Source organism: Papilio polytes, unplaced genomic scaffold, assembly GCF_000836215.1.
Source record: "Papilio polytes unplaced genomic scaffold, Ppol_1.0 DF824270.1, whole genome shotgun sequence".
Taxonomy (NCBI): domain Eukaryota; kingdom Metazoa; phylum Arthropoda; class Insecta; order Lepidoptera; family Papilionidae; genus Papilio; species Papilio polytes.
Window position 1 is genome coordinate 1444739 of NW_013524934.1, and position 125630 is coordinate 1570368.

At 33.8% G+C, this 125630-nt stretch overlaps 16 protein-coding genes across 26 annotated transcripts in view; 8 read left to right on the forward strand and 8 right to left on the reverse strand.

The window, feature by feature from the left end:
- Nucleotides 1-1523: 1523 nt before the first annotated feature.
- LOC106103921 (COP9 signalosome complex subunit 5) lies at nucleotides 1524-3745 on the reverse strand. The gene is made up of 6 exons (XM_013283838.1): nucleotides 3492-3745; nucleotides 3300-3403; nucleotides 3092-3222; nucleotides 2694-2888; nucleotides 2091-2358; nucleotides 1524-1826 (listed from the first exon to the last, which is right to left on the reverse strand). Exons 1-6 carry the CDS (start codon nucleotides 3644-3646, stop codon nucleotides 1636-1638), a joined length of 1044 nt encoding a protein of 347 aa, XP_013139292.1. The 5' UTR covers nucleotides 3647-3745; the 3' UTR covers nucleotides 1524-1635.
- Nucleotides 3746-4076: 331 nt separating this feature from the next.
- Nucleotides 4077-6810, forward strand: LOC106103822 (X-box-binding protein 1). Its single transcript, XM_013283716.1, has 4 exons — nucleotides 4077-4469; nucleotides 4867-4999; nucleotides 5126-5400; nucleotides 6020-6810. The coding sequence occupies exons 1-4, from the start codon at nucleotides 4315-4317 to the stop codon at nucleotides 6111-6113; spliced, it is 657 nt and encodes a 218-aa protein (XP_013139170.1). The 5' UTR covers nucleotides 4077-4314; the 3' UTR covers nucleotides 6114-6810.
- A 926-nt stretch (nucleotides 6811-7736) lies between these two features.
- On the reverse strand, nucleotides 7737-9846 carry LOC106104036. Its single transcript, XM_013283977.1, has 2 exons — nucleotides 9681-9846; nucleotides 7737-9357 (listed from the first exon to the last, which is right to left on the reverse strand). The coding sequence occupies exon 2, from the start codon at nucleotides 9280-9282 to the stop codon at nucleotides 8101-8103; it is 1182 nt and encodes a 393-aa protein (XP_013139431.1). The 5' UTR covers nucleotides 9283-9357; nucleotides 9681-9846; the 3' UTR covers nucleotides 7737-8100.
- Nucleotides 9847-11887: 2041 nt separating this feature from the next.
- Nucleotides 11888-50602, reverse strand: LOC106104568 (paxillin). 8 transcript variants are annotated; one of them, XM_013284653.1, is made up of 10 exons: nucleotides 35324-35347; nucleotides 32112-32277; nucleotides 27510-27787; nucleotides 23235-23448; nucleotides 19968-20061; nucleotides 16617-16842; nucleotides 15405-15611; nucleotides 15152-15325; nucleotides 14845-15075; nucleotides 11888-12871 (listed from the first exon to the last, which is right to left on the reverse strand). In XM_013284653.1, the coding sequence occupies exons 1-10, from the start codon at nucleotides 35330-35332 to the stop codon at nucleotides 12605-12607; spliced, it is 1866 nt and encodes a 621-aa protein (XP_013140107.1). In that variant the 5' UTR covers nucleotides 35333-35347; the 3' UTR covers nucleotides 11888-12604. The 8 variants fall into 8 exon arrangements, with proteins under 8 accessions (XP_013140107.1, XP_013140113.1, XP_013140101.1 ...); XM_013284659.1 differs by lacking the exon at nucleotides 35324-35347 and adding an exon at nucleotides 35405-35502 and having other exon boundaries at nucleotides 11889-12871; nucleotides 19968-20064; XM_013284647.1 differs by having other exon boundaries at nucleotides 11889-12871; nucleotides 19968-20064.
- Nucleotides 50603-50859: 257 nt separating this feature from the next.
- On the forward strand, nucleotides 50860-51815 carry LOC106104615 (protein lin-7 homolog C). Its single transcript, XM_013284713.1, has one exon. The coding sequence runs from the start codon at nucleotides 50967-50969 to the stop codon at nucleotides 51561-51563; it is 597 nt and encodes a 198-aa protein (XP_013140167.1). The 5' UTR covers nucleotides 50860-50966; the 3' UTR covers nucleotides 51564-51815.
- A 456-nt stretch (nucleotides 51816-52271) lies between these two features.
- Nucleotides 52272-55745, reverse strand: LOC106103860 (peptidyl-prolyl cis-trans isomerase-like 2). The gene is made up of 9 exons (XM_013283775.1): nucleotides 55547-55745; nucleotides 55261-55480; nucleotides 54796-55105; nucleotides 54577-54701; nucleotides 54228-54372; nucleotides 53567-53715; nucleotides 53337-53488; nucleotides 52937-53126; nucleotides 52272-52533 (listed from the first exon to the last, which is right to left on the reverse strand). The coding sequence occupies exons 1-9, from the start codon at nucleotides 55576-55578 to the stop codon at nucleotides 52306-52308; spliced, it is 1551 nt and encodes a 516-aa protein (XP_013139229.1). The 5' UTR covers nucleotides 55579-55745; the 3' UTR covers nucleotides 52272-52305.
- A 432-nt stretch (nucleotides 55746-56177) lies between these two features.
- LOC106105036 (ubiquitin-conjugating enzyme E2-24 kDa) lies at nucleotides 56178-60958 on the forward strand. Of its 4 annotated transcripts, none has more exons than XM_013285258.1 (6): nucleotides 56178-56295; nucleotides 56366-56461; nucleotides 56677-56747; nucleotides 57215-57547; nucleotides 58207-58354; nucleotides 59311-60958. In XM_013285258.1, the coding sequence occupies exons 4-6, from the start codon at nucleotides 57218-57220 to the stop codon at nucleotides 59406-59408; spliced, it is 576 nt and encodes a 191-aa protein (XP_013140712.1). In that variant the 5' UTR covers nucleotides 56178-56295; nucleotides 56366-56461; nucleotides 56677-56747; nucleotides 57215-57217; the 3' UTR covers nucleotides 59409-60958. The 4 variants fall into 4 exon arrangements, with proteins under 4 accessions (XP_013140712.1, XP_013140727.1, XP_013140720.1 ...); XM_013285273.1 differs by having other exon boundaries at nucleotides 57243-57547; XM_013285266.1 differs by lacking the exon at nucleotides 56366-56461.
- Nucleotides 60959-62149: 1191 nt separating this feature from the next.
- LOC106105238 (CD63 antigen-like) lies at nucleotides 62150-73289 on the reverse strand. The gene is made up of 6 exons (XM_013285521.1): nucleotides 73179-73289; nucleotides 72862-72966; nucleotides 72096-72287; nucleotides 65876-66046; nucleotides 64654-64878; nucleotides 62150-62897 (listed from the first exon to the last, which is right to left on the reverse strand). Exons 2-6 carry the CDS (start codon nucleotides 72925-72927, stop codon nucleotides 62832-62834), a joined length of 720 nt encoding a protein of 239 aa, XP_013140975.1. The 5' UTR covers nucleotides 72928-72966; nucleotides 73179-73289; the 3' UTR covers nucleotides 62150-62831.
- Nucleotides 73290-73668: 379 nt separating this feature from the next.
- LOC106104246 (leukocyte surface antigen CD53-like) lies at nucleotides 73669-75933 on the forward strand. The gene is made up of 5 exons (XM_013284231.1): nucleotides 73669-73806; nucleotides 74011-74199; nucleotides 74421-74591; nucleotides 74873-75082; nucleotides 75635-75933. Exons 1-5 carry the CDS (start codon nucleotides 73741-73743, stop codon nucleotides 75704-75706), a joined length of 708 nt encoding a protein of 235 aa, XP_013139685.1. The 5' UTR covers nucleotides 73669-73740; the 3' UTR covers nucleotides 75707-75933.
- Nucleotides 75934-76238: 305 nt separating this feature from the next.
- Nucleotides 76239-81442, forward strand: LOC106105283 (tetraspanin-4-like). Its single transcript, XM_013285580.1, has 6 exons — nucleotides 76239-76345; nucleotides 76792-77090; nucleotides 77172-77360; nucleotides 79095-79271; nucleotides 79703-79933; nucleotides 80478-81442. Exons 2-6 carry the CDS (start codon nucleotides 77028-77030, stop codon nucleotides 80541-80543), a joined length of 726 nt encoding a protein of 241 aa, XP_013141034.1. The 5' UTR covers nucleotides 76239-76345; nucleotides 76792-77027; the 3' UTR covers nucleotides 80544-81442.
- Nucleotides 81443-82493: 1051 nt separating this feature from the next.
- On the forward strand, nucleotides 82494-87992 carry LOC106105272 (CD63 antigen-like). The gene is made up of 5 exons (XM_013285571.1): nucleotides 82494-82678; nucleotides 85802-85990; nucleotides 86428-86598; nucleotides 87292-87549; nucleotides 87793-87992. Exons 1-5 carry the CDS (start codon nucleotides 82607-82609, stop codon nucleotides 87973-87975), a joined length of 873 nt encoding a protein of 290 aa, XP_013141025.1. The 5' UTR covers nucleotides 82494-82606; the 3' UTR covers nucleotides 87976-87992.
- Nucleotides 87993-90638: 2646 nt separating this feature from the next.
- LOC106105408 (tetraspanin-15-like) lies at nucleotides 90639-95241 on the forward strand. The gene is made up of 5 exons (XM_013285706.1): nucleotides 90639-90934; nucleotides 92771-92971; nucleotides 93706-93867; nucleotides 94370-94627; nucleotides 94876-95241. The coding sequence occupies exons 1-5, from the start codon at nucleotides 90815-90817 to the stop codon at nucleotides 95044-95046; spliced, it is 912 nt and encodes a 303-aa protein (XP_013141160.1). The 5' UTR covers nucleotides 90639-90814; the 3' UTR covers nucleotides 95047-95241.
- A 152-nt stretch (nucleotides 95242-95393) lies between these two features.
- Nucleotides 95394-97333, reverse strand: LOC106105398 (alpha-ketoglutarate-dependent dioxygenase alkB homolog 4). Its single transcript, XM_013285696.1, has 2 exons — nucleotides 96438-97333; nucleotides 95394-95701 (listed from the first exon to the last, which is right to left on the reverse strand). Exons 1-2 carry the CDS (start codon nucleotides 97187-97189, stop codon nucleotides 95473-95475), a joined length of 981 nt encoding a protein of 326 aa, XP_013141150.1. The 5' UTR covers nucleotides 97190-97333; the 3' UTR covers nucleotides 95394-95472.
- A 613-nt stretch (nucleotides 97334-97946) lies between these two features.
- Nucleotides 97947-110066, reverse strand: LOC106104123 (echinoderm microtubule-associated protein-like CG42247). The gene is made up of 20 exons (XM_013284078.1): nucleotides 109996-110066; nucleotides 107568-107799; nucleotides 104604-104789; nucleotides 103957-104073; nucleotides 103750-103886; nucleotides 103312-103436; nucleotides 103013-103151; nucleotides 102704-102853; nucleotides 102124-102295; nucleotides 101894-101989; nucleotides 101538-101675; nucleotides 101338-101469; nucleotides 101082-101210; nucleotides 100854-100982; nucleotides 100654-100782; nucleotides 100265-100427; nucleotides 99844-100026; nucleotides 99560-99655; nucleotides 99357-99471; nucleotides 97947-99192 (listed from the first exon to the last, which is right to left on the reverse strand). Exons 2-20 carry the CDS (start codon nucleotides 107631-107633, stop codon nucleotides 99039-99041), a joined length of 2556 nt encoding a protein of 851 aa, XP_013139532.1. The 5' UTR covers nucleotides 107634-107799; nucleotides 109996-110066; the 3' UTR covers nucleotides 97947-99038.
- Nucleotides 110067-120601: 10535 nt separating this feature from the next.
- On the reverse strand, nucleotides 120602-124288 carry LOC106104495 (probable 28S rRNA (cytosine-C(5))-methyltransferase). Its single transcript, XM_013284569.1, has 6 exons — nucleotides 123764-124288; nucleotides 123431-123686; nucleotides 122246-122508; nucleotides 122063-122176; nucleotides 121739-121913; nucleotides 120602-121662 (listed from the first exon to the last, which is right to left on the reverse strand). Exons 1-6 carry the CDS (start codon nucleotides 123884-123886, stop codon nucleotides 120653-120655), a joined length of 1941 nt encoding a protein of 646 aa, XP_013140023.1. The 5' UTR covers nucleotides 123887-124288; the 3' UTR covers nucleotides 120602-120652.
- A 176-nt stretch (nucleotides 124289-124464) lies between these two features.
- Nucleotides 124465-125630, forward strand: part of LOC106104487 (phosphatidylinositol 4,5-bisphosphate 3-kinase catalytic subunit delta isoform) — a 15800-nt gene continuing 14634 nt past the window's right edge. Inside the window, exons 1-2 of the mRNA XM_013284556.1 lie at nucleotides 124465-124597; nucleotides 124769-125017. Of these exons, the coding sequence (XP_013140010.1) occupies nucleotides 124871-125017 (147 nt within the window). The 5' untranslated portion in view covers nucleotides 124465-124597; nucleotides 124769-124870. The remainder of the gene's footprint in view (nucleotides 124598-124768; nucleotides 125018-125630) is intronic.

The window sequence follows — 125630 nt, forward strand, 5'->3', positions numbered from 1 at the left end:
ATATTATATAGCGTATATTGTATATGAATATATAAAAATAACAAAATTCACCAATAAATTGCAATTGGGATTATTTTTATATTGTCCTTGTTTATTTCGCTGTACATAACGGATGTGAACATGTAATATATGTAAGTTTTACTTGCGGGGAGCGACTTATGTACTTAAATATATCCACTGATTTGTACGTGTGATACACCTAGGTTATATTTCGAAAATTTGAGGTTAAATTAGTTATTTGTCTAACATTTCTTTACATTTTATTTATTCATCTATTATGGGCTCCCACTGTACTTTGAAATCGGACTTTTTATTCCAACATTGTGGATTAAAATACAGTTATAATCAATTATTATTTAGTACCTACTTATCGTTTGCATAATTTGACAGAAATAATCATGTGAAAATCTATTTTCTTTAGAAAATTTATTCTTTTAAGAAACCCACATTCCCACAGTCCCAGTGTGGAGTCCTATTCTCTTTAAGTTAATTTAATAAGCTTTTAATATGAAATTATGCTTCAAATGCTAGGTTATGTAATTAGTGCCGTTCCTTTTAGTTAGTCATTGAATATTCAATGAGGGATGTAAATATATAAAACATAACAATAAACAATAGAAATACAATGTTATGTTTTCCCGCTTTTTATGTTTTGGGATAATTAAAATTTTCAATGTTAGTTATTTTCCTGTTTGAGCACTTCAAAGCGATGCATTATTTTCGCTAAGTTTTAACAAGGATTGATTCTTTTACATTTGTAGCTATCAGTTTGTACATTCGCCGACCTATAGTTCACTGTAAAGAGAGCTTCGCAAGATATATCGTATTTTGGTGCTTGTTTTTTAATATATAATAGTATCTGATTGACTAGAAGGCCCTCCACGACGTGAGATGTTATGTATAACTAAAGCTATGTGAGATGTACATAATGATAATGATTTTATGTAAATTGGTTAATAAATATTTGAGAATGTTTATATAATCAATGCCCGTGTTTTATTTCGTTATTTTGTATGAACCCTTTTAACACTTTATTCTACATGACTGAAATTGAAAATCCTTTAAAAATACCAAATTTCACACAGGTTGGTCGAAAATATGACGATTTGTCCTAACTTCTCTATCCAAAGTTGATTCGTTTGGACACTAGAGGGCGGTAAGGTGTGCTAATTTTACTTTCAATATCTCTAAAACTCTAGACAAGTTTTATTCATGTACTGTAATTTAAAGGATTGTTAGTCAGTTTAAATTTTAATTTGGTGAAACGCACATTATTTTCTCTGATTTACCTCAAGTTTTACTGCGGGACAACCACTTAACAATGCAATTTATTTTCAAGATTTTATTGTGATTTATGAAAATTAAGGTAACATGTTACACAACACCAAGGCAAGTATCGAGATGAAAAAAACCCGCATTGCCCGGCTGTATTTATTTTTACACTTTGTCTAATAAAATGGCTATATTCTGGGTTCAAATGCAATTAAAATAAGTGTAGTAAAAGATAAATAAAACCAAATATAATTCAATTAACTTAATTTATTATAGGATTACAAGTGGGAATTTCAAAATGAGAGGATAATTATAAGTGTTCACAATTTCTACGTTCAAATTCTGAATAAATTTTGATATAAATTATTCAATCATGGGTGTAGACGTAGGTCTGCCGCTGATTCCGTTAAACAGTCGGTCCTTGATCATCTGTGCCATCAGACCATGGATGACTTCTATAGTTGTCTTGCAGGCATCTTTGGTCGCTTTACTCAGTTTGTCCTCGGAACGCTTCTCATGAGGATCAGCGCCCGCGACTAGGAAAACACCACGACCTATACACAATACATTTAATTTTAAAATCATTTTAAAAGTGAGGTTGGAAAAACCTAACTTTCTCATCATTGTCTTATAAGATTAGAACAGAATGGGGAAGTGAATTTACAGAGAAAAGTAAAGGATATCATTTTTCCATCCTTATCTCCAATAATTAAGTTATATATGTTATAAATAACAATAGTAATTTCTCTATTTCAGACAACAATTATCTTTAGAGCTCCAAAATCACATATATGTATAAAGTCAAAGTAATAACTCACTCAAACAAACTTCACTCTGTTCCAGTTTGTCGGACAAATCAAATATCTGTCCAGTTGTATAATCCGCATTTGTGATGAGACTGGAACTACTGAGTGTGTTCACCCAGTACTTGTTCCACAGCGAGTCCAGCAGCCTTCGGTCCAGAGACGATTTGAAGTATGATACTTCCAACGAATAGTACTGCTTGCAATGCACACCAAAATCTTCTATCTTATTCAGAGGTATGGTTTGGTACTCTGATGGCTCTTCATTAGCTGGTTTATAACCCTACAAGAAAAAAAAATGTTTAACAAAAAACAAAACCGTTGGGTTTTCAAAACACACTTCCGATGTTTGATAGACTTTTTAAGAACTCAAAAACTACGGGATAGTCTTTTATTTTGAAAAATGTGGGATTAAACAGAAGCTATTCCAAATAAAGAAAAAACAAAAATTAAGTAAATCAGAACAGATTAAAACAGTACTGGTCCAATTGAGAACCACCAAATGTGTGGAGGTACACTAATAACATGATAGAATCTCAAAGTCGATCTTCCATTACAAAGAACATATACAATCACTATCAAAACACATCACAAGAACCTATATAAAGAATATCCAACCTTAGGGTATGTTCTGAAAGCACCGAGGCACACTTTTCCAGCCGAGATAGTTCTCACTGGGTCAATAACGATCGCCACAAATGGCTCCTGGAAGTTTTGGTTGAGCATCTGAGTGGAGACATCAATACCAGACAACCAGCAACCGTAACCAGGGTGGCTATGGTACCAGCCAATGGCATTCTCATGACGACCAACCTGCAAAACATTGACTAGGATTAGGAGTTTTAGGAGTAAAATAGAGAGCTGATAAAGGTATAGAAACTGCTAGCTAGTGACTAAATTACAAGCAATATAATCTTACTATATCAATACTTAATATTATAAAGAAGAAAGATCCGTTTTTTTAATTTTGTATGTAATCTAATTCAGTGACATTAATGTTTGGCCTTTCCTCTCACCTGTTTTGCCGCCTCTATGTAAGCAGTCATGTATTCGTAGGCTTGTGCTTGGGCATTAACCCTGGTCTCTGTTCCCTCTACAGGCAATGCAAATGAGTCCATCACTAACATTGTGTTGGCATCAACTTTACCTGTAACATCAAATATTTTGTATAAGTACATTAATTTACCAAATAAATCGTACCATACAATATAAGATAAATCATACCAAGTAATAGACCCATCACTTCCAAAGTACCTCCCGAACGAGCATGCATAACCATTTTCAGTAGAGCTAGTGCCGATATTTTGATGTCTTTGAAGAAATGAGGGCTGAAACATTTATTTTGGAATTTAGTATTGAACACCGTTAAGATAGACCAAAATACCAAAATGTTGTGCTCAAAAATGTGAACCTTACTCTTTCTCCCATGGTTTTGCTGCAAGAATATCTTGCTGTTGTTTTTTATCATACCGATAGATTTCATCGACGCTAGATACTGTTTCTATGTTGTTTGCCATGATCCACGTTTTTTGCGCTGTAGTGCTTTGAGAATCGGCACTAGTTGAAGCCATCGTTTTAGTTAAATTATATTTCAGACAATATCTTCGTTAATTATTTAAATTCAAATTTTTTACAAAAAGCTGTATGAAGATTTCAGGATGTTATTTTATTTTATGTGACAGTCGCTGACAAAGAAGACAAACTGACATTGACAATTGACAATGCATATTTTTTTAAGGTCGAAAATGAACATTCTGCCAAACATTAAGTCTTTGGTCAATGTTTTGAAATAAAACTACAATAATTTCTCTAACAACTAATCGCTTTTGTTGTTCTTTACATGTTTTACTTACTTATTAGAATAAGATAATAATTATTCTTGTAATATCTAGAAAAATCTTATTTTTTATTGATAATGATCATCCTATCCCGCTTGTGCATTTATGTCTGTCTTTCTCTGAAATACGATAATGGTTACGCCTACTTGATATCGGTCTGCCAATGGCAAAACAACACATCGCAGTTTTCGAGAACAGTAAAAAGTCACAATTTTGTTTGCGGTCGAGTATGTATGACGAACAGTTTTGTTGGTGTGAAACAACTTATCAGAGAAAAGTGTTTTAGCAAATGCTTTGTACAGCAACAAAATAAACATTAGTATGCAATTTACAAGATAATAAATAAGTCATAGAGGCGTGAGTCTAAGGTGTTTGTGTAATTTGTAATTGAACAAAACAAGATGAGCGCCCCAATTATCATCACCGTTCCCAACAACTACCTAGCGATGGAGGACATGGATTCCCAGGTGATGGTGGACGTTGCTTCACCATCACCTTCACCATCGCGAAAGAGAAGACTGGACCATCTCACGTGGGAGGAGAAAATGCAGCGGAAGTAAGTGATCATTGATTGCCTGCGTGTCCTATTTTATTAACCCAAAAAAGCGATTATTTTACACTAATTGTATGCTATCTCAACTTTATAACAGTATTTCTATCTTTATGAATAAACAGAGTATAGTTATTTTTATTTTTAGAAACGAAGGAAAATGTTTTATCTCATATTCTAGAACAATTAAGTTTTCCGTAGATGACGCAGGCAGCCGGTCAGGCACTGTTTATCGTGACGTAATTTGGGTCGACGAAATTTCCGGAATATGTTACAATTATTTAAATAAAGTAATAGAACATTGTTAAAAGTAGAACCGGCAATTTTTTTTTAATACTGATGCAATAGCCGATGCAAACAATGGTAGCGATCGACAATAATTGTTTATATCGAATTTTTGTAGGAAACTAAAGAATCGCGTCGCAGCGCAGACTTCACGCGACAGGAAAAAAGCTAAAATGGATGAAATGGAAAGTCGTATTAAACATTTTATGGATGTAAATGAAAAACTTATTAGTGAAGTGGAGAGTTTGAAGGTAATTTTATATGTAATTTGTACATAAGACATTATACTCCTCCGATTTCAGAACATTTATAACTAATTTCAGTGATTTTATGATGAATTAAGTGTTTATCATTAAACAATAGAATATTTCTATCAGGCACTGAACGAGCGTCTGTTAAGTGAGAACACGAAGCTACGCAGTGAGGCGGCGGCTCGCACCGTCGCGGGAGCCCCGGGACCAGCAGCGTCTCAGCCTCAGCAGAAGGTGGGGCTCCCGTCGGCGGTGCGGGTGGCGCGCCTGCTGCTGGCGATGTGCCTCTTGCAGACATCCTCGCACAGTTCGAGTCCGAAGAGTACCTCGATACCCTTCAGCAGCTTGCAAACTCCCTCCTCCAAGAAATTGGTACAAACTCTGCAGGAGCGACTCAAGATGTAAGTGTTCATATAGTCTTTTAGCACTTTTACTAGAAACATGGAGTTTTAGGACTAAAAAATGTGATTTTTTAACATATATGGTGGTAAACTGACACAAGGTGTTATTTATATTTTTTAAATAAATGATAGTTCTATCATACATATGTAGAAACATCATTTTTGAGATGATCATTAAACCATTTTTTACAACTTTTAGTTTACTATTACACAATTAACTAAAAATAAGTCATGTGAAAATACATTATTCCTACAGCTGATGCAATCTTGTAGTATTTTGCATGTCTTGTTGCAAAATTATTGCATCATCAATTGATCTCTAGCATTTATACATTAAAATTAACTTCAAGACTATTAATAAATATTATTGTTATTTGATACTGGCTTTCGCCCGCGACTCCGCTCACGTAGAATTATAAGAAAAAAATATATAGTCTATGTGTCCAGACTATCCTCAACATTTATGTAAAATTTTAATGAGCTTTATTCAGCAGTTTAGGCTTCAAACTCTAACAAAAATCCATTTATCCATCTAAACTTTTGCATTTACAATATCAGTTAGATTAATAAGATTTTGAGGATTGATAAAAATTTTGAGCAACATTTTATTCTTCCATAGGTACCAATCGGGGAATCTGGAGAATGCATTACAGGACCTCAAGTGGTGGGGACCTCAGCAAAGCAATTGGAATCCAGTGAAGGTGGAAGCGTGAAAACGAGCTCGGAGTACAAGAGTCCTGTTGACAAACATGATATTGACAGGATAATGTCGCAACACTCATATGCACATCCCCATCCGGACATTATAGTCACCAGGCCCCAAGAAACAGTACAAATTAAAGAAGAAGACTGGGATAAGGGAGATATTTTCTACACAACTGTCGATGAAGCGAATGATTGCATCACTGTAGAAGTTCCCTGTGATGATACAATCAAAGATGAAATACCAATCAGCACAGATCTAGATTTATTGACACTAACCGATAATAGTTCAGATTTAACATTAGAATGTGACTTGAAGTTACTTTCCCCGATGACATTGTCACCTAATGCTGAAGAGAATTTGCTCGGAGTGTCTCCCTCGCACACCAGCCTTAGTTCTGATTTAGGTTATGAATCTTTAGCGTCTCCTCTCAGTGATCCCGGGTCGATGGACCTATCAGATTTCTGGTGTGAATCATTCTCAGAATTGTTTCCGGATTTAACATAAAATTGGTTTAATTCTGAGTTTAATTCTCACTTGAAGACTGATTAGTTGTTAAGTAAATGTTATTAAAATCAAATGAAATCTAATTGATGTAAGTTTATTATTGCTTAGCATTATTAAGTTTTAAGTTATTTTATATGAACTAGATGTTTTGTAGGGATGTACATTGAGTGTTGTAAATAAAGTTTTTTTTTCCGGCTCAATTATTTTTATTAAATTATTTCAATAAAAAAACATAATAGAGGTTTCTATAATAAATTAAGTAGTTTATCTGATATATGTCAAGAGCGAAATTAAAATGCATACTATCAGAAAAATCGGAGCATGACTATCTAAAGTATTCATAATTGATTGATTGATTCGTTGATCGTTTTATTTTTCTAATCCTAAAACCTACCAGAAATTTTTTCAATATAAAAAAAATCAATAGGAACTTTTTGAGGTTTAACAAGGTCAATCACCTCAGCTACAATATCTTTAAACCACGTTATCGTATGTGTAAATTTTGTTGCCTATACGCTAAATGTTACCGTTACGTTCTATGAACGATAATAGTCACGTAATGTGTCTTTGAACCTGTTAGTATATTGTTAATTACGTATTCACTACAGTACCAAAACATTCTTATCTCAGATGACAATAGACTGCAAAAGATGACTATTGTACAAATATATTTACAGTGGAAGCACACCGTAAATAACCTCTTGTTACGGAAATGATGCAGTACAATTTTATTCAGTATCAAAATTGATAAGAAACAGGAAACAAAATTTCATGACTTAATTATTCGCAGTAAATATAACGCTCGTACACAAAGATAACATGTAATAATTTAATTCGTATTTTATCATTATCAACATAATTACAAAGTGGTAGACAGCGATTACTGATTTCTAAACTCCTATCCTCGAAGTCCACAGATCCACGTATACACGAGAATTTGTATGCAACCATAAAACTCTATAAATAACTGAAATAAATTGGCCAAATTATCAAAAAATCCATGCCAATTATTTGTCTGCTTATGACTATATGGATTTATCTTATCGAATTTACTTTAGTAACCTAGAAATGGCTATCGTTCTCTTTTATTCAACACGAATCTTAACTATCTTAACTAATCATGTTGAGGTTTTAATTATTTTTTTTATCACAATAACAACTGTGTATATTCATTTTCATTTTGAATTCCATTGAATTAGTTATAATTTTACTCAATTATCAAAAGGCGAGGCTAAAGTCCGATTACTTAGATGGTTTCTAAGACTAATAAATAATTTTGATTGCCAGAATTTACAAATGTGTTGTATAATTATACATATATGGTAGGACTAGAAAAACTATTAAAAAACAATAGAATATAGAAGAACCGGTCTATTTAATTATTGTATCAGTCTTTAAAATGAGTAGGTGTCCTGGTGGAGAAATATAAAATCTGAATTTTATTCAGAACAATATAACAATACGTCCTCGTGTTGTGATTAAATTCAAATTTAATCAGGCCAAAATGAACATCCAGGTCTTGGATTGTAGTATAAATCGTAATATCTATTTGAACTAAATGTTTTGTAATTTTTCTTCATTGGCGGTGGTGTTTTTTCTTTAATAATCTCGACTTTTGTAACTACAGGTATAAAGTCACTTTCTGTGAACAAATCTGTTTTTAGAGGATAGATTCCACATCTTTTAAATGCTTCAATGGCGGCGACTGCAGCGGCTTCCTCCGATAGTGTTTTGTCAAACAAATCCGCTCCTTGTTTCGCCGTTAACTTACTCTTTGGGTTTAATTCCAACCAAGTTTCTACAACTTTTTCATACGCTTTTGATAAATCATTTATAAATATCTCATCTATTGGTTGTACTTTGTTTTCCGTACATGGTGGGAAAGAAACAATGTTAACTCCATTATCTCTGGTTATTTTTACTATTTCAATACTCTTGGTATACGAAGGTTTGCCGTCGAATAGCAGTAATACTTGCTGTTCTTTCTTTGCCCCGCTGAAGAATATAAATCTTCGAAACCATTGTGAGAATAATTCATTTGTTGGAGTCATATTGGGTGTGATGATTCTCGAAGCATCTCTAATTTTCGTTAAATCAGGACTATTCTTTTGGGGAGATATAATTGATGGCATATAATTACCTTCAGCGTTAAAACATACTTTTACTGTTATTATATTAGAAAGGAATACCGAATGTTCTTTATTTCTTGTTCTATTAATGATATAGGTATTATTTTCTCCGATACATATTTTAATGAAATCGGTATTGTAAATTCGGTTTGGAGTTATTTTTTTCACATCATAAGCTTCGCTAAGTGTTTTATAGAAATAATCTAATTCCGCCATATTAAAACAACCACATTTTGAATTTATGTCCGGTATTTGTAGATTGATTTTTGGATATCGTTTCATAAGATCTAAAACCCAGAGACGTTCAGCCATAATAGCATTAGTTCTAATTGGAAGTTTTTTATTGTATTTTTCTGCTAATTGTTTTGCTATAACTATAACATCGTTTATAGTTAACCTAAATACAATTTTTTGTAATTCTATAATGTAGTCTGTCAGTTCATTTTCCTCTTCTGGTGTAAATAAGATATTCTTCGGACGTAGAGGGGTCACTTGTACGGTGGGTTTTGGTCTAGAAGGACGTATTTTCATTTTTGATTCCATTTTACAGAATCGTGAGATTTTTTTTATGGTACTGGCTAGCAATGTTCAATTTTATGTTTTGAAATGTTTAACATTCTGAAAAATAATAGCAAGAAGTTGTTTAAAAGTATTATTCCAGTTAATGTTTGTAAGAACTTTGATAAATATTTTTTCGAAAGAAAAGTTTCCCCAGAACTGACTTGATTATTTTATAAATAAAAATATTTACTTCGAGCGTAGTTGTTAATATGCTGGGCGGTGCTGTATTTACGAAAAGGAAAATAGATTTGTGACTTGACTACGATTTTTATACCAATAATAGACCATCAAACTAGCTCATGCAATATAAATAGAGATCATCACGTTAGGTTAAATTATATTGTGTAATTCAAAATTATAAATTCGTTAACATCAATCACCTGATTATTTTTCCAACGGACTTGGTTGTATTTTCATTAGGACTTGATTCCCTTGTCACGTTTTCCATGAAGTTAATATTATTCACTACTTATTTAACAATAATTTTGCGTAGTAAATACCGAATACGGTCTCACTATACGATAACACTGACTCAACTGACTAAACCCCGATGGGATGACGTCATTCCCGATTTTTATGTTAACCTAAATTTTTCACACGTACCAATACAGTTTTAATTCCTGTTGGACCATACGTGAAACAATCCTAATAATTAAACGTTTGCGCTTTAAACAACTTCATTAACGTCAGATTCTATATAAATAAATATATAACTCAAATCTGTAAGACCCAATAATACAAGGTTACTTTTGGTACGAAAAACTTTGATTTCCTTTAATTTTGAGTTCTGATTTATAAGAAAATTGCGTGCCAGAGGCCTTCCAGAGTACTTACCCAGACTTCTCTTACTCTTACAAGGGTAGGATGGGAAGGGAAATTGAGTTTTGACGGTGGCTAGGCATAGGAAGAGAAAATATCCCCTTTATGTGCGTTTCCTCCGTGGATTTAAGATGGGCAACGCATCTATGAGAAACAGTTCCTTTGTTTTATTTTTTCGGAGCATAGGTGGCTGTTCGCTTGCAGCCGGCCGTTTGCGACTCATTTATGGTAATGAAAAAGTCGACTACTGTTTTAACCGGGGTTTTACCTTATCCATAGGTAAATACAATGATTAACTTTTAAGTATCGCCCTAACGTTGTCACACACTTGTAAACATAGATAATATGAAAATATGCCTCTTGGTAATTCCATTCAAACATAAAATTGGTTTTAACCAACACAATCAAAAGAACGTATATCCATCTCTTTCTTTCTCACTGGTAGGAAATGAAACAAAACATGTGTTTTGTATTATTACGTAGATGGAACCATACTAACAGTACACACAAGAAAAATATAAATTTCAATGCTAAATTGTTAGTTTAATCTTTCGTCTTGAAGGTTATAATACTAAATGACCAGGCGACGCATTTTGTTTAAGATTTATGAATGAAGATTTATTTGAAAATCTCTTCGACATATTTAATTTGACATCGGAATGTCAATAGTTTAGGGGTTGCAAAATTAGATAATCCTACCATAGACTAAGAGTTCATTTTTGTTCATTTAAATTTAAGCATTGATTAATGGATTATAGTCGAGATTAATAAATCAAAACACGTTTAAAAAAACATTAAATATATTTGTTAAAATATTACAGATTCAATAAAATCAATATATCTTAAATTACGATTGACGTCATTTAAAACCGCACTCGCGCGTATGGAGGCAAACATAAAAAACGTTTATGCACCATTTTGCAATTAAAAGCTGTTTAGTAATTTTACGGACACAGTAATAATAAGGGAATATGAGTTTAAATTATATTTCTTCAACGCTTTGTTTTGTATTTAAACCTAATCATTTTATTCAGTATACATTTTTGAACAATATTCAAACAAATGTTGAACTTGACTTCTTGTATCTTTTCGGTTCGTAATTACCGCTTTCAATATGCCTTATTTTTAAAGACGATTTTTCAAATTTCGAATATCATAATTTTTGGCTGTTGGTGTTGCAATGATTAATAAAAGAAAATCTTTAATAAAACCAACTAAGTTTAAAACATATCGGTTTTACAAGATTTTAATATTAAAATTTTTCATTTATAAGATAATACGAGATAAAAGAGAACTTTCCAGTATTCGTAATATATAAATTTTTAACGAGATTGAATGAGTTTTTGCCATGTTAATATTTTTGCTTTTTATCGCAAACGGTGCATTAACAAAGCGTTACAAAGCGGTTTGGCACTCGCACTAACGAACTAAAGCGATAACGATAATTGCTGTAAATACAACTCGCAAATAGAACCTGCAGCACAATTACACTAATGGAAGATATATAACTTATAATACGTTGAATAAAGCATACGTCAATTCACTTTAATCTTATATTTAATAATTATCGACACAACATATATTTTGTTAAACAATTAAACAGTACTACCACAAAAATAACAATTAAAAAATGCAATATCAAAATTCCATAAAAAAATATTGTCTATGTCTCATATCTATAAAATAAAAGAAAAAATAACAAACACGCGAAGGAGATACATATTTATGGGTAATTCAAATTTGGAATTGTCATTTTTTTTAAATAAAAGAAATGTGTGCTGAGTGTTCAAGGTTTAAATAACTCAAAGATAATAAAAAATGTGTACTGAGTTGTCAAGTTTAAAATTATTTAAAGATAATTTAGCATGTATGGTAATTTTTCTGTATTGGTATATTTGTGGCAGTACTGAGTCAACAATCTCATAGAGTTATTTATAATCTATATCAAATAAATGTCTGTGACATTTTCGTTCGTGTAGCACAACTTTTTTTTCGAAAATTTGTAGAAGAATTTTACTACAAAACACTTTTTTTTTCATCACATGCACCTTTTAGTCACCGTTCACTAGAATAAGTATTGTAAATGTTTTTTTACAAATCTATGAAGTATTAGATTTTATTATATTATAATAAATACGTGATATAATATTTTCTAAAAGGGGCTGAAAAACTTTGAGCGGCTGTTTTGTGTAAACTTTTTAAAAATTATTTTTTTTTTTAATTTAGACGTAGGTAATGAAATCAGTTCGTACGGATTTTTTAACGTTTCAAAGAAGTTAATTTTATATGAAATTGAATTTTATACAAATATACATTAAAGTCAGAGCCAATTACAATATTTCAAAATTACAACAAATTACAATTTTTAATAATAATTACAATAATTTCCATAATCTGTTTTATATTCACATACACAATCGGTGTATAATCTGTGATTCATTTAATGTCAATTTGACATTGACAGCGTCCATAGACATCTAAAATCTTAACCAAAGAGCTTGTCGAAGCAAGCATGGCAGTATGGCTTATCATTCTGTTCTTTGAAGGTGCCTTTATTTAACTGTCGTAGACAGAAAGCGCACACAAAGTGTTCGGGGTGGAACTTCCTGAACATGGCGGTGATGCAGCGGCCCGCGATGGGCTTGTGGCAGCCGGCGCACAGCGAGCCGCGCTTCCCGTGGTAATGCGTCTCGCAGTACGGCTGCCCTTCGTGCTCGAAGAACGAACCTCCGTGGAATGGTTCGCGGCATTCCTGGAAATTATATAAATGTCATTACATAATCATGACCATATCTAGTCTTTGGTAAACATAGAGTTGAAGTCGGCTTCTTTAATAAATCGAATACTGGAACGAATTTTAAAAACTTCGAAAGCCTCGCTTACAAGCAGCATAGAGATGTCGACATTTTAATTCGATTTGGAGTTTAATCGTGGCCTTATAATATAGGACGCTTATTATATGTTTAAGTGTCGTCACAGCATACCGTATATAGCAGAAAAAGCAGAAACCTTGACAGAAAGTAATATCTTTCCTTTAACGTTTAATTCAACAGTCTTTTGAAGCAAGAATATATTGTTACCAACACACTTAAATCAAAATCTCACGTATATTCTGTAAACTAGTTGAGTTTTATTTTAATTATTTGTTTATCACACTGGACACTATCGAATTAAGGGATAATAATTATGTAAAAATCGTAACAGATTGATAAAAAAAACGTACAGACGAATTGAGTACCTCCTTCTTTTGGGAAGTCGGTCAAAAATAAACTTGGCTATATAACTAAAACATTATAAGCAAAACGGTTAAGTATTCATACCATTTATAAACGTTATTTATGCATATAACATATATAACGTCTGTAAGTATAAAATTGATAAAATTTGATTAATTTCTTGGATGTGTGTACTCTACTTTTGGCATTGGTCCATTTTTATCGTATTGTTTATTTAAACTTTCAGTCAAATGGATTTCTTAATTTAATAAGCAAAACGGTTTTGCTTTATTTAAAGGAAAGTAACCGGTAAGTGGCATGGTGGTTATAAAATCTAAAATTTGTTTTATTTCTTTTTTTGGATAAGTCTAACCTAACCTTTCACTAAATTATAAATATGTTGCTTTTTAAATCTACACAATATTACAATGTGGAATTAAAATAGGCAATGAATGTAATTTTACAGGTAATTAGATTTTGTGGCCAAATACATTTTTTGTAATGAGCTTTCGAGTTCCGTTTATTGTTTATGGCCATTTTAAACTAAAATGAAAAAAAAAAAAACGGGAATTGATAGTAGGTATCCTAACTATCAAAACGTATAATGTTATTGTTGAAATACATTTTTCACTCAAACTTGAGTTTTGTTCTGTTTTTGCTATTCTTGGCCTAGCAACTCATTATTAGAGTGCAATGCGATAAAAATACCGTTTGATCCGATGGCCCATAAACATGGCGGCCTGATTCAAGTCGTCAGCGCGGCTGCGGACATCGCCGCGTCACTAGCGACGCCTTTAAATAGAACTATTGAAACTCTACACGACACTTGACCCTATTTGCGTTTTTTTTTTAATTTTCCGCCATCTTAGACATTACACAAGGTCAATGCCACGGACGGCCGCGGCCTTCACGTCACGAACGGTCACCATTGCGGTCAACACGTCGCGCGCGTAATTTCCCGCGCTTTAAATGTCATCTGTCATTTTCAATTATATTTTTTTATTTTATTGTTTTTTTTTATTTTTTTTCATCTTTATTATAAATCTTAACATTACAAATAAGTTAATAAAATATATTACATAATTTATTATTCCCTATTAAGTACACTAGACTAGATTTATGTTACTTTTTGTAATTGAATTATTTCTGTGTTTGTGTGAGTATCATACGTCGTTGCGCCGATACGGCGAGCATAGCTGAAAGAGAAATTGGGGAGGGCATTCATTTTAGGGGGTTTTCTAGCATTCTTTACTCTTCCTCGTCGACTCCAACACATTTTGGGCATACCGGCTTCCCTTCCATTGCGTAAAATGATTTCCCTTTGACTGCATTTTGACATTCCTGTGAGACGGAAACCTTATTTTACATCGGATTTACATTCAGATTGTTGTTATAAAAGGTTGACACCGTATACTTGACCTGGCGTAGCGCTGCTGAAAATTTTAATACTACACCTGTCATAAAAGTTGCTGCTGCGACCATTGTGATGGTAATAAAGACTGATACTGACCTTGCAGACGAAGCAATCCGGGTGCCATTGTGTGTTCAGCGCGGAGATGTAATTCTCCATAATGGGCTTGCTGCAGCCGCCGCATTTGGGTGCAAACATATCGAAATAATCGGCGCGGCAGTATGGCTTGCCATCGCGCTCATGGAACCCTTCTTCTCCGAACTGCTGGCCGCACTGCGCGCAGAAGAAGTGCTCAGTGTGCCACGTCTTCTCCAGAGCGGTCACGCATTTCTGTGAACATAAGAAAAAAAATTTGCATCGAAAAATTTGAAAATAGAACTTGATTTCTTTTGCGAATGCAACTAACATCGAGAATGGGGCCGTTGCAATAGGCACATCTCGGCGAGAAGAGGTTATGATAGTCAGGTTCGCAGTACGGCCTGCCGTCGCGCTCGAAGAAGTTCCTGGTGCCGAGCTCCTGGTTGCAGTGAGCGCAGGTGAAGTGCTCAGGGTGCCAGGTGCGGCCCAGCGCGGTGATCACCTGCATACAAATAACGATTATAATCACTGTAGACCGCACTTATTATGTCCAGTTTCACTGTTCACGTAATTATGTGGACCTGTCCGACGATGGGCTTCTCGCAGGCGTTGCAGCATCCCTTCTGGGGGGTTTGTACTCCTTGGCGGCTCATGTCTGCTCGAAGAGAGCCGAGCATGTGCTCCAGTGAGGCGGACTCCGGCTGGCGCGGGTTGGTGCGGTACTGCTCCTGCCACGCGCGCTTCTCCCGGTATACGTGTGCGCCGCTTTCTGTCGGTGAACCGCTAACCTACAGGAACGGTACGATTTATTTACTTCTACTTTTTTTCGCAGTTCAATGTTATCAATGTAATTGCTGCAGGGGACGTACAAGACACCGGCCTGTGGAAGCGGAGTGAAGCGAATGCGGTCCGAGTGAAATGTTTGCCTATGTACTCTAATATTATATGCTGGCGGCCCCACTACGCCTGTGATGTAACCGTGCGTCCTATCTTTAGCCGCGAGCGCGGGCGCGAGGGAGACGGCGGCGCTGGAGTAACCGTTCCCGCGGCTGGAAATAGCGATCGACCAAGAAAGGCGACTTGTAAATATTATAATAAACGGAAAATCGGATGTTCGATGGTGCAGTGTGCCGAGCCCGCTTCGAAGGATGGCGAACGATTTTAAACTTTAAAACTAGGGAAGTAGTATGAGGTTTCTTTCCAAGGGCGTGTTCGTGACCTTGTCCATTGTCCTAATTAGAAATCGAGCCCTTCACGCTTAATTAAGAATGGCTGGGAGTGTCGAGGTTTGTAAGGGGAGTCGAGTTTATCGTTATTTCTGCACCGCGATCGTATCGCTCGCTGCGTTGATGACTCACTTGAATGTTTACACTGGAGTCGGTTTATTTAAATGAAAATAGAGAACCGCGGAGTAAATACAAATGTGATTTATGAATGCAATTTGGGTTAAGAAACGTCGGGCGTACATAACTGCCGCATAAAATAGATAAAGTCCTGTCTATCAGGTCGGGTGTCATCTTGGCAGCCAGCTGCGGCCTTGGATATTGAAATCTGTCGTCTTGTTACAAAATGTTTTATATAAATCAATTCGAATTTTACTGTATAAACAGTGGAAATATAATCAGAATCGCGAGTCGTGATCACCTTTAGATATTTTATGATAAAAATCAGTTCCGTCATCACGTGAATATATAACAAAGTTAACATTTATGTGCATTTTCCACATATAAATACTTCTTTGTATCTGTCAAAGATAGCATAAGACGAGTCAAACCTTTAAATACAACACTTACTTTAAAATCGGACAGCGATGCCATCAGATCGTCTAGCTCCTTAGTGGCACTGGATGCGTGGTGATGGTGGCGCGGCGCGAGCGTAGTCGGAGGCTGGTGTTGAGCTTGCGCGGGCTCCACCACCGTCTCCTGCACGGTCACCGTCACCTGCTTGGTGCCCGGCCGCGGCAGCGTGCCTGCGGCTGACCCTACTGGCGACGGCGGGACTGGTGATACTGATGCACGGCTGTAAGACGTTGAACAATTAACTCACATACTCAGTTACAAGAACAGCCGTTTAGCGTAAAAACATACATTAATCTCAAGACTAATTTTGTAGCAAATTTTATGGAGAAAGTAGTAGTAATCAATTATGCACTGAAACAAGCTAATCCTATGCTAAAATAAACAATTGTTAGAGCTCATTAGACTAGATAAGATTTGCTTTATTTCAAACAGGTGCATGTTATGACGCTGATTGTTTGTGACAATATTATACAAATATTGTAGGAGAGGAAATCCAGGAATGGACATTTAAGCCACAAAGCAGACGTCTGAAGACATCATACAAAGGAAGGTATTGATGTGAGCGAATGTCAAGTAGTGGACTGACAGGGTTGATGATATATGATGAGGCTGGTGGTAATGTTTCAGTAATCTTCTTAAAAATACTTTGATGTAATCCATCTACAAGTTTTAAGAAACATTTAATTTGAAACGTGTAATAACATAACGATGGATTCCATACATTAAAACTTCAATAGAATCCTCCTCATTATTTTTAACAGTTACGTCGATATTTTTAGACACTTATGTAATAACTCTACCGATATGTGTAAAAACTGGCTGAGGAACTTGTTAATACGAAAAGAGACAGAGAAAGAAAAAACATTGGAAGTACATAAATAACATTTTTCTGTTTCGTTTCTTTGAGAGTTCATTTTTCATTAGTGGGATGCGGAAGAATTTAAGGGCCTACGCCAAGGTTTCCTGGTCATTACCCGACGAATGACACGGAACCGAAGCCCGCGAAAACGAACGCGACACGTCAAATCGCTAGCTGTCAAACAATAAAAATTGGCGCCAAGACAAACAATGCGTCCGCGTCTGCCGCGCGACAAGCCATCCAAAACAAAAGGCATACGTCACAAGTGTAGTGATGTGTGCAAAATATTTATATCACTCACTCACAAGCTTTGACAGATTTTTATTTACAAAGACTATTATAATTTATTAATATTCAATTGCTTTATTTATTTATGCGCGCAGGAGTATTAAAAAAATTAAGATCTAAACTGCTTATGATTAAAAAATAACACCTACATTGTACAATATGAAAGAACAAGTTACCACTTGTAGACAATATTTACACTGTCTACTTATTTGAACCAACTTGTTTTGTTATACAAAAAATCACAAATGGCGGCTCTAATGAGAATACACTAGTCGTTGTCGCCTTACCATATTTTGTTATTACAAAATAAATCTCAATGTATCATTAAAATAATAACTAGCACGGATATAAATGTGTTAACAGGTGCCATCAGAATAAATGCCAATTACGACGCGGAAGTGCGGCCGCCAACTGCGATCGATGCATCGAGTACCTAACATAGATGTTTATTTTTTATTTAAGATGATTATAAAGAACACATGGCCTCTATAGATAAAGTAGTCATGGGTTTCCACAACAGAACCGCATACACAGAATATTCGTTATCTCTATGGTCAATGAAACCCAAGGGATATTCGTCAGTTCATATTTATGTCCTCACTAACAGACTCGCACACTATCGTAAGTAAGGTGATTAGGTCATTTCCTTATAGGGGATTATGTGCAGTTTGTTTTGAAGAACCAAGTAACAATCTAATTTCATACAATTTTATAGCCTTGGTTTTAATAAAAACAACCATAGTCGTAATAATTTAACAACGTACACGTACGCCTCCAAGGAAATCATAAATCAATATATTTTAATGTAGGCAGTAAACCGAGCCCTTGAAATTATTAAATAAAATATTCTTTTTATTCCTAATCTTACTAATATTACGAATATAAAATGGAGTTTAGATGGATGGATGGATGTTTGTTAGAGAGAGAAATCGATGAAATTTGGTATAGATGTAGTGGACAGTCTGGAAGAACACATAGGCTTACTTGTTTTAATTCCACGCAAACAGAGTCGCGGGCGGAAGCTAGTAAAAGATAAAATTCTATATTTTTGTCCTAATTCGTTCTAAGATGTAGATTTTAACTGGCATATAATATTAATAAAATCATAATTACAAACTGCGTTACAAGCCGCTGTTAATCTTAATAAAGCTTTTTGTAAACTCGATGAATAAAATTTATCGATCAGTGTATACTATAAATAATATAGGCAACACGATCATTAACAGAGGCGGGTAGGCCGTGACGTATCACCGATCTATTTTCTACCCACAGATATATCCGTCGATTTTCACACGGCACGTCGACGACGCGGGTGCTAACGCTCCTGTACATGTTTATGCCACAAAATGTCTGATTGAATTTAATATTTTTTTATCTATGCAAAGTTTTAACTGAACACTCGAATTGTTCAGTTTGTGCTCTAAATTGTACACCTTGTTGCATGTTATATTATCTTGAACTAGCTGTTCCAGTGCGACTTCATCCGTATAAAACGATGAAAATTTTATTTATTGTTTACATGTGACAAACCATGGCAACCTTGCTTCCTTAATGAAGACGGCTTGTAGTTTCTGGTCCCTTTCCCACATGAAGATTTTTTCCAATTTATTTATCCCCCAAGTTCAAAAGCGTAAAAATATATAAATCCAAAATTTGTCGTAAGTGTAGAGCTTTTTTATTGAAGGAAGAATTATTCAAAAAATCGGTCCACTAGCGGCGGAGTTATACCGTAACACACATAAAAAAAACATATCGACGAATTGAGTACCTCCTTCTTTTAGGAAGTCGGTCAAAATATGCTGTGATTGTAGACATCCTGCGCCACGGAGTACTGTGTGTTTACGCTTCATTATATTAGTATAGATACCCTAGTTACCTACCTTGAAACCTTATTTAGGTTACGCATACATTTTAGGTGAATTACCGATTAAGGGTTTTGTAATCAACATTTTCGTCATAGAAGTGAACTTGTTTTAATTCTGTTTCAAAGGACTTATTAACTTAAGATAACGTAAAGATATGAAAATGAGAATGTATGAGGTAGACATAGAAAGAGATCAAGAAGGTAGTGATGACTGAGATGACAGTTATGTGGTGGACATAATCTTGTAGCGTCGACCCTATAAGAGTAAGATAAGGAGGAAGTTATTGATGCGACTTTACAAGTATCACAAAATGAAGTTAATAGTAATACATACCCATTAGGTACGTCTGTGCTGAGCTGATCCAGGAGGGAGTCGACCGTGGGCCGGGATGACGCCGGGCTGGTCGCGCCATTTGCTCTTGAATATCCTTCTGCAGCAAAATATTATGGTAAAATTAATAAAATCAAACATTACATTAGCTGTGTCTAGATAAAATTATATAATTACGTAAGAATATTCTAATATCAGTGACAAATGCTGTATTTTGACTTTACCAGCTATAATTTATAACAAAACTAGCTTTCGCCCGCGACTCAGTACGGGTGAAATTTAAAAAAAACTAGTGTAAGTATCCCGTGTTCTTCTAAATCATGTTTTACATTTATGTCAAACTAGCTTTCGGCCGCGACTCCGTCCGCGGAATTTAAAAAAAAAAAACAAAACTAAGTAGCCCATATGTTCTTCTAGACTATCCTCTACATCCATGCAAAATTTCATCGAAATCTGTTCAGCCGTTTAGGCTACAAACTAACAAACGTCCATCCATCCATCCATCTATCTAAACTTTCGCATTTTTAATATTAGTAAGATTTCATCGAGATCCGTTCAACTTTTAGCCTACAAACTCTAACAAACATCCTTCTAAACTTTCACATTTATAATATTAGTGAGATAGTAAGATTATTTCGTATTGAAGTTGAAAACATTTGCTCCAACGTTCAACGTTTACAAAGATGTATAGAAACTTTAGTTGTTATAACTCGTTGTATATTTTGGCAATGAACACAGAATGTCCGGCACCACCTGTCTCCGTTCTTCCTCACGAAAACTAACGATTTGTATTGTCTTGACACAATAATTAATGTGTAAACATGAACGTTTTAAGAGTTGACGCCATTCTCTTTAATATCTATTAATTGAATCTTGACAAAATCATGCATACTACAAGTTTGAAGGACGAAATGGAATTAATATTTACTGATTAAATAAAATTTATTTATTGTTTTTAGACAGATAAAGTGTTCAAGGTTAGATGTTATTTATCTTACTAATATTATGAACATGAAAGTTCGGACAGGAAGATATTTGTCAGAGTTTGTAGCCTAAATTGTTGAACAGATCGCCATGAAATTCCGAGGAAAGCATAAGCTACTTACAAAGTTTTTTATTTTAATTGCGCGCGGAGAGAATCGCGGGCGAAAGCTTGTTTAAACATAATAGTATATATCAGTCTATCCTATGTTTATCAGAGACTATCTTTCGCCCGCGACTCCGTTCGCGAGGAATTAATAAAAACCAAATGAAAGTAGCCTATGCGTTCTTCCAGACTATCCTCTACATCTTTGCCAAATTTCACCAAAATCCATTCAGCCGTTTAGGCTACAAACTCTAAGAAACATCCATCCATCCATCCATCCATCTAAACTTTCGCATTTACAATATTAGTATGAAGTATGATGGAGAGGGACAGCGAGACAGTGACAAGATTTTTATGTTCCTGTGGTTTCATGTTTTGAAATAAACCGCAGTATCGTTTGAAGTACAAAATAAAGTAGACCATATTGTTTATGATTATTGTGTCTGCAATACAATATAACAAGTGTTGGCTTCAGATGTTGGCCGACGCGATCGATCATCGCTGGAAATGATTGTGCCTTGTGCAACATGTCTCGTACATCATCCACGCTTTATTTAGACGGCAAATGTTGCCAAGTTTACAATAAACAAACGACAGTCGTTACGGGTTACCCTTCATTCAAATCATTGCCACAATACGTTTAATTAGGACTAAACATGAAGCAAACAACTAAAATGAAATCTAATAATAATTTCCAGTCTATATCTATACTAACATTTTACAGAGGAAAGATTTGTATTTTTGTATTTTCGTATGTATTGAAATAACTCAAAAACTACTGGGAGTTAAAAAACTCTTTCACCGTTAGAAAGGTAATTAATCTGTGAGGTAACATAGGCTATATTTTTTAATTTCCCGCGTGCGAATTATAAATAAAAAATAAACAATTGTAACCAGGATCAAAAAATAGTCGCAACTATTGACGTAGGCAACATGGACGAAGCGAAAATATATTTTAACTACAAACATTTCAATGCCAGAAAGTCGTTAAGAAATTTAAATGTGGTAGATGTTGCCAATTAAAATAAATCAAATTATTACATTAGTTACGCCAACAATTTTTCCAAACAATAATTCAAAAGATGAATTTATAAGCTATACGATCTACGCATACTATTGAACAAGACATTGATGTTTTCATATGGAATATAACTCGAGACGGAACTTATTCAGAAGAAAAATCCTAAAACTGAGTATGATTGAATAATAGTGGAATTAAATCTACATATTGTAACAAATATCTTTTATACGTCTCAATTTCATTGCCGTAGCAAAAAACTTTACGATAATAGTACATTTCAAGTGGCACATAAAAATTTTCTTCAAAGTGGACGCAAGGATGGGTACAGCATTAAATCGGAAGCTAAACAATTCGTACTGACTGAAATCCGGCGTAGATCTATTTCTGTTGGAAGGGAAATATACTGTGCCAAAGTCAACATTTCGCAATTGCTCTCGTCTTTATTAAATCTTTGTTGTAAATAGACTATAGTACGGCCTGTACTATACTTTAGAAATCGTACTATAATAGTTAAAAGTCATTGGCCGATATTGCATTTGTTTTGACTATTTTGGCAGAATTACCGCCGTCTGATTGGCTGAAGTTCACACGCTAATTGAAATTAGACGTCATTTGTTATACATTATTCTAGCGAATGTTACAGTAGGTCTACACTGAAGTAACACCCGTATATACTTATACTGTCTAGTCTAGCCAGACGGATTGATCATCGGTTGAATTACACTTAATCGCATTCGATACGATATCTAACATTATTAGATAGATTGTTGAAATAAAACAGATCCAGTTACGGGTCCATTGACCTTTAGTTAATTCATTCAAAGTTTTCCGTTAAAATTATCGATATTCTTTTAAAGAATCTTTTGACATTTTACATACAGGGTTGGCTTTGGCTATTTTTGACTTCTCGCTGGACACTATATACTATTTATAATATAAAATATTGTAAATTTATAATAATCTTACTAATATTGTAAATTTGCATAGATAAATGGATATCTGTTAGAGTTTGTAGCTAAAACTGCTGAACTGATCTCGATATTTGGCATAGACCTAGAAGGTAGTCTGGAAGAACACATAGGCTACTTGCTTTTGGTATTTTTTATTCCACGCGCATAGAATCGAGCGCAAAACCTACAAAGTAAATAAATAAATCACTCACCATTTCTCTCATTATAAGTGGTCTTCTCTACATAATTTCCGTAACGCGCATTACTCAGATCATCCAGCAAGGTGTCCAGTTCGGAGAGATTTCCCCTGGCATTAGTCCTACCGTAACCTGCCGTATACCCTGGCGAGTGGCCGCCATAGCTCTGATTTGTACTGTACTTTGGCAATGACTTCTCGTGGATAGTCGACGTGTTCTGGTATGTGGGCTGTAACAAAGGTATAGATTTTTAGTATAGAGTTGGTCGATTTTAGCTTTGATTGAAATCTTTGATTTCGATATAGTTTTATATAAATCGGAAAAGGTGTGTAATGATAATTTCCTTCAAATTTGTAAACATGATTATGAGTACAATCTATAGTTATGTTATAAAGAGGAATAATTTGTTTTGGATTTTTGTATACATTGAAATAACTTAAAAACTATTGGTCCGATTTTATAAATTTTTATACATTAGAGCTTCGATAAGTTAAAGTCCAAGGGAAACACAAAATATATTAAGTTATAGAGGTCTTAAGTTATCAAAGGTCTATGTCATAGAGGTGTTGGGCTCTGATGGGAAGGGAACATCATTATTTTTTGTAGTTATAGAGGGTTTTATGTTACCGAGGTTAACTATATTATCACTGAATAACATAGGCTACACATTTTTTTAACTTCACGCGGTCGAATTCGTAAACAACTAGTAATCAATAAAACTTATAATAGTGAAAAATGAAATTTCATATGAATTCTTTAATATTACTCACAACAAAACACTAGCATAGTCAAGAGGCCGTGGGAAAAGCTGCAGTTGCAGGTTTCACAGGTGACATAATTCTCACGTTAATCGATACAAACGACCTTATAAACAAATGTGTATATTTGTATACGAGTTTTTTTTACTAGACATACAAAATCTCTATTTGAAGTTCTGAATATAGTATTTTTACTTAAGTCGTTGGGAGCAATTCAGATCCTGAACAGATACTAAAATACTGGTACTAAGTTCTCTGAAATTTGGGACAAGTAATAATATTGCAAGCCATCTGGGTTTTTATTTGGAGAGTTTAAACTAAACATATGGTTTATGCGTTGACGTTGATAGTGTAAAATAACAATATATCGAAATGATTGATGGATTTTAATTTGTGTGAAAGCAATAATTAAACAAGGAAAACGTTGTTAAAAGTCTAAAGTAAGTCATATAAACTTTGTTAATAGTCTAAAGTAAGTCATATAAACTAAGTTAAAAGTATGACCTAAGTATCTCATTTTCATAGCAAAGAGAATCATTAATACATTAAAATAATATTTCTGATAATTTAAAAAAATAAATTATTATCTTTCTCTTTTTCACAAAAGATAAAGATTTGTGAATAGCGACATCTATTGCGTAATGGATGAAGTAATAAAAGTTGGATGTTGTCCAATTCGTAATATATGTGGCCGTAGGATTGAGTAATACCGCATAACACTAGATGGCGTGGGTTTCAAAAAAACACAATATTATTCTGATATGTGGCTACACTCTTGTTCAACCTAAGGAACCATAACAAACCTGATTTTAATCCTTATTGGCAATTACAAAAACTCCATACATGTTTACGACTGCTATCAATTTCTTAGTAATAATGTTCCCGTAAGAAGGTTATCATCGGTTACAATTTAAGCATTAAGACACGATTCTTAGAATTGAAAACAAAGTTTAAATTCATCTCGTCATCGACGCATTACTTTGGAGATGAGATCATACTATGCCGATATTTGAATCTACTGGCCAATTTACGAGAAACGCGAAAATATAAAACAATTTTTTTCTATATAAAAATTTTAACTACTTATTAATTATATGCCTATGCTTTATAAAGTATGACGTTTAATATGTGAGTTATATTCTTTTAGGATTAAGTTTAAATATTACTTATCTAATTTCTTACTAATCTTACTAATATTATAAAGATGGATGGATGGATGGATGTTGGTTAGAGTTTGTTGCCTAGACGTGGATAGATGTGGAGGATTGTCTGGAAGAACACAGGCTACTTATTTCGTTTTTTTATTTAATTTTTCTATTCCTCGAGGACGGATTCGCGGGCGAAAACTATTTATAAATAAACATAACAGTACTATAACAATATATTTTAGCTAATAATCAATACAGATTTAAAACACGTAAAATATTTACGCTTTCAAATAACATCTGTTTTCCTTGAATTTATTTCCATTCCAAGGCGATCTATTGAGAAGGAAAGTTTATGCTCCAAGCATACCAGGTCCATCGGTGGTTTTCTGACTTACATATGGTAAAAGTGAGTCATTATTCACTGATTCATAAAAAGGAAAAGATAGTAACAGTTGGTATCTTACTTCGCGACTTTGTCAGTGTTAAATAAAAAAAATGAAAAATATTAAAAGCCTATGTTACTCATAGATAAATTACCTTTCTAATGGTGAAATAATTTTTAAAATCGGCCCGGTAGTTTCTGAGTTATTTCAATACATACAAAAATATTTTTTTTTCTCTTTATATCACTACTAGTTTTCGCCCGTGACTCCGTCCGCGTGGAATTAAAAAAAAAACAAAAGTGAGTAGCCTATGTGTTCTTCTTCTTGTATAAAATAGAGAAGAAACTAAAAAAGTCTCTTGTTGTTGTTAAAAGAGAATAAAATAGATGAGTCTGTGTACTTATAAGTATTTCGACAATGAAAACGCATATATTATACACACATTCTTATTAGGATTCAACGCAAGAAAATGTGGATCCAGTCGCCACTAAATCACGTGTCAAAGACAAAAGGACCATCGACAATGACCGGCATGCGCGTGCGCAGCTGATGACGTAACGTTTATTGGTAGAGCTTTCAAAGCACTTTAAATAAATCGTTCACACTTTTATATCTAACACTGTAGTAAGAAAGAGATAGCTATTACATTATGGAACATAGTCATCAGGCAATAAATTATCGTAAGAATGTGACCACTGTAGCAGCATTTTCAATAAACACGAGGCAATTGTACACAAGCTAGGTATCGAAAAAATAATCTTAACCATTGTAAGTACATTTGTACTGTACACCTAATGTAATTGTATTAAAATAAATAGAAGTTTCTAGAATCGTATCTAAATCTAAAATCTCATTCGCCTGGTTTTGGGAATAACTATTTTTGCTGTTTACTTGATTTTTCTTTTAAGATTGTGTTATAATTTTCTCGCAATTTGTTTAAATTAGTGTTAAAAAAAGTTTTGTTTTTAATTTCAAACTAAAATGGAATTTAAAACTACATATTTTTAATAATTAAACTTGTCTACATGTAATTTACATGTCAACAAAGCCGACAGGTCGGTTAGTAATCAATCAATAAGGTCTTTACTATCTTATCGTATTGGAACTCAGATATTTAACATTGGAAATATAGTTTACAGCCACTGAAGCCACATGTCACATTGTAAGTAGGAAAACCACAATTTTATAAATACCACTACGTATTAATAATCATTATAAAACTGTGTATGTCCTGAATATAAAATGTCAAACATATGCAACTGTAAATTTTACGGAATGTAATCAATAAAAGTTTTTATAATATCATATTGATAAAACAATACGGTAACGCCTAGTCTCTAAAAATATAAATTATAACAGCAAATTATCTCTACATCTTTCTTCACAGACAAAACGCGAGAACCCAAAGTAATGGCTAAATAGAAAGATCATCGTCAACTTGCCCTGTCACTACAGAGGGTCAGCTCAGTATATACTTCTTTACCATACATCTCTATCAACTATCATATCTGAATCCCCTCCCATCTTAACCATATCCTCTTTCACACAATCCATCCATACTTTCTTCGGCCTTCCTCTTGGTTTGTAGCCAACCACATTCAATCTTTACATTTTCTGCTTTATATCTCCATCCTCTCGTCGCATATCCATACCACAATATACCAAGAAAGGATAATATCGTTGAAATGCCTTGACAGAGTATTCGGTTTCAAAGCTATGAATCTTAGGTCCGATTCTCCGTAGAGATAAATGTTACTGTAGAAATTTTAACACGCTTTTATTAGCTTTGCTTGTGTGCAAAGGAAATAGTCAAGTTATCATTAATTTATAGACAAACGATACTATGAACAGTGTAACTGACTTTTAATTTAGTATTATTTATCCTGGACGTTACACTTTACGTGAAAAGTACGGTAAATACGACAACAGAGTATTTTATGTTTTTTTAACTATTTGATAATTCGATTACTATGTAATTATTGAAAAGGATTAAATACTTACAGAGCTAGGTTTATTATATTCCGTCGTGATATTCCTGGAGCCATTTATAGACCCGTATCCGGTCGATGTGGGAGAACTTAAACTTCCACCGGGAGAACTGAGACGTCCTGGCGAACCTCTGCCGATGGGTGATGCGGTCCTGCCGGGGGAGGTGGTCCTGCCGGGAGATGTGGTCCTGCCTGGTGACGTGGTCCTCGCTCCCGGTGATCCTGTCCTAGCGCTGGGACTCGATACTCGACCCGGGTTTATCGAGTTTTGTAGATCGGCAAGCAAGGCATCTGGAAATAAAGAAATTTCAATGTTAAATTGCGTTCTCTCCAGAATAAATATCTGTCACCGTAAATTGAAAAAACATCGCTTATTTACTTATATCATTATCATCTTCCTCCTTATTATAATCCATTAGGGTCGACACAACGGGTTTTTGCTTTCCAAATAACTCTATCATACGTCATCACAGTCATCACTCCCTTCTTGATCATGTCACCTTTTACGTAGTCCATCTATCTCTTTCTAGGTCTACCCCTACCGGTGCAGGGTACACTCATGACTAACCTTATCCTTTTTACTAGCGATTCATCGCTCCTTATTTACTTACATAAAACTCAATACATAGAGAGACACTAGCATATTTAATGTCCCATTTGTAATAAATATGAAATTGTAAAACATACCAAAGAAAAATAAATTGTTATTTATATTTCACAGCAAGATTTATCATCTGAGACGGTATCTGTTATTTCATAAATCTTACATTTCCTAACAGATATGTTATCTTTATCTCCTTATTTATATCCAAGACAAAAAACAACTAACACTCCTCATGATACATCTTGTTTACAATAAATCTTTTTAATATGTTAACTTTATATCTAAAAACAAACGTATCTGTTTAAAAAACATTTTCTTCAAAAATAACCTAACAAACCACTTTAAAATGCTAACAATTTGAAAGGAATCTAAACAGAATTAAAAGATATACGTGCATTAAGACTGGCTGGAATGTTTCTATTGCCTAAATGCCTTAAAACAAATAAAAAGCACATTTATAGCCAAGTTTTATATAATCGGAGTTCAGGTTAGAAGATGTTGCAATGAAACAATTTGTAGTCCTCCTAATAAAAATACTAATTTTCGCCTTTGTTTCTGGCCGCGTGAATTTAAAAAAAAACCAAGAGTAAGTAACCTCTGTGTTCTTCCAGAGTATCCTCTACATGTATGCCAAATTAAATCGAGATGCGTTGAATCGTTTAGGCTACAAACATCCCTCCATCCATCTAAACTTTTGCATTTATAATATTAGTAAGATTAGCTTGCGCCCACGATTTCATTCGCGCGGAATTAAAAATAAAGTTAGTAAATAGTATGCGTTCTTTCAAAGTACGTTCTTTGCCGTCTGTGCTGAATCAAGATCTGTTCAGCTATTTTGGAGATACTTAAAAAAAAACATCCATCCATCCATTTTTCAAGTGAGAAGTAACATTGATGAATTGACAAATAATATGAATGATTAAAATTTACGTCTATTTGAAACACCATTCATAGATAAAATTTAACCTTTGTAATGTATATTAGAAAGTAACACTTGTAAACGGATGATACTATTTTTAGGACGCATTTGACCAATAAACAGATAAATGAGTAAACTTGACCAATGATGTCATGGCGTTGCATTCAATCTACTCTTAATTGGCGCCAATCGTCATCCTACATTCTATAACATGTTTTTTAACAATTTCAAATTTAGAACGTAAAAAATAGATGCATTATTTATTCGTTATTTTCGGTTATACAGATAAAAAAGAAAGTGCAATCGACAATCATGTCTTTTAATGGCGACTGTTTTAACTTTCAGATTTTTTTTTCCTTTTAATTAGCAATACCGAGTTTATGTCGAAATAATTTATATCTTATTCGGTTTTATGTCCATGCAATACAAGTTTGTCTTGTTTACATTGCCAAAGTTTCCGCGGTGTTTCGAGTACGGTTCGGAAACTAGTTTTCATTTGGACGAGTTCATTGGTCTTCTGACGCCTTCAGGACCAGGTATCGGCCAATTTCTATACAACATAACGTCCCACGACTGGCTAATTTACTAAGAAGGTTGTATAACAAATTATCAGGATATACCTGAGAATGTACGAAGGGACTTGAGGTTAGTTAAAGTAAACAATTGAATAACGGATGTTTGTTTTTATACCAGTCAGGTATGAACACAAACTTTAAAAAAATATACTGATGTTTGTTTAAACTACCTGTTAAAAGTCTTTAATACTTGACAAGTTTAGTTTTTAAAGGAGTTTTACATCCAACTCGACGACTGGTGAAAAAAGTCACACAGAAGAAAACAGTAAAACTCATACGTTGGGCATTTTAAATATTTGGAGGATAAATGAGATGAATTATTTTTGGCAATGCGTTTCCGTTTAACACATTAGGAAAACATAATTTAGGTTTTTACAAATATTTTTACGATCATACAAAATGGGTAAATTTTAGGTTTAAATTCATTACATAACGCGGTGAACGTCATTTAAGAGATTTTCATATAAAAAAAAATGTTATCGGTCACTTGATGAGGGCACGAATCAAAATCTTTAACACGTCTTGGAAATAACTTTAAAACAACAATTATAGCAGTGAAACTAAATCATAAACAAAAATAACCTTTAACAATGACAATAACAAAGAATCTTCAAGGGCAATAATTCATTCGCCAATAAAACAGACAACAATGGTAATTGAGATTCATGAATGAATATATAAATACCTAATCCTTCGACAGCTTCAAACACTTCTGCATAATCCGCTTCAGTTTTAGATTCCTTTTTGGTTTTTAAAATCTTCCCGTAAACATCATCATTCACTGTATAATATGCTCTTGACATGATTTTAAAAGAACGCACCCATACACAATATGAACCCGACACGCACTGGCCGAAACAGATTCGCGCGAAAGCACTTCTTTTTTCAAAAAAAAAAGAAAGGGCGAAGGATTCTAAATTTAAATATCTCTGCCCTTAGTCGGCAAGGAGGCGCGGGCGGCTCAGTTATGGACTAATGTTATACTGATTCACCTCATCGGAGCGAGCGCCGGCCGCAAAAATCGCCCGCTCTAACTCGACTCATTGTTCACGTAAATATTTATTAATTCATTTGAAAATATCGACGCTCATTTATCCTGATGATGTCCAATTTTTACTTATACAAATAATGAAATAGATATTTAAAAGTGATTTTTTTTGTAAATACTTCACGAGACGAACTGCGGTTGGTTGCCAATAACATGAAGTTTTTCAACAAAAATGCATAAAATATTATAATACTGATCAATTAATTTTTAAGGTCTTATATACAGAACATAAAAAGGTATAAAAGCATATTCTGATTTGACAATAAAGCGCTATGCTAAGCTTGCAGCGCTTAATAGACATACCGATGGTACTTATACAGTGTCATTCAAACTTTATGGAAGCTCGCAATTTCACACGAGACTAATAAAACGCATTTTTAGGAGTGAGATGTAACATGCGGGTGCAAGATACAATATAATTTCTTGCCGACAAATGTAGTGGGCCCAGCTGGGAAGCACCTGTAGGGATTCGCTTATCTTGAGCCGGCATAAAGTTTGAATGTTATTATACTTGCATACTCTACGATCTGCGATAATGAGGACGGTGCGAGATGACTAGTATGCCGTGGAATCCGATTTGCTAGCTCTTTCACGTCTATCTTCACTAATATGCACTATGTTTTGGTTATGAAATATTGCAGGAAATTTACTTTCTTTTTAATAAGATGTTGCTTTAATGTTGTTGATTTAATATAAAAATCTTTTATCGTCAGATATAAAAAAATCAATTTCAATTTCTATTATCTGTGTAAACCTGGACGACAGTTATGTTTAAATCTAATGACTACTAAAATAAATAAAAAAACGGAAAAAGAGCGCCTGGTATTATTAATACGGCAAATAGTTCGCCGTAGTACTCCGTGAGATAAAACGCCTGTTGCTTTTAATGCAGCAATGTAATGAAAATACGGCACATTACGTTTACTATTAAAAAAATAACCGTTGATTTTTTATCTTCGTCATTCTATCGTTTTAGATGAAGAATAAATAGCAGTGTACTAGTAATAATGGCACTTTCCATGTTGTTATTTTGCCGATGATCCTTGACAAAAACATAAATCTCTAACCTTGTACAATATAATAAGCGACATAAACATAACATTTATAAATAAAGTATCCACTTAGGCTTCAGAATTAACGTCAGATAGCGCATTTTCATAAAAAAACCAGACACAATAAAGTATTTCTACGTATGTTAGTAGTTAAGAGGTCAGTTAAAACTCTATATTAACATTTACCTTTTTTATACTTTGGTATTTTCAAGGATGTATTTAGGGGAATGAACACAGAAAACCGGCTGGTAATACGTCAGAAATACAAAACAGCACGACTATTTGTTACGATTACGTTAAGTTTATACACGCGGCCGACTCCCGATCACGCCACTGACACCAAATCAAAATAGCACAAGGTCAAACTATAAACCGCGACCTGAATCATACGCAAATCACACCATTCACTATACTCACCTAAATACGAACTGAAATCACTGAAGTACCGCCTCCAATCCGAGCAGCTCAGCTCCGGTGGGCTCGAAGGACCACAATCCACGGTATACTTTCTCTCTAACACCGGGGAGAAAGAGACAGATTTGGGGGATGCAGAGCGCGTGCGCACAGACGCCATACCTGATGCCTAGTATAAAAGGGAGCAACCGGTCAAAATCGTGGACAGTCGTGGTCGGACTGCGGCTGGGAGTAGACTGATTATTTTGGGTAAAGGCGGCCGTTGTTAGCTGATATCGCGATCGCACTACTGAACTGGCTAGAGCTACGGGCTATTCCCGTCAGGTGGTCATTTCCGCCGATATTTCATAACACGTCAACTGATCCCTGTTGACTATTTCATGGTGTCGAAAACAAACTTTTAACAAATCTTTCAGATAACTAGAATCAATTGAATGTAAGGGTCTTAATAGAGAAGGCTTTTAAATTAGTTATTATAAGACAAACTGATACATACTCTTTGCTATTGGTTACACCAGCTAAAAATCTATTTGTCTGTGTGGGCGACAACACACTCTACAAAACGAACCCATGTGTTTGTTGGCAAACACCATTAACCTAAATCTTCTTAAAATAAAGAATCAAAGGCAAGAACGATTACTACACTTCAGAATTATTAATAGTGTTTGAAATTTATAGATTTTAAGTAGAGTCCTTTGAACATGCGACATACGAAAGAAAAACTAAAGACGCAATGTTTTTAAATAAGTAGGAAGTGAACGTTACCACGTTCAAATAATGGATCTATAATTATCACCATGTCGCTAACAACAAACCTGCCAAGAGACGAATCATCATACTATTTTAGCCTTTGTTTTTGCTAATTTATCTGAGACAAGGAAACTAATTTTTCGTTTCAATCATTTAAAATCTATACAAGAGAATCTATAGATTGGAAGAGATTGTTACCTCTATTTTTTGAGAGGGACTGAAAGAGATCAATCGATATTTTTGTTGAGGTATTTCGATACAGAAACAGAGATTCCCGACATACAACAATGCCACTGACAGTGCTCCAAACGTCTGCATTAGCCTCGTCTCTACTGTGAACTTACAGGCCATTTAAGTCGTCCACTACTGGACATAGATTGATCATAAATTCCTAATATAGTTTCAACACTATACAACAAATTAAAAGGTGTTTAACATTAATTACTAATTATTTAAAACTCGGCGCCGCTTAGTCAAGGTCTATACTAATTCATTGCTAAATCCGTAGGCGGCGCCCATGCGGGTGGGCGGATGTCTATCAAAGGTCGCAGTCTTAATTAAATATGGATATTCCGCCAATATACGAGTCAAAGATATTGTGATAATGTGAAATACTTAATTTGGTTATTCTGATGATGACTCAGTCATATCAGTCAGTCACGGTAAAGTCTCGTCCAAATTGGTCTACCCGTTCCAGTGGTAGCGGTCCGGTCGCTATTTTGACAGCGCGGAATTAAAAAAAATGTAGCCTATAATATGCCCGTCCATATCAGCTACCCTCCAGTAAAAATCAATTTTTTTTAATGCGCAAATACATCATCTTCCCGAAATCTAGTAATTTTCTTTTGATATTACAGACACTCCAATTTTATTATATGTATAGACGAACACTGTTACACCATTATTTGTACCATTAGAGCGGGCACACCTTTGACTAGACTATGGCAAAACTGTTGTGCGATTGTCGATTGTTTCGTAGCCAATTTAACTGTTTAGTGGCACAACTAAAACTCTGAGTAGTGCACCTTAAATAAGCTCATAGTAATCTAAGCAAGACTAAACAATTGTGCGATAGTTTTGTATACGCTCTTAATGTCCAAAGGCTTCTGTCTTACTATATAATGTGGACTGTTCGAGTGTTCATTTGTTTTTGTGAACAAAGTAAATTGTAATATAATTTTAATATATTAAGATTAGATCATGTCTCTACAGAGTGCGTGTGATTGATTGTGGACGCAGTTTTTTGTACCGGAGGCGCATTGGACCGCAGCAACTAATGACAATATGATGTTAAATTATGTTCCGAGTCGGCCTTGATTCTTCCTATTGTTTTGTTATTAAGTCCTTAGAGATAAGAAGATTACTGATCTATATCTATACTGTGCTTATTCGAAGATAATTAACTATGAAAATTTCAAAGTTTATTACTGACTTTAAAAAACGAATTAAGGACAATCGTAGTCACAATCTTATTTAGTAGAGTGCCCCATATAAGTGATTTTTTTGTGTTTTCAAGTCACACAATATAAATATACTTATGATATGAGAGAGCCATGTGTCAGTAAGTTTGAGACAAACGTACAGACAAGCAGTACAAGTTGCATATAAATAATGTATGCGGTATCAAACTATCCGACATGCAAGTGAAATTTCACACCATAACTAGAGAGTTAGTTTCTGTAAAAGGTACGAAATCAGATATAATGGTAATATTTCTAGTTTTAGCTGCTGAATCATTATTTTCCAATTCATGTTATAAAAATTACCGTACTTCGAATTCCAAAAACACTGGTAAAATAAATATACCACTTTTAGTGGTAGAGACCATTTACTAAGAATACTACATGTACACGTAATTTACAAAATATTTAAAAGTAAACCAAAATACCACTAACAGCAACTGTCATCTTATATTTTAAACTTAAATTGCGTTCCTTAAAAATGTACTCTAACTGCAGAAGATAGAAAACAAATTTAATCCAAAAGCTTCTACCCAAAGTTCTAAAAGGACCCTTTCAATAAAGACATTAACACTATTAAGGCCAACTTATATTGCTCTTGATGTTACGACCCAAAACACACACGATTTCCCAACACGCTTATTGACAATAAAACTGCTCTGTCAAGAGAACTTGTAACATAAGGGGCCTGCATATAGGTGCTCCTTGTAAAAAATATTAGCAATTTAATTGGGTAAATGCCAGTCTCCCAGTAAACTACTAAGCTGCCAGTATGTTTACTAACTACAAACTATCAGGAGAAGAAACTCATCTCTCCCCACGACAACGATAATAAATACTACACTAATATTTATTTTTGAGTTCCTTTTACAGACCCGACGACATACAAGAATTATATTTACGTACACGCCCTCTAATTAGTTCTACGAAAATCTCGTTTAGTTTGCCAACAGCCGCCAATCCGCAGTTCGACCACAACAAAGAACACTAATCACATTCTCACACCTGCGTCATACGGCGGATCTAATCGATTCACACTTACAGAAACGAATAATCGCGAGTTACAAAATCGATATAAACACTGACCAAAAATTGTTAAAGCGTACGCTAGCGACAGCGTTGTCGAATGGATGTCGCCGCGGCAACTGACGGCTGGAGCCATTCAATGGGACGACTTCTAATGATCTTTAGTTCATTGTGGCGTCGTAATGGGGGCGTGTAGGCGATCAAAGTACGCAGTAACGAGTGACCAGGGAAGGTCGCAGGCTGGTGTTGCGGATCTCGATACGACTCCGTTCTCGGAAGCCCGCCGCGAATGGGAAACCGGGACACGGCCGCCGAGCACACCGGGAATGTTACCATTTGAGCCCGTTCGTTTCCTAGGTATGGTGGCAAAAAGCGACGCATAGTAATGCTACATTTGAGAAACACAGGCAGTTAATAGTATGGATGTGCCTACAAAAAAAAACTAACGCGAAACAAAAAAGAGTTGAACGCAACACACCTTTGAGCTAAATTCCGCATTCGCTACATCCACTTGAGACGGACTTGAAGGTTTCATAATTTGTAAACAAGGCAAAGTAATCGTGCGTTTTCACTGCTGAAACACCTTTACAAAAGAATAATGTTATTTCGTTTTCCGCAAGGGACGTTTTTTAAGTATTTACGCCGTGGAAACGTATTGTAACAAAGAATATTACCGAGTGGGAAGAACAAAGCGTGGCGAACGTCTGGCCGGCTGCGCTCTCATGCTCAACAAACCGTGGCGAAGAAATGTTAACGATATCTTTGAGACACAAACTGTGGGATTTACTATTAGACCGTGAAAAACCCAATCAATTCTTATAATACGAAGAATAAATTAATAATAGTTTCTTTAATTTAATATCTCTTTCATGTTTTTCAATCATCGCATAATATACGTATCTATTGACTTGGGTCAGAGAGCGCATTCCAACTTGTCATTTAATAATTGATTCATAACTTCTGAGATTGACCTGATGGTCAATCAAATCATTGATCGTGTCATTTGTTTCCATTTTTAAGACCTGCTTCTTAAATGAAAAAAAGTATAAGTATAATTGTTGATACTTTTTAAACAATTAATGTAACTGGCCATTAATAATTTAGAGTACTGGCTGAATCTGCATAGGGCATGTTAGATGTCAAGGCGACGATCGAATGACGTATGACAGTTGTCATTGAATGGTGCAATGATGCGCTTTTTTATTATAAAATCAATTGGTTAATATCTGTAAATGTTCGCGATCCCATTAGAGTGTGTTGTGCAGTTTTCATTCAAGATGGTGGTAAACTAAGAATGGTTTTTCTAATGTTACGCGATTGTTATTTTATTATCTCGTGCAATGGAAGATCATTACCGTGTATATGATCATTCGGAATTGAATTCTACAAACCGCTCTTCACTCCGATAGGTATTTAAAAAAGCTGATGTTTTAGCAATTTAATTTTTTTTTTTTCAGTATTATACAGCATATGTCTGTCGGATTGTATTTTTAATAAGATAATTAAAAATATGTAGATGTGATAGCGTGGAATGCCACAAATGGGGCCCAGCAAAGATTTCCCGTATACCTTACTGCCCACTAACAGCCGTAATTGGAGAGACAGTGGGCTACGCAGCATAGGTTTCCATCTAAAACAAGTAGCTACTAGATGTCAAAGTAAATATTTACGATTTCCACGCTATAATTGTTGTACAAATTATTTTTTCTCCAAGATGTAATTTTATTTATTTTATTCTCTACATTATCAGTAGCGGTTCCTCCTTATAAGCATTTTAATTAAGTTTTTCAGACCTTTTATGTTTTTTATTATATCATAGTTAGACAACATACCTGTCATTATGTAGACGCAGAAATTAGCACAGTTTTCAATCACAATTGCAATTCAAAGCACACAACCAACTATTCCAGCGAACGTATCGTATTTGAGTGTCTAATACTAAACCAGGCGAATAAAATCACTCCACAAGTTCTCAGTAATCCAGAGAATTCGACATATTAACCTCTACGCTGCATTGAAGCAACAATTATTTATAGAATTTAATAAACAAACCCACAATCACTCACTGTTTGTAAGTATTTAATTTATTTTAATTCCACATTTTTAGCACTTTACTGTGATATTTTCTACGAGAACTGTAATGGCGGGGTATTCTAACGCCTAAATAATTCGCATTGCCAAGGGTTCAAGGAACAAGGTGCGCATGGCGCGTTGCACTTTTTAAAACGCACCGAGACGCGGTTAATGCACTCGTGACGTCACGGGATCAATATGTTACAATATAAAACTCTATCAATCTCTACAACTAGGAAACCATGTTTCTCTTTTAATGCTAATTATAGTTATCTTTTAGTATTTTAACAATGCGCATAAAATGCAAGCAGAAAAAAAACACGTCAATAATATTAAATAGCGCCATCTAGTGTTTCATTACTTAAATTATTTACATAGCTTGTGTGAGCGAGCTGTCAAGTATAGATGGCGTTAAATACAGTACGGTGACAAAGATTGTAAGTCAATTATTAGATTTTCTATCAATATATTAACTGAAATTAAAATAAGTACACCTGAAAATAAATAGCCAAAATCAATATTAGAATCCTTGTTATCGTGGTACACTTTATAGCCCACCTGTTTCCTTACTGTATTTCAAAGAAGCATATCGATGTACGCACATCATCCGGGATTATTATCAAATTTCGGAAGCCTATGAACATCAGATGTACAGAAGCCGTATGGATTTCATTGTTCTATACGCATACACAATTTTTCTTTACTGTTAAAAATATTACCAGACATAACACGAGTAACGATTTCGCAATAAACTTTTATCAGATATTTTAAACCGAGCATATGTTGAAAGTGATGATTAAGTGTTACTCTTTGAAAACATATTTAAATAGATAGAGACAGAAATAAAAGCGACATAAAATTTGGCAAGGGAAAGCAAGTTAATGAGGACATTCACCGGGATTTCTTATTGAGACGAATTTGTGTTTTTATGTACTTACTAGCTGTTCCCGTGCGGCTTCATCCGCATGAAATTATGAAAATTTTATTTTACTGTTTACATCTGTCAAATGACCAATTACAAATGTCAAAATGGTATGACATGATGACAACCTTGCTTCCTTGATGTTGGCAGCAACTTATGATCTCTTTTCCACATTAGGGTTTTTGTCCAAAATATTTACCACCTAAGTTTAATATCGTTAAAATAAGCTTAGATTGATTAAAAAAAGAATTATTCAAAAATATGCTATAATTGCTGACATCTTAGGCAACAAAGAAGTGTGTGTTTACGCTTTATTATAATAGTTTAGATATAGATTTATATTGCAAACCAGCTTCCTGTATTTTCAGGCAAATCAAACGTTTTAATTAATGTAGGTTACAACGTTTTAAGTATTTAATTAATAATTTAATTGGCTTTAATTCATATCAATTTGACCTCGAATATGTAAATAAGCCCTTGTTGAATACATACTTTTAAATAATGACATCACCTTCATAATTGTCACTGGGAAGGTAGAGGTTGCCAGTTTTAATGCAAAATATTACATAACGAATCTCTTTTGTTAATGATAGTCAGGTTTTTAATATCCAATTTAACGTATGTAATTATTTTTACCTTGTTAATTATTATTAAAATTGAATGCCTATCTATTTTTTAAAAAATAATCAGGTGATTTTTGTCAATAGCTAAGTGTAAGTTTATAAAATACATATTTTTATTGTTTTTTGGTATATGTTTAAATAACATTATTTAAAGTTTGCTTTAGACATACATTTCACAATGTGATTACATAGTAATAAACGAGGTAATGCGCTAAACACATCAGACTAGACTTTCAAATAACACTAACGAGCTTCTAATTGGCCAGTTTCCAATAGTGGATAACACACCACGTGTATAGATGTCAGTGACCTAATGATTGCTGAGTCAGCTAAAGTTATGATATCCAAGTATACAAGCGAGAAAGATTTAATTTACAACGGTGCAGGTACTATGCATAACGCCATCCACACCACGAAGAATCACTCAGCGTGGAGAAGCAAACTTCAAAAATTCGCGACCGTTAGGAATGAGGAAACGATGCAGAGAGAGCGAGAAAGAGACAAAAATTATGTTTGTAAACCATACGACGCGCTGTGGGTGCTATAGAACATAGGGGCTCTGTTAAACTAATATTATAAATTTGTATTGAAATAACTCAAGAATTACTGGGCCGATTAAAAAAAAAACACTATTAAAATAAATTAAAAAGTCAACAGTGAGTAACATAGGCCATGCCTTTTTATTATTTTTTAATTTTACATGGACGAAGTCGCGAGCAACAGTTAGTAGTCGATAATTTTAAAATCGTCTTTTATTGCAGCGTATGTAATTTTCCTTTATAACAAGCTAATTAGTACCTCAAAAACAAAAACATAAAATCAATAATCCTCATATTTTGTCCTTATTTGATAATTACTGTTTCTTATTAAATATATTGAACACAATATTGTATATTGTATAATTTGCAATTAACGCGTTGTTCACAATAAATGTTTTTAAACCGTTAATTAAAAAGTTTATGCTTTTGTACCTACATAATATTTGTGTCCTTTCTCCCGCTACTTTTACATTCCACAAATACGGCATTTTTCCTTAATAATAATTTCTTCCTTTCCTGCCTTTAAGCTTTCTAATTGTGTATGAAATTATAGCACATTGCATTTTTAATCCAAATTATGACATTAAAATTACAGTCAAATAAGGTATGATCTGACAATTGTGGTCCTGTAGAAGGTCAAAGTCCCTTTATGGTCGTCTCATAACAAGCTGACTTTTGTTTAATTATATTTCCCAGGCTAACCGGTGATTTATTTGACCTACTCTACAAGGTAACAAAGTACAAGTACTACAACCTCCAAAAAATAATTAATAAAGACAAGGGAATCCATAACCTATAGGCAGAAGTAATGATGCAGGTATTCAATTGCATATGTACAGTTAAAGAATTCAATTCCCATTCCACTTATAAGTGAAGATCAAACAAGAAGCTCTATAATTTAGCACATTTGTTGCTATGCCAAACATTACATCGAAATTGGGACTAAATAAACTTTGATTTTTGATTATCTAATTTTCAAATATCCTACGACTATAATATCATACGTCTAATGCTTCAGATTTCTGACAAAACAATATCTAACGGTAGTACTTTGATAAAGGATTTACATATAAATTACAATAAACATTTAACCACGCCTTATCCAGCAATCTAATGATTTCAATTAGCATAAAAATTAACACTGACATATGTCAGTGTTAATATGACGATATCGTCACCGGAAACATAATTACAGCGTTGACAATGTTTGATGCATAACATGTCAATCAACGTAAGTATGGATTTGTATTCAATTGACACTATTAAAACATGTTTCTCTTTCAAGACAGGTAAAGGACATTGTAATATTTTAAAAAGATTTTAGTAGGGAGGAATGTAACAAGAAGAAATTTAGTTATGAGTGAAGAGGTAGACGAAGAAAGAGATGGATAGAAAGGTGACATGATCAAGGGAGTAATGACCGAGATGAATGAAGATAGATTAACCTGGAGGCCGAAAACTTCTGCACCGACCCTACTAGTATTGGATAATGACTGGAAAATGATAATTCCATGTAACTAAGCTTATGTGTCCTGGTACGTCGGATTCGAACCCCAATCCTCAGATGGCGTATTAGTCGTTTATATCAATACTTATAAATAAACTTAATTAAAATTAATATATGTGGTCCCACTTTGGGGTCATAGGTCAAGAAGTGAGAAGAGAGAATCATTATATGCATCATACTTTGAATTCGTACACAACATTAATAACCAATAATGCCTGTAGTAAACAATAATGACGCAACTTCGAACCTCCAACCCATCTGGCTTTAAGGAATTCGCTCAGAACAAATTCGTAAAGGACAAACAAGTTTTCATTGAGCTACGTGAGTAAACTTGACTCGGTTTCGCAAAAGGCATGACATTTGTGAGGTCGTCGCTTATGTCAGCCGATTACACGCCACCAGATGGCTCACATCGTTCTTGGAACAAAATTAGTCTAAATGACAATCTCTAATTCATTTAAGTTATTGAAGCACTATTTTAATGCAGATTTACTATATTAAATCAATCTAAAAGAGTCCCTTAATGATCATTACAAGACCTTGAGCGTGGAAGACGTCATACACGGACGTATAGGTCTCTCTCTATATTTTATTATATGTTTGAGGGTGCGTAAAGTAAATTTTTAAGTATACAGTATTTAATGACACAAAATAAAAGGTGTCATAGGAGACTAGAGGACAGGTGCGAAGCCGCAACGGCGATTTAACACGGTACAACAACCGCAAATACAAAACATAGTGCGGCGTCAATTTTAGTGACCCTAATTTAGTAACCACGGGTTAGTGAGATACCTAACTGTGATATTAAGCATTCAAAAGCTGTATTTGCATTACAGACTTGCTGTTGCTCGCGACTTCGTCCAGGTGAAATTTAAAAATACAGCTTATGTTACCAATACCGTAACTAGAATGGTGAATTAATTTTTAAAGTCGGCCCAGTAGTTTTGAATTATTTCACTACATACAAAAATACAAACCTTTCTTCTTTATAATCCTACTAATATTATAAATGCGAAAGTTTAGATGGATGGACGGATGTTTGTTAGAGTTTGTAGCCTAAACGACTAAACGGATCTCGATGAACTTTGGCATAGATGTAAAGGACATTTTTTTAAATTCCACGTAGCCGGCGGCGCGGGCAAAAGCTAGCATAGATATAAGTCAATAGGCGACATTGCAAAACCTTGAAGTTTTCTTTGTTCATTAATTTCTTCTAATAGCTTTCTTGTTTCAACGATCGAGTTTTTATTTATCTCCTTATAAGAATCTCACATATTCCTATCGTGTAAAACACTTGTTAATGCCCTTATACTGATGGGGAATAGCAAATAAAAAATATGTACACACATAAGGTACTCAAGGCCGATATATTTTCGTACATATGTGGTTCAGAGTAGTTTACAACAGTATAGCAACGTCTAATGATACTAATGAACGCAAATCGACCTGGTTCCTAACAATTGCGATGACTTCACGCGTATGGTGATGCCAACAGAATAATTTTAACCATTTCGTTCATAAGCTTAATTGTTTTAACACTAGATATCGAACGTAACGTAACCAACATCATATCAATTAATCTACACTTATGGAAAACATTTGTATTTGTACGTTACTAGCTCTAAATGGTGACTATCTGCGTAGAATTAAAAAAAAGTAAATAGTCTACATGTTCTTCCACACTTTCCTCAACATCATGTCAAATTTCATCAAATTCGTTTCGGAAGTTTATACTACAGACTAACATCCATCCATCGAAACTTCGCATTTATTAGATACGAGCTGTTGCCCGCGACTTCGTCCGCGTGGTATTAGAAAACATACGAACTATCCCTCAGGAACCGGACATTTCTCGGGGATGAAGCTTATCCCAAGTGTACTACAGACTTTGTTTTATATCTGTGCCAAATTTCAATAAGATATGTTGGACCGTTGCAGAATGATCGAAGAATGTTAAAAAACTAAATTAATGAATCCAAGGGGAAACGTAACTATTCCCGGGATAAAAAGTAGCCTATGTGTTCTTCCAGACTATGGTCTAAACTTGTGCCAAATTTTATGGAGATCCGTTCAGCCGTTTAGGCTACAAACGCTAACAAACATACATAAATCCATCCATCTAAACATTCGCAATTATAATATTAGTAAGAAGTAAGATAAGATAATTTGCAATACATTTGCTACTGTTAATTTAAAAATATAAAAATACGACGTTACATAATACACGGAAAAAAACATTCGTGGTCTAATAATAATAGATCTGGCAGCGTTATAGGGCTCACAAACAATCTGGAACTGCGGTACATCATAAAAACAAACATTTTTCCGTAAAACACGGAGATTTATTGAAAGATCTAAGGAAAACGATTGTAATCCTTTGGTGAATAAAATTAAAAACACAAAATCACATTTACAAGCTAATGCTTGCTTAATAAACATCGATGTATATCTCTTATTGTTATAAAAAAAAAACCGAAAGTTTCCGAATTAAAAAGCAGAGATTTATTTTAGATGAATGAAGATTGGTAATAACTCTAATATTTTCTAATTCCCGAATAACTTCTTCGCATTGCAAGGGATTATCCATAGTTATCTTTCTGTCTATGCTATCTGGTTACTAACCGATGTATACTTTCCCGGCCTCTCATAATGTTTGGAGCCTCGATAATCAATCAATGGCTGAGTGATCACGTGCGTTGCACTCTAGAGCACACAAAAATAAACACACAACATGGATGGTTAATCCAATCCTAACAGGAATCAACCGTAGTGTACACGTAAAACACGCCATCACAGTAGCAGACGCATCTTACTGATAATATTACAAACAAATATACACATAGAAATTAACAACACGTAACGTCGCATAAAAACTTGATTACTAAAGCCATATGGGTTTTAAAATCGTTTTTACGCTGTATAACAAATTATTATCACTGATTAAAATATCTTCTAATAGCCTATATTTTATATTTTAGAACAAGGCTAAGTTACCTAGATTAAATGATATTAATTAATTTTGAAAAATTATAAAATACTCACAGCCGGGCGATATGCCGTTCTCCTTCATCGCGCACCGGTAAGGATTGTAAGTGCCTGGCAGCACCTTGCCATACATTGTCCGATCCATTCTCCAATCACAGCTTCGATCCACAATAAAACACCCACGGAGGTGACACTACGATCCGCACACCATAATCACAACCTACAGATGTAAACGTGTTACACTACGCGTAAATGCATTCACAATCCTCGGTCTACTAGCTAGAACGATGTCATCTAACTCAAGGGCGGCGGTGCACTGCGCACGCGTTGCGTCATATCGATATCGATGTTCGATCTGTTATCGTTAAGCGATAACGCAATGTCACCGGGACGAGGCCGCGGAGAAGCGAACTACAACGCAGTCCAACAACAACTGAGGCGAAGCATGTCCGGTGGCCGGCGCGAGAGACGCCGCGCCGCTAAACCTGGATACGATTCCGTTCGTAAATCGTATACGATTGTCAAGTACTATACTAGTGACAAGCAAATAAACATCGATAAAATAGCTTCACTATCGATAGAATAGCGTTCAACATAAATAATCCATCTGTCAAAGCAACTTCGTCGGCGAGAGACTGATCAAAGAGTCATGAATATAAAGCTGTGTTAAATGTGGAATTCTTAAGATTATCGAGATTGTACGTTGACGGAAGACACCGAACGCCATTCATCACGCGTTCCCTAGCGGTAAATTCTAATTTAGTTCGCCTGTTACCGCCAAAATTTACTCGCGCCCGACCGCATCCGGCGACGACTGTCTATTCTCAAAAGACGTACGCCCTCATCGCCCACATCGTCACGCTAACCTTTACTATGGTCATTAGAAGGGATAACAGTCTTCCTTTGATCTACGAGTACAGTTACAAAGCATATTCTTTTACATGTATTAATTATGTTCTAGTTCTTCATATCAAAGCGGTATACAATTTCAACCATTTTGTTATAACAAATCGTTTCGAATTATCTACAATATCTGATAAACGCCACCCAAGATGTATCGAGAATGAAGTCGAATGTAAAGGGAAGGTGCATTCCGTTTCCCTGAGTGCTAATTAAAACAAGAGATTGACATTTACGAGGCGAATGTTTACGATGCACGTAGCCGTTTCATTGTTCCCGACGTGGCGAGAGGCTCTAATAAGGAAGTAAATATTTAAGCTTGTGAGGCCAGGGCTGCTACACCGTTTAGAACCAATCAACCTGATTGCAGGACGCGTGTTAGACGTAATGGACTATAGCAAATGGATAGATTTAGAATACATAATTAAATAAATAAATAAACACATATCAGAAAAAGCTACGTTATCACTTGAGTAGGTAGTCCACAATGTAATTACTGATTTTCTTTAATTTAGTGTGTCACATTTTTTACATACAAACTAATTCAACTAAAACATATATCCTCTTGATTATAAATGCTAACCTACCAACCCTGTGTGTTGCAAACCGTTCATCTATCTACAATCTACACACAGCAATTTGACCTATTTGGCACATACAAATACGGCCGAAGATCGAACTGATAGTAAACTTTTGAAGATACTAAGTTCACGACTGTCCTCAGCACACGGACGAAAGCCTCTTGACTGAATAGCGGAAAAAGGTTCGCGACAAGTAAAACATTACAACGGTCAATGTAAAATGTATTTAACTATGTTGACTTAGTATCGAAAATGCGCTGGCAATAGGAAAGGTCTACGCGATTTGTAATGTATTTGCCCTTATGACGACCTAAAGATCACTCGATTTCTCAAGAATATTATTTCGACAACAACTATTATTATAACAAGGAAATGTACAAAATAATTTCAGATTTAGTTAAATAATGACAAACCGACTATGAACCTTAGTTTCTTTTGGTTAAACCGTGCAAATTTACTACACTGCCATAAGACAACAATAGTAAAGTTAATCATTAGTTTCTAGGAATGTAGACAGTACAATAAGAACATAAATAATAAATATCTTCCTTAAGATACCTCATATGTAAATATTTATTGTGCTAATATGAATGATCTGTATACCCTAGACTCGACAAGTCTAGACCAGATAGAGTACGATCTTTGTGACGGTGCCAAGAAAAACAAGAAGGCCAAAGCTAACAACTAAGTATTTAAATAAACGTAAATCTTTAACATAACATATCATAAAGGAATCTTTAATATCACATTACAACAAACACGCATTATGAAACAAACTACGTCTATTTTATAAAAATTGCGTCAACCAGGTAAAGAAACCAATTAACTATTTGAATTTAATATATATCAAAGTTTAAAAAATATCGACTTAATCCAATTTTTCACAATTCTATAAACAGCTTTTCACGCGTAGTGTAAAAGGTTTAAGCACAAAAACATACAAGACTAATAAAAATCCATTTTATTCACACTTGCGTCCATAAACGTCTTCAATCACTGTTTTAATAACATGAACCGTTAGCACACTGTATTAATTACTTTAAAGACCAAAAACTTCAATGTATATTGTTTTTTATAACATAATCGTCAACCGCAAGAGCACGTTGGTTACCGCGTGAGGCGACGGACAACTGCGTGGATTGGATTGTACGCAACTCGTGGTAATATGCCCCGTGACGCGACGCTAATGGCTAAACTGTTTGTTGTCATAAGGGTGAATTACCGAGCCCTTATTTACTTTGGTCGATATGAAATTTGACCGAAAACACAATCAATATAAAACTTTCGTATATGTCATACAGGTCATTTACCGTATTGTTTCTTACCAAGTAATATTTACAGGATCTGGCTTTTTTTTATAATACAAGGTGGCAAACGAGCCACCAACGAGGCCACCTGAATCCACCAAAATGGAAAGTGATCGCTGCCCATAAACATCCACAATCGCAGATGCGTTGCCTACCCTTAATTGACGGAGAGGAGGAGACGCACATAAAGAAAAACATTTCTCCTTCTTATGCGTCTCCTCCACCGTCAAATCCACTTTTCCTTCCCATTCTTTCCTCTTAAGAAAAGGGTGGAAAAAGAAAGGTATTAAAATTAGGCCTCCGGCCTAAAATTTGGCTACAGTTATAAAATGGATTGACGTCTTTTAAACCACATCCCAAGCGATTTCATTTATTAATTCGTGAATCATATGGGCGAATGATGACTAACACTAATTGTATTACTATAAAAGCACTTGTACATTAGACGTCTCGAATAAAACTATTATTTAGTATATTTGTAGTCATTTCCTTGTTTTAGCATCTTGTTTTAGATCTAATAAATCAAATAGTGATAAAAATTATAGACCTAACTCTTAAGTAATTTAAATCTATTATGATACAGTCGTGAGATTTTCAACAAGTTATCAAATGATGACCATAGAAGGTTCATTTCATGGCTCATGCCGCGAATGTAGCGTGACGCACGATATCCACTCCAGCCAGGTGGGGGAAATTAAATTATGTTATAACAGTACCCTTTACGAATATGTGTAGTAGGGGACTTAGAATGTATAGAGGGTAACAATAATGTAGATCTAACGCCAAAGAGCCTGGTAACGGTTGTATTGTTGTCGCGATTAGTTCTGACATTAAATATGATACTTTTCAAATATCTTAGCGGCCGTAGGTCTGTCTCCGTGCATCGTCTACGCTCTGCTACATCTAAAATTGTGTTGTGCTGAGTTGCGAATTGCGTGAAGTCAAGAGTCGCCACGACAAATGAAAACTATAATGTCATACAAAACATGGCGCGACAGTTTATTTAGTTTCATTTTGGCTAGGGGAGATAAGTTGTTCGCACTAAAAGCATAATTTTAACACGCATTAGCGTAACTAAAAGGACATACTGCAGATCGAAGGAATGTGATCTGGTTAATATTCTAAGTACTCAGTATCACGTTCTGTGTCACTACAAAGATGACGTAGAATTTATTTTACTATGCTTTAATTGCTCTTATTTTCCTGCTTGTCGTGTACGAGGTCTTCGTAAAAATATGTCAAGTTGTTTAAGAAAAATTGGCAGTAAACCATCTCTTTGTAGATTAGTTAATACACTTTTAGACAAGATTTTGCTTGGCCTAGCATGGCGACCTACTAACATGAAAGAAACGTCTCTAAAGTTTATTGCGTCATTTCTTTTCTGCACTAACGTATCGGAGTTTATCATAGTTATGTGAAATATATAAAATAGACAATTCAATAGATAATATATAAACTACACTTGGGCATGCCCGCGATCTAAGCTAGGTTTAAGAGGCATCTACCAATAATGTATTATTTGAAGTAGTTTACACTTTTGTATACTTTTCGACATGAAAGGCACTAGGCAGGGTTCTGACGACGCCTATGAAACTAAAATCAGCTGAGAAAAGGATATAAATGAAATAAAACACGTCTCTTCTGCATAACAACATTATTTTCGTTGGAACCGAATACATCAGTCACAGTTTGTGGAATAATTAAAATAACTACGTCGGTTTGTTGTGGATGCGCTGGAATGAACGTGGTACGTGTTTATGACCAACAAAAACCTCTATTGAAGCTTTGCGTGTCTTATTGTTTTTATCTGTATTTTCAAAAAATGTTATGTTTAAAAAATATACAATTTTTTTCAAATCACTGAAAGAACGATATTTTTTCATGTACAATAAAAACCAGCATCTGTTACATCGTGTCTAAAACAATGGTTTCTAGTAAAAAAAAATTGTTTTTACATTACAACATATTTTGTACCATTGGAGCAATGACCCTGTGCATTATCAAATCAAGTGTTTACGTAATACAAACGTGTATTGTCAAATCTTGATGGAGGGAAATGCGTGGTGAATTAAAACGCGTCTACAATTAGATACGTGCCAGTGACGCTTAACGACCTCAATCTACGAAGAGTTTATCCCAAAAATTTATGGGATTTTTGGGAGAAACGTGGGATAATTTTTTTTTAAGCAAAAAAGCCAGAGTTGTCAATTGATTTAATTTAAAAAGGAAAAATCATGGTGAAAATTTAAAAAAAAAATTCTTTTCTAAATAACTTTCACCAGTTTTCCTTTTTAAAATAATTCTTTTGGCAACTCTAGCTTTTTTGTTTTAAAAAAAATTATCTCAAGAGAACTTAAGAGAAGACATGAATATATAGTAAAAAAAAAAACATACAGACGACTTGAGTACCTCCTTCTTTTGGGCAGTCGGTCAAAAATACATAAACTTGTGTTGACCGAAATACAAATCGTGAGCATATATTCTAAATTAAATTTCATATTATGCAATATTAAATGACAAAGTCAAAGAAATGCACATTATGCTTATAACTTATTGAGATATTTACCTTTTAAAAAAATACTATTTCTGTTATAATTAGTTGATGTATGTATTGTATGATAACAATGGCTCTCAGTGAAATTGCAAAGCAGTTACCATATTAAAGTCATTAATGGAAAGTGGATGGATCATTAAATCATTATTAATACATAATAATCTTTTTGCATGTTTGTAAGATGATTAACTAACATTTGCATTAAATTATTATTGCAGTATTTCATAAGTTGAAGTAGCAATGTATTGCAAAACAAAATCTAATAGAAATTGAATAAAAAACAGCCTAACAAAATTATTTCGAACTCTCTAGATTACATACTGAAATGTGTATTTTTTTATAAGTGTTTATTAATAAAAGCCTATAAGTTTTAGCATAATGAATGAGTTGGCAACAAAATTCTTAGTAATTCTATAAGGAAAAAAACATTAAAGCAGCTTCTTGTAGATATACAAAACTGTAGTCAAGAGACATAACATTGGCATAATAAAATGTAACATAATTTATGCATAATAAATGTGAATTCTGACTGAAGTGGTAAGATTCATTTAATACTATGCACTATATCAAGCACTGCAGCAACCATTTATTTTTTTTTGAATTTCCACAGATATACTATGAATTTTGCGAGTGGTTAGGTGCAAAATGTCTTCCCTTCCCTTCCACCTCATTTTATCCTATGCCTGCCTTACTAATTTAAAGTTCGGTCACTTTTGTAAGTATAGTTTATCTGTTTTTATCATATCTCTTGCATTTTAAGTCTAGACATATACAGCTAATATTTCTAAAACCAAGATGCAAAAGACATTGGAATTTGGCATATAAAAACATTCAGATTGCCGAAATAATTCTTAACATTAGTATAAACATAACTTAAAAGGTGCAGTAGTCATTCATTCATGAAGTCATCACCTAAAAATAAGTTTCTAAGTAAACAACCAGTTACGACGTGTATGCTCATTATTTAACAATCGGTATCGAAGTAAATGTATTAAATATTTCACATAAAACACGTCATAGATACGGAGCAAGTCAAACAGGTTGGGACGATAACACCAAACTTACCCAAGTCATCCATAGTGATTTTGGTAAAAGTTTAGCAGTAACCAACAAATGTCTGTTAATTTTCACTGTCGCACTTTCACTCTAGTTTCAACAACACTTTTTCTTTGACAAAACTTTGAGATTACACTAAATAAAGACAAAATCTTGCTTTACAAAATCAAACTTGATATTTAGTAAATTGGCACAATTGAGCAACTGTCATTTTTACGTCATTTTTTAATGTCAATAAAGCAGACTTGTTCTGAAACCCGAAGTTCGAAAATAGGTTATGTGGAATGACAGAAAATCCAAGCGTTAAATAATTATTGGAGCTTTGTTAACATTTAAAAAAAGTCGTTATAGCAATTTGAGTTTTAAATAAAAGCTATTTGTCGTGGATAAATGAGATAAAACCAATTGAAATAGACAACCATTACGAGAATTTGTCAAGTTTCTGAACGTATTGACGTGAAACAGAGCGTAGACAATTTGACAATCGATGAAAATGACATGTTGATATCGATCATCGCATACTTATTTCAGTAAAATTATTACTCACGTCCTGGTTACCTGAATACTAATACAATATGAGCAGCACGGGTGAGCAGTTAACTCTAGCAAGAGATATTAAAAGAGCTGTGGAATTATTAGAAAAGTTACAGCAAAGTGGCGAAGTTCCTGCCACCAAGTTAGCTGCATTGCAAAAAGTGCTCCAGAGTGATTTTTTAAATGCTGTTAGAGAAGTGTACGAACATGTCTACGAAACTGTGGATATTCAGGGTTCCGCGGATATTCGAGCATCGGCTACAGCGAAAGCGACGGTAGCAGCTTTCGCCGCAGCAGAAGGTCACGCTCATCCTCGAGTTGTCGAACTTCCGAAAACCGAAGAAGGTTTAGGTTTTAATGTTATGGGTGGTAAAGAGCAGAATTCACCTATATACATATCTCGGATCATCCCAGGAGGAGTTGCCGACCGTCACGGTGGATTAAAGAGAGGTGATCAATTGCTTTCTGTCAATGGTGTATCCGTTGAAGGTGAAAATCACGAGAAGGCTGTGGAACTACTGAAGCAAGCAGTAGGTTCTGTCAAGTTAGTAGTTCGCTATACTCCAAAGGTTTTAGAAGAAATGGAGATGAGATTTGACAAGCAGAGGACTGGACGGCGACGCGCCAATTACAATTAAACAATAATTTACTTGTATTCATGTTAATCTATACTTATTTCTTATACTAGAAGGTTTTTAAGTACTTAATATTTATAGAAAAATAATTTAAGTTACTAAATATTTCTTATTAAGTCTATGATTCATTTGATTGTAGTTGAATATGGTAATAAATGTGTTGATATTTATTAGATCTATGTTAATTTACATAAAAATAAGCTCTTAATGTTATTTTTAATAAATATTACTGTTCTATGGTATTATTAGTTATAATACAGATCTTTTATTACAAAATCCTATAACATATTATTTTTTGTTTACTAATATTATAAGAATTCTATTAAACAGAATTTCCTTAATTAATTGCCATTGCATTGTTAATTCCAAAAGTTTAGATTGTTAGTAAGGTATAGATACCCAGACTTTTTTTTCATAGACCCTTCCATGGTTTTCTGTGAATAATAGTATCAGAGGACTATTTTTGTACTATTTATTAAATCTTAAGTTTATTTATATCCATTGTATGCATACAGCCTTACAAATAAACATGGTATAAAGTTAAACTTAAGAATAAACTGAGTATAAGTGACTATTAGTATAAATTTTACTTATACTCAGTTTATTTCTAATTTTAACTTTTTTAGTGTTTACTTGTAAGGTTTTTACAGTGTTTTCATGAGGTCCACCTGAACTTGTGGGATTTATAGGTGTACAATACAGAATAAAACATTGAATTTTCAATTACATTATATTTTACATAACACTACCATGATTCAAAACTTCCAAATTTATAATTATTATCCTTCTTAAGTTTCTTAGCTGGTTCTTGTGATTTATTTGCTTTGTTTGTTGACAATTCTTCCAAGTTCAAATATTTACCGACACCCTCTCTGAACACTTTCAGTGGTTGTTTGACAGCTTTTTTAGGTTTAACTCCTGGTCCATCTTCTTCCGCTTGTCTCTTTAATTCTGCAGCTCTTTCAGCCACCAACTGATTAACAATAAAAAAGTAACATGTTAGTTTTAAATAGTTACTGTTGCTGTTAAATATTAATTCAATACAGATTTTACTACACTGAATTGGATATAACATAACATAATAGATTTTTACTACTACTAAAAAATTTACTCCTGTACACTACACTTTTAATGTTCTAGCATGTTACTATTTATTTCCATTATTTTAATAATTAAATACTTGCTAGTTTCAAAAATTCTAACTAATATTATAAATATGAAAGTTTAGATGGATGGATGGTTTGTTAGAGTTTGCTGCCTAAACTGCTGTATTATTTGTAAAAAAAATGTTTGCTACAATGAAACATAGTCTGGAAAAATAGGTGGCTTACTTATGTTATTTTTTTTAATTTTTAAAGCTAGTAAGTAGTAAGTACCTGTTCTTCAGCTTCCAAAAATGGGTCAACAAACACTTGTCCGACTTCTATTATAATGTCCTGTATTGGCCTGTCTTTGTTGTCAACTTCAATCTGTTCCATTGCATTAAGTGTGTCCAGACCACCAACAAGTTTGCCAAATATTGTGTGTTTTCCATCTAACTGTTTGCAGGATCTAAATGTTATAAAGCTGAAAGTATTACAGAAAGCATTATAGACCTTAGAAAATTATGCAACTGACAATAATGATAGAGCTTATTTTGTTTTTGTAAGAAAGATAAAAGTAAAGAACCCCCTTGTGTAAACCAAACACCATAATACTTAAACTAAAGTGTAAAGTTGGGGCATTTGTAGCTCTCTGACTTCATTGTCCTATATATTAGACAAAAGTTGAACATACAACTGTGATCCATTAGTGTTCGGCCCTGAGTTGGCCATAGACAAAACTCCACGGCCTGTGTGATGCAAATTAGGTCTAATTTCATCTTCAAATGGTTTCTTCCAAATAGATTCACCACCGAGACCAGTACCAGTTGGATCTCCACCTTGGATCTTTAAAATAAAACTTAAAATCAAGATTTCAAACATTAAATGGCCAAGTTAACACTTAACTAATTCACTCTAACTTACCATAAAATTCCTTATTGATCGATGAAACTTCGTACCATTGTAGTAACCACTGTAGCAGTGTTTTATAAAATTGTCACAAGCTTTAGGAGTTACATCACAATAGAGCTCCAAATTTAATGGTCCCACATTTGTAACCAGTCTAACATATCCTGAATTATAAAAAAAAATCATTAATTTTTAGACATAAATTAGACATAAATTAAAAATACTTTTGCCATTGTCTCCTTAAGCATTGAATTATGACAATAAATGTAACTAGCCTATGTGTTTGAACAGATTATGTTCTACAACTGTGACAAATTTCATTGAGATTTGTTGAGCCACAGATATACATTCTAAAAAACATCCATCCTTTCACATCTTGCCCATATTATATATGCATGTGAAAGTTTAGATGGATGGGTGAATTTTGGTTAGAATTTATAGTCTAAACTGCTGAAAGGATCTTGATAAAATTAAGCACAGTTGTAGAGGATGGTCTGGAAGAATTAGAGGCCATTTGCTTTTGTTTTTTTTTCTTAATTCCATGCGGACCAGCCACGGACGAAAGTTAGAAAGTAAGAAAGAAGTAAAACATGTGGTTTGTGTTTAGATATTGTATCTGGGTACATGAAACATTAATAGGATAGAAAGACTTTCTTATTATAATAAATCAAAATACCTTTCTTCTTCACTCTGTCATATTTAACTTCATCCTCACAAATGATAGCTGCCTCATGTACTGTCTCTGGTACCATAGCAGTGGAAGTAAAACTGGCCGCCACCATACCGGTTGAGAAATGTGCAGCATTGAATTTATCTGCTACCTAAATGTAAGAAAACCATAACAAACATACACCTCTGTTAAATTGATGCTCTATATTTCTCATGAATCTTTGAAAATAGACAGGAAAAAGTAAGAAGAAAGTAAAAAACAAATATCCTTCTTTAAATTTAGATTAGAATGCACAGCCATCAAATGGTATTATTAATAGACTGTGCTCTGTTGATTTGTGTTTTTAATTTCTAACCTCTTTTTTAGTTTCCTTTACTTCAGGTGGTTTATAATCTTTTTCAAGTTGTTGTAAAATGTCTTTTGTTTCAGCGGATACAGTTTTCAATCTTGCATGTGGATCTTTTCTCATTGCAATTTCCTCTGAAATATGAAGATATTTTAATAAGCTTGCCCACAATATTTTTGTATAGTTGTAGTCATTTGTTTATATTAACAAAATAGTAATAAGACTTACCCTCTGTTTCAACTCTTAAATTATTCTTAATATGATGGAAATTTGATATATTAAATTTGGTTAAATTACTGGGATCCTGTATTGTTATGATATCATTTCTGGTGAATGGTGTATCATCAATGAGATCTTTCCAGTTCTTTCCCTTGATGTTAAGTTGTTCAACAGCTTCATGTGAGTAAACATTTCCCGTTGTTCGAATAGCAACAATATGTGAGTTCTTAGTAAACAATTTAAATAGAACGGGACAATGATATTCATCTTCGGCATTTTTAAAAAACTTCAACTTGAGTAATGATTTTACATCAAATTTCTAAAATAAAATAAGTAGCTAATAGATTAAATTCACTTAAATAAAATAAAATAAAAAACCCTGGAATCTTGCCCAATTAGCTAAGGTACAGCCTTAATAAAAGAAGTCAATTGAAAGATGTCTTTTAATTATATGAGTAATAAAAAATATATTACCTTCCCAGTTACTGGGTTAATTTTAAATTTTTTGATAAAAGCTATAATAGCTTCGGATTCAAAAACGTTGCCGTCGCCATCACAAAAAGGATATTCAAATGGTTGCAGACACAAACAACAGTGGTCAAACGGAAGTCGTTTAAAAGTGGTATCTTCTTCAGTAGATGTGCCAGATCTTTTGCCTCCATATAATGTAGTCCATTCCGTGTACGTTAAGTACCTAAAGAAATGTTATTGGTTTAAAAATTTGTATATTCAAGAAAGGATACAGTGATCAAATACAAACATTTTATCTTTTTGATGTTGCCTTTTCCCCATTTTTAACTACGTAACAAACAGTAATATGGAACAAAACGTTATCTTACAAGTGCTGATATAGCGATATATAGTCAATTGGCGATAACTTAAGCGTAAATTGATTACAATTAATTATTTCATCCAAAATTCCTGAAATATTAATCTATTAGAGTTTGAGTCAATTTTTTGACATTGACGTTTCTTTAATGTCATAGCCCACAGCTGTCAAAGATTTCCCTCATAGGTTAAAAAAGGTTATAGGCAGGAAATCTACCATGTTTTCCAACTTAATTAAAATTATTGCTACAATTAAGCATTTATTATTTGGGAAGCAAAATATAAAATAGACCGGAAACAGGAATCATCATCCTATTACTATAAAAAACCCCGAAGGATATGATGACGTAAATCAAGACGCATTGATATTATTTATTGGATTACCTTTTTGCCCCAGAAATATTGATACCGATATAGGTATATTAAATCTTAGGTATTTAAAGATAAGTTGAGGTAACGAAAATTCATATTATAAAAAATTAAGAATAGAAAATTAACTTTTTAAAAAAATATTAAAAAGCACAACAAAAATAATCAAAATAAATTTTGAATTTCGTTGGCAACACACCGGTTTTTTATAAACATGTCGGAAAGTGGTTGCACAGCGTGAATTTGTTTTACCATTATTTCCATTCATCTAATTTATCATAAAACTATCCTTGTTTTATTTTGTATTTAACTGTAAGTACTGATTATTACAAGAAAACGAAGTAAACCCTTTGTTTTTTCCCTTAATTATGTTAAATTTCAGTGGCTGTTGTGTTCGTGAGGTGATGTTCAAAAGGATGAAATTTAATAGAAGTGGATTGAGGCATTGATTATTATCGCGAAATTCAATAAAAGAAAGGTTAAGATTCTTTTAGGTGCAACTTTTATGACTTATTACACTAAGTTTCATTACATATTTTATGTCCATTCATGGAAAAGTAACAAGCTGCCTGTTTTCGTTTTGCAGTGCGGACTTGGCGTAACTTGGTCATGAAGTTTCTAGTAAATGTGGTATAATTTGGATTGCATTACTTTTATATTTGTATATTTAGAGACTTTTATCTATTGGTTCAGGTCCCCAGTGAGGCAAATAGTAAATTATTGGATAACGCCAGCCCACAAGATGGCCGACTGTTATTCGTAAGGTACAAAATAAACTTTTTCTATTATATTTATCACTATAAGCGATATGTTTTTGTATTATTCAATGTCTATACATTTAATAAATTATAGTATTTATTTCATTTATACTTTAAACCGCCGTAAAGAATTTTATGAGAATGTCTTTGTTTCAAAAAAGGTTGTCTAGTTTGCAAATTTGTTGCCTGTTTCTGTTTAATTTTAGCATAAATTGATTACTCAATGCTTTATAATTTATTATAACATAATTAGAAGTGTAAAATTATTTGTATTATCATTTTCATTTAAATTTTTTCATCTTGTATTGCCCTTTTATATACATTTTAATTACACCATCTTTTGCATGGGATTTTTGTAAGCCAGGAAAGTAAAATTAAATGAATATAAAACCTCACTATAACAGTTTTTAGCTTTGTAACTATTTTCATTCTGCTTTGTATGTTTTTTTGGCAAAAACATTTGGTTCTTTTAGATAATGTCTGGTGCATCTGGTTCATCAGGAAGCGGGACAGGACGAGGACGGGGCAGTGCAAACTCCGGAGTATCTGATAACAAACCTGATTCGAAAGAAAACAGACCAAATCCCAAGATGTCAAAAGCTCTAGGCACATCGGCTAAGAGGATCCAGAAGGAATTGGCAGAGATCACACTTGATCCCCCACCAAATTGCAGTGCGGGGCCAAAAGGAGACAATTTATATGAATGGGTGTCAACCATTCTAGGACCACCAGGCTCAGTGTATGAGGGTGGTGTCTTCTTCCTTGATATACATTTTTCACCAGAATACCCATTTAAACCGCCTAAGGTAATATTTTTGTAAAACCATTATTCTTTACTACTAGCTACATAATTATGAGAATACTTATTGTTTTATAGTGAGATACATTGTTAACTTAAGTCACGTAACTTTATGTAGATGAAACTGGTTTATATTAGAAATCGTGATTCAATGAACATTTTACTTTTAATAGTAACACTATGCTTGTAAGAATACTATATTCACAGTTGGCTTTTGCCCATGATTAGTTTTGAGTGGTAAAAAAAAATAAATGCGAAAGTTTAGATAGATGGATGTTTGTTAGAGTTTGTAGCCTTAACGGCTGAATGGATTTAAATGAAATTTGGCTTAGATTTAGAGGATAGTCTGGAAGAATATATGGGCCACTCAGTTTTGTTTTTTTTTTAAATTTTCCCCAAGATTTTTGAGTCATTCTGGAGATATCTATGTACTTCCTTCCATTTAAACTTTCACTTTAATGTTAGTAAGATTTATTGTATATGCTGTTATAATATTGGAAAATTTGCAAACCAAACTTGGAATAATTTAATTTGGCTATCCACATTACCTATATACTGAACACTACTTGAATTTCAGATAAGTTCCTTTCAGAGGCTCTAGCCTACAATAAGTTTGACTAAATACAACTTTAATGACTATTTTATTGATTTAAATGTCTGTTGCAGGTGACATTCCGCACCAGGATATACCACTGTAACATCAACAGCCAGGGTGTGATATGTCTGGACATTCTCAAGGACAACTGGTCTCCCGCACTCACTATATCTAAAGTCTTGCTGTCTATATGCTCACTGCTGACTGACTGCAATCCAGGTACACAAGCTATCATTTACATATTTGATTTAATATTTTTTCATGTATATTTTAATGATTCATTAATAATTTGTATTTTTGTCTGTGTGTAATTAAAAAAGTCTAGTATTAATTGTATGTTATTGACTGATATTATTTTTTTTATTTACTAAATTATAATAATATGTTAAGAAAACATAGCCTATGTTACTCACTGATAACATAGCTTGATTTGTGAAAGGATTTTTTAAAGCGGCCCAGTTTTTAAGTTATTTCAAAAATTACTTACAAAAATACAAATCTTTCCTCTTTAGTATTAATGATGTAGGGGTAACTTTTAAATAAAAAGCTCATTGTTTACTGTTATTTGTAATATTCACAAACACTTCCAAAAAACCCGATGTTGTTCCTTTTTCTTTTGATGTCAATATAAAATTTGGAGTAAACAAATTAAAATGAAAACATATCCAACCTCCTTATCCTACATGAGTATAGTAAAATGTATTCATGTAAATTATTTCTACTTTCACAATGAAAGTCAAACCACTTTGATGAAGCTTGAGAAAGTTTTGATCATTTCTTTGTTATAATAGAGTCTAAAGTTAAGAGAAATTTGAGACCTGTTATAATAACACTTTTCTAAAACAATGAATAATGAATGTTTCTCATTACAACAAAGGAAGTATAGTTTGTATATGCATTAATAAATTATTGCTAGAGTTTTCAGTTAGAAGCTTTTGAATCTTTTTCATTGTTTTTCTTATTGACTTATAAAACATACTGTACATGAGGGCTGCTAGTTGATGATCTCGAGTAGGTTTAGGGGTGGCTATCAATAATATGGTCCTATTTGAAGTGGTTTTATATCTTTTTTACATTTTTGTCTCTAGAAAAGGGAGCAGTTGCCCCCATATTGTTAATTTAATTTTGCTTTCTCTTTTTATTCAACTAACTTTCAAAATAATTTTTTTTTTCAGCGGACCCCCTAGTGGGCAGCATCGCCACACAGTATCTGCAGAACAGAGACGAGCACGACCGCATCGCGCGCCTCTGGACCAAGCGCTACGCGACATGATTGCCCTGTCTCCTCTCCCCTGCCCACACTGTCCCCACCCTGTCCCCACATACGCGTATCCTACCAATCGTTCTGTTCTCAGTCCATCTTAAATGTAAGCTTACTTATTCTGTGTGCACAGTTTGCGACATATTCCCCGTTATACAGTCGACTTCATTACAATTCAATGTAATGTAGGAATAATCCATCAGAAAAAAAATTGTATCTCTTAGTAGAGGTAACTTTTTTCAATGGATAGGTCAAGTTGACTTACAGGGATCTTCCCTCAAATTAAAGTCTATCAGCCTTATAAATAAACGCGGTATGAAGTTAAACTTAGGAATAAACTGAGTATAAACAAATATTAGTACAGATTTAGCTTATACTCAGTTCTTTATACTGCATTTATTTGTAAGGCTGTATGTGTGTGTAAAGGATATGTCAGAAATGAGAGTTCTTATTAGTCCTGATGTACACAAGACAATTTAAATTGATACTAATTTTGTGTTAAAACCAAGGAAGGGAAATGTTATATCTTTAACACTTACAATATTATTCAGTGTGACGGACAACTAATTTGAAACAATATACTGAACTAGTAACTAGTAAATAGTAAAAAACAGATTTTTTGCTACAATAACTCCGTCTAATTAAGTTACAAAATAAATATTGTCTTGTGTACGAAAGGACTAACCTTTTTTTATCAGATGGGGTGAATTGACACCTCAAAGCATAGATCATTCTCCGATGTATGGTCTCTGACGACCCTACTTTTGTAAATGTAATCGAATATGCCGTGAAGTGTGTTGTATATTGGCTTAACTTCATTTAGTTGCGATCATTGTGATGAAACCATTACGAAATGGTACGAACTGTGTAATATTAGGTTTTTTCTTAGTTAATAAATTGGATGACTCTATGTTTAGTCCTGTATTATATTGCAGTGGTAATTTTACTAATGTATGTATTAGTAACCAGTGAATTGAGTCAAATTTCCCAACTGCGTTGATCTCAGACACTTTGAACTGGTACTGCTTAAGTATTTGTCAAATTAATGTCTACTTTAGAGCTCTGAGTATAAAAATGGTATTGTTTCTGTGTATTTCCATTTTGTGGGAAAGTATGTTTGGTGATTTTTATACTGTGCTTAATTTTGTTTCCGTATGCCATCAAATTCCTTGCTTTGTAATGTCCTCGAAATATTGTAATTGTCTTTTTGATGTATATAGTAATTATAATTTCAATTATACAATTTAATTTTTTTGTAGTAATTTTTTTTTTCATTATTGTATCTTTAATGTATATGGTTGTTGAAGAACCTCGCAAAATGATTTTGGTTTCCTAATTAGTGGTTGGAATTAAATTAAAAGAGATCCTTTTTTGTCATTTATTTTGTTCGAACAGATTATCGTCTAGTCCAAGGTTAACAGACAATCGTAAATTATAATTTCTTATAATTTGAATTTACTATTTAGTAATAATAACTAAGGTGTCAAGCCAGAAAATTTGAAGACATTTTGGTGATTCCAAGAACTATCAGTTTTTTTAAATAAAATGACCATTAAAATATCTTTCTTGTATTAATTTACTTAACCTTTGAAGTCCATCACAGAAAAGTCAATATTCTTATAAATAAGACATTCGTTAAACTATAATTCATTGTTTTTGATTCATGTTACATTTATAATGGATAGCTTCCTTGTGACTTTATTAACCAAACTATTGAATTAAAAAGTTAAGAGCTTATTTTGTGGTTAATTTTGTTCTGAAAACATATCAAATATGGACGCAAGAAGTGACTTTACGCTATTTTTCGTGCCAAATAGGCAGACTCCATAACTTTTTTGTCGACTAAAATGTTCCGTTTAGTTTAGCAAGTTAGATGTAAGTTATGTAGGTAATGTATACTGTATATCTTAGTGTTTACATTGAAACTAAACGATTACAATAAAATTAAGAAGCCGCCGGTTGCAAAAGAACACATAAATGCCAATAAATGTTCTAAGAAAAAAATATGTTTATTATTTGTTTTGAAAAGTTAATATGCTTGATCCCTTAGTATGGGCGTAGCCAGCCCTGGGCTGGTAGGGCAGAAGTAAAAAATTAAAAGTTACTAACAAATACCTGCAGTCTTAATACTCTTTTTTATATAAAAAGGTCTGTATCTATTATTTTAGTTAAACCTAAATAATTTAGGTTTACTTAGGTCACCTTATTACACGCCCCATCATACGCTACTGGCTACGCCAATACCTTAGTAAATGGGCTAGTAATTTTATATTCGCGTTTCGTTTCAGTGTAAACGCACCTTAATATTTTAGATTTGCTGTGTAATTTTGGTACGTTCGTGTATTGACAAAACAGTGAGGTTGCGATACGATATTGGGTGATTTTTTTAGTGAAAAAACTGGTGCTGTGAGCCTTGGCTACGGTAGACAAAGATGAACCGTTTTTGTATTTTCAATTTAATTTTATAGCATTGCAAAAGCTCTATTATAATGACTGATGTTCCTTAAGATTGAGTCTTGAGCCCTTACCATTTTTTGTTAAAATTTTTGTATAGTAAATAAAATTTTGTGTAACTGATACTAATTGCTGTTTTAATCAACCTTGGGAATAAAAGCCTAGATTACTAGGCTTTTATTCCCATAATTATATGGGTATTGTTTTCGTCCAAAGTCGAGGGTTCGAATCCAGCCATTCGACTATACAAAACTAGTTTTTGGAATGATATAAGTAAATTTTAGAAAAAAAAAAAAACAATTAGATCATATATTTTATTTTAAATAGGCATATACATTGAAAAACTTTAAAAATGCTACACATCAAATTAGTTAAGATACAAATATTGTTTTTATAGAAAAACAATCTATACCGAACGTTTTGAAATCTAAGATTTTACAAAAAATGTGCACCACACTACAACTATATGAAGAATACATTTGTCACCTATATTAGAAAATATTAAAGAATTAAAAATAATATTAATAAAATTTGGCAATTTTAAACCATTTCTATACCAAAATCAGTCTTCTACACTGAATGAACTTTGTATATGAAAATCTATAAGATAATGAAATTGCAGAATTAAATGAAGATACAAATTCTCCTGAATTTTACTTTCAAAATCAATTATTTGTAACTGTAAACATAAATCTATTTATTTTAAGTATACATACTGTGTTCATGGAATAATGAAAATCTAACTAATAGAGAAACTAACAGCGTTCTTATAAAACTGTATTTAAAATATAAAATGTGAAAACAAACATAACTTACAATATATACGGACAAACTTATAATTAAATCACAATAATTAAAATTGAAAAATGGACACTAACAGCATGAGATTAAAGTTGACAATTGTATGAATTTCAATTGTAACACTTGTATTGCTATCTCTGTCACTGAAAGAGACAGCAATAGTTTATGTGTCAGGGTTGCTTACACAGTCTCGTATTCACTGCGGATGGAGCGCGCCAAGCAGCACGCAAATATCACTCCCACGAGCTGAAAAAACAAATTTACAAGATACACTAAAAGTAACGAAACAATTCCTTGAATATGTAAAACTCTCTTATTATGTTATGTATACATTGTACAATTATTGATGTCGGTTGTGTACCTCCTTTTGGGAAGTCGGTCAAAAATACTGTTAGAAAGGGAATAGGGGTAGTCTGATGAGAGGTTTTGCAAGGAGTCGCTCAGACATAGTATTTTTCTAGACGTCACCATGGTACGTGTTTTTCTGTGTGCTACCTTGTGTTGTTGAATTTGTGTTTAGTTGAAAGTTATTTAAAAGTTTAAGGCCTTACGAAGCGAAAAATCGTCTCAATATTCAGCCGTTGGGGACAGGCCTTGCACTGAGTTTTGTTACTACAGGGGTAAAGACGAGAAAAGATTCTTTTTTAAGAAACGTGAATTTATTCGCAGAAAAATTTAACTCAATATGTTTAAAAAATTTAAATATTTTTTAGACTATGTTTTTTTAGAAATTTTTACTATTATGTTCGTATGTTGAGTTGTTCAGTAATAAATGGGACTTGGCAAGTGAGCAATAGAGTCAAGTGCGAGGCGATGACCCACTTCCTTGCATAATAGACAAGTGCACTTTAGGGTTGTCGATGTAATTTTTGTTATATCGTAGTCACGGGTTATTGTGAGCGTGTATTGACCTAGTTTAACATCAATCTTAATTATTAATGTATCAAAATACTAATTAAATTAAAATTTCGAATAGGCCGGCTCACTCAGTGCAATACCACGACCACGCACAAGACAGGCGTGATTTGGGAGCAAATCCTCGTTTTGTCTGATGAGTGTGATGCGGGAGGCCTAATTTTAGTCACTTTCCTTTCCCACCATTTTCTTATACAGCAAGGATGGGAAGGGAAAGTGGATTTAACGGTGGATAAGACGCAGATGAAGGGGAAATATCCTCTTTATGTGCATGTCCTTTTCCATTGATTAAGGGTAGGCAACGCATCTGCAATTGCGGATGTATATGGGCAGCGATCGCTTCGCTTTCTCGGCGAATTCAGGTGGCCGCACGCTCGTTTGCCATCTTATGATATAAAAAAAAGATATAGGACAGTCTGTTAGAACACAGGCTACTTAGTAAGTATTTTTAAGTCCTCGCAGACGGATTCGCATGCAAAAGCTAGCATGTATAACAAAGATACTGCTTTGTGCGATTGTTTAGCTATCATTGTGTACAATGGGGTAATATCCAAAGAGATAGGAATAGTACTGACCTAGTATGCGTTTTAATCATTCTAAAAGGTTTGAACAGTGAACTATGTCGATAAAATTTTTCCTTTACATTCAAAATCTGCTTTTCATAGCTTTTTGCTTTATTCCAATTCAAAATCGGACGTTATTATCGAGTTTTATATCAAAAGTTTATAGAGTTTATAGAGTTTATAGAGTTTTTTAGTCAATAGTAAATAGCCTATGTGTTCGTCCAGACTATCTTCTACATTTATGCCAAATTTTATCGATACCCGTTTAGCAGTTTAGGCTACAAATTTCAACATCCATCTAATCTTTCGCATTTATTACATTAGTAAGATTATAAATTCGATGCCATGTCAGTTGTATACAAGTTAGGATCTGTCCCACCAAATTTTCTGATAACAATCCAACGTGTAAAATATGTAATGAAAATATCGTATTTTGTTAGTTTATTTAACAGTAACGTCATATTAAGCCGAGCCTCTATCAGGCAGTGGCGGGAGAGGTTGATGCGGTGTTTGTGTAGACTGACCTGCACCAAGGCGATGCCGAGGCCGACGCCGCCGAGCAGCAGGGCGATGTCGTTGAAGAGCGGCACCAGCTTGACGACGCAGCCGAGGGAGTGGAAGCCGGGGGAGTCGGGCGCGCAGGCGGCGGCCGCGCCCTCCTTGATCTCGCGGCCCGCGCAGCACGTGTCGGGGATCGCCATCGAGTTGTTGGCCCAGTCTCCCGGCCCGTAGATACCGCAGCATTGCAACTGAACAATCACAATAGAACAAATAAAGAATATTATCTATACTATTATAATAAAGCGTAAACGCACTTCTTTGTTGCCTAAGATGTCAGTCCTAAAAAGTCCTACACTTACGTCACGTTCTAGGCTATATATTTTCACGCTATTAAACTCAGGGTGTAAATAAATTGGATAAAAACTCGAATGTGGGAAAGAGACCATAAGCTGCTGCCAACATTAAGAAAGTTTGTCATGTTACGTAATGACGACGACAAATGTAAACAATAAAATAAAATTTTTGAAATCCCGTGCGGATGAAGCCACACACGAACACCTAGTTGTACATAAAAATAGTATAGTACAGCACTTAAGGTGGCCTTTCGATTATTGTTCATTTAATAGATTTGGTATCTTCTAAACGGCGCGGCGCCATTCTAATTTAAAAATAACATTTATATATCGAGCGCGAGCTTGTCCTGAACACAATAAATGCCAACGAAAACGAAAACAATCAATCTTCTACAAACGATCAGGGATTTTTAATACTAATTTCGTATATGATTTATATTTAAAACAAAATAGAATCATCATCATCTCCCCTGCCTTAAAAAACAAAATAGAACAGAAATAGAAATAATTTTATTGAAAAACAAGAGATTAACAATTACAATAACAGTTATACCGACTAAAAGATAATTACAAATCATGGTTAACATACATACAATCTAGTGATGCCTACACTAGGCAATGCCTGTAAATGTAATGGATAAATTCAAGTGTAATTTTTGATAAATAAAATTTAACTAAATTATAAAAAGTTGTATATTTTAGGCGAAAGTGCATTTTCTCATTTGTCTTATTTACAGATTTTTCATACTCAACTCCTATCCTTAAATGTCTTATAGGAATTATGAGTCCGTTTTTATTTTTTAACTATTTTTTTATTGGGTATACCCAAGACTACGCTGTTCAGATATATTACCACGAACCAAGTGAACAATTACAAGAATAATCAACTTACGTCAGTCTGCAGGATATCGAAGGTGCTCTGGACCTCCTTGTTAGTCGGATATTCCTTGATTGTGGTGTTGAGATGGCGTACGATTGAGTCTTTTATATCGTCGTGCTTTACGTAACCAGCAATACCAACCGCCAGCTCCGCTATGAAGATGACCAGCAGGAATATAGCGAACTGTGGAGGAAAAGGTAACAAACATTAATTCTTGTTAACTTAATCTGTGAATGTCTGGATGTTATCACGTAGCTCCAAAGAGGTTGGACAGAACTGGATGAAGTTTTAAATAAATAAATAAAAATAGTTCATTATATCTCGCGGCCGAAGTCAGGAACAAATCTAAGATTATTCCCAACCGTCACCCCGCTCTGTCTCCACGTAAGCATAAAGTTTCATCCGTTCCTTCTTTTAGTCCCACTATCACCAATAAGGTGACAGATGGAACTGTTATGAAACAAAATAAGTTCCAACCGTTCCCTGGTCGCCAGAGTTGGGACGGAGGGAACTTTTTATTTAGAGGGTGGTGACGGTTTGGAATAATCCCATATCTTGTGGTTTCATAATTATAGCGTTGTTCTTTTAGACATTAATTAGCTAATAAAACAATAATTTCCCTATTGACCTTTATTAAGATAAATATATCTCTCAGCGAAGAATCATAGTAGAACTAGTTCTTAATGTTGCACAAATGTCGAGATCAAAAATAAATGTGCGCGTGTGACAAAATTCTTTTATGTTTTCGTTGTTTGTTTGATTAATAAGTTTTAATATAGGTCAATACGAATAATGTTTGGATATTATTACCTTATTTATCGCTATCGAGCATTTTGTATATGAAATTTGACCGTAGCTTGATCGGTTAAAATTTGAAGCCTTATAACCTAAACGGGAAGCCCCAAAATTACTTGGGGCGCCGTGAGTTTTAAAAATGGAGGACAGTGTCTGATCTCATTTGAGTTTATATTGACTTCCATGTAATTTAAGTAACTAATAACAGTGCCAGAGAGTGTACAGTTATGACGTATTTATCGGGGACTCCCCGGCGATCTGAGTTTAACATAAAGGCTGTAAATGATCTGTCTGATGACGTCATAGTCGCCTTCAAAACAATTGACAGTGCTTTAAGTTATTATTTATATGAAGGCAAATAAAGAACGATAAGACAACCATATTAAATAAGTATCCTTAGGTTAGGTATTACGTGGTGTAATATAAACAGAGTTATCACGGTTTTTCAAAGAGTTTATCGATATTCCGACGGTTAGGGACACAGTTCGTTTAAAGTGAACGTATGTTGCATGTGCGGACGGCCTTGCATTCATTCGGGCCTTTACTTTACAAAATTATTAAAATAAACCTGTTTTTTTTTTTAAACTTAACTTTTGTTATATCCATCATTACATGTCATTTGACTACTTCTATGTTAAATTCGAAACTTCCAACTACACTTAGGGAAACTCTTAGCGTAGATTTTAGACAAATACGTTATGCTGAACAACTAAATAGTAATAAAGTTTGTTCCATTTAATGTAAAAATAATGTAAGCATTGTATTGAAACATGACTAATTTAATTTGAAGCCGATTTGGCCTTTGAAAGAGTCACCTTGGATCAGCCTGGCTAGTTATTCTAGTTAGGCGTTATATTAAGATTCAAATGTACAAAAACATTGTCATTTAAATATCTGAAGAGACAAATAACCAAAAAAAATATCAAAGCTACAATTCGAAAATATTTGCGACTGGTAGTCTTTTAGGATCTGACACAATTAGAAACATCCTGTACGTGGTTATCGATCGATAAGCTCTTGGGTTAGACGGCGCCAGCAAGTCGCCCGGATGACAGGGTAGGGGAGACGGGGTGTGGGCGTATCCGACACGATATAACCCCACAACACATACACGTTTAGCTACGTCTGGGATATTGTATTTGAAAGCCAACGTTTATTACTGAAAGTAACTAGTTTGCTGAATTCTCGTACAAACTCATTAATGGACACCCTTAGTGACGATTAAGCCACTAAGTAACAGTTAATATATGATTATGTTAATGCTTTGTTATTATAATGGTTGAAAAGAGTTTTATAGCTTTTAAACTGTTTAGAGCGTGAAACTAAACTATGGCACAACTGTTTAGTCTCGCCTTGATTCTTATGACCATAAGCTCGTAGTTAGTTGTGTAACTAAACAGTTGAATTGGCTGCGAAACAATCGATAATAGCACAAGAGTTGTGCGATAGTTTAGTCAAAGGTGGCCTGCTAATGCATAGATTTTTGGAAAATCAAACAATCATTTTGGGAACATTATATCGTTCTAAATTCATTATTATACTGGGCTACTGACATTATTTAAACGGCCAGCAAGCTCGCCAACGCAACGTATTACGAAGTGGTCACGTGAGCGATGATATTTCTGCGCTCTGAATCACAACATGCCCGATAATGCCACACAATAACAATGTGAATATTGTTTTACTTACCGGACGTATACGTCACAATGGAAAAGTATTATAGAAATTGTGATATATAATAGATATTGTTTAAGTATCCACCTGTATAAAAAGTATAGTCGAGACATTTTTGACCGACTTCCAAAAGAAGGAGGTACTCAATTCGTCTGTATGTTTTTTATGTGTGTTACGGTATAACTCCGCCGTTAGTGAACCGATTTTGATAATTCTTTTTTTTATCCGACAGGTATTGCTTGCAGGTGGATCCCATTTCTGTTTAATTTTTGGAGTCAAAGTCTACGACGTAGTTAAATAGTTTTACACTAAGCAGGTACAGGGCAATATTGCTGTAAATAGTGCAAGTGCAGTGAACATCGTGAAATTCTGCACCTGTACCACACCATCAGCATTATTATTCTCTTTCAAAAACTAACTAGAGTACTGTAGTGACTAGAAATGAAGCAATAAGCCTGCAATTTTTAAAACGAAAATAATACTTTACACATGTTTCAAATGGATAAAAATATTACGTAAATTTATTCTTGTTTAAGTTATTTTATCTATTCTGTAGGTTCATTTATGCATATGGTTATGTTTACGTGGGTTTTTGTGTAGAGTTGCCTTATTATCCTTGATTATTTATATGCCGTGATTGAGATACAAAGAAATTGTTATGAATGTTTAGATAACATTAATAACTATCTTACGCCACTTGTCCGTTATATTTTAATGAATTCTTATTATAAATGGCAATTACAAGATTCGCATGAATATCGTATTGCTTGTTCACCATAAAAAATAAGGTTGAATGCTCGTGTAATGCTGCGGTTGTTATTGTGTCAATCGGATGTGCTGGCAACCTGCATTCCCTCGTTGTTTTTACAATTAAAATGCCACTTGTACACAAAGTTTGGCAACAATAACGGTTCGAATTAAAATCAGAAGGGAATTATGCGAGACAGATTTTTATATCTATTTAAAATCTATTTTCATACTCATATATTTTTATAAAGTAACTAGTTGTTGCTTGCGACTACGTCCACGTAAAATAAAAAAATATAGTCTATGCAACTTGGTGATAACGGAGCTTTTTAATAATGAACGAATTTTTCAAAAATTTCAATACATACATAAATACAAATCTTTCCTCTTTATAATTTTATTCATACCTGTGACATAAAATAGTGTCATTCGCTGATGCCGTAGTTTTTTAATGGCGAAAGAATTTTTGAAATCGGCTGGGTATTTATTTCAATACATACAAAAATACAAATCTTTCCCCTTTATATTATATTACTATAGATTATGCAATAAAATATTATAAAACCAAATCTTTATCTGTAACATATAGGAATTTTAATGTGAACATATGACCTTCATGAAACCGTGAGATATTATGGACCACTAATAATTACCATAAAAACCGATGTTTCTAACATAAATATAGACATTCATTAAAACCTGATATACTTAACTATATTACTATAGATAATGATAAATCTAATAACGTTAGTACTTGTTACTGATAATGTTTGTTATGCACTCGAGTTATTCATAGAAATAAGAAATAATACGTCTATATGACATGCAAACAATATGCAAGAATCACTGTATACAATAGTTTTGACTAAGACAACTGTTGTGCGATTGTCGATTGTTTCGCTGCTCATTCAACTGTTTAGTCGCACAACTAAGATACAAGTAGTGTGCGCACTTCCATAAGAATCAAAGCGAGACTTGTCCGATAGTCTAAAGGTGTGCGCACTCTCTAAGAATGCGCGTATCAATGACATCGATCTAAAAAAATCTAGAAATACCCTTTTGTAATAGTTTTTGAGAGATATAATATCAGAATATGTTTGAAATTGTGTGTGGATCGTGACTAATGCTAGGTGAAGTCACTAGGATTATCCTATCATGTATAACCTATTTGCAACGGAAAGGAAGGCTTTTGTTAGTGTTATCTATAGACACAGCTACAGACAAAGTTAGAAGATGTAAAGTCAGAATTTCAGTCACAAAACTGGTAAATTACTAGCTTTCGCCCGCAAGTCCGTCCGCGTGGAAATTAAAGAATCAAAATTGAGTAGCCTGTGTGTTCTTCCATCGTCTACGTCAAATTTCATGGAGCTCCGTTCAGTCGTTTAGGGTACAAACTCAAACATCCATCCATCTAAACTTTCGCATTTATTTTAGTAAGATAAGTGTACCTGTTGCTCTAGATAAAACCAGATAATATCGGATACCAAATTGACTAAGTGGACATCTCGACAGCGGCCTAACGATCTCAATTAAGACCTAGGGTTGTCAATATTAAGGCTTAGATATCCGTCTTGTTTTTTTATATGATTAAATACTGTCATTTTGATTAAATTTTTGCTATAACTTGACGAACGGAATTGGAATTATTACGTATTTTCTACCAGATTGTCTCAGAATGGCATTTATGTATGTAGAATTGTCTAAATGATAGAACCTGTTTTGGAGAGTGACCTGTTCACTGTTACTTGAGTTATAAGGAAAAAGTTTTTTTTTTTTATTTAACGGATAGTTATACGTAGTTTTAAAAAGTGGTCGTTAACTTAATGACGGGAAAAGGATGATTTCCTATTAGTCACTCTTACAAATATTTGATAGAATGTACAAAAGGGCTCATTAACTGCTTACGAGGAAGTGTCTGATTAGCGGACAGAGACGGCTCGTGCCAGAGGTCACGGCTTCTCGGGACAATTGCAGTCTGACCGACATTTAGTTAAGGTATATCGTAAGAAGCGAACAGACGGCTAAAATTGGATGTTTGAAGAATTAATTTTAATTAAAATTTTCCCTTGATTCATTTGTTTTAAGCCAAGTAGAATTAGATCTCTAGCATATATTCAAATCTTTGTAATTGTCACTATATGTCAGTACTGAGGGTCTCATAGCCTACACAAGTTAGGGGTGACTAGGGCAAAGAATGCTGGCCCTTTGGCTCTATGGTATATTTTAAAATTTCAGTTGTAGATCTACAATTATTGTTTTGTATTTCCATTAGAAACTTGATATTATGTTATAGTAAGTTTTTTTACTTGTGAACGTTTAAAATACACTAAAATCTGTTAAACATTATGTATGTTTTCCTACAATTATCAGCACACTGACATTTTGATCTCAACATAAAGGACAATAAACTATGCAGCTACGTTATATTGCAAAAACATGATAACGTAAATACAAGAATTACTTATTATGTTGAGATTGTTATATTACTTGTTGCAAAAATGTATTATATGTTGAAAAAAATTAAACTGGTTGTTTATTTCACTTAATAACTTACTTAATAACATATAAGCACATGTTCAGGTAAGTTATGTGACAAGGTCATAGCATAATCAAATGCATCAGATATTCATAATTATTAACATATGAGATAAATTAAATAAACCCGATTTTTTGAATGATGAAAACTTTCATGAGGCGTTTATAATATTAATTACTAGTTATTGCTCGCGATATTGTCCACGTAATAAAATAGCCTATGTTACTCAGCTAAAATGTAGCTTTCTAATGGTAAAAGAATTTTTAAAGTAGGCCCAGTAGTGTTTGAGTTATTTCAATTACAAAAAATCTTTTTATTGCCATCCAAAAAAATATACAGTGTTACACAAAAGAAGAAAGATTTATAAAAATTAATAACAGACGGACATGAGAGGAGTTGGCAAAATTTATTTAAAAAGTATTTCAAAATACTAGTAATTATTGCTAGTAATAATTAACTGATGAAGTTATCTTTACTTACCGTTACTATCATGCAATGGTTCTCCTTCACAGCACCGCAGCAACCAAAGAATGCAACTATGAACACAATCACTCCAACGATAATGAGGACTACAGGTCCAGTAGTGTAGAAGCCTTCATCGGTAAGGTTGATATAAGGATGGGAGTTCGCTTCAACCCAAATACCAACAATCAGGATGATCAGGCCGGTTAACTAAAAAAAAAAGGTATATGAGTAAAATGCTATGATCACACTGGTTTGTGTAAATTCTATTATAATGTAATAGTATACAAACAAAATGGCGGAAATAATGCTATGAATATAATATGAAGCATATGAAATGTGATAAATTTTAATAATAAAATTATCTCTATCAGAAATTAAGCTGGAAAAGAATCTTCCTTCTAAGAAGATTAAATAAAAATCAATATTAATTAGACTTAGCTACTAAACTATGTATCTTAAAATATTAAAATACATTTACATCAATTTTAGGTATTTAATCAGGTATAAGTGATTATTAATATATGCCAGTGACTTTAGTTCTTTTCTAATTTTTTAAAACAACTTTGTCCTTCCTCGTAGTTAAAAAAAAAAGTTGATATTGTGCAATCGTCAGCACTCTGAGTCATAAATACTCAGTAGGAAATAAACCTGATTTCAATCACGGGTAATTATTTAATTATTATATCCATAGTTATAGTCATTTAAAATGTTTCAAATGTACGAGATATTTGGATCTCTTTTGTCTGCAAGGTAAACAACATTCGAGAAAAAAAATGCTTACCGCAAACAAAAGATTGAAGCAAAAGAGTAGGTACTTCACACACGACATTCCCACCCCGATAGCCATCTTAGTAGTATTTTATTTTTCTAGAATTTCAACTTTAATCTGAAAGAAAATAAAAAAAAATAGTTCCTTTCCCACTCTGCGCCGAAAGTAAAACATTGATTTGCGTTGTTGACACAAGTGAAGAGGGTTTAACACGCCCTGCAAGATATCTTTTTTTACCCAACTTCTAATCATTATTTTTTTTTTATTTTAGGAATAAATGGACATCTTAAAGTTGTATTTATAATTCTGTGAGTATAATAATAACTTACCAATTTATGCGCAATATGTTCAACAAAAACAACGGGATAGCGACAAGCGTCGACTTATCGAACCAAAACACCGAATGGCTGTGTTGCTAGTCGCTCTTGGAAATCTTACTACTCAATCGAATGCTACCATGCTACTAAAGCTACCAAAAGGTGATACCATTCTTAAAACAAAAAAATATTAACGTCCTTTATTTTGATTTTAGAAACAAGTTGTAACAGTTATAAAGTTGCTAAAATTCAGGCATAGGTATTCATTACACGTAGGAATTAAGATTAAATTATGTTTCCAAATTTTACCGTTATCTTAAAGTTTTATCTCAAAACAGATGAATGATCAAATTCTAGCAACAAAAAGAAAAAAACTAAATCTAAAGTATCCTAAATGCGTTCAATGTTTTTGAATATCTAAATTGATAAGACGAGAAGAATATGTCGAGATAACCAAGATATTGATGATACTTAGATTGATAAAAACCATTTCAATAGCGAATCACTATTTTTACTCGTTGAGTACGGTAAAGAATTAGCTTAACAGGATCGTTTTGTTGGCTTTTTAAAAAAAATGAAAGTTCCTAAAGTATTAAAGTCAGTGAGGTACACATTAGCTGGTGTCAATACGATTTATTGGGTAAGAAAGTTTGTAGGGATAGAAATCTTGCTGATTTTTTTTGTAAAAAAAGCCGATAAGTACGTTGTCGGAAATTTAATATAGGGGACAGAAACAAACCATTTAAAATCAGTGTAAAGTGTTTTTAAGACCTCTTGTTTACAATTATACAGCCAGTACAGTGGAAATCATCAATTGCTTATAATTTTATAATATTATTTTCAGCTAACAGGAATTCTTCTTTTGATAATCGGAATAGTAGCAGTTTTGGAGTATTCCTACTACAATGTGTTGCTGACAAAACGCTTCATCACACTGCCAGGATTCGTGATTGCTACTGGTGTAATTATAATATTGACGTCCGTTCTAGGATTTTATGGCGCTGTTTCTGAAAATTTCTATTTTATTGCTGCGGTAAGTGTTTCTTTTAGGTAATAGCTAGTGCACCTAACACGCTATCCTAAATAGACGATAAAATGGTAATGAGAAAGGACGCTAAAATTTTAAAGATGTATTTTTTGTCTGTTTTTAGGCGTAATTAGTTGCACGTTTATTGGTCGTATAGTATTTAGGTGCTTGCCTATGACAATGGTAATTTTTGGTAGAGGTAAATAAAATTTTAATCATGATTTCAGTATGTAGTACTTTTGCTGACGACTTTGGTGTTTGAAATAGCAATGACGGTTGTAGCATTCGGATTAAAAAATGATGCCGTATCGGAAATCAGAGCTCCTATGATACAGAGCGTTCAGTTTTACGAAACACGGCGAGACGTCGCTAAACTATGGGACGATTTGCAAATGGAAGTAAGTAATAAAAAATTGTGACTCCTAAATAGTAGTAAAAAGAAATCGTTTAGAAACATAAACTAATTTTATAGTTCCACTACTAACCACTAGATGTCGCTATATGGGAGACTTTTTAAACCTGCGATTCTTAAAGAAATAAAGGGGAACAAAACCTTTTTTTATCTGTGTCTTTTACCTTACAGTTGAGTTTGTTCTTCGGGACTTTCAGTATTCCAATATAAGGAGATGTTTCGGTTTAAGGGGCATTTAGATTTTATGATTTTTGTTTATGTCGTTAGTTTGAATGCTGCGGTGTGGCAGGTCGGAACGACTGGGCACGTGACCGCATCCCGGTCAGTTGCTGCCACATCGACTACGGCACGGTCTCGCCGTTCGTCTGCACTACCGCCAACTCTTACCTCGTTGGCTGCGCGAGCGCTCTCGGCGAATGGTTGAGTTACTATGCCTACGTCATCGGTGTTGTAGCAGCAATAGTCACTGGAGTACAGGTATAGTACATACTATGCGGTCATAAATAGTGGACGAGTAGAAAGCATAAGGAAGATGGCAATTGTACTTGGGGAGTAATCGTTCGAGCGTTTTTCTCACAAGTGGGCTCACTTACTCACATGGTGGATTAATCCCAACCCTCATCCCGCTCTGTCCCCACGTGGGGACAGTTGAGAATAAAAAATCCTTCCCACCATCTGCGATGAGGGGACGGTTAGAACTTATTTTATGTCTACTAACGATTTCATCTGTCACCTTATTGATGATAGTGGGACTAAACGTGGGACTGATGAAACTTTTTATTCTCACGTGGGTACAGAGTGGGGTGACGGTTGGGAATAATCCCACTTGGTATCACTACGCGTTGTCATAAAAAGTTTTTTTTTTTTTACTTTCGTTAATTAATGTCTTCAGGGTTGGGACATGGACAGGGCTGTCGCATTTTACTTTAATGTTATTGTGCACGCAACATAATATATTAGTGAAATGATGTCATTATACAGAGGGGCTCTAACCAACCCTAAATGATGCAAGTTACTTATTATTTCAAGTTGCTGATCACTGTCGCTTCGGGCTGGCTGGCTTGGAGGTCTAAGTACGAGGAAGTCGAACTGGAGTCTTAGATTAAGTCAGTGTATTGTTTTAAAAACTTTAGTTAAGGTTTAGGATGGTCAATACAAATAGTTATTTTTGTAGATAGTCTTTAGTCGAATACTTTAGTTTCATGTGTGCTGTAAGAGTTGTATTAATTTCGAATTAGTGTCAATTGGATTGTTCGTTGTGAAAATATAATGTGACACTATAATTTATAGTTCCTTTGTTTTCGTTAAAATAAATGTTTTAAATATAATACTGTTATTTTATTCATAACGTTATAACTGCACATATATAGAATAAAGTTTTATGGATACAGATTATAAAAAACTGAAAAAAAATTGATCAAAAACATCAATGATTGTTTATAGTTTCAAAAATAACAAGTTTTCATTGCAGTTATTTTAATATTCATTCAAGCGTTACAGTACAGGGCCGTATTTACATCGAACATTCGCTAAATGAGTGAGCAATCGTGCCTTCAAATGTGGTAACTAATTAGTGTAATAAAAACTGGGCAGATAGCTATGTAAATTAGATTGTATTGTTAACTTCAAGTGTGTGTTATCACACAACTGGATGTGTTGTACGTCCATCCTTTGGTGGTTAAATCATTGCATTTTTCGCTATTATTTTTGGAGTTTTAAAATAATTTGCAATAAATATTGGTAAGTGATTAATTTAGTTTTATTATTGCACTTTAATTTGGAATTATTGCAGGAATGTTGTGAAAAATTAGACAAATATCTTAGTGTAGTACCCAATTACTAACCTCGTAGTCCGTATAGTTAACTGTTTCAAGTGATCCGTGAAATGTTATTTAATAAAATGCTATATTTCTTTGGTTATATATGGTGAAATATGGCTGAACCGAGAATATGAAACTCCTGATCTGGGGGCGTTATAATCGTCTTTCGTAATTAGTTCTATTATTTTTCGCATGGTGAGGGTGAGGGAGGGGAATTTTCTTGGACAAACTAAGTATAATTAGGATTGACAATTTTCACGGAATATTAGTCCAGAAATATAATTAATTATGTCGTTATAATAATAATTACATTAACGTCTGGTAATTGTCGCAATAATCTATTATTAATTATGCCGTTATTTTTAGATTTATCTTTTTAATATTGTCGAAGGGTAAATATTAGAGGCCTCATATGACGAGAAGTATGGTGGTAATTGTGAAAACTCAATCGAGGCAACGGCAGCGGCGGGCAAGATAAATCCGCTTGTTTTCCTTATCAAGATTACTGTACTGATAAAAATATCCGAACTACACAATACGACATCAACTTGTCACGAGGACGTATCGCGCGATCGTTGCGTTGTCGGGAAAATAAAATCAATATGTGGTCGAAAATATTCACAACTGTCAAATACACGCTGGTGACAGTGAACTTTCTTTTTTTGGTAAGTTATTTTGTGCCAGTGCGTTCGATTTTCGAATTGAAAAAGAAATGCAAGTGATATTGAAAGTGATTTATGTTTCAGATAACGGGTATTGTTATATTATCTGTGGGTAGTTCAGTGCAGTCAGCCTACAATGGTTACCATGAATTCCTTTCGGAGAGATTTTTCTCATTACCCGCTTTCTGCATTGCGACGGGAGTAATTATATTCATAATCGCCTCTTTCGGATTCTATGGAGCTTATATGGAGAATTATTACATGAATATGGCGGTAAGTTATTACCTAAGAAACACAAGGATGGACGTAATATTTATTTAACTGTGTTTCGGAGCTACTTGTATAATCTATTTTTATCAGACATTATGACAGCGCGCTTTCAATGACAACACAGATCTTGCTTGTAGCGGTTAATTTAAATTTAGGTTATCGTTAATTTACAATTTTGTTTCTAAGAAATTAAGGGGTTTTATTTCAAGTGAATATGCCATAAAATTAGTCAAAGATACCTTAAGTTTTATGAAGCGATACATAATTAACCTGAAAATGTAGATGACACACAAAATTGTTTTATTGTACAAAAATGAAATATGATGTACGTAACACTTTAACAACAGTTTTTATTTTTCTTAACAAACATTTTAAACTACGATTATTTGAAGCATTTTGTAGTTAAATATAACACAGCTTTATTAAACCTAGAAATAGATTCGAGACAATAAGACAGACAATGCTTTGGCAGAATCGTTGTATATTTTGTTAATAATTTGACTTGGCAGGTCTGTTTCTTCTAATGATTAGTAGTTGCCAGTATGTCTTCTATTGAAATATAATAATTTTTTTTCTATAGAATTTGATTATTACAATAATTTACGATCGTAATTTCCCATATTGATCAAAACTCCTAACAGGTTTGTAGAATGGAGACGTTTTTCCTGTTGTTGACGTTAAAAAAAAAAAACAAATTAATCGAAATTCCACTGAGTTGTTTTTTAAGAGTAAACGACTCTATATTGTCTTACGAATAATTTTTCAATCAAATAAATACATTACTCTAAGGGAGTGTCCCACCACTGGCTGATAGAGGCCCAGATAGCTTAAAAATGACGTCACTGATAAGGTAACAAAATGCTATATGTCCATCACATATTTTACACGTTGGATTGTTATCAGACAATCTACAATTTGGTGGGACAGGCCTTAGGTATGGAGTTATACAAAACATTTATTGAGAACGTGTTTCAAAATATATCAAAAGGATTGCTCGCTATCAGTCACTTATAATTTATGCAGCATGTTTCGTATATCAATTAGTTAAGACTTTGATTCAACATATCTTCTGTTTTGTAAATTTCACATTATCTACTTTTCAATGAACTTTATCATAAAATACGATAAATGTTTCGGGAAAAAATAAAAAATTGAATATAAAATGGATGGATAACGGCATAGCAAATGTACAGGTGGCAAGAAATGAAGCTCGTAGCCAATAATTTTTCGATGAAATTACGCATATTCTAATATAATGTATTTAGCAGTTTTGTAGCTAATTCACAGTTTTGATGCTATTGAACTTTCTAAGTTACTTGCAGCTTTTAAAAGAAAATATAACACGATTGCTAATTATTATTTACGAAATATTTTTAAGAATACACTTCTCTGTTACTATTATTGTCCATCGAATTTCTTTCACTTCATACTAATACTAGCTGTTCCCCTGCGACTTCATCCGCATAAACTAATGAAAATGTTATTTTATACTTTACATGTGTCAAATAATCAATTGCAAATGTCAAAATACCAATTACCTTACTATGGCAATTTTGCTTTCTTGATGTTGGCAGCAACTTATGGTCTCTTTCACACATTAGGGTTTTTATCCAAAATATTAACCCCCTATGTTTAATGGCGTGAAAATACATAGTCTAAAGCTCATGCTTAACTTAAATTTTTCACTGACTGACTTTTCTTATTCATATAGAGATTGTATGATATCCTGTATTCCAGTTCGCTGGCTCAATGATCCTGATGTTCATATTCCAACTGTCGGCGTGCATTGCTGGCTACGCACTAAAAGGCAACACGGTTGCGTTAGTCCAGCAGTCACTGTTGGGCACAATGGATTTGTACGGCGCCAACAAAAACCTCGGGGTCACCAAACTGTGGGATGAAATGCAAGAAGATGTGAGTACACATTTACATTGTTTGAACACAAAGTACTTCGCATATTAAAAATGTACAAAAACAGTCAAAACCTAAAACCAATTCCGCTGCTAGAATGTGTATATAAAAACAAAGTTTTCTCTGAAAGAACATGCACATACTTAAAACTAAACAACTAAACAGTTGAATGGGTTGCGAAATATTCGACAATCGCACAACAGTTGTGCGATAGTTTATTCAAAGTTGCACCCGCTCTTACTTTCATACGGAATAAGTTCATTCTCTTTGAAAAAAAAAACAAAAAAAGAGCCCTTCCTAGAACCATATTTTCATGATTTCTATCTTTGGAAATACAAGAGGAAATAAATAATATAATCATCGACGTATTAAATGTGCTCATTGATTTTTGGCATGTCCTTACTATGCTAACTCGACTCTTCAATCATTTCCAGTTCTCATGTTGCGGCGTAGCCAACGCCAGCGACTGGCTTCTGCCCCTCGGCACGACGGAGACACTGGGCGTGCCGGTCAGCTGCTGCGACCACGTGTACGGCACTATCCAGACATTCGTGTGCAACGTCACAGTAGCGTACAACGTGGGCTGTACTGACGCCTTCGGCTCCTGGGTCCAGTCTCACGCCGCAGCGATAGGCATTACAGGAATCTTCATGGTTTTGTTACAGGTATGACTAAAAATCATATATTATCTGTTGCTCGCGACTTCGTCCGTGTGAGATTAAAAAATATTAAAAAACATAGCCTCTGTTACTCACTGATAACGTAGCTTTTTAAAGGTGAAAGAATTGTTAACGTCGAAAGATTAGTTTTTGAGTTATTCCAATACATACAAAAAATCTTTTTAATAATAATAGAATATAACTATATAGATTAGTATAGAAGAAGGAAGTAAAACATATTATCAAGAAAAATAACAACAAATTAATTTCTGATTGGTTCGTTTTTTTTTTGCAGAAGTTTAAACCCGATTTTAAACGCCCGATAAACCAATAAATTATATGTCAATTTTTTCCTGCGTGTTTGTCAAAATCGCTTAAGAGTGCTTTACATTGTTTTAATCTGGATTTTTTATAAAAATCTTTCAACTATGCAAAATTTCAGCGAGATAAGATGAACCGTTCTGGAGAAGCTTAGTAACAAATATCCATCCATCCATCTAGACTTTAGCATTCATAATGGTATTATAATATGTCAATAATGATATTTCAGGCGTTGGCGGTGGCGGGGGCGGTATGGCTGGCCAAGATATCGAGACAGGAACACGCCTTCAATTAACAATAGTTTAAAGTATAGAAAATTATTTAATTAATTATTTAGGAAACATTGAAATGTAAATTCAGACGCATCCGAGAGGAGTGTGATTGTTATTTATTGTTTTATTTTTGGATTTATATTATTTTAGTAAAAATATGAGAAACAGAAAAAATATTACCACTAAATGTCTATTCTGATATAAGATTTTATAATATTATAATAAAAAAATCACTTTTAATCGAGCAAAGAAACATGTATTGCGTAATATTTACAGAAAAAAGACAATGAAAAAAGTTTGACATTTCTCATTTTAAAATTTGATTTCTTCTTTTTCGCAAATGGCATTTAACCTAAAACTATAGAAACTTCTTAGACACTGGGTTATTAGTTTTAAGTTGTTGCATATTGTAAATATACCACTACAACACCGCTACTAATTATTATGGTTTTGGAATTTAAAAAAAACATGTAAGAAATGCTAAAAATAACAATTGACAGCCGATTATGACACATTTTGGCAGTATCGAGGAGACATTTCGAAAGTTCATGATTTGAACAGATTATAAACACAATTTATAATTACTTTCTCGTTACAGTTAAGTAGTATTTCAAACAAAGGTAACTTGAGTAGTTTCGGTGTAATATTTTTATTGAAATTCTGACCAGGAATATAAAAACCCCCATGTCTTACGCAATATATGGCAAAAAATTATTTACATTAGAAAGTGATGCAATGTAAAAGTCGATTAAAGCGCTCTTCAAGCCAGAATTTTTATATTCTTGGTTAGAATATAATTAGGTAATCTTAGACTCTTTACTTTATAAAACAAAGTATTCATATATGTCGTGCCAATGTTTCTTGATAATTCCAAAGGGACTTGTCTCTAATTTTATCTAAGAACAATAAAAATTTAACTCAACAGTGTGTAATATCATTTAAAACCTTTCTTAAAACAGTAAAAGTGACCTAGCGATACATAAGTAATCCTATTTATTTTTTACTAAATAGTAAAGCGGATTAAAGAAGCTTAACTAAAATGAAGGTAATACTTACACGATTCACATATTAGTATCGAGACTGTTCTATGTACTTGTTTTTTTTATAATAAAAGGGGGCAAACTAGCGGGAACACAGAGGTGGTCAACGACGCCCATGGATACTCGCAACATCAGAGGAACTACAGATGCGTTGGCGGTCTTTAAGGAAATGCTAGGCTCCCTTCTTGAAGGTGTACTGAATCTAAAACAAATGCATCAATATGTAGTCTAACTAAAAATATAAAACTTCTCGCTTGGGGGCGCTTCAATCGCTGTCTTTACTTCGCTTCATCGATCATCGATATTTTCTAGAAGCATCCTAATATGGAAAGAATATTTGTTACATATTTTTCCGCAATAAAGCGAAGATTTTTTATGTTTTTTGGAAGAATATAACTATATAATGGGCAAATACGAATTGCAAATATTAATGCCTTAAAATCATTATGAAATTTCCGACAATAAGAAACTAAATATTAACTATACTCACATTCTTGTTGGTGTCGTCTTTTTATCTTTTTTACGACAATCACATGTTATTTTTCTGTTAAATAACTACGCTCATCAATGCTTTACAAAACTAAATTATTATGTATTGATGTTATGCAGATTCGACCGATGCGATTCATTCTATAGAATAGTATAGAAATTAATAATACAAGGTCGTATCCCGAGATTCGCTGTTATTCTATCAGAGGAAAACCTTGTTATTGCATAATATGTCTGTGTAGCATGAGCTGATTGTTGATTAAAATACGTAACACAAGTATCTCTGTTTACTAAAAATAGTCACAACGAACGCAAACGCGAACGTAAACGCAAGTCCTAAAGTGTACGCAAAACGCATATTTACATTACCACTTTAGCTTTATATGTACTTGTTAATTGGCTAAAGAAAAATCGTCTTTCATAGCATTGTGTAGTCAGGCTTCGTGTCGCGCGGGCGATACCTTATCATTGCTGATAACGAGTTTCGCCCTGAAAACTTTTTCAACGCATTAGTATTGTTTCACAAGCCACGAAGTACAGTGTAATACAGTGTAAATATGGCGAATAACCTTGAAGTGGGAATGAGGTGCATTAAATATATGCTCCTATGTGTTACGGCGATATTTGTGGTGAGTTTTTTTGGTTTTTTATTTGTTTTTTTCGATCGTATGCGTCATATTCTTATCAAGATACTGTCTGATATCTGTGCAATGATTTTTATTGTGTCGATGTAGATAGCTATTTTATGAACGTATTATTGTCTCCTAAAAGTCATAATATCGTAAGAATCATATCTTATTTTGCAATACAAATTTTTGAAAGAAATTTACTACGGTAATAATCTATACATTTTAGATTTCATTGTCTGACGTCATATATTTGGTATAAGATTAAGGCAGTTTCAGAACATAGTTACGGTATTAGTAAAGGCTTGTAATGTCTGAAAAGGTTTTTATAACATGAACTAGTTTTGTAATTTTCAATAAAATTACAAACTCATTTGTAACTTAACATAGCTGACAATACGATGGTGGTAAAATGGACTAAGTTTCCTTGTATGGGTGACGTAAAAACTTTGTTCAATATTATATTGGCTTTTCCCAAAAGTAGGTAAAATTTTAAAATATTATTTCTCTACCAGACGCGACATATCATTTAGTTTTGTACTTTTTTAATAATAGAATATGAAAAAATTATCTGTACAATTATGATTTACTATCTTATCTACTGATTGGGGTTTGACTTGGGTAATTTCCCGTTTGTGTGTGTTTTTAATGCATGAAACATGTTTTAAACACAATGGTTTACTCAGAATTTATAGATAATGGCTTTCAGACGTTTTTAACGTGACGTGTGTATTCGTTTTTAATTTGTCGTTCTAGTTACTTACCTCAGATAGACGACTTTAATCAATATTGTTTGAGAAATAAAACCACTTAAATAAGGCGTGAAACGTTTCGATTATTCTTTCTTTTAACTTTTTCAATTCTAGTCGTGCTCCTTCATTCCTTTGGGAAGGTTAGGGGAGAAAATGACGGGGGAGGGTAGTTTTTTTCTTATGTCTATACTAATATTATAAAGAGGAAAACTTTGTTTATTTGATTGTAATGAAATAACTCAAAAACTACTAAGCCAATTTCAAAAATTCTTTCACCATTAAAAAGCTACGTTGTCAGTGAGTAACATAGGCTATGTTTCATATTATTTATTAATTTCACGCGGACGGAGTCGCGGGCGAAAGCTAGTATTAGATAAACAATAGAAAATTTCTGTATTGATATTGAAATCGCAATACGTATTATGTTCCTTGCTGTATTCAGAATTGCCACATCAATAAAAGTTTACAAACGAAAGTTATTGAATTTTAGGCTCCAGAACAGTATGCGTAATATATAAAAATACAATACAACTAGCTATTGCTTGTGACTTCGTCCCGTGGAATTAAAAAAATAGTAATAAACGTAGCCCGCGGTAGTCAGTGTTACGTAGCTTCTTATTGGTGAAAGAAGTTTTTGAGTCATTTCAATACATACAAAAATAAAAATCTTTCTACTTTATAATATGAGTATGGATAGATATGTTTGATGTTTCTTTAAGAAGTTTTGTAAATAAAAATCACAGAACTATATTATGGAGCACAATTTACACGTCTACATTATTTCGTTGGTGCAGTACTTATCTGGAAAATGTTTCACTAAACAACTAAAGGAAAAAGACGACGGTAAACTAAGTACTTATATTACCTGGTTGTAATTCCATCCAACTAATGTTTAACCAGGTAGCATCTGACCTTGAGTCGGCAAGGTCACAGCGGTCGCGCGGTCATTCTTCAACGGCTATGTTATCGATTTTTCACACCGCTTACAATATCTACCTCGTTATTCCAATACTTAGGCATAATTAGCATTCATAACCTAAAAGTTAGAACTCAAAACAACTTGGTCATCAGTCTTGCTCCCTCATGTTAACTTAAATAAGATGTAAGTACATAATAATTACTCCCTGTTAATTAATTGCTACAATGATAACCTTTTCACCACGAGACAAGTCATTATTTTTTCTCTTTTGGCCTCTTAAAGAGTGATTTTCTAGGTATAGATAGTCTAAACCGTTAGTCTCTTAACCGTAAGGGACTCTTGGGACCATTGGCGATAAGGGTGAGGGCCCTAATCGTATCAAAATAGTCCGGGTGGATGGTGCCATAGCGTAGTCCTATGTTGCTATAACGTGAAACATCAGGAGATGTCCTGTATTGTGTCGTAAAGTGCCGAAGGTTCTGGTGAGTTTCACGGAGATCCTGGAACAATCTTGTATGGCACTAGAGGCTGGCCACCGAGGGGGGTTTTAGTGGGTACAAACCTCACATAACCCAGTCTTCCCCCCAGAAGGAAGGGTATCTTTTTGAAGATTTCTCCCCGATAAAAAAGGTATAGACTGTCTGACCCAACTTGTAGGAGATTCACAAATATAAGCGTAGGTTCTCACTGACGAAAATATATTCAAAACATATTTGTACATTCGCTTCGTCACGAAATCCAGTGAATTATTTATCGCCATAACAAATTTTGACATGCAAATATTTCTAGTTTAACAAGAAATCTTTTGTTATGTAATAACAAAAACCACTCATTTACTGCACTTGTTCATTAGCGAGAACACCTATAAAATGCCTCTTTGTAACTGTAATATGAGAAACATTTCGGTAAGTGATATCAAATTATCGCTGAGTCATTTTATACTATCGTATTTGTCGTCTTTAAAAACAAAATGCATGTAACTAACTTTATGATTTTTAGTGTAGTAATATCTAACTTCTTAATAATCTGACTAATATTATAAATGCAAAAGTTTATATAGATGGATAGATGTTTGTAGTCTAAACTACTGAACGGATCTCGATGAAATATAGCATAGATGTAGCGGATAGTCTGGAAGTATACATAGACAACATGCTGTTGTTTTTTTAATTCCACGCGGACGAAATCGCGGGCGAACGCTAGTAAGAAATGAATAACGTAGCAAGCTAAGCGGAAAATAAATTAATTGTAAATTAAATAACACTTAACATTAGCTTATCAAACGATAGGTTAATTAACCTAATTATAATGGTTCATTACCATTTGATTCTTATAAAACTGTTTGAATCACTCACCCTGATAATGGACTGACTGGTCCGAAACTGGTTGGACTAAACCAAATTCATCAAGTAAGATGAGACGTGTTTTCTAATTGATGTTATTGTTTTCTTGCAGCTGACATCAGCATTGATCATCTCAGTGGGTACAACGATATACGCTATCTACCACGATGTTTCCTACTTCTTGGATGACCAGCTCTTCTCTCCAGCCACCTTCATCATTGTTATTGGAGTTATTATGCTCTTTGTCTCCCTGTTCGGATGCATTGGTGCGCTGAAGGAGAGCACCTGCTTGGTTAATATTGTAAGTACTATTGGTTCAAAGTAAGACAGTACAGTTGGTCAGTAACGCTCTATGGTACTGCCAACTGGCACAGTGTGAATGCTTACTGGCAGCTCTCTTCGTATAGATAGATTGAAACCTTACATCAGTATCAGCAAAATAAACATACATTGCCAAAGTAACCACTAATCATTGTGTAGCAAATTTACTCAACCAATTACAAAACATTTTCATGTTAATCTTACTAATACTAATATTATAAATGCGAAAGTTTAGATGGATGGATGGATATTTGTTAGAGTTTGTACCCTAAACGGCTGAATGGATCTTGATGAAATTTGGCATAGATATAAAAGATAGTCTGGAAGAACACATAGGCTACTTACTTTTGTATTTTCTTACACGCGGATGAAGTCGGGTATAAGCTAGTATGTTAATTAATTCGCTTTACGTTCCAGTTCGCAGTGATCCTGAGCGTGGTACTGGTGCTGGAAGTGGCAGCAGCGATTACCGCGTACGCAATGAGATCTCAGGTGTCAGAGATGCTCGACGACAACCTCAGGACGACCCTGCCCTATTACTACGAGAAGCCGGAGATCGAGGCCGCGTACGACTTCGTCCAGAGCAGAGTAAGTATACTATCGAATTACCGATCTAAGAATACAGGAGTTGATACATACTGTTTTATCATTATGTCATCATAACTTTAAAGGTGACATAATGTTGGAAAATATAAGAACGGGCGCACACTTTTGATGAACTATCGCACAACTATTGTGCGATTGTTTCGCAGCCAATTCAACTATTTATTTGCTCAACTAAAAATCGAGTTATGTACGTCATAGGAATCGCAACGAGACTAAACAGATGTGCGATAGTTCAGTCAAAGGAGTGCGCGGGCTCTTAGGGAATGAAAAGTTATCCTTAGTATGTTTAGGATTTTGCTTTTCATCGTTATCTGAACAATCTCTACAAAAACATTGAAGATAAGGTGTTTTGATATGATTCTTTATAAATACTTCTTTGTGACGCAAATTATGAAATTGTTTCATATTGAATATTCGTCTGGCAGAACGATGGTAGCACTTTTTTAAATTTAAATACACAGTTTATATTCAAAGAATTCAGTATTTATGTAATGTTTTGATTAAAATACATATTTTCACATATTTTTATTCAAATTATGCACCGTCTGATGGCGCATTTTTTACTTCTTTGTTTTGTGTTTTGAAGGTCCGTAGTTTAACCAAACAATATTTGTGTTTCTTTTCGTGTCCGAATCATTTGCAAAAATTTTAAAATCTTATTTTATTATTTTCCAGTTGAATTGTTGTGGTGTGGACAGCTACCTCGACTGGGGCGAGGTGGACACGCCTGCGGGAATCACCGGGATCTCAGTCGCCAACATCACCGTGCCCAACTCCTGCTGCGCTCAGTCCCGGTATACAGAAATCGAGGGTTTGGAGATTGCCGAGTGCACTAAACTGTACGCGAATGGTTGCCTACCCAGGGTTATTTATCTGGTCTACCAGAGCGCAGGACTGTTGGGTGCAGGAGCTATGACTATAGCTTTTATCCAGGTATCACACTTATTTTAAAAATAACACCATATTTATCATCCTACCGTACAAAAAAGGCGGCAGCAAACTTGTCAGGTTTTCATATTTCAATGCCATGGAACTCTATCTCGATTACTGAAAGATTTAGTTGAAAAGAGAACGACGTTTTTTAAATATTTTAAGTCAATAAAAAGATCAATATAAAAAAGAAACTGATTAGAGAAATTGTTGTAAAAATGATTATTTACATTTTTCTTTTTTCAGATCATAGGCATCGTTTTCTCATTCTCGCTGGCCAGTTCCATCCGAAAAGCGAAAACTGAGCGAGAACGCAGACGTTGGGAGATTCAAGAGCGAATGATCAATGCTTACACCTCGCTCAACCCCGACAATGAGAAGGCGGCACCAGTTGTTTACGTTCCTTTCCACGGACAAACCACAGCTTAAAAAGTTTTTAGTCTGTGCAAAAAAAATCATCATAGATTAAATATGATCTACATCTGTCAGTCGCTTTAGTCAGTATCAGCAATTTTTACTCGGTATTTATAGAAAGAAATTGTGCAATTAACAACTTTTTAAGTGAGAAATATGAAATAAACTTAGTTATAAGTAAACAACATCTATATTTATGAAGGAGACGAATGAGTATTTTAGTAGAACGTCTTAATTTAATTTTTTTAACAACAAATGCATTCATTTTAATTATGTTACACCTTCAAAGTTAATGTTTACATTAGCTTAAAAAATTAAGTATTAATACGTAACACCTCTTATATAAATAATGTAATATATTTAATATTATAAAATATGAAGCATTTTATTACAATAAACGTTTTCGTTAATAAACGAGACACTAGTTTTTTTTTTTATTATAAGGTTTTTAATAAATCCTGGTTTTAATCAGATTTTCTTTAGCTTTAAATTAATGAATTTTTTTTCTCATAATTCACATTTGTGTAAAATTGGTACAACAATGATAACAGAGGATAACTAATATAGAAATTGTTTGAAAAAATTTCAATCACCTGATGTTATTTGATGTATTTACTAATACTCTAACACTGGTTTAACAGTGGTCATCTCCCTACTCAGTGATGAGTCGTGTACAAGAGTTTCAGCGGATAAAATCCATGTTTATTACTTGCCAACATTGTACAGACATAAAGACAGTTTGTAAATGAATTAAAATATCCTGTAGATGTATACCACAAAACATTAACCATGCTATTTTCTAGAAATTGCTATTCTAGTAAATGACAAAAGGTTCATAATAAGAATGAAGAATTTTGATTATATCAGTTTTTGACCGACTTCCCAAAAGAAGGAGGTACTCAATTCGTCTGTATGTTTTTTTTATGTGTGTTACGGAATAACTCCGCCGCTAGTGGACCGATTTTGATAATTCTTTTTTATCCGAAAGGTGAAATTAAAAAATAATATAGCCAATGTTACTTGCACATAAATTGCCTTTCTACCCGTAAAATTTTTTTAATATCGGCTCAGTAGTTTTTGAGTTATTGCAAAACATACAAAAATACAAATCTTTCCTCTTTATAATATCAGTATAGATATACAAGTACATCTTTGTATTACAGTATTAATGGCTTTGTACATTTACCTGCGGTCGAAGTGTGATAAGGACGTAACTGATAAGCGATATCAATATGTCCTAGATATCATGGAACATTCTGAGCCGTTGATGTTAACTATAACACAATACATCCATGCTAATGAGCCGTCGCCGTCACGTTGTCTTTGGTATGCTAATTGGCATTTTACATCTTATGACAAGTGAATAAGAATTATAACCGTGAAAATCCGTTTTACTCGCATTATTATAATCTTGTCGTTTCTATCATTTCTTTTGGGAAAAACAGAGATAAGAATGTTTTCGTAGGTGTTCAAGACAATAAACAGTAGAGTACTAACTTAGTTCATCACTGCCCCTACTATTTTTTACTTCTTGCTTCTACTGTCAAGAATAGTAGCGTACAAATTATACTAATATTATAAATGCGAAAGTTTAGATGGATGGATGGATGTTTGTTAGAGTTTGTAGCCTAAACGGCTTAACGAATTTCGATTAAATTTAACATAGACATAGAGGATAGTCTTGAAGAACACGTAGGCCACTCAATTTTCTTTTAAAATTCCACGCGGACGACGTCGCTGGCGAAAACTAGTTTTATATAACCTATTCATCTATACTATTTTGTTTTTGTTTCATTTGTCTGGGAAAAGAAACATTTGATGACCTTCATTTATGACCTTCATGGCTAAGGTATATCACACCTCAGGCAAAAACACTTCGCGTCACAACAATTAATGACACATATTTTTTGTTCTCTTGGTGTTTCTTTCCGCGTCTTATCAATAAGGATTATCGCCGTGTTGTTAATAGCTTCAAAGATTGCATGTGTATGCTTTATCGACCAATGGCAAGCTATTTGTGATATTAAGACTTAAATTTTAAATAATTAATTAATTTAATTTCATCACCATATTTAAGCGTAATTCGATTTGGTGTTTTAGTTCTTGGAATTACATTACCAACAGTTTGTCTATTAAGTACTACCAGACTGGCGTGTAAAATTTTTGGATAGAGTCCTTGACGATTTAATGGATTTCTTGTAGTTTTCGCTGTTATTTCTTTACAGAACAACTTGCCACTGTTTATATCGTCTATCTACCGACTATCGGGGACAGAAGAGGTTGCTTTGTTGCAAGGAATTTGCAGTCTCTAGACTTCATCTATTTGAACAATAGTAATATTGTTTTACTTCCTATGTTTATATTACGTGTAGTTTATTATATGTATGTAGTGCAAATAGCTTGCATTTACGGATGCAAATGTATTAACATGTTTTCATCCATTGTAATTAATTTAGTTAAAAGAAATTAATAGCAAAGGAAAATTTAATAGAACTTCTGGAGTAACGTCCACAAAAATAATAAAAATATTGAGAATAACTATTCGCATAATAAGTAAGCAATTGAATTAAAAGCATATCCTATCTTTTTAATGGGAAATGTTTACAATAAGGTTGTATATGGCCTCGTTAATTTCAAAGATTAATTATCTAGCGAGTATAGCAGCTCGCGGACACACAGGTGTTTAGTCGCGTCTGTGCACGCTTATCGGGTGTTTGTTTCATACTTCGTGCTACACTGACGTAGTTGGAAAACGCATTAACACGATAAAAGGAAAACGCGCCATTATCGGCCGCCATCGAAATTATCAGATTGATAAAATTGAAGACGAAATAATTCAACACACGAATGAACAATGGACAAGATGACGGACGGTAGTGAAAACAATCGAAAAATGAAATTCAATAAAACGGAGTCGGAATACAATATGAAATCTATAAGGTTTCTATTGCTTACTATCACCACCATGTTTATTGTAAGTACATTGATATTTTATAAAATTGCGTAAGCATTTTTATAGTTACACTATCGTTTCCTAGCAACTGTAATGTTTCGATTATTAAAATTAATCAAACATATTTTTCGTAAACAGTAACATTGCAGGCGTAAATGTTTACGTTTATACTTATTGTTAAAAAACTTCTAAGAAAACACGTATTTACTACAATAGACACTTTTAAAAATGACAATCAAAAAATATCAACCTGTACAAACTAATTTTTATTATTTCATTATTCAAATTTAAACTAGTGTTTGCACTATGAAACGTTAACACAATATTTACTATGCCATTGTTTTGTAGCTCAGAAATTCGCGAAACAGCAATTTGTATAAAATTATTATTTTTGTCTCAAAGAAACAGAAAAAAACGCTATTTCTTTGATAAAAGAACACATTAATAAACTATATTTGACTATCGTTATATTTTACTGTTGTGGGTTGCAAGCTTATTAAAACCCAGTCCCCCACCTAACGGTAGGAGGATAAGGTAGGGAAGATGAGTCAATATCAGTCTTCATCTGCCAACTACTACATAGGTCTTCCGTGTAATGCGTTCCTCTGTACGCATCCAACGACTTCTCGTGCGCACTAAGTCCATCCACCTTTGTGGAGGACAAAATTAAAAAATAATTTAATTACAATAGAAATAAATGATGTTACTTTATACCAGTAACTAATGTCATTGCTGTTCTGACTGTCAATTTGCAGTTACCGCTACACGACTGTACAATTATACACGACTTGCATAATTTACGACTATTAACCGATAATAGATTCTATTCCTCACCTATGAGTCTTCCTAATAGAGCAGTGATAGTCTTGATGGTGGAAGTGATAGGGTCTCAACTTCTAGACTTCATGAAGTCTACTTATTTTTTATTATCAAATCGTTATTTTATTTCGTATATATTTCGTATTTATTTCCTATAGTATAATCGTTACTTTATTTACACTAAATGCAAACAATTATGCAATCCGCAGTGTTATTTATCTGTGGCGGCCATCTTGAATCGATTTTATGCATCTATCCTTGTGCGCCCTACCTGATTGAAGTTACAATTAGAAGGCATTTATTTGTAATAGCTATAAAGCACATGTAGAAAACAGTATGGTCATCTCTCTCATTATCTATGGAAAAAGAGAGATAAGTATATGTTTTTGTAAAGGTTTTTTGGTAGTAGTAATCTAAACTCTGTAGGTAATACAAGACAAGAGGAATAAGAACACATTGATCTAGTTATTTAATATGAGTTGCAATCAGTAGGTCATAAAATAGACCAGTAAACTCTATTCCCGTTTCTAAAGATCAGCTGACCTCAAATTGACCTCAATGAATGGTGTAAAATTCAATTAACACTGATAAAGACTTCGTTAGGGATAATTATTAAAGAAACAATTGCTAGCGACATTGTTCATTATTTCAAAAACATTATAATTTACTTTTTCGTATATCATTTACGCGGAATGTCATAAAATAATTTGACTTTTACGAAACTAGATACGCCGTAATCGTGTATATTCTATGAACCGAAATCTATTTACTAATTCTATACCGATGTTTGCTATTAAGCTTTATTTAAATTGGTTATAATCTTATTTAGAAAAATCGAAAATAACATTGGTACATGGCATTGACTACGCCCTAGTTACCCTTTATTCGGGTAAGCTCCGAGCCCCTCAGTGGGCAAGTATAGTGAGCTGGTGATGAATATTTGTAGAAATACCAAGAAGAAGTGTAATTATCACTATGGTGTTTAACGCAGTTATTCTGGGACGGTTTTAGGTTAGTAATTGTTTGTATTTTTTTCAGTTAATTTCTGGTCTCATGATCATCCTTGGGATATCGGTGTACACGCACTATCACAACTTCTCGTTCTTCCTCGAAAGCGCAAAGAGCGGCAGATTCCTTACACCATCCATCCTTGTCGCTCTTCTGGGCCTGGCGCTATTCGTTGTCACACTCTTCGGTTTCTTCGGTAGTTTCAAGCAGAGCACGTGCATGGTTAACTTGGTAAGATGTTATAAAGTAATTTAAATTTATTCCAAACTACCTTTTACCTGCGACTCTGCACGCTTGGAGTTAAATAAGCAAAAGTAAGTAGCCGTTGTATTTTTTCAGAGTATCCTCTACTCCTATGCCAAATTTCACCAAGGTCCGTTGCAGTTTAGGCTACAAAATCTGACAAACATCCATTCACCTAAATATGCGCATTTACAATATTAGTAATTAAGATTAAACAGCAAAAATAAGTCAATTAGGAATTCCAGTTACGACCACATTACAAGACATATCTCTCTCTTTGCTAGTTCTAAAAACGTAATTTAGCTAAAGTTTACTTACTAGTTGTTGTTGGCGACTTTGCAAGTGTGAAATATAAAAAAAAGTAGCAAAAACATGTTACTCAGTGATAACTTTTTAATGGCGCAAGAATTTTTGAAATCGGTCCAGTAGAATTTAAGTTATTTCAATACATACAAAAATCCAAAAGTACAAATCTTTCCCCTTTATAGTATTAGTATAAAAAAGTAACATCTAGACAACAATACATCTTGAAATCAAGCAATATCGATTGCTGCATATCGATTGATTGCTGAATATCGATTCATACATGGTAGATATATCAAAGAGCGATAGAATTTTGCGATTCAATTGTAAATCACTATTCTCTACTTACCTCTCAAGTTACGGATTAGAATTGTATGATATGTATTTTTTAACCTCAATTTTTGTTAATTCTCTTTCAGTATGCCTTCTTTTTGACGTTAATCTTGATTGTAAAGTTAGTGCTGGTCATTCTAACGTTCACGATGGGCCCTGAAATGATCATGAGCTACATAAGCGTGCCAGTGAGAGAGTACGCATACGATCCAGAAATAGAGGCTGAAATTGATGGCTTACAAGTTTCGGTAAGTTTATTATTAGCAGTATATTAATTAAAGGAGCAGTGGGTAAGGTCATAAGTCCTGACACCGTTGGACATGTACACTAAGATTTAGTCACTAGCAACAAGAAATATTCGATGAACTTTTCGACATTCTAATGAAGCCAGAGAACAAAATTATTGATTTATTTCTATCTACTATTACCGATATCGAAGAAACAACCTTGATGTTTAATCTATTGATTTTATTTGTATTTAGTGCTTCTTTACTTGAAACTGTATCGTGAAACACGAATGCCGTCACTCTTATGTTCAGTTTACACTTTGCAGGTACAGTTGGCCAGTTTCAACGGCCAGTCCAGGTCCATACTGTGACATTTGATTGACAGGCTAGTTGTTACGCGCTACCGACCAACTGTACTGGCCTAGTGTCAACCGCGCATTATGTTAAAACACTATCGTCTATGGTTTTTCAAAGAGAACATTTTTTTTACTAATATTTCAAAGATGGAAACCTTTTATTTTAGCTGAATTGTTGCGGCAGTAACTCCTACTTGGACTACATCGGTATGGAATTTACAAGCAATCATTCTACGGTCGTGGTGTCGAATGTGATCGACGGTGACCAGATAACGGTGGTCCTTCCACGTTCCTGTTGTGTATCAGCCTCAGAGATCTACTGCACTCGGCTGCGAATCACCAGCTGTAAAGATGCTCTAGCTGATATGCTGCTACAGAACTCGAGTGTCCTAGGAGTTCTTGGTGTTTCTGTTATGTTTACGCAGGTAATTTGTTACTATGTTGAAATTCTGTATATTTTTATCAAGTGTTGAAAAAAAGTTGGCTGATGCATACTCCAAGTTCTAAGTCGTCGAAAAGGTCTCCTTTCGTTTAGTAGGATTTGCGATTATCACTTACTCTATAATATTTTACCACGCATTGACAGACGATAAATGGTCAAGTTGATAGCGCCATCTGTTTTTAAATTTAAAAAACAAATAACTCATTCAAAACCTTATTTTTTCCGTTCCAGCTGTTAGGTATAATATTTGCGTTGCTACTGGCGCGTTGCATTCGTAAGATGAAAAGTGAGAAAGCCCTCATCACGTGGATGATGAAGGAACAAATGATCCTCGCCAGGCAAGCCAGCGAGAACAAGGAAGATTCTGTGTACATAGCCAAGCCTGATTCTAGCACTGCTTAGGGTTGCCATATTTTATTGTACATTGATAGTGTTGCCATTTCCTAGTATTTCAAATGCACAAATTTTAAATTGCAGATTGCAAATGTTTTAATATGGTAAACACATTATAAATATTTTTTTGTAATGTTTTAGCTGTGACAAAATTTAATTTCATTATTCACTAAAAATAGACTATTACTAAGTATGCCTTAAATGTTTTGATAAGGTAATCCTGATTACTTATCATGTCTTATAAAAACATTTTCGTATTGTAATTTTTCACTTATACTTTATCATTCTAATCTACTTATTTTATAATTGTTTTTTTAAGTTTTAGTAATATTGTTAATAAAACCAAATTATGGACAAATGAAATGTATTTTTTTAATAATCACACATTTACTAACATTTACATCTTTGGGTTTAATAAATTAGAATTAACCAAATTTACGTATTAGTTATTTCATCTTCCTTTTTGTGTTTACTTTTGTGATCCCAAAATTTCTTAGCTCTTGTTGTTATTTCATTTCCTATTGCGCTATGGGTTCCGTTTCTGAGATAAGGTGGTGTAAATTCCCTATAAGCTATGCACACTCGTCTAGATGTAATATCTTCTCGTAAAATGCAATGCTCCCAGTGATATCTTGATTCACCATACATCACTATTATGGATCTTCTGTAAGTAGGAATGAAATTGATTGATTATATTTATTAGTCTGATATTCATTACCAGTCAGTCCCATTGAATGAGAAAGAAAGAAAGAGTTCTTTGTGTTTAAAATGTAATTTTTTACTGCAATGGTAAATTTATTAAATACGAGCATTCGCCTGCGACTTTGTCCGCATGGTATTAAAAAAGGCAAGTAGCCTGTATGTTCTAGAATCTCTACATCTATGCCAAATTTCATCCAAAGATCAAACAACAAGATACAAACCCTAACAAACATCCATCCATCTAAAATTTGCGTTTAAAATATGAGAAGAAAGATAGGATAAAAATTACTGAACAATTTCTTGTTCAAATAGTAGTAAAACAGAAGAGTAAAATGAGTCATACCGGGCAATTATAAAACATTGTGCAACTTCAGTAAATGACATTACTTTATTGTATAATTTCAATGTTTTATTAAGTTTTTTAAATCATTAATCAGAATTAAAATTCAACCTTATTGCTTAGTTTAAATTTACTAAGTTAGAATAACACTTTTAAAAGTAAATCTTAGTAAGTACATTTTGTTATCTTTGCACACCTAATTTAAGAACCAAAACAGGTTCTTTTTATTTATAGATATACCAATATTAGCATGAAAAGTGTAATAGTTAAGTGTAATTCCAATTCTGTGGTTGATTTAGTAAAGTAACAAATATCTGCTTATATTCCAATTATAAAAACAGGATAAGTATTCACTTACCTTATTAATGGAATTCTAATAATAGCATCTATGTCTTCATTTGGTTTACACATTTCTAACATTGTCTTGTCTTTGTTGGTAAATTCTAAATCAACACTTCCATCTGGCTGCACAACTGGATAATACTCGTCAGCACAATACAAATTGTATTTCTTAGTATCTCCTTTAAAAATTGTCATTGTAAGAACTGAATCTGACAAACAGTTAACAGTTACTATTCTCTCGCCCCATATCCAACAGTCATCAATATGCGGGTCTATAGATGCACCTTTATCCGGGTCATATTCCAACGAACATTGTTCAATAACTTGATAATCTCGTAACAAATCAATCGATTGAAACCTGTCTTGTAAAAATTTTGAAAACTCCGGAAAACCGTCAAAGTTACCAGGGACAATTTTCTTTTTCTTAAAATTTGTTTTTGGTCCATAGTTTTGCTTACGTCTCCCACTTTGCGATATATCCCAAGGCACTTCATCGATACGTTTTATTAGTTCTTCTTCCTCAGATTCTGTTATGAAATCCGGCTTTATGTATATACCAGGATAATTTATAGGTACGCCGGAATGATGAGGGTGTTGTTTGTATTCATCTATCTCCCAACCGGGCCAAGCTTTATCGCAAAAAGGACAATATACATAACCTTTGCTTTTGTCAAGTTTTAATGATAACTTAAGATTTTCCTCACCGTACAGCTTCTCACATATTAAGCAAGTCCGGCATCCTTTGCAGCCGCAAGGACGTGGCTTCATTTTATCAAATAAAGCAAAATATTAGAAAAAATTAGTAAAACTTAATCAATACAAAGCACACTTTTCGTCAAAAGTGATTTTTTTGTTACTTTTTTAACTTCGATCGATTCGATGTCTGGTCATCTACATGACAATGTCACTGTCAGCCGTCCAGCGCAACCAAAGTGCAACTGTCACTTGTCTTTGATTCTTGGGTGACCACATAATCCTTAAAAATAATCTACCAATTTCAGAAATTCACGGAAGCTTTGTAAAAAAAACGACTTTTTATTTTTTAAAGAACTTTATTTGAAATACCAAATGTATGAAACAAACTTACCTATTTCTTGAAATATCTCATGAGTACATTTACTGTTTTACAATGTTATTATGGATAGAAATTGGAGACTAAAATAAATTCTCTGCCGAGGATTTTTGTCTTTTGACATTTTTTTCCGTCCTATAAGGAACCGGCTTCATGCATGAATTTTGGATAGTTGATGCATGGTCATGTTATGATACGTCCATGTAAAAGACTGACTGCATCTGCACAGCCCTTACGTGACTCTTAGTTTCAAATATCAGATAGGCATGTTATAATAATTTAATTTCAAGAATTATTTGTTTACTTCAATCTGAACTTTTTTAACTTAAAAAATAGTGAATAGAAATATATGTATATGAAAGTTTACTATGTCATTATTATTTAATGTATATTTTATTTAATAATAATAATCTTTATATCATATTTTAACAACAACGAATTTTTGATCCAATTAAAAGATAAATGTAATCGTGTTAGAGCCATTGCAAAATTACTTTACATAATGTGAACATCTACTTTAGGTGTAAAAATTGTATCGTTATATAAAATGTTTTGATAAACCAGTGGCCTGCCACTTTTAATAATTCATTTAACTAGTATTACATTGGTACAAAGCCGTAATAAATTGCGATAACATTACTCTCCTAATTTTCCTTAAATTCTTATCAATATATATTTATCAAGTACAATATTTAAAATCATGATCTAAGTACTATTTTAGGCGAATTAGAAAAACAATTAAACTTTTGCATCTTCCAAATAATTCAAAGATTAACCAGAGTAAAACATTACAATAAAATCATGCTTTAAGTTCGAGGCATAGCTCTCAGAGCTTCCACAAATTAACGAACAAAGAGGTTTTGAGTGATTACCCTTTCAACGACTTTTCATGACCAAAATTCCTTAAATCAGATTAAGGACATTATGACATTTTACAAACTAATTGTAACAATATCATTATTAGAAATGGCAGTGAAGTCTAAAATTACAATTAATACTTTAATTATGGTCGCCATGTCTACATAGCGTAAAAGTGCTAATCTCTTGAAATATAAATCGATATTGAGATGTCATTTCTTCACCAACAAACTTTGAAACGCGCTCATGGCATTGATATATTTCTTTATATTTCATACGTGTTCTTAAATGTATTTATTTGTTTTAAGAATGTGTAGCCATAAAATTCACGTTCAGTATTTTTGCCTAAAACGAAGCACAATTTTCTTTATCACTCTCTTTCTTTATTACTTTTTAATGTTAAATACTCATATTCATTTAACTCGTATGTAACAATTCATAGTTACAGTTAAGTTAAAACCTCATTCAAGGACGTAGGTTAAGGTAAATCGATTTATCGATCAATCGGAATCGAGTAATCCGGGGAATCCCACAGACCATAGAGCTGAAACGCAATAACTCGATTCAATCGAAATCATCATATTCGAGTACTCGGAAGGTCGAGTTGCGTACACCATTGTGCTGCGGTGAGGGCGTGGGCGGAGCTACCACGAGCGCAGGCGGCCGGAGCGCCTGCGTGGCCATATGCTATTCATCCACTAGCTCCCACAGCATCAGCGCGGCGTCGGTACCACCGGAGCTGATCAGGCACCGGTCATTGAACAGGAAGCGGGCGTTGTGCACGGCTCCCGAGTATGCTTTCATTTCATTATATTCCGCTTTCGGACTTGCGCAAGGGTACCTAAAACGATCCAAATCTATTAAGCCGCTTTTTAATTATGTTATTTTAGTAGTAAAGTGGATAGTATGGGAGTCTATTAGTGTTTCTGACTAGAAATATAAAAGACTTCAATGTAAATTGTATTCTTAACGAGGACTAGTTGTTTTTTATAACTAGTATCGTACCTAAATATACGCAAGTAGCCATCAGAATCGCCACTAATAAGAAGGTCATGTGCAGAGGAGCGACTGGCAGTCGTTATCAATGACGTCATGGGGTAGAAACGGTTATTCCACATTCCTTAAAACAAATAAAATTATTATTTAATATACCATATACTAATACCAAAAATCAGTATCAATCAATATCAATATAAACTGAGATTTACCTGACACGAGGAATCCGACCGTAGCATTATATGTTGACCATTTCACGTCTTTCATAGCTATCGGACTTTTCTCTGGCGATAACGCTTTTATATCCCCTGCGAAATAACTCAATTACAGTTAAATTGAATTAAATACTGCTTTTCAAACTGGTTTAAAAAAAAACTGTAAAAACTAAATCTTATTTATAAACGTCCACTCAAAAAGTAGCCATGTGATTTACGAAAATGGCATTTGTGTAATGTATTATGTGTAATGTATTTGTGTAATAACAGTAGTTACTTACAGAAAGACAGGTCATAGTCAGCGGTGACCGTCTGCAGGTAGCTGCCGTCCATGCTCCAGTCGAGTTGCACCAGCGGTTGCGCGCCGCGGATTTTATTTAACTTTTTATATGAAAACCCATCGCGAGACACTCGGAACAGGTATATGCTGCCGTTTTGAGATCCTATCGCTAATATATCACCAGCTGCAAACATAAAAATATATCAACATTACTTTTCCACAACATTCAAGTTAAAAAATGATTTTCGCTTTGTTTACGTACAACTTCAGTTTAAAAAGGGAAGGGGAAGGTTTCTTCGACGTCGAATTTCATGAAGTCATTGTTTTTTCTAGATTAACAATTAGGCTAAAAACTGCCTTCTAATGGTGAAGTCGCAAATGCAGCGTTTGTGAAGTGCCGTCCGTGTAGTGTCCCTTTCTACCTGTATTATACTGTAGACAGTTGAGTGGCGAGCCACAAACTCTGAGAGTAGCAACGTGCGTGCCCGCGTCTGCGTTCAGCACGACCAGGTGACCTTCAGTGCTTCCAGCCGCGAGCGCACCGCCGCTGGGGTGCCACGCCAGAGACACGCACTCGTAGCCCACCTGGCAACACCCGGAATTTAGTTATATCTCGCGATTTTCTACCATTTAAGTAGGTTTCCACTAATCTTATAAAAGATTGGGGCTAACGAGCGGTAGGAACACCGAGATAAACGACACCCAGTTTAATAAACATGTGGTGAAAAGGTAAATGTTCATTAGAGCACTAACAGTTATCGTGAATCGTGACATTGTATAGCCATTGTAAATCTAATTTGTCATAACTCACCTGTGTAACAAATATAGGTTTGTGTCCCTTCCAGAGAGCGATATTCTTGTCATTGCCGGCGGTCGCAAACATTTCGTCATCCGGGTGCACGGCCAGACCCATCAGTAATTTGTGATGGCCGAATATAATCTGAAAAAACATGTAACTAACTTGTATGCCGAAAGTACTATTATGTTTATTGCTAATGTTGCCTCTTATACCTGATTAAATCTCCTTTGCAATGATCCTTCGAGGATATTATTCTTCGTTGTTCCAATGTAGAGATTGCCATCATTACGACCTGGTCTTTGAGGGTAAATGCTTCGTACACCGCCCGCTGTATCTGGCAACTATAAAGCAACGTAAATATTTATCTCACTGATTAGAAAAATAAAATAAAATAATCATAAAAACATACTACAAATAGGTTTCCCAGTTAGTTTAAGTACCTTAGTTTCGGTGATTCGTTTGTAATTTTGTAAGGAATCCCAAGCAGCTATCTTCCTGTCCTTTTCACCTCCAGATATGAGTGTACCTTCGGAGAGCATTACTAAAGAGCTGATTCCCTTTATATGTGCCTAAAACATTAACAAATTGTAGAATTTTGATATATAGGGTAAGTTAAATAGACAACAAAAAATTAAGTCCCTACACCCAGTAAATTATTGAACTTTTAAGATGATACCTTGTATAAGAATGACGTACCTCAAACTCCATACGCACAAAATACGCGCCGTCACTGTCAACACTATACACAGTGATAAAGCCATCGCTGTCCGCTGTCACCACATCGCCGTCCTGCTCGAACTGCAGCGCAGTCACGTTGGTGCGAGAAGGCTGTGTATATTTTAAAATATAAAACAGCGTGTATAAGTATTAAATAATAAAATAAATGGCATATTTACTGGTTTAATAATATCGGTGCGCTCGAAAAAGCCATCCTTTCGTCGGTTCCAGAAAGCGAGATGTCCTTTTCCGTGAGTGATGAGTAGATTGTCATCCAGAGGATGGAATGCCGCGCCTGTTAATTCTTCTTGCAGGGTCTAGAATAAATTAACTCAATTTATATAGCTTATTTAAAAAAGGAATAAAAAAGAAAAGGAGTATTTGTGTTAAAATATTGTAAATGAACTAAAACGAAAATATTTGTAGCACTTTCGTAGCAGCGTAGCACACTTAACAACTATAATCTCTAATATAAACTGCATAATTAAGATTGTTGTTGTCCACGTTTTCTTCTAGAACTGATTGTTTAACTTACAGCAACTTTTCCAAGTAAATGTCCCCACTGCCATTGCCACACGGAGAGAATGCTCTCTCGGCCTGCGTCCACGGCTAACACGTAGCTTCCTCCATTCTGTAATTCAAAAATAATTTAGCTACACAAACTACTTGATTGAAGGTTGCTATTGTATATCCTTAAATACTACCGTCTTCTACCAATAACTACCGACTTCTACTAACTACTACCGACTTCTACCAAGTACTAACCAGCTGTGAGAAGGCGACAGCGGAGACGCCGGCCTCGAACTCCGCCATGCCGCAGACATGTAGCGTCTGCAGCGAGTCCGCGCTCCAGATGCGCACGTGCGCCTGCGCGCGCCGCCCGCGCCCCGCGCGCTGCCCGCTCGCCACCAGCTCGCGGGACGGGTGTAGCTCCATACTGCAACATATTAATTCCACAAATCTATAGTATTAATAGAGGCTGAGCTGTTCACATTAGCTTCAAATTGCTAGGTCATGGTTCCTAAAGTACAGGAAATCGGAATCGAAGAGCCAATGTTATTGTCATTTTTACTTCTAGATAGTTCTATCTGGAAAGGTAATTGCAGCATAATAAACGACTAGTTTTACGCTAGCCCAACTGAACATTTAGGGCGCCCACTTTTGACTAAACTATCGCATTTTTGGTCACGCTTTGATTCCTATGAGCTTATATGGAGGTGCGCACATTACTCGATTTTTAGTTGTGCAACTAAACAGTTAAATGGGCTGCGAAACAATAGAAAATCGCACGACAGTTGCGAGTTAATTTAATCAAAAGTGTGCTTCCGCTTAACCGGAAACATACCATTGTATATCTTCAGTGTGGCCGGTGTAATGCCGCTGTGAGTCCTCGTCGCGGTCGTACATGACGGCCACCGCCGCCACATAGTACAGTAACTCGCCCGTCGGCAACACCCACAAGTTGCGACGAGAGTCCGCACCTCTGTACCCATAACTAGGAACAACGCAATACCATGAATAAGTCGGCAACACTGAATGTTTTAAATAATGGTTCATTGTAATCAAGTGTTTTTCTTCCTTTAGTCAGCTTTAAACACCCTACAGATGTGTCAGTGTTTTGTACAACTTCTCTAAGGATAATGTAACTACTTACACCCAATCGAGCTGCATTTTCTTGTCCGGAGGCGAGTTGTCGATGGGCGCGTGGTGTATGGGCGGGTAAAAGGTACGGCGCAGGCCTCGGATCGTCACTCGCATTGGCTCCTCTTTGAGAACTTCCAGTAGTGTATAGTCTGTGATCGAAAATAAAATCTGGATTCTTGGAATGTAAACAAAAAAAATCGTCAAAAAACCAATACATTTTGTGATATTGTTGTAGAAACTACCTCACATTTCTATGAATAGAAAAAAGTTATTTAGTAAGTTTAATTATTCTTAGATCGTAAAATGTACCTGAATTGCGTATAATTTCTCCTTCAGGCGCATACAAAACCCTCGGTCTACTTTTGCTGCGAGCTCTCCTGCCTCTGGAATCTTCTGATATCGGCAGTGAAGCTACTGTTGCTCTCGAACGAGATCTAAACACATCAGAAAATAGTCTAAGAACTTAACAAAAAAATTATGAGGTTGCTGAAAATATGTACGTAATGGTTATTAAAATTTTTGAACCCCAACACTTCTAAAAAGACGGTTCCTTAAGTTTTATTTGGCCTTTAAAAAAATAAAAACACTTTATTAGTACTTTGTTCATAATTACAATGAGGCTTTATTACGTCAACTCGACGTCCAAGTTTTAGCTAAATAACAGTGTCGACGTCGGAATCCTGGACTACTACAACTTTGGGTCTATTCTACATTTGAATTTTGTGTTCTATTCTAATAACGTTTTACCTTCTGATAGGCGACTCAATGGGCAGCATGGCAGGGGCAGTGACGACAGGGCTTAGCGCTGGAGGTACCACAATAGATCCAAGATAAAATGTCTCCACGTCTGCAAACTCGTTTCGCAGCTGGGAAAAACTTCGAACCTGCGTAATATTAACGATTTACGGCCACACCTGGATAGGTAAATTTGTGTAAACCATAACTGATATTTACCTCTTGGCCTGTAATTGTGTACATTCTTTTTGCACCACTCATTTTCAACACTTGTCCCAAATCTTCTAAAACTTCTTCGAATGGTTGTGTGGTTCGGAGATTTAACAAAACACGACACTGGAAAATATTTCTTATTAAGTACTTATTGCTCCGGATTTAACTACATTATTTAAAATGTCTCTATTGGATAAGAAAATTAATTAAAACGAATGGGATATTGCTGCATTAGGACTTTTAGAATAATAAGTATCTTAAAAAGCAAAAATAGAAGACATTAATTAGATTTTTAAACAAACAAAAACGAAAATTTACTATTATTATAAATTGACCTTACATCGTGAATCGAAGCCCTCGGGGAACATAAGTGTTTAAGTCTCAAGGCTTTTTCATTGAAAAAGGTTCTTTTGGGCCGAGCCAAATGAATTTACGTTAACTATGATTACCGGATTTGATAAAACTACACTTCTATTGTATGATAAATAGCGAGGAAACAGTAAAATTACTGTAATTTTTATTATACTTTAGCACAAATATACTTTCAAAGTAACGAAATTTACGGCTTAATTTTTGATACCAGATTTTTTCATACCAGTTCTTGGCTGTTGTACCAAGATCCTTGCTTGTGTACTTGGTATAACCAATTATACCTGTATGGAGTGGTCCATGTTGTTGATGATCCTGATTACTCGACCGCTGGAGGGTTTACCGCCGCCGGGAGGAGGCGCATCGGACTCCGCCACGGACTGCTTACGGACGCTGGCGCGCGCCCACCCGCTCGTACCCGTACCGGTTCCTCCGTACCACATGCCGTTCTTCTTACCGTAGCTCGCCGCCTTTAGGATAAACCAGAATAATGAACTAATAATATTATAACAGTCATTATGTTACTCAGGGTCTTTTAAATAGTTTTGAGATATTTTTTGAGATTTTCCGTTGCTTATTGTGTTTCTTACGTCATTTATTGTTTCCAGATTTTCGCTTTCCATTATTAACGTGTTTACTACGTGAAGGACTGGAACAGAATGCAGTGGTGACTAATATATACTCGTATAATCTTTGTAGACACGCTCAATATTTTGTAGACCAAATAAAAAGAATATAACTATAATGAAATAAAAGTTCTTGCATGATGAGATTAATAATGTTGATAAAAATGCATTGAATATTCATGCAATGTCTAACACCGTTTATAATTATAGATAAAGTAAGTAAATTTGAATTTCAAATATTTATATAAATTGTCAAGAGTGCAAACGAAAAACGTATTTCAGAATCTTCACCGATAAAAGCAAGTCATTTTTCGTAGATTTTTTTAATAATCATACTTACTAATACTTCTAATTACAAATTTACTGATCACATAACATAATTATAAATGCGAAAGTTTAGATGGATGGATGTTTGTTAGAGTTTGTAGCCTAAACGGCTGAACGGATTTCGATGAAATTTGGTATAGATGTAGAAGTTAGTCTGGAAGAACACATAGGCTATTCACTTTTGTTTTTTTAATACCACGCGGGCGGAATCGCGAGCGTAAGCTAGTATTTAATATATATGACAATATTTTCCCATATAGTCTCTATATAACTTTTTGGGCCTACAGTGTCTGGCTCATTGCCAAATATATTAGATATATCATTACAAGTGAAAACAAAGTTCAGGGTTGTACATTACAAGTTGTTTATGAATCGAAAGAATTGGCCAGTCAGACAGCGCGGCCCTGACCGAATTCGCTACGGTGACGACTCTCCAAACAGCAAACAAAACTTCTTACATAAAATATTTTTTGGTCGACTATAATGTTAGTAAAAAATCAGTAATTCCTGATCACAGAAATCCGATTCATACATTGATATAGCATAATAGATTTACAAATTTTAAAATTCGTTAAACTTTTGTACCTTCCTTCGATAGAGTCTTGATAAAACGTTAAATCCAGTTTTTAAATTTAATAAACCACTTCGTGTATTTAAAGTATTATGCAAGTTTTTTTTCTGCTGTAGAATATTAACAAATGTAAGTTATAACTGGGCGAAGAATTTTATTACTTTCATGAAGAATTTTCTCGACTTTTACCATTTAACTGTGGCAGGACTTTTCTTTAATTTTCTTATAGTTAACCTAGTTTACATATGGTAACCCGATTGCATTCGTTGCGTTATTTTACTCCATAAAGAACTGTTTATGACGAATGTTACAACCGTTTCTTGCTAATTGCTAAACGTCTGGGGTTTTTGTTATTTTAAAAAACGTTTGTAATTTTTAGTAGGTATTCGAAATGCATACATTTACTTTTTCACATTTTGATTTGTATATGTAAACTACTTTTTTGTAGATATTATTTACTTAATTTAGGAAAATTTTAAGAAATTTTTGTAATTCATATTACTCTCTTATTTATAAAAAGAGTATGAAAAAAACTGTTCTCTCTAAGAAATAAAAGGTCTACGAAGTTGAAAAGTTACCTTTCAACGTTAACATTACAATAAATGGAAAAAAGAAACTTAGTCAAAGTTTCTTTTTTCCATTTATTGTAATGTTATCGATCTTAACCTTTTTTAAATTGCAGGCAGTTTAATTTAATAAAACATGACTTACCTTAACTATGATTCTTAGATCTTCCGCACTTCGGGAGTTATACCTAATCCTTAACCGCGGTATCTTGGTAGCGTCGCACGCGACCACAGAACGACCACTTCTGGGGACCACCGAATTTACTACTGAATTACTACGCCCTTCGCCAAAAGGGACTAAGCGATATCTTTCAAGGACAGTCGATTATGCGTGTTGAACGACCTTCCTAACGGCCCCTATGATTATGGAAATTTGACTAATTCTTCTCACTTTCGCTGTTTAGTTTGGCTTTTAGTTTGCACGTGTGCCTGGTATATGTGTCGCGGACGAGGTCAAAACACAAATTGCTGCATAGAAAGTGGACTGCGGCGTTTTGTGAGGCCTTTTGTTTCTTCACCGTGAACGATAATACACCGTTGAGATTTATATTATTGATATTAATTTGTTTTTTATATTACAGTAGAGCCTCGATAAGTTAAAGTCCAAGGGAAACACAAAATATTTTAAGTTGTAGATGTTTTAAGTTATCCACAGGTCTGTGTTCTAGAGGTTTTGGGCTCTGATGATAGAAAATATATTATTTTTTGGAGTTATCGAGGTTCTGCTGTTAATAGTTGGAACTTCAAACAAGCATAAAACGTTATTGTTAATATCATATGTAAAGCGAAAGTGGGACACCGAAAACTTATTTTGGTCGCATTTTTATTAAAATTTCTTACTATCTTGATGAGATAAATTAAATTGTTCAAGCATGGGGGTAGATTATATATACCACGAAAAGGGTTTAACGTTTTATTTTAAATTGGACTACACTGGCGGAGTGTTCGACTGAAATCTAATGAGCGATTCTCACGCAAAATAACCTAAATTAATCATTCAAACAATAGGCTAAAAAGGACTAAATTTAGTATATTTCCGTGAAATCCGGATTTTTCTGGACTTTCCAGTAGGCGTACTGCCCGCTGCAATATTTAACACCGAATGTAAACAACTGCAGACCGCTTTACGCTGCCATTACCAAATGCTTGTGTACTTACGGGTAAATCGGGCGTGTAGACTGGCAATGATATGACAGTGAAGGATTCCTCGTCGCTGTCCAGCATCGAGTCTTCTGCCAGCTGTAGCCAGCGACGTCGAGACGGTCGCCACACTTTGCCGTCAATGGTCACTCGAGTCACAAAACTTACAATCTTTCTTTGACTAAATCAAGTCTTTTGGTTTTTGGTGAGATTTATTATTTAGTGTTCTTTTAACACAGATTTTATTTATCTACAGATTATCGTGAACATGAAAAAATATCATATAGGTTATGAATTTAGTATTATTAAGTTGAATTTGCTAGATTTAAAATAGATACTTAAAAATGTGTCAATATTTACGTGTTTTCATTTTAATTTTTATTGCATAGATTAGTTAATTTGTCTGCACTTAGATACGCGAGTGGGGAAGCTAACAATTTTGTATGAATTTTGACTAACTATTCAGTAACTATCATAAATAGATTCGATATACTAATAGTGTTGATACGCTGCTCTAATCAGTCTATATGGGCCTGTGTTTTCACATCGTCTTTGCTGGGATTGTTGCCAAAATTGATAGTAAAATGTTAAAGAAGTTCAAGTACGTAAGTTTAGTGTTGTGACAATGTCGTGCTGGTCTGCAGTATATTCTGCAGCGGCGTTTACATATCGCATGCAGTGACGTTATTGTGCCCTGCGTCTGATCACATATCACATATGTATGTTTAACAAGCTAAACTTTAAAGCTTTGAATCATACTAATATCATTAATGCGAAAGTTTAGACGGATGGATGTTTGTTAGTAGCCTTAACGGCTGAACGGATTTCGATGCAATTTGGTAGATGTAGAGGATAGTCTAGAACACAAAAGCTACTCAATTTTTTAATTCCACGCGGACGGAGTCGCGGGCGAATGCTAGTATAGCATAACAATACTAGTTTTCACCTTCGACTTCGTACGCGTAAAAAAATACAAAAGTAAGTAGACCATATGTCCTTCCAGACTATCCTCTACATATGCCAAATTTCATTAAAATCCGTTTTGATGTTTAAGCTATAAATTCTTAGACACATCCATCTAAACTTTCGCATTTATAATCATAATAAAAGAACTAAGATCACTTTTTGTTTTTAATAAAAAACAAATGACAGTAAAATAAGAACAAAAACACTTTTTTTTTATTTACAGGTATCAAAGCACTTATTAAAAAGTTTAACTATGTTCTTTGAACTAGGATTTAATGACACTTTATTTCTTTTGTTAGCTTGTATAGCGTGTTAATGGCCAGATTGATATCGTTAAGTCCACCTTAAACTGACCGGATATTATGAGACCGCGTTTCAAATATCTTTAATTGCTTTATGAATTGTTTTAGCCTTGAAAAGTTTATAGTTTGTGTAATAATTTCACAATTTTTACACGTATAAACAACACAAATCCTGTAAATCACAAGGGTAGTCAAAACAGAGTTCCGATTAGCGCAGTGCTGACACATTCCTAACTCTTTTATGTTAACTATTTTTTTTTCTTACAATGCCATCTTCTTTCGAAGTTTGGCGATCATTAGGGCAACTTGGAACCGCAGTTCTAAAGGCATTTAAGTATTAGTTACTTCTAAATATTTTATCAACTTGTAATATACAAAGATTATTAAAGTTAACACATTATTACATCTTATTATTATTATATAAGATGTAATAATAGTGTAAGGCTGTAGATCGCATAACAGAAGGAATACTAAAATATAAACACGCAAAGCCTAAATTATTTTCCGTTGACGTCAATTGTTCAAGTTTCAATACCTAACTAATAATAGCTCTCAAAAGGTATTTCATATAAAAATGATTTCAAGAACTGCGTGAAATATTTGTACGTGTTGTGGGTTTCCACTGCCGAAACATATGACTTGAACATATTCTTCCTGTTATTCTCATTGCTAAAAAAAATACAACATGTTTTGGTACCATGCAAACCCTCTGTTATGTGTCATTAACAAACATATAACTATTTACAAACGCTTTAGTATGTTATATTTATCAACAATTTTGATTTACTATTGAAGTTTTTGATTCGAAACTTGTGTCCACTTCTTCACTGATGTTCACGGATTTCACAAAACGTAGCGATATCGAGTCACCGCAAGACCTTGAAAGCTACGTCCGTAGCGCTACGAACCATCTACGGTACTAGGTCCAAACGAAACAACAGCTGATACCGCACTAACAAAACAAGAAATCTAACAAACACAAACCAAAACATCACAACTGCCACTTAAAAATTAGGGATTATAAAATCTATGTAACTTGTGTAAGGTTTAAAATCAAACGTAGCAACATCTCTGTGGACGGCGGTTCTGTTACTATTCGAAAATTCACACGAGCGGCTGGAAGTGGACAGAACGCCAAGGTCGCTTGTCCACGCAACCAAGCAACCGAGCCCCTATACCTGATATCAATCACACATTTAATACACAGTGTATTTTTCGAATTAATATTATTACAAGCAAGACCAGTCACGATCACGTCAACACGCGAACTGATAAACGCAATCGGGATAACGCGCTAAGAATATTAGGCGAAGGTTGACATAAAATGGGTCTGAGACCTTGATCCACTTTACTTTTGGTCAATAAGCTATGCGGAAATGTAAATAATCTAGGCCTACAGTTAGCAACGCCTTCACAATTACACAATTATGTAAATAAATTTCATTTCGTTGGTAATTACGTCAGGTAAAATTATTTATATGTAAAATCGTACGTTAGGTAAGTTTGTTTAAGTTTTAGAACTTTAGATGTTGAAACGTAATTATCTTTGTCTTTTTTTTTTAATAAGACGACCGCGTATTCAAACAATATCTTTCATTTTAACTTCATAATATAATCATGTTAAATAGTTTTACGGTTAGTTTATTTTGATAATTATTTTGGAAGAGAGATTTCTAATTTTCCATATAATTGAGTACTTAAATTGTCTTAAATGTATTCAGAACGTAAACTATAAGCATTGTATGCAATTGTTATTAACATAATTCAATCAAGTAAAGTACTTATGCTTCAGTTAAGTAACCTACATAATATAATGTAATCTGACGTTAAACGGCTTTGTAATAAAACACCGGGTATAAAATTATAGCGTATTTTTTTTAGTATGCACGTGTATATCGTAAGTAGGCTTTCTTTTAGAAATGGATGGATTGCGTGAAATGTATCACGATTGTGAAGAAAGTGCGAATAAAATGGCGACCAATTACCATAGAGCATTATGTGGGAGGTATTGTGTAAGGTCTATGTCCAACAGTGGGCAGAGAAAGGCTGATGATGTTGATGATGATACCATAGAGAATCAGTGTAATGTATTTAAAAAAAAAATCACACATTATTATGCTTGATACTAATGATTTAAATGCAAATGTTTGATTGAATGGATGGATGAAATTTGACACTGATATAGCACATAGTTTTATTAAATCTTAGTTCAAAAGCAACTAAGTAAGCTTGTATTTAATTCTGCGTCGACTACGTCACGGGCAAAAGCTAGTCACTGCGGTCAAGAATAAAGCTTAAATGGGATATATTCGTTACAAACAGCCATTACTCGTATATTGATAAATCGCTTGACCTCCTTACAACGGACTGCATTTTTCGAAAGTGTAAACAGTGAAAACTTCGAACTGATTTTTTACGTGAAACCTAAATCAGTAGTATAAGAGACATTGATTACTATTGTTTTTCATAGTTTAGTGAATAAAGTGCACTTTTCTTATTTTTTTAATAATAAAAGGGGCAAACGAGCGGCAAGATCACCGAGGTGGTCAACGACGCCAGAAGAACCGCAGATGCGTTGCCGGTCTTTGGAGAAACGATAGGCATTAGGATAGGCAACGCTTCTTGAAGGACCCTAAGTCGTATTGGTTTGGAAATACCGCCGAGGACAGACCGATCGTCAAGCTGCTGAGCGGGCAGAAAGTTTCGCGAAAACCGCACAGTTGTGGAATGCCAGCCATCAAGATGGTGAGGATGGTACCTTGCGGAATGAATGAATGAACGAAATGAATTAGCTTCTTAAGCTCTCCGTATTTAAAGGATTTTTACATTTTATTTTATTTTGTATTACTTAGATTTACATAAATTTAATTTATTAAATTACCAATCCCATTTGACTGAATTCAGATACTAGTAGGTTATGGTAATCAAAATATTAAACCTGATATATTATGTAAAAGCAAATTTATTGTTCATAAAGTATATTAGCAATGAACAAATAGCCTATTTCCTTTTATAATAATAACCATTCGCTCCACAAAACTATAGTAACTAAGTGTAATTTCTATAGTGACTCTGCAAAACCGCGCCCTGATCGTTAAGACATCGCAAATACTAATTTACTGTTGGTAAACCTAAACAAAATTTTATGTATACTTATGATTCTTAGATTGGTATATTTTAATGTGATTAAGGAATAATTTACATGTAAAGTAAATACCTAAATGTAAATAATCAACCAATAATTACTAGTCTACGTAACAGCTACGATGTGCTACGAAATTTTTAATGTCACTGCAGTCAAGAATAATATTTTTTTTAACTTCGTAATAATCAACATAAAATTGCCATCCCGTATCGTTTAGTCAAATAACATTTCAGGTCTTCACAAACCGGGATCCTATAGAGCCTTTTATCTATTTTTATAAAAACTAACTGTTGACCGCGACTTCGTTTCCGTAAAATAAAAAAAATAATAGCCTATGTTACTCAGTGATAACCTAGCTTTTTATTGGTGAAAGATTTTTTTTTATTAAATCTTCCCAGTAGTTTTTACCACAACATCAGTATAGCTAAATTCCGTATTATTTTTTTTTATATAGTAATTAGTTTTTTTATTAAATTAATATGAGAAATAAAATGTGAAAAATTCAAAATTCTTTCTTCTTGTTACTGCTACACTTTTAATTTAATTTCTAAATAATGTAAGTCGGCAACAGGGAAGCGATATTTTGCAGGTTCTTGGCAAGGGATCGCGTGAACGTCACCGCTACGTACTTTTTGTAATAAATAATTATGGAAAATGTATATAATAGTGAGTCGTAAGATTTATTATGTATTTTACATAATAGGTTAACGCAACACTTACTTAATACTATTTATGTCACAGATTTCAGTGTAGACCTTTGTATTGAATACTTTATATGAATTGGGGCAAGTCGACCATCAACGCACCTTGTAATTATAAATAACAAGTCGTTGCTCGCGACTTCGCCTTCGTGAAATTAAAGAAATATAGCCTAAGTTAGTCTCAGGTAATTTACCTTTCTAACGGTGAAAGAATTTTTTAAATCGGCCCTTTAGTTTTTGAATTATTACAATACATACAAAAATGCAAACCTTTCTTTTTTATAATATTAGTATAGATGAACTAGGAACCTAGCACGAAACTTTTATGTAGAACTCCTATCGAGCATAAAATACATAGACGAATCTCATATAAAATTTCTCTACGTTACGAACACTTTCTCGAAAATTTTCGTGTTAACCTCAAACTCGTCACAAACATATAGAATTTATATCTTTTTTGAAGTATACTTGTAATAATTAAGCCATAATGTAAAGACGTTACTGATATTTAACATGTTTAAATAAACTAAGTTACTATGTGTGTTTTTTGTTAAGATTAGATACGGGACAAATATTAATTTTTATTTATATTATAAATTTAGAGGCGTCTGAGTTATCATATCGACTGCGCCAAAAGGTTACGCGGTCGTTGGTATTGTTGCCTTGGTGCAGTCTAAGTGCAAGGTGGTACAATGCCCTCGAGAGTATATGATTGTCAAATGACTTTACACACTTATTAAACACATAGTAAATAATCATTATAATACTTTTTTTTCATACTTTATTAAATAACGTTTTCTCCTTTTTTAATAATAACACTGGGATATTTCCCTTGACGTGAAAAAAGGATTGTTTCAAAATTTCATCCAATACATAAAATTCTTCCTTTTCATAAATCTTACATCTTAAAGTGTTTTTTTAAATTAAGGAACCGTTTTTAACCCCATTCTTCGTTAAAAAATGAATAAGTGAGTCATTCCCAGGACATGAATTTATGCATTTGGGTGAGTCACTAAACAGTTTTTCTTTGTAAAATACTACGTAAGTAGAAATAGATTTATTTACGCAATTCACATAACGACTTTCAATATACAAACAAATTATTTATTATACTCTTATCGTATTCACAATTTCCTCACGCTGTAATTACGTTTGGATGAAATTTCTTTCACAATTAGGCGCCGGATGGACGGAGAAAAACAAATTTCGAGCATTCGTAATCGAAATGCAAATGGCGGGTGCGTGGGGCTTATCCTTCGACCCACATCTGGCAAGGCCGCGGCCTCGTCTGCACGGACCCCAAGTTATGTTGACTCAAATACCATCTTAGGACTTACACGCTAATGTATTTTTTAGGACCGTTCTCATGACGCGTTTGAAAAAACTATTAGTTAATATTTTTTTTGTCTGACTATAAAATGGAGTCCTTTCTCGTACATTGACACACGTAAAGCTCAGTATACCTTCCCTTGAATTATACATCTATAGGCGAAACTAAAAACTGTACAGTTTAACTGATAATAAAAATAATGCCTACATACATAAATAATTATACAACTAGTTCAAAACAGAAGGTGTGTAACTGGCATAAAATTTGAATAATTATTGTAGTGTTAAAGATTTAAACGCGTCTGTACATTCGAAATTATCAGTCTTCTAAATTATCAATGTGTTTTTAAACCATTGTAAGGTACAGCTCTAATTCATGACACACAATGATTTTGTTATTTACTAGCTTCCGCCCGGGACTCCGTCCGCGTGGAATTATAAAAAAAAAGTGAGTAGCCTATGTATTCTTCCAGATTATCCTCCATATCTATACCAAATATCATCGAGATCCGTTCAGTCGTTTAGGCTACAAACTCTAACAAACATCCATCCATCCATCTGAACTTTCGCATATATAATATTAGTATGATTGTCTCGGCGTTTGTTACCCGTGCAGTGCGGATCTACCCTAAACATAAATTTTCTTAATGATTTAAACATAACTATAGCGTAAAGCAGGTCAACTATTAAAGGTATTGTAACATGAAATAATTAAAATACAAAGTTTATATATAAGACTACTAATTTTAGAACCCGGCGTCACTCGCATTGATGTATTTATTTTTGTACGCGTATGTTTTCATTATTGTATGCGAATAATGAAAAACGTTACCTCTGGTAAATTTTGTATAACTAGGGAAGCTTTGTAAAGAATTATTTATAACAAATATGTCCTTATGGTGTCATGGTACTTTTTTATATATTCAAAATACAAATTTTACAAAATAGGCGTAATGAGTAAAAATTCCCTGCTACAAAGAAATTATTATGGGTGCGATAACCAAGTACCTATTTGAATTAAGACCGCATATAAAAACATGGTTTGAATTTCTGCGCAAGTACTACCAGAGTTTTCTATTATCCATTTCTACAATCTGTGCAACGGTTGAATAACCTTACCTGTTAACATTTATGTCAAAAATATAAAACCTAACCTTAAAATATGCATAATTTGGAGATTACTACCATATTTATATCGTAATCAATCATATTCATAATCTTCAGAGCAAATGGTCAAATAGCAATGTAAACAACGAGATAAAAACATCTGAATACGTTACCTTAAATGTTTTATATGACGATACGACGTAAGAGGCTCCGTCTTCGAGTTCTTCCAGTCTGTACTTTCGATCTCCATCCATACCGAAGATGAATCTCGCGCCCCTCGGCAACTCTAACCTCTCCGACAGACGGTCGAGTAGCGCGTCCATCGACACGAGGTCTCTTCCCGGCTTAAAACGGAACTCAACGCCGGGATGGAAAGGATCGCCATTGCGGTAGAATGTGACGCGTCGTGCTTTCCAGTAGTTTAAGTTAGCGTAACGACTCGTCGGTTCCGGTCTCACCGCTCGAACTGTTGCCTCTGAACCTTCCGAGATATCTTCGTTCCTTTGCGGGGGTGATGGAGGTCGAGACGGTCTCCATTCGGATTCCTTCTCGTCATCAGAGTGCGCTTGTTGCTCGGGTTCCGGTGCTGGAGTAGGTTCCGGTGCGGAAATAGGTTCTGGTGCCTGTGGACGGTTTCGCGAATGTAGGCGCGGTTTGGCGGGCTGTCGACGCGACATGACTCGCTACGGCCCGGCCGGCGACTGCCCGCCGCGCCCGCACCCCGCCACCCCAACCCTCTCAAGCAATAATCGTAGCCTTTGATACGACATATTTCATTCATGAAATCTTTAATACGCAGCCTTACTAAGATAAAAAGACCTTATCTTTAAATGATTACTAAATGTTAGAGCATATTTTAAAAGATGTACAATCAGAAAATAACCTACTAGTTACATTTTATTTTTTAATCATTATTAAAAATGAAATGTACATGATTACATATACATTTATTATTATATTACATTTATTACTATAATTATATGTGCGGGTATAGAAAATAATAATTTATTGAAGTATGAAAGTAACATAACTTTTGTTATCTCCAGATCATCGCAAGAGTTAACGAGTTTGGTGTGGGCGCGTGACTAAGTGACAGAGGTCACGAAAAAAAACTTTAGCCTTTATTATAATTATTTGAAAGAAAATTAAAGAAAACCTCGATTTATCAAAAGTGAATCATTGTTTCGAAGAAAGTTATTTTATTACAATATTTCCGAAAAGATATGATTCAGAATAATTTACAACGTAAAACACGTTACTAATACAAAACATATATACATAAACGTTTAAGTCCAAAAAAGATTTAAACCAAAGCAAACAAAACTACTAATCCTAATATCTTAGGAAAAGATAAAAAGTCTTTTTTCTAGTTACATCTAGACTTTCTAGTAGCTTTATTTAATTTCAGCAGATACACAACTACCTTAATAACTAATTAGTTAATTACTATGTCTAATCTATTTTATCATAACTTACCGCAGTTGCAGGCGCTGATTCTTCACTAGCCATTTTCACTTAAATCGATTCACTTAATTACAATGTTAAAAATCACATAATCCCGAAAAACAAAATTATATTTGGCGCGAAATGCATTAATACGATAAACTTAAAAATAAGTTTCAACACAAGACAAGATGATTTAAGTGTGTAAAGTTAATTAGTAATTACTTAGTATAAGTTAGAAGTATGCAAGTAGTCGTCCGGTTATGTTTTGAGAAGGGAATCGAGTGAAGGTTCGGAACGGCCGCGTGGGGTGAGTCGGGCACCGCACCCGCGTACGTCACACCGGCGTGACCGACATGCTGTTTTAATTACAAATATCAGTAGGGTAAAAACTACATATAGATTACTATCAGTTTTATTACTAGAAAAATATTATTGAGTTATATAAGGTTATCTAATTTGGAATGTTTTCGTAAGAAAGAAAAAAGTATACAAAATTACTGCATCTATTACTATTGCAACATTTTAGTTTGTTTTATTGTATTTCATATCTACATTAAACCAGGTAGTACTAATATTATTAAATTCACATAAATACTTTATAATTATGCACATGTTTGTATACTTTTTCGCGTAACATTGTCATTTACGAAATGCAAATCTCAGTAATGGCAAAGATTCAAAATTTTAAAACGCACATTATTTGATAAATTGAAGTGGTATTGCTAAGTTGACATACACTAAGCGTGTTCGGGTCAACGAAGGCGTATGCTGGCGTGTTTATATAATTCGCTTATAGTTTTTAGGTGAGGCTAGTTAAACTCTGTTAATTGCTGTTAACATTGATTATAATATGAAAAAAAGGCTTTTTCTTATAATTAGGTGACTAATTACGAAGCTACGATGTATAGATCCTTTGAGGCTTTATTTGTACGGTATCTTTAAACAAAAACATGAAAATGTAGCGTAATAATTGGAATACTGTAAATAACGTATTTTTCTAAACCAATCGCCTCGTAGAGCTACAGCGGTGAGGACAAAGAGAAGGGATGAAAAATGTCTTCCTCTGTAAAACCCCTTATTAATACGTAGGCAGTCTCAATAGCGCCTTACTGTTACAGAAATAAGATATATTAAATAACAAATTATAATAGTTATTTTTTTAAGTTTAAAGAGTTGTAGCTCGGTAAGCTACGCGACTGCTACTTCGCCGTAGCACGTGCGTAGCGCGTAGCTATTTACTTGATAGCGAAATTTAACTACTGATAAAGTTCTATCCGTTATTTAAATTACTTATTATTTAGTATAATTTCAAAAGTGTATAATTATAATAGTCACCTATTTTACAATAATATTTTACAATTCGAGGAAGGGTACACCTGTAGAGGTAGACCTAGAAAGAGATGGATGGATTGCGTGAAAGGTGACATTATTAAAAATGGACTGATGACTGAGATAACATATGATAGAGTTATGTGGAGGACAAAAACCTGTTGCGACACTACGAGAGTAGGAAAGGAGGTAAATAACCTATTTTACAATATAAAGTTTTATGGGAACGTTTCAGGTCTTTTAGTTAATATTTATATAAGACCTAGTTTACTAAAATTACATAAAGGTAGTAAGTCTGCACGCTTTCAATCATTAGTGACGTCATGAATCTGCGCGTTTTAAGATAAATGAGAGTTGTGCGTGTTTGAGGTTATATTTACTAACAAGTAACGATTGTTGAGAAAGATTGTAATTATACCTTTATTACTGAAAACTGTTATAAGTAAATGTTATCGAGTTTGAAGCTTGTTTATGATTTTTATAATCTACGTTGAATTATTTTGCAACGACAAATTGGTAAGAATATAAACTTCACTATTATTATCACGTAAGTAATAATAATATTTTAAAGAGGAAAATAATGTGCTTTGTAAGTAAAGATTAAACTCAAAAACTACAGAGGCGATTACAATTTTTTTGGCATTAGAAAGCTACACTATCTCTGTGTAACATAGGCTATATTTCCTGTTTATTTTAAACTGCTCGCGGGTGAAGTCACGAGCAAAAGCTAGATTAAAAAGATACATATTAGGTATATAACGCTTGGGGCGTGTAAATAAAGTTATTTTAGTTTTTCCAAGCACAACACTACAATAGGACAATTTGTACTTTATTGATTTACGACAGCCAATAACGGGAACTCATCAACAATTAAATTCAAGCAAATTAAGACTCTATTCCCATAGCGTAGATTTCAAAATCATGATGCAGTAATTAAACTTTTTCAGCAACATGACATGCCTTGAATGATACGTTTGTCATAATATTGCGTTTCCTGTCGCTCATTGGTTGTTTGTGAGGGTAAAAGATAATGGACCCGCCCTCGAGGCACGCCTATAGGAGAAAACTCTCGTTGCTAAGCAACTAACTCGTTTATATTGTTACAGCACACAACGTACATAAGTTTATTGTTTCAGAATAACAAATTTATTTAATAATGATTATAATAGATGGATCTATTTCCTCCAATAACGTCTCGTATGGCTTTGTTCCATTAAAATTTCTTCTTAATAAGTCACTTTATAGAGAAATTTATGTAGTCATAAATACTCAGAATTACAGTAACAACCTCACGAATATTACCTAAAGCAATCAAACGCTAAATGGCTTTTCCAAGAACTGACGCAAAATTGCAATTACGATAATAATACGCTAATACTAAATATCGAGGCATTTCTTAGTCATTTCGATAACTTATACATGGACGTTCCCACAGTCGAAACATTTGTACAAAATCATACTGTTGTCTTTGTTTTATTCAAAATAGACAAAAGAGATGCCAATATCTATTTCTCAACGATTGACGAATGTTGACGGTCATAGGATTCATCACCAGCATCGCTCATAAACCTGGTTCACATTTGGCCTTTACAGTAGGTCTCGTTGGCGCCAGTTAGTGTTCACATTATACTAGATGAAAGCTAGTCCAGATATAAAGCGCTACTGGCCAAGTGTGAACCAAGCATAACGTTACAATACGTTCACGTAAAAAATGATCGTAAGAGCCGTAACACCTTATTAGCTCAAGGACAAAAGAAAAGTAACCAACTTTAAACACGCACTGACCTATAAATTTTTTGATAATCGAATATTTTTATTTGAAATTAACTGACGATAATTAGTGCAATGCTATGTTAACTCCATATTGTACAGTTATTGTCTCATGTCAATATTTCATTCGAATTTTTAAAAGGTGAGGTTATCCTTACCGTTTATTTAATTCTATTAGGGACTGTTCCACCAAATTGTAAATTGTCTGAAAACAATCGAACGTGTAAAATCTGTGATGGAAATATCGGATTTTATTACCTTATTTGATAGGGACGTCATTTTAAGCTATCTGAGCCCCTATCAGCCAGGGGACAGGTCCTTAGTACAAAAATTTGCTGCAGCTCCCTGGTTACACCCAGGTAGTTAACATTTATTTATGTAAATAAATACTTCAGTGCGTATAGTTTATATGTATTGAGGACAATAACGTTAAATTACAACCACACTGTAAATTACAGATGAAAAAACGTCGCAACCTACATATCAACATTTAACACCCGCCATTAAAAAAAGTAACAAAGAAACAATTATTCAATTAGTTATTCATATGAATATGTATTACTTTTGTATGTGGGCGTTGGAAATAGGGACGCACGACAAAGTTCGTGACGAACTAGCGTGTGTGCAGCTTAACCTTCATCAATCAAAATTGAATAATATGTAAACGTAATACGACTCATAATCAAAAAACCGATGGAAGGAAAAATAAAGTACTTCATTTATGGGAAAGTTGTAAGCATCGTTTATGATTGCCCTACTTATGCTACGGATTTATTGACTTTGCTTAAGCCCAGTATGATTAGAATAATTATAATTTTACAATTATACTAACCTAAATAGAGAAGGAATTAAAATAAATAACACAAGTTCCAATCGAGAATATTCACTCTCCATTTAAAGTCAGAAATGATTATTTAGACGCTAAAAATGTGCAACTAAATGTGAATAAAACGATAATTAAAAATTTTAAATTTATTGTAAAAAATACAAACTTCATGATTTAATAGACTAATGTTTACTCTTCTTTTTTTTCTTTTTCGGCTCTTCTGTTTCAGTTGCATTAGTATTCTCGACTGGTAAATATTTTTCTTTTTTACTCTTTGAATTATCTGATAAACAATCAGTATTTGATTCATCTATAATCTGTTCAGAGTTACGTTTCCTTTTCTTCTTTTGTACTTTTCCTTCATCATCATCTACAGTAGGTTCTATAGCGTCCTCCTTTTCTGTATTATTTATTTCTTTTGTTTTATCTCTTTTCTTCTTTTTCTTTTTAGTTTTTTCATCGCTTGATTCTTTAGTATCAATAATCAAGTTATCTTTCTCTTCAAACTCGTGTTCGTCGAGTTTAATGTTTTTCTTAGATTCCTTTTTGGATTTACTCTTAGCATCCTCATTAATATCGCTTATTGTATTAATTTCATCATTTACAATATCTGTACAATCATCTTTTTTATCTTTTTTAGATTTATTTTTCTTTTTATTTGTATTTGTACTAAGAGCTGCATCATTTTCGTTCTGAGCAATACTACTATGTTCCATATGTCCTGTTTCATCAAATTCTGCACTACTAGGATTAATGTCATTATTTTGGTCTGTTTTATTCTTCTTTCCTTTTCTTCCTTCATTGATTGGATTGTTTTCGTGATTTTCTTTCTTTTCTAAATCTTTCTGATCCCTATCCAATACAGCTAAAAAGAATCCAGTCGTCAAATCTGTATCAGGTTTTGCGTACAAACATCTTGTACCGATACTACCATACATTCCTGAACCGAAGTTATTCCATTCACCTTTCAACAATTCCTTTACATCTTGAACTCTCCATTTAGCTCTTGATGTTTTCACAACATTCGTTATAACTCTTTCATTCTCTTCTGGATACAAAGAACATGTGCTGTAAACTATCCTCTTTGCTTTAGGAAACGAATTCATTGCATGTTTTAAAAACTTTTCCTGCAATGATGTAAGTTTAGCTAATCTCGTTTCTTCGATGTAGTTGTGTACGCAAAATTCCATACCTGAATATCAAATTAAGACTTTATTATTATTTGTTTAAAATCCACGATTGAATATCAACAATAACTAAATAAATACCTGAACCAGAACAACTAGGGTCTAATAAAATATATTCTACGTCATCGTAGTCTCCTCGTTTAATTTCTAAGGAATCTTTGTGTAATGTTTCTACACATTTTGATCCAGTTTTCTCAACAAACTCACATAACGTCTTATAACGTTGCTCGTTTCTTTCCACCGCGTAAATTTTCCCCTGAAAAGTAAGACAGTTAATAAAGAAGTAAAGGGTTTAAAACATTGTAATCACAAAATCCTTACTTCCTTATTAAGGACATCTAATACAAAAAGACGATTAAGGAAGACCACTTATCGACTGAGTATGAGAAAAATTGGAAGTATTACCTCATTTCTCATAAAAGCAGCCAATTGCGTTGTCTTCATACCGGGTGCAGCGCACATGTCCAATGCAACGCTACCAGAAGGTGCAGCCAAAAGATGAACTGCCAGAGCTGTTGCCTAAATAAACAGACATTAAAAAAAAAACCCTTCAAAAATACAGATTATCTTGGAGTTTCTTTCACATACCTTATCTTGCAATATAAGCTTATTCTCCAAATACAATTCATGTTCATGAAATTTGGTACCAGGAGCAAAAACAAATACCGTTTTCACATGGTAATCCTGTGTAAAATCATACTCGGTGAGATTTTGTATTTGTTTGAGATAGTCGTCGTAGGAGCCGGAAGTGCATCTGATGAAGCGATACTCTTCATCCTGGAAGGCTCGTATTGCATCAGATGTGGTTAACAGATTCGTGTTAACGCGGACATATCTGGGTCTGCGAACAACTATCATGTAATTTTTAAGCATTTTTAGAATTAGTAGGTTATACAATTTTGATATAATAAATATATAATATTCTGAAATAAAATATTTCTACTTGTCGTATTGGTAAACTATTTATAAATCATTGTTAGTAGTTTTCCCATCCCATTTCTACCTTAATAAGGGTTGTCAAAATTTACATTTTTATCATTTTTCTTCATAGCATGTGATATAATTTATGAGGAAATATTTATTAGCTGGATGTGGCGAAAACTGATCTTTTACAGTGCAAACCAGATGGTCAACCATTAGAAATCAGTTCACAAAAAATCCTTTATTTAACTTTAAAAAATTTATGCTTAGAGTAATTGAGAATAGGCAATTTGACAATTTTGTAACTCAAACAAATTTAATTTTGTTTAAAATATCTTTTATTTCTACTAGAATAAATTACATTGGGCTAAATAATTCATAATACAATACTTAAAACAATATTGTAGTTACTTGGAATGAAATACTTTGGTACAAGACAATCAATCTTTTTTCAAATTTAATGTAGCTTTGTCCGTTTCTGTTGCAGTTGGTAGTTTATTAGTTGTGTATGAATGCTGGTCAATTTCATTTCCATGTTCATCATATTCCTTTTCATAATAAGCTTTATAAGCAAATATGAAAATAATTATATTTACTACCATCACTGCACTAAAAACTGACCACACTGTTCTTGGAAATGTATCTAAAGGATACAAATCAGTGAGTATGTGTTGTATACCAAAAAATGCAATAAAAGGAAGTGTAAACATCGCTACACTGTATAAAAACAAATTCGCAAGTACTAAAGTCACTCGTTTAGTATGTGCTGGTATCAGCGGACCCTCAGTATTATCAGCCATTTCTTTGTATTTTCAGTTGTTATTGATCTGAAAAATAAATAAAAATAATTACCTTTAGACTTCAAATCATCTTCATGGTCATCTGTATATTTTTCGAATTGTTCTTTGTATGATAATATTGTTTGTTCTGGTTTACTTTTCCCAGGTAATGATTTTTTACCAAATAGCAATTCTGCTGTTAATATTTTTGCTAGCCAAGGATCTAAACGTGATTCATTTTTAAGAAGACTACAACTATCAAAGATTTTGTCAATATGTGCGGCATGTTTTATAGTTTCGGTTATAAGTGCAAATAGCACGTTTGTTCTCTGCAAATACATTGAAAGGGACATTAATTTCTAGAAGTACTTTGTAAGTATCTGTAAAAATATAAGGATATACTCACGAAATGACGAAGTTTATTATCGTACAGCAAGGTTTTAACGCTGCCGCCCTCAGTGGAAACTTTTTTTAATATATTAGCAGCAATTTTATAGTGCCTTGGTACTTTAATGGAATGCTCGAACATTTTACTATTAGTAAAAATGTGACGAAAACTGTACCATTTCAACTAACCTTGATAGAGTTTGTATCACGAGATCACTTAACTCAAAACATCTATTCTGGCAAGTTTTTATTTTATGGATTATGTTGAAGTTTAAAGTGATTTTAGGTTAGGAATTGTTCCATAAAGATAGAAGCCTATAGAGAAGTGTCATAGAGTAAGTAGGGTATTTAATTTTCGCACCTTTATTATTTTCTTGTAAATAATAGGGTGGATAAGCTATATTTACCTACCAATTCATAACTCAACTGAGCTTCGTTTCGACTCTTGAACCCTATCTTTCGCTGACCAGCTTAAATAGGTGTAATAGGACTTGGAAATTCACACTCACATTCATAACGTATTTATAAAGCGTAAGATAATAATATTCCCAATGCTCTGCTAAGCTAAGTTATCTTTAATAAATGAAAACCGTAATGATTATCTGATTACCGTACAAAGTTCATGTGTTTGGTAAATTAGTTCAATAAATCAAGAAAAGTTGAAAGGGGAATGTTGACATCATAACAAATAAAAAATATTTTACCATAGCCAAATGTTTTATTTTTTCAGTACGAGTACTTACGGAAGATTGTTGCACGTAATCTTTATCATTTATTTACAATTTCTCAGAAAAGTACTTCTATGATTTGTAATTTGTTGTTGCAACATTAATTATGTAAAGTGTTTGTAAAGGTATTTGGTTTTATAAATTGTGTTATATTTATATATCAATGTTGTTTGTGTAATTTCATTGACAGTTTCTTTTCGAATGGCGATTTGCCCCCCAATCAAAATACCAGGAAATGCTATGATTCAACACTGTGGTTCGATATTGTTAAGTAACTTAGTGCATAATATTTTCAGTGATCAACAGCGACATGGTCGCGAACTAGCGAGTTTTCAGTGAAAGGTGTAAAAATGTTGTGGGGGTAATTTGTGTGATCAAGTAAGAGATCAATCAAAATAATGGTGCCCGCACCGAGCTGCCCAAATACTTGGGATTACTGGACGTCCTCGACGTCCGAGAAGGTCGACCTGATATGCCTGATGCCCAACTCCGTGTATATGCCACTGACAGTGGGTTGGGATGTAACACTGCAGGATGTGAAGGAGGTTAGTGCCAGACAGTTCACAATAACATCCTAAACGAGCGTGAGTCATGACTTTGAAGCAACTCATTTCCTTTGCACTACAGAAGTAGGTTACTATTGTGTAACATGCATAGATAAGTTAGTTTGATTTTTAGAAAGTTTACCCATTGTTTACATTTTGCTGCTTATTTAGATTACAACAAATATTTTTATAAAAAAAACTGGAATGTTATTTTATACAGGATTTATATGAAATTGTACAACTATGTTTTACAATAATCTTTTACTTTAAGTCTATCTTGATTCCAAGTTATTGAAATAGGTAGGATGATTACACATTTTATGAGGAACTGTATGATATTATTATTCTCCATTCTTTGTTGCAAACAGTTTCTTAAAGTATTGTTGTTAAGCTATTATATAGTCATGGGCATCACCAGGGGTGCCGGTAGCTGTTGCTGTCTAGATAATAAAAAAAAATATACTCAAATAAACGGTATAGACTACTATGAAAAAATTAAAATGGTCCAATTCCTATTAGGTCCTCAATAACTTCAGTCAGTTGTTTAATAAAATTGGTTCACAAGTTGATAAGCAATCACTTTGGAATAAAAAACATACATCTTACTACTAAC

Coding starts and splice junctions, on each gene's coding strand:
- LOC106103822 (XM_013283716.1), top strand. CDS start 4,315: ATGAGCGCCCCAATTATCATCACCGTTCCCAACAACTACCTAGCGATG. Junction 4,470..4,866: donor GAGGAGAAAATGCAGCGGAA/GTAAGTGATCAT, acceptor GAATTTTTGTAG/GAAACTAAAGAATCGCGTCG. Junction 5,401..6,019: donor CTGCAGGAGCGACTCAAGAT/GTAAGTGTTCAT, acceptor ATTCTTCCATAG/GTACCAATCGGGGAATCTGG.
- LOC106104123 (XM_013284078.1), bottom strand. CDS start 107,633: ATGCTGGACAGCGACGAGGAATCCTTCACTGTCATATCATTGCCAGTC. Junction 101,470..101,537: donor GCACCGATATTATTAAACCA/GTAAATATGCCA, acceptor AAATATACACAG/CCTTCTCGCACCAACGTGAC. Junction 100,027..100,264: donor CTGTCTACAGTATAATACAG/GTAGAAAGGGAC, acceptor TTATGTTTGCAG/CTGGTGATATATTAGCGATA.
- LOC106104246 (XM_013284231.1), top strand. CDS start 73,741: ATGAAAGTTCCTAAAGTATTAAAGTCAGTGAGGTACACATTAGCTGGT. Junction 74,200..74,420: donor ATTTCTATTTTATTGCTGCG/GTAAGTGTTTCT, acceptor TCATGATTTCAG/TATGTAGTACTTTTGCTGAC. Junction 75,083..75,634: donor CAATAGTCACTGGAGTACAG/GTATAGTACATA, acceptor TATTATTTCAAG/TTGCTGATCACTGTCGCTTC.
- LOC106105408 (XM_013285706.1), top strand. CDS start 90,815: ATGGACAAGATGACGGACGGTAGTGAAAACAATCGAAAAATGAAATTC. Junction 90,935..92,770: donor CTATCACCACCATGTTTATT/GTAAGTACATTG, acceptor TATTTTTTTCAG/TTAATTTCTGGTCTCATGAT. Junction 92,972..93,705: donor GCACGTGCATGGTTAACTTG/GTAAGATGTTAT, acceptor ATTCTCTTTCAG/TATGCCTTCTTTTTGACGTT.
- LOC106104568 (XM_013284647.1), bottom strand. Junction 23,449..27,509: donor AATATAATAAACCTAGCTCT/GTAAGTATTTAA, acceptor CCTTTGTTACAG/CCCACATACCAGAACACGTC. Junction 15,326..15,404: donor AGAAGCCCATCGTCGGACAG/GTCCACATAATT, acceptor ATTTGTATGCAG/GTGATCACCGCGCTGGGCCG.
- LOC106105398 (XM_013285696.1), bottom strand. CDS start 97,189: ATGAAGCCACGTCCTTGCGGCTGCAAAGGATGCCGGACTTGCTTAATA. Junction 95,702..96,437: donor ATTAGAATTCCATTAATAAG/GTAAGTGAATAC, acceptor TCCTACTTACAG/AAGATCCATAATAGTGATGT.
- LOC106105238 (XM_013285521.1), bottom strand. CDS start 72,927: ATGGCTATCGGGGTGGGAATGTCGTGTGTGAAGTACCTACTCTTTTGC. Junction 64,879..65,875: donor TCGATATCCTGCAGACTGAC/GTAAGTTGATTA, acceptor GTGATTGTTCAG/TTGCAATGCTGCGGTATCTA. Junction 62,898..64,653: donor TCGGCATCGCCTTGGTGCAG/GTCAGTCTACAC, acceptor TTGTTTTTTCAG/CTCGTGGGAGTGATATTTGC.
- LOC106104495 (XM_013284569.1), bottom strand. CDS start 123,886: ATGTTCGAGCATTCCATTAAAGTACCAAGGCACTATAAAATTGCTGCT. Junction 122,509..123,430: donor AGATGATTTGAAGTCTAAAG/GTAATTATTTTT, acceptor ATTACATGATAG/TTGTTCGCAGACCCAGATAT. Junction 121,914..122,062: donor CTGCTTTTATGAGAAATGAG/GTAATACTTCCA, acceptor CTTACTTTTCAG/GGGAAAATTTACGCGGTGGA.
- LOC106103921 (XM_013283838.1), bottom strand. CDS start 3,646: ATGGCTTCAACTAGTGCCGATTCTCAAAGCACTACAGCGCAAAAAACG. Junction 3,223..3,299: donor AGTGATGGGTCTATTACTTG/GTATGATTTATC, acceptor TTGATGTTACAG/GTAAAGTTGATGCCAACACA. Junction 2,889..3,091: donor ACATAGAGGCGGCAAAACAG/GTGAGAGGAAAG, acceptor AATGTTTTGCAG/GTTGGTCGTCATGAGAATGC.
- LOC106105036 (XM_013285258.1), top strand. CDS start 57,218: ATGTCTGGTGCATCTGGTTCATCAGGAAGCGGGACAGGACGAGGACGG. Junction 57,548..58,206: donor ACCCATTTAAACCGCCTAAG/GTAATATTTTTG, acceptor TGTCTGTTGCAG/GTGACATTCCGCACCAGGAT. Junction 58,355..59,310: donor GCTGACTGACTGCAATCCAG/GTACACAAGCTA, acceptor TTTTTTTTTCAG/CGGACCCCCTAGTGGGCAGC.
- LOC106105283 (XM_013285580.1), top strand. CDS start 77,028: ATGTGGTCGAAAATATTCACAACTGTCAAATACACGCTGGTGACAGTG. Junction 77,361..79,094: donor ATTATTACATGAATATGGCG/GTAAGTTATTAC, acceptor CCTGTATTCCAG/TTCGCTGGCTCAATGATCCT. Junction 79,934..80,477: donor TCTTCATGGTTTTGTTACAG/GTATGACTAAAA, acceptor ATGATATTTCAG/GCGTTGGCGGTGGCGGGGGC.
- LOC106104615 (XM_013284713.1), top strand. CDS start 50,967: ATGAGCAGCACGGGTGAGCAGTTAACTCTAGCAAGAGATATTAAAAGA.
- LOC106105272 (XM_013285571.1), top strand. CDS start 82,607: ATGGCGAATAACCTTGAAGTGGGAATGAGGTGCATTAAATATATGCTC. Junction 85,991..86,427: donor GCACCTGCTTGGTTAATATT/GTAAGTACTATT, acceptor TTTACGTTCCAG/TTCGCAGTGATCCTGAGCGT. Junction 87,550..87,792: donor TGACTATAGCTTTTATCCAG/GTATCACACTTA, acceptor TTCTTTTTTCAG/ATCATAGGCATCGTTTTCTC.
- LOC106103860 (XM_013283775.1), bottom strand. CDS start 55,578: ATGGGGAAAAGGCAACATCAAAAAGATAAAAT. Junction 54,373..54,576: donor TAAAGGAAACTAAAAAAGAG/GTTAGAAATTAA, acceptor TCTTACATTTAG/GTAGCAGATAAATTCAATGC. Junction 52,534..52,936: donor TTTTGGAAGCTGAAGAACAG/GTACTTACTACT, acceptor ATTGTTAATCAG/TTGGTGGCTGAAAGAGCTGC.
- LOC106104036 (XM_013283977.1), bottom strand. CDS start 9,282: ATGGAATCAAAAATGAAAATACGTCCTTCTAGACCAAAACCCACCGTA.